This window comes from Emydura macquarii, unplaced genomic scaffold (genome assembly GCF_026122565.2).
Source record: "Emydura macquarii macquarii isolate MOO-44397 ecotype Brisbane River unplaced genomic scaffold, CSIRO-AGI_Emac_v2 contig_3647, whole genome shotgun sequence".
Lineage (NCBI taxonomy): Eukaryota > Metazoa > Chordata > Testudines > Chelidae > Emydura > Emydura macquarii.
In genome coordinates this window covers 637,896-775,595 of record NW_027133784.1, presented here as the reverse complement: position 1 = coordinate 775,595, position 137,700 = coordinate 637,896, and the positions used below count along the sequence as shown (strand labels likewise).

Below are 137,700 nucleotides of genomic sequence, written 5' to 3'. Positions count from 1 at the left end.
TTCCGGGAGGGACATGCGCCTGCAGCATGAGAGAAGAGAACAAAGCGGGAGCAGCCCTGCATGGATTTAATGAGCCATTTAATCAGCATTTCTGCCTGTAAATTAGGGCACTGAATTGTGGAGACAGTTTTATGGTTGAAGCGGAGTGTCAATTAGAGAGGCTCCTTTCTGCTGGTCCCGGGCTCCTGAAGTGCGGCGTGTTCAGGCTCTCCCAGCTGCACATCTGAGGATCAGACGGCAGCGTCACAGATGCTCATAAGGCTGGCTGGGGGTGTCGGGGCTGCTCGTTCTGCTGAGCTCCAGAACCCAGCTACCGAGGGCTCGTTGTCGCTGGCGCAGCAGGACCCTGCTCTCCAGGGCGCACGTGTCTCCGTCTCAGCAGGGGAACGTGCTCTGAACTCCACTCCAGGGGGAGTCGATCTCCTTCCACGCACCGGGTCTCCTGGCCAGGAACGAGCTGCTGGAGCTGTGTGGTCTGAACTGGGCATGTAGCGCGCGGTGCCCATGTGTGCCAGCCCTGGTGCCGGTGCATGGGACCAGCATCTCAGGAGCTCGACGCCGGCACCTACAGCCCTTGCCCAGATGAGGCTGAACGGCCGCTGCCCTGCATTGCTAACGGAAGGTTACTCACCCCACAAGCAGCTGGTACCTGGGGATCCAGCCCAGCGGGCTGGGGGTCCTCGGGCCGCTCCAGAGAGATGTCTGCAGCCCCTGGCCCCAACCCAGCATCACATGGTGCAAGCGCAGTGAGCTGCTCTCCTGCCGTGCGGCTGACAATGGGGCGTGTGGGCCTGTCTGCTGCCCTGTGATGTTCAGAGGAGGCCTGACAGGTTCCTCTGGCGGGCGTGTCCCCTGCTGGTTAACAACAACCACGGGAGCTCAGGAGTGCCCAGCATAAGGGCACCCGACCCGGATTACAGCCTCTAGCGCTGTGCTCAGGAGGAGCCGGACGTCTGGTGCTCCTGGGATTTGCTGGAGGTCTCAGGCATGTGGACGGTCGGTCTCCTCCAGGCCCAGCAGGGGTGGGGGAGAATCTTTCACATCAACAGGTTTTTTCCCCAGAGGTTTCTCCAGAGGTTGAGTCAAACAGGGATTAACAAACACAGAGTCTGATTACTTCCCTCCCATTACCCAGCGTTCCTGGTGCCACGATCCAGCGCCCAGCCACTGGCTCCCAGCTCAGACAGGACCTGAATGTCCGTTGGGAAAAACAGGCAGAGAAAAAAAAACCCCTGAACAACCACCCCCTTCTGGCCCCTTTCTCCAGCCCCAGGACACACACAGGCCCAAGCCCCCTCCAGCCCCATTCACCAGGCACCTTAGAAACCAGTGACCACTCCATGGCCACTTGCTTGCCCGCAGAGCACAGTGCAGGCCCTCCCCCTCCACGTGGCCATGCCAGTGCGTGACCTGTCCCCTGCATGTGCTGCCACCAGACTGGTCCCCGGGGTGCTGCTCCCTGGGGCTGCACAAGTCACTGTGTAGACGGTGGCCTTCCGCTCCATGGGACGCGGTGTGCCAACAGCGTCACGTGAGCAGGCTAAGCGCAGGGGATGCAGACGGTGACCAGGGCTCCTGACACACCCCAGGCCAGGCTCCGCTCTCCCTCCTGCTGGGGTCTGTGCTGGGGCGTGTACGTCTGTCCATGCTGCAGCCCTCGCGCCTCTCTCAGCTCTGCTGCCGGCCCCGTCTGCGGGTGGGGGTCCCCGGAGGGGATGGGGCGTCGTTTGGCCAAGGGAGCTGCGTGGCTATTTGCACCCTGGCCCCTTAGTGCTTACACAGGCCGGCCAGGGCGGATTGCTGCACTCCAGCCAGTGGGTTTTTACTGGAGGAAAAGGGGGCAGTGGCTTGGCACTGCTGGGCACTGCTAGGGGTGCAGGGAAAGCCCCATTCTCCCCTAGAGAGGAAAGAGGGGCAGATGGCTCCAGCCAGGGAGCAGAAGATTAACCCCGGGGCCCTTGGCTAATCACCGGGGTGGGTAACCCTGGGGCTCCCCAGCGCAGGCTGCTACCTGCAGGATCTGTTTGCACAGAGACTCGCAGGCTGGGGGGAGACAGACACCCCCGGTGCAGTTGGACATGGAGCTGTTCCAGCTGCCGGGAGGTGTTAGCCCCTCCTGCTCAGGCTCTGCTCCCAGCACCACATGGGCTCTCAGAGCCCAGGCCTGGGTCTGGCTCAGCACCATCAGCCCTTGTACGTGGCTGTCCCTACGACAAACGGCTTCTTGTCTCTGGCTTCCAGGGCTCGGCTTTGTTGTGGCTGACACAAAGGGCCCCTGTGCAGGGCAGGGCAGGCCGTGCGGAGCTGCCGGCTGCTGGCACACAGCTGCTGGGGCCTGGCACCCATCCCCATGGCATGCTGCAACCACGGGCCCATCTGCCCCCGTCCCAACCAGGGCGGGGTTCTCGCCCTGTCCTACCCCGCGCTGTATCTGCAGCTATCCTTTCCTCCCCGTCCAGCCCAGCCCTCGCAGGCGGGGGTCTCTTCTCCCCGTCACTGCGCAGCTGGGCGCGGCGCCTTGCGCTCTCTGACTCGCTCCTGGTGTGCATGAGGGCAGAGACTGGAGCCTCAGGTCCTCTTCCCCCTGCCCGCTCCTGTCCTGCCTCCTCGCCCTGGACTGTCCTTTCGAAATGGCTTTCCTTGGCTGGGACACCTGGGTGGGACATGAGCTCCGGGGCTGGCAGCGCCAGGGCTGCCGAGGGAGGGAGCTGGCAGCCGTGTGTGACCCTGGGGAGAGGCTAAGCAAGGCTTCAGGCCACCTGCAGCCTGGGCCGGCTCAGAGCCACTAGCCCAGGGGAAAGAGGCTCCATCCCACCAGCTCCAGCCCCGCCAGGCACCCACCTCTCGGGGAAGGGGGCCAGAGGTGCCGGCGGAGGGATCGCTCCCCATCTCCCACCTTGCTGATGGAAGTCCCCCAGGCAGGAGCGTGCTGGGGTGGACAAGCCAATGTTTGGGGGCAGAGGAGGGCTCGTCCCTGCACCAACGGGCAGGCAGGCAGGGCCCAGAGCTCCGTCTCTGTCTCCGGGCGTCTAACACCAGCAGCACTTTGTGATTACAGAGCGGGTGAAAGAGGCCCACACGCTGGAGCGAGCCGCTGGCATTCCAGCCCATGGACTGGTGGAGGAGCCCCCCCGCCCCCCTGCCGAGGAGCAAGGCGGGATCCCCATCCCCAGCGCGGGGCTGTTGCAGGTTGCCGAATGGAGACGTGAGTACGAGGCAGTCTCCGCCCCCGTCACAGCAGCGCAGCCGGCTGGGCCTTTCCCAGGGCCTGCCAGGGGACTCAATCCAGCCAGGAGCCTGCCCCCAGGGACCTTCCTCCCCTGCACTGGGCCCAGCCCAGCCAGGGCCTGCCCCCCAGGGCCGAATCCCTTCCACCCCTGGGGCCCGGCCCACTGGAGCGCCTTCCCCCCTGCTCCCTAGTCAAGGAGGGGTTGTCTTGGTCCCAGGCAGACTCCAGGGGGAGATTCCCCAGTTGTGGGTACGCGGGGACAGCCCGGGATCTGCTGTGGGGCAGGAGAAGGGAGCAGGGCATCACTCCAGCCCCCCATCCCTGAGCTGCCACCTCTGGTCCTCAGAGCCCCTGAGCAGCGTCTCCTCGCTGGAGGTGCACTTCGACCTGCTGGATCTGAGCGAGCTGACCGACATGTCGGACCAGGAACTCGCCGAGGTCTTCGCCGACTCCGACGACGAGAACACAGCCAGCGAGTCCCCTGCCGGTGAGTGTGCCTGGCCCTGGGGCGGGCAGCCTGGCCTGACACACACGCACAGCGATGACCCCGCGGCTGCTGGTCCTGCCCCTCCATGTGTGAGTGCCGCAGGGCTGGGAAATGGACTTACCCCGCTGCGCCGGGGCCTCGTTACATGCAGGCGCGCTGCTGTGTGTCTTGAGCAAATCAATACCGCTTGGCGGGCGAGACGTGCTCCATGGGCGGCTCGTCCGTTCCGTCCTGTCACCGTGCGAGGGCTGGGCCGGTCCCTGCAGCGCCCGAGGGCCCGCGGGCAGAGGTGGGGGGCTGCGGTCCCTATGAGCATGAGTGCAGGGGCTGGCTGAGCGTGGGTCAGTGGATTGCAGGTTGCCAGCGAGGGCCTGCTCACACTTTAACTTGCTGCCATGTCGGTGACTGCCCCAGCTGGGGGGTGCAGTCCCCCCAGTTTCATGTCAGGGCTGCTTCCCTTTCTGGGCGCTAGGGGGAGGCCCTTGGGCGTCAGCTCAGCTGCAGCCTTTCTCTGGGGCGGCTCCCCAGCAGCGTTGCAGCGTTGGCGTAGGCGCGGGGGAGCTCAGGGGACCTGACTTCGTCAGTCCCGGCCCCACGCCTGGAAAGCCACCGCACAGAGGCTGTTGCTCTGGGGTACGGGCCTTGCACTTGCCCGGGAAGGAAGGTGTCTGCCCCGTGCCCCGTTAACATGGAGCCGGGCTCCGAGAACACGTGCAGGCCTGCGGGCTCGCACCCGTCCTGTCCCCCCTCAGCCTGCGTCTCAGCGCTGGAGACAGAGCGCAGCTGCAGCCTGGCACACAGATTGCATGAATATGTAAATCAGCCCTTTAGCATGAGCTGAATTAACGAGCAGAACTCCCCGGCATGCTAAATGGGGAGCTGGCTGGAGGGAGCTCCCTGCTGCTGCTTTGTTCCTGCCACGCAGCACGTGGGCGTGCATTCATCGCACCCGCACCGGCACCAGGGGATGGTGTAAAATGCACTTCAGACGCCACAAAGTTCACGCACCCATGCCCTGCCAGGGAGATGATTCAGCCCCTCCCAGCCCGCGTGCCCCCTCTCCCCCCAGACACAAAGATCTAGCCCAGGTTTACCTGCACTTTGTCCACACAGCCGCATGGTAACAAATCCTTTCTGCACAAGGCAGGTCACGGCTGCCCCAAGCCACTGGGAACAAACAACATGAACCTGAAAGGCCTGCTCCATTGACGCTAGCCCCGCGCCAGCCCCAGGCCTCAGATCTAGCTCACACGCCCACACAGGACTGGGATGCGTGAGGGCTGGGATCTGGTCCTGTCACTGCCTGTGTAAATCCCTCCCTTGCCTGTCATAGGGAGATAATGTGACCACGCCAGCGCTGCGGGGGACCTCAGTGTTGTAATAACATGCCCATCACCCTGGCCTCTGGGTACTTCCACATACTAGAGTGGAGCTATTAATGCTGAGGGGCCAATTTCCAGCGTGCGCGTGCAGATGAGTGGGTGTGATTTGCACATGCAGGCACCAATGGAGGGCCTGCAACTCGCCCAGGCAGGTGGGGTAGGGCACAGGGGATCTGGAGTTTGCTCTCTGCAGGCTCCTGGTGTAACCTTAGGCAAGAGACCGCCTCCTTCTGTGCCTCAGTTTCCCCACAGCACTCGCAGAGCTTACTGGCGGCTGTGTGACACCCACATCCCGTGGGGCCGAACACCAGAGAAGTGGGGCTCTGTGCACTGCCTCTTTTGCAAATCAGGCCCAGCATGAATCACCAAGCCGCCTCCCCGCCTTGACTGTAAATTAGCTTGCTCAGGAATTAACACAAGTGGAGGAAAGCCCTGAATGGCTCTGGCAATGAGAGACAGCCTCCGGCCTCGCCCCTGCCAGGGCAATTTCAGGCCCAGTTGGCTGTAAACAAAAAGGTGATTCATGCTTTGGGGTCCTGTGTGGAAGGCGCGGAGGGTCACACCCCAATTCCTAATGGGTCTAGGGCCCATAGCCCCCGCCGGTGCTCATTAGCAGGCTGACCAGTGATACACAGGACCTGAACGCCCCCCTCGCCCTATTGCTGGTCCCTTGTGGCTGGGGGGGGGGACAGTGGGGCGGCGGGGGGAGTTGGCACTGCTGCTGCCTATGCTGGCTCTGTTGTGGGGCAATCAGAGGCCAGCAGCTGTAACCTTTAAAGGGCTGGCAGGGGAGTGGGAGGTGCCACTTAGCAGGTCTGTTTCTCTGGCAGGTCTGCACCCGCAGCCCATCCCTCGGGCAGGGTACCTGAGATCCCCTTCCTGGACAAGGACGAAAGCCGAGCAGGGGCAGGAGAAGAAACGCCTCAGTGACCCGGAGCCGCAAGCAGGCATCGTCGACACTTTCCTGACGGTGGAGCGGCCGCAGGAGGACTAGAGGGCTGGGGCTGGGGCAGGCACTGCGCCGAGGTGGGGAGATTCACTCGCACTGACCCCCAAATCCAGAGTTTGTGACCTTAACAGACCCCCCCAGCCCGAGAGAGACGTCTGCAAATCCTGCTGGTTCCATGGAACGCGGAGCTTCTTCCCTGGCACCCCCCTTAGTTAATCCCCCCTTAGCAGCCCTTGTTTACAAGGAGCTGGAGCTGGAGCTGGTCCTGCTTAGAGCAGTTGTGCTAGGGCCCAGGCCTCAGCCCCTGCTGGGGAAAGGAATTCAAGGCGGGCGGGTGATAATCTCACACGTTTTTGGGCACTTTTTAAAGCTTCCCTGCACATTCGGCACAGAGCGGCCCGGCCAGCGGCAGCGTAGCCGTGACAGGATTGTACCGAGCAGGGCCAGGAGGGAGGCCAGCTGCACAGAAGGGAAAAGCAGGTGTGGAAAGAATTAAGTCTTTCTGGAGAAAAACCCTCCGGCTGCTGGTAGTTAGTGAGGTGGGAAAGCCCCGTCGCCTCCCCTAGGGCGGGGAGAAGGTGACATCAAAGGACCCAGCAGGGAAACAGCCAGGCTGGTTCTTCCATTCTCTCCCCTCCTCCTCTACTGCAGCACGGGGCAGAGCCCTGCCGTGGGGCAGATGCCAGCCAAGCGTGGACAGCCCCCACGTTCTAGAAGCACATTCTCTTCCCCCACGGCCTTATGCCTGTGTGGGCTTTAGCTGTGGGGTAAGATCTGCACCCCGCCCGCAGGGAGATGCCGTTGTGGGGTAAGATCTGCACCCTGCCCGGAGGGAGGTGCTGTTGTGGGGTAAGATCTGCACCCCGCCCGGAGGGAGGTGCTGTTGTGGGGTAAGATCTGCACCCCGCCCGGAGGGAGATGCTGTTGTGAGACACCAGCACAGGACTGGCAGCCTGATGTTCCACCAGGGCAAGCACCATCAGCGGCCTGCACCAGGCACTGGCCCTTGGGGAACCAGCTGCTGTACTAACGTGGTGGTGGCCGGTAGGGATCCGCCTGTCTGAATGACAGACAGATGGAAGGCCCCGGTTCCATCTCCCGCCGAAGCAGCGTGGGAGGCAGCCCTGGGACGGACAGACAGACATCTGGCTGCTGTAGAACCTAGAAATGAGCCAGAATGTACAAGTCCTGCTGGCTGGGGCCCTGGCAAGGCAGGTGGGGCCTGGTCACCCGCTACTTCTTCCACCACTGCCCCATGCCCCTTGGTGGTAAGGCGCAGAAGTGACTCCAGGAGGCCCGGGAGAGGAAGGGGACCCGCGCTGCATTCAGAACACAAGGGGAGGTGTGCTGGCGCTGCAGTGTCTGCCCGGCTGGCAGGGGCTAAGATGGATGGCCGGTCCCCCTCAGCCACTCCCCTACTCCGCGGCCAGTTGGAATCTGGCGTGTTACCGAACTTTCCCTGCGTGTTATCCTGTTGAAGGGTCGCATAAAGCCAGCCGTTCTCCAGCAGGAGGGAGCGGGCTGGTGCTGGAACGTCTTGGCAGGCTCCTCCTGGGACTGCTGCTCTCCGCCCCGCTGAGCCCTCTAGTTTTTATCTCCTCCCTTGTTCAGAGCACCAAATAATGCCAAAACTGCCTCAGTAGCCATGGCAACTTTCTCAAAAGACAGTTCCAAAGGAGGGCGAAGGGAGGGGACAGGCCGTCTCCCCCTCCACCCACCCCCGGTTCAGCTAGGACGGTGAATCCGCTGCAAGGGTGGAAAACGAGAAGAAACTCTCCTGCTGAGCCAATGGTCATGCTTCACTGTGCTGGGCGTGTGGCTGCCTTCATGTCCCGGTGGGGCTCTGGGCAGTGTTGGCTTGTCCAGGGCTACGTTGTCCTTTCCCTTCTGCTGAGAAGCAGCACAGCCTGCTCTGCTCAGGACAGCTGGCCGCTTGCCCCTTGCATGCTGCGGTTAGCAGCCGGCTGGCGAGGCACCTGGCTCCAAGGCCATGTTCACAAGAGAGGAAAGACCAGGAGATGATGCAGCTGGATCCTCCCCTCTGCTGCTGGCACAGCCGGTCCCGTCCAGCTCGCTGCAAAACTCAGCGTTAGCAGCACAACAGCCGCATGCCCCAGGGAGAACAGGAACGGGCTGGGGGACCAGTCAGTCCAGGGACTCCAGAGAAGGCTCCGGGTTTGACCATGTCTTCCTGCCCTGCCCCACGGGGCACATTCTGAGCTGGAGCTCTGGGGTTTGGGGCAGCTCTTATTTCTGCCGTCTCTGAGCCCAGCCTAGCTCCTGCGCTGACCGCACTGAAATTCAGGCCCAGCCTGGAGAAGGCGTTGCCGCTGGGGGCCATTTTCTGGGCTGAGCCCTGAATTTCATGGCCTGACAGCGGCGCTTCTCCTGGTTGTGCCGTGCTGCCAGGCGGAGTGCAGCCAGCCCTGGAGCTGACATGGGAGCCACGAGGGGCTTGGGCAGCAGCTGCCTGCTCCCAGAGCCCGAGGAAGCTGGTCTGGCTGGTCGGCAGCTTTCCGATGAAGTACTGCTGCCAGTCCAGCCTCCCGCCTGTGGGTTACGGAAGTGCCAGCAGCCCCCTGCACACGAAGGCTGGTTTCCAACTCGGATGCATGCCTGGGGCTTGCAGCAGAGGGGTTTTTAAGAGCGCCCCTCCCCACAGCTCCTCCAGCACGGCACTGCCTGGCCCCCGGAATAGCAGAGCAGGGCCGGCGTCTGGGACACAAGCGCACGCACTCTCCCTCTGTTGAGACGTCGGGTCCTCGTCCTGTACTTTTCGTTGGTTATGTAGCAGCTTTCTGTACTGTTAAAAAACAGCCGTATCCCCAACTGCCCCGCCGGGCGTGTGAGGTGGTCTTCTTGGTCTCTCCCCCGCGCTCAGAGCCTGCAGCGCTGCACCCAGCTGCCCGTGCCTGAAGAAGGGTCCGGGGGGGGGGGGTTGGTTCCATGCAGAAGGGACCGCTCTGAAAAGCCCAGCTGCCAGCCTCGCTCCTGCCCAAGGTGAGGGGCAGCGAGGCGCTGAAGGCCCTGGCTGCATCAGAAAGTTCAACCCCTGCATTGCTCAGTCCTGAGCGGGTGTCAGCTCGTGGCTGTTCTTTAGTCACGTCAATCAAAAGCCACTGAGCTGAACCCCTGGAAGTGCTTGTGGGACCTGCTGGGAGTGAAGAATTGCTCGCCAGCCCGCCACACAGCTGGGCTTGAAGGGGGCTTCCCAGCCCCATCCTCCCCCGCTTTGTCCAAGCGAACACCTGCAAGGAGGGTCAGGGATAAGCTCCTCTGAACCACCCCAGGTGCCAGGCCCAGGCAGCAGGCAGGTTCCTCAACCAGCAGGGTGGAGGTGGGATTTGATGCCTAACCTGGGCACCTTGTGCAGCTCTGCAGAGGGCTGCAGCACTGGCTGGAGCTGGGGACAGGCGGGAGTCTGCCCCACAGATCTGGGTACGCCAGTCCCTTCACCAGGGCCTCCGAGCACCAGTGCTGCATTGGGACCAGCTGGTCCCAGCACCTGCAGCCATGCGGCTGGTCACACAGGCGCCGCTCCCAGGCACTTGCTGCAGGAGCGTGGCCCGGTGCTTTCTGAAGACCCCTGCGGCTGTGGCGGAAAGGAAAGCACTGACTCAGTGAGCTGCCCCTCACCACGCTGCGGGGTTGGTTTATTTGGCCTCCTGCGTTAGAAATCACAACTGAACAGCATCACGCACGACTCAGGCACGACGCCCACCCCAATGTGGATCGGAGCCCATCCTTCCTGCTGCCTTTCCCCCTCCCAAGCACACCATCCCACCTTGTGAGAGGAAATACATTATAAATAAAACGTCAGCCCCGCAGTCCCGTGCCCTCCGTGGGCCCTACCTGACCGTTACTGCTGGAGGACGAAGGGACAGCCAGTGCTGGTGGTGCCTTCACAAAGGGATCCCAGCAGAATGGCTCATGGTCACGGGTAGTCCGTCCAGGCAGAGGCGCCGTTTACAAGCAGAGAGATCGATGATTAATTGCCAGTGCCCCCCACTCAGCCTGGGCTCCTCCCTTGCCCCACCCACAGGAATGCAGTTAGCAGCAGTCAGGTAATTCCCCCACCTCAAAGGATGCCCGTGGTGGCACCTGTGCCGGTCTGCTGCTGCCGGGGCCGGCACAACAGCCTGAATTGCGTGCACGGCCCCGGCACCAGGGCCTGGGCCAGGACAGGGCTCCACGGCAGCGCAGTGCCACAGGAGCGCTCTGCTGACGCCCCACGGGCTGGACTCCAGCCCCACGCCTGTAGCGGTGCAGGCTTCCACAGGGCTAATGGGAGTCAAAGGCACTAACTGCTTCTCTCACCGCCAGTCAGCAGATCTGACTTCAAAGACACACGGGGCAGCTCTGCCGAGTAAGAGCGTGCTTTCCTGCAGTCACTCAGAGAGCGGCGTGGTACCAGCCCCTCGTGTCTTGGAAGTGGCAGAACGTCAGACAGCCACCGCAGGTGCCAGCTGGCAGAGACGGGCAGGAAACGGATTTTACAGTAGACACTCAGCCAACAAAGCACGTGTGTCTGGGTTACACAAATGCTAAATGCTTCCGGGCGGGCACAGCTGGGACAACCACGTCTCTGGCGTTTGGAAGAAAGCCCGGCCTGATCTCCCCACGTGCTGCGGAAGAGTCACATACTGGTTACACAAACAATAGGCGGCAGCGCAGAGCGGAGCTGCCTATTGCGGGCACAGAGCATCCACAGTCTTTGGGCAAGCAGCCAGCACGGGGCGGGCGAGCTCTTGGGATGGGAGCACACGAAGCCCCCTCTTCAAATCTGTCCAGATCCGAGACCTGCCTCCCCTGGGGCTGGCTTCTCGCCTGTCACAAGACTACAATACAGAGAAGGGAGCGGGATGGTGTGGCAGGCCCAGGAGGGCACTTCTGTTAGGCCCTTCGCTGGGTTTTCCAGAGCCCAGGTTCCAGTCCAACCAGGACCACCGAGGCTGCTATTCTTAGCCCCCTAGCACCATCCCGTGCCAGATGAGCTGGGCTCAGACTCACTGATGCCCACGCGGGCTGCAGGCCCTGCTCTGCCCCGCCAGCCACGGGGGCAACGGCTGTTGAAGGCAGCGGGTGCTGGAGCCAAGGAGTGAACCGGGCCCAGGCTAGCACGGACTGCAGTTCCTAAGCCCAAGGAGGCTGGGATGTGCCCCCAGGTGTGGACAGTTCGTTCACCACCCCCTGCAGCCAGGGGAAGGGACTAGCCCAGCCCAGGCCCAGGGGGACGTCAGCATAACAGACCAGGCCAGTGCAGACAGCAGAACCCCCTTCATGGCTGCAGACAAAGGCACTTCGCAGGCTGCACAGCTTCCCTCCCGTGGCATGGCTGGAGTGGACTCCTCCAGGAGCAGAGGTGCTGCGCCCTTTCACGGTGTTCCTGGCTCCGGGGCTGGCGAGGCAGGAGCAGAGCAGGGCGCTGGCGCCAGGCACAGGAGCGAGGGAAGCCCAGCCTGCTGGGGGCTCGGGCCATTTGCAAAGCTGCTCACCCGCCCCGATTTGCAGGACTCAGACATCACCGGAGCGACGCTGGGGGAGTGCTGCCTAGGTGTGCTGCGGATGCCCCTCCCCTCCGAGCCCCAAGCGGCTGGAGCACCGTAGCACGCACACGGCTCGCTCGTAGCCCATGGTAACAGGGCTGGGCATGGAGAAATGCCCTTTGCAGAGATGCTGCCCTTTAAATGCCACGGCACAGGGTCCGCCAGAACTGCCTGAGTGCACGTCGCCGCCACGTCTGTGCCAGGACACCTCTCATCCACTGCATGGAACACGGGTGCACGCTAGGGACGCAGGGCGGGCAAACCCCTGGGCACAAGGGCAGGGCAGGGCGCAGGCTCCAGGGAGGAAGGAATCCACGGTTCAGGCCTCCCTTTCCAGGCCAGGAACCAGCTCTGAGCTAGGAATGCCCTGACCAGAGAGAGGATCAAACCGGGGGCAGACAGACGCGCCAGGTGTGCTCTGATACTTGGCGTTAGGTGCCATGAAGAAACCCCTGGCAGAGACCTACTGCCAGGCCCACAGGAACTCACACAGCAAATCACAACCCCCAGGACAAGGCTCCAGAGCTGGGGGAGGCTCCAGCTCCCAGCCGCTCACTGCCCATCACTCCTCACCGAGTCCCCCCAGGCCAACATATGAAAGGGGGGCCAGGACAGGACAGCAGGCAGAGCCCACAGCAGCTTCACTTAACTAGCACCATTCTGACTGACAGCCCGTTTTCGCAGAGCTCGTGGCTCCCCTGGAGCCGATTGCCTCCAGCAAAGGGGGGGCCTTTCCCAGCGCCACAATATTGTCTGCAGTGCTGCAGTGACTGTCCACAGGCAGGCTCTCTCCCAGGCTTGCATGGCAGCTGCTCTGAACGGCGCTTTGGACGTGTTCTGGTTCTTCTCCCAGACCCCCAGCCTCGTTCAGACACAGGGCCGTCCAAGGGAGACGAGCACAAGGCAGGGCGTGGCTGGAGCATAGCTGCCAAGACTGGAGTGAAGGCACTGAGGACAGGAACGTGCAGGGGAGATCTTCCCCGGCCTGCACATCCACCCCCCTGCCTGGAGCAGATGGGAAAGCTTTGGCGTCAGCTCTTCTCACACTAGGGAGCCGTACGACACGCCTGATCCTTGGTCTCTCCCGTGCAGGGCTGGCTGGGCAGGGGAGGATGCTGTGGTCACAGCACTAGGGTAACAGCTTCCTGGACAGTCACGAGTCAGAGCAGGGCTGGTTCCTGGACAGCTCAGCCTCCTGCTTGCCTCGGCACCCAGCTGCCGCCCCGTGTCTGGAGCGCCAGGCCAGCCCTTTCAGCCCCTCCCGGGGTGCTAGCATTGGGACAGCTGCTGGGGAGGGGCTGGTTCCGGCCGGAGCCTGCGCCTTGCCCCCCCGCAGACTGAACAGGGCTCCAGAGACAGAGCCGTGAGCACTGGGAAAGACACTGCTGTACCCCCGTGGGAGCCAGCGCGTCCTGAGCGGTGCAGCCGGGCCCTAGGCTGGCCCCTGGGGAGAGGAGCAGGCGGGAGCTGCAGCTTGCGGAGGGAAAGGCAGTGCAGCAGCCCTACCAGGCCCAGCTTGAGTCACTGCTTCCCAGGCACGGCAGAGCAGGGGCCTGGCTCGCAGTTCCTGTTTATAGCATTAGCCTCACTCCTGCCTCCGCCTGGACAGCTCGGGCTGGCGGCAGGATTCCCACCGGGGGGCTCACACAGAAAGGGTCCCTGGGCGTGCACGGGCTGTCAGCAGCTCTGGCACCCTCCTCCCCAGCTGGCCCTCTCCTGCACCCTCTCCTCATCTCTCGTAGTTCCAGTCCTTCAGGCCCTCCGGGAGGGAGGTGTCTTCATCCAAGCTCCCAGTGCCCTCTACGAACTCCTCATAGGTGGATTTCTCGGCGAAGGGTCTGGGGCCCAGCAATTCAGCCATGTCTGCTTTCTCCAGCACTTCTTTCTCCAGGAGACGCTTTCCTACCTGTGGGGAAAATAAAACCATCACAACCCGATTCTTCAGCAATCCAGCCTCTGCACTGGGAAGGGAGCGACACATTCCCTACCTGCACGCCGCAGACTTCCCTACAGGCAAAAGCCGTCTGCAGCTCCAGCATGCTGTGTGTCAGATGCCCGACGGACCTGCCTCCCCCTTCCCCTCCCCTCAAGGTGTGGGAGAATCTAACCAACCAGCTGCTGACAGAGAAACCTGTGCTGGCTCTCCTGGGGGCGTGGACCAGGGACCGGTCCCAAACCTCGCTGTATGGTTTCTCTGAAAGCGGCTCGTCCCACTGCGGGACGTGGAAAGAGATCTGACCCAGCCTGTCACTCATCCCAAACTGGACGATCTGGAAGGAAGCAGCCCCGCTAAGCTGGCTGGCTCCATGGGGACAAGCAGAGCCACTCTCTTCCTGGCCAGAGACACCTGGGAGCATAGTGCCAGCCACGTGCTCCTTGCTCTGGGCTTTACCTGGGCGTAGGCGCTGTGTCACCTTCCGCAAGTCGTCCTGAGCGCCCATGGTGATGCGCCCAAAGAATAGCTGCTCAGCCACCCGTCCCCCTAGCATCATGCACATGCGATCAAACAGCTGTTCCTTGGTGTACAGGTACTGCTCCCGGGGCAAGGACTGGGTGTAGTCAAGACCTTTGCCCCTGGGGATGATGGACACCTGCAAGACACAAGGCACCTGATGACCAACGGGGAACAGGGCCCTGCACCACGGCTCCCGACTCCAGCATCGGGACTACTGGGACCTAGGGAGTGCTGGGGGAAGCCCCCTTCAGTCTCAGGCTTTTACCGGGAGACACCAGAGCTGGCCAGGAGGGCCCGAGTGTGAGTGTGGCCTTTGCAGAACAGCACGGCAGATTGCTATTGCACTTGACACGGTCTGCACGAGGGAGGGGCGGGGACGTCCGTGTCGCTACGCAGTGTCCGGCATGACGGCACAGCACTTTTAGGCTCAGCTGCACCAGTCTAGTAGCCCAGTGCTAGTGGGGGAGGTCATGCACAGGATCAGTGGATCTGTAACGCCCTCTAGTGTGTGGGAACACCTGGGAGACAGTGAGGAATGGGGTGAAGGAGTGCCCGTACTCTGATAACGGGGCTCTCTCTGATCAAAACAGAAGCTGCCCTGCTGACTCCAGCCTCAGAATTGTGCCTGAATAGTCACTGCTTTCCAGCGGCCCTCTGGCGGCCGTCTCCCCCAAGCCACAGTGACTTGGTGTCCCAACCGCGTGCTAGCAATGAGTGGGTCAGGGAAACACATGCACAGTGAGTCAGGGGAGCACCGTTCTCTCCCCCGCAGACACCGATGACATTTCCTCACCAAGTAGCAATGGACAAAATGCTTCCAGCTGATTTCTCTGCCAGTGTCTTGCCAGTACAAATAGAGGAATCCAGAGGCAAGGATAGCTGCTATGACAGCCAGCTCGCAGAAGCCCTTGTCATCCCAGGGGAACTGTCCCTAGGGTGGGAGGAGAGAAACAGAACGCCACAAGTCAGCAACAACATTCAGAACTAGCCTGGGAGAAGCTGTCAGCTCCTTGCTCCCTTGCCCGGACGGCCAGCCCACGGCACTGCTGACCATTTCAGCGCAGGCTGCTGGCGCAGCAGGTTTGAAAGTAGTGCATGACTGCGCTAATGGTGAAGAAACAGTCAGTGCATCTGTGCGGCAGCCCCGCCCGGATCTCGGAGCCTGCGATCTAGATGGAGTCACTGCCGGTCTCTGTGCACCAGACTGCAGCTGAGCCTGGATCCCCAGACCCTGCCTGACAAGAGCACGCGGGTGCCCTGCGGACAGCCTGAGAACGGCGCTCACATGCTGCCAAACCCCACCCCAGGCAAGGCCGACCATTCGCCCCTCCAAGAGGGAGCTGTGGGCGTGGCCTGCAGAGTACAGGTCCCAGCATGCCTTGGCCGCTGGGACCAAGAGAGAACACACAATCTCAACTGGCCACACCTGTCTAGAAGGGGAGGATGGTGGCTCTAGGCTGCATTCAACTGGCAGCCACCTGTGTGTCACACCGCTTTAGTCAAGCAGGGCTAAAAAGCACCAGCTGGGACTCACGCCTGACTCCCAAGGTCTCCCCTCGCCCTGCCCCGCCCGCTCAAGGAGCTGGTGTTTAATCCCAAAAGAAGAACTATACATAGATCCCGGCAAGCAGAGCTCCTTCCCACTGGGCTTTTAGTTGCTTTAGGCAAAAAGCAAAGGGGTTAGCAACTCAGGTCTGTAATCCACACACAAATCTCCAAGGACTCTGGATGAAGGACGCGGATGCAATCAGTGACTTGTCACGTCTAACGACAGCACTGCCATTAGAAGTACCCAAGCATTACAGCCAGGAAATGACCCGTCCAATAATTCACAGACATACTCTATGACGCTGACAGCTGACATGTCACTTACTGATGGGAAAGGTCACGTTCCCACAACCTGAGCCCCAGGGCAGGCTCGCACACTCAGTACAGATGTCCACCATTCGAGAGGCTGTGCGGTGGGCCTGAGCGAAGGTTCTGCCTGGCATTGGTAGAGTTTTCCCATCGTTAGTCAAGGTAATGTTTCCTGTCCCCTCTCATTCCCGGTCTCTTTAGGGCTTGGGTGTTTTCAGGGGCAATGCTCTCGTCTGGCATGTTACATCAGGATTATATGTTTACTTCAGCTTCCTTAACCTTGAGTTCATCACGTTTCTGTGTAGGAGTTTCCTAGTTTTTAAATACCAAACCCACACGAGGAGCAGTGAGAGTCTGGTTGGCAGAAAAGCCTTTAAGTGCTGAGCACTGCTGGTCCAGTTCTTCCCTGTGCTGGTGCTGAGCCGGTGCGGGGTATACGAGGGGTCCCACATACCTTCCCAGCCCTCAGAGGCTGCCCTAACTTGCGCCTTGTCTGGAGCTGCCTTTTGCTGTCAGTACAGCCCACCCAGCTAGCCAGGCGATGGAATACTCCAGCCATGGACCCTTCTTCCCCTGGGCGGCCAGCCACTCCTGTCAGGGTGGTCCAGCATTGATTCTGCTCTTACCAGCCTATGCTGTAGGTATTGTCTTGGGAGGAGGAGTGGGGGCGGCAGAGCTCACTGCTGCTTCGCGTCCCCTGGATGCTGGCACAGCTGGAGCTGAGCAGCTACACTGCACTACAAGCCACTCTCTGCATGGCTAGCCACTTGGTGCCGCAGACGCCTGGCAGGGGTGGGGACGTAAAGAGAGCTGCGGCACCTTGCGGCTGAGGGCCGTGTCTCAGAAAGCCAGCGAGCCCCTGCAGCCCCCTCTGCCCTTTGCTGTGGGGTATTACAATGTCCATCAATAAGCAGCAGACGCATTCCCCTGGCTGCTTCTGGGGCAAATAAACAAACATTTCTGACAAAGGAGCCAAAGGGGAGAGTTTCTTCTCTTTCACAGCCATTCGGGATCAGCTGCTGTGAGTGGGCCACGTGACTGCGGTGAGCTGGAGCAATCTGAAGGAAGAGCCAGACAGCAGATTTACATTGCAAACAGGGAATTGCTAAACTAATGAACAGATTTACATGTGACTTTCCAGGCACTTAAGTCTGCCCTGCAAGGGTCAGGGTGACGATGAGGATTGAGACTGATTTTCAGAATGAATAAAATCCTCCTGGAACCTCCACTATCATAGCAGCCCCTGTAGTGGGGCTACAGACCTGCATGCGCCTCCACCACTCAGAACCCTCCTTCTTCCCGCCTCTCTTGCTGCCGCCACCTCCTCTGCCGCCATCTCCCCCAGGACAGAGATCTTTCGGATCAGGGCGGTCTAAGCAAAAGAAAGGTAAGTTAGGAAAGACAATCGGCTCTGAGCAGACAGCCTGCGGCTCACCCAGCTGCTCAAACCTCCACAGGAACTCACACACAGCCTCTGGCTCTTCACTCACAAAAGTGCCCACATGGCATTTACCTACATCCAAAAACGGACAGGCCTGGTCTTTGCTCTTGCTGACGGTGCTGGCAGTGGGTGGGTTTGTAATGGCAAGCATGCCTGGTATGAGGATTCCTTTACCCAGACAGACCCCCTGAACCCAGGACTGATCTGGCATCTCGAGGGCTGTTTACTGCGTGTCTTTTGGATTAGATGCTAAAACCTAAAGTCCTGCCTGCTCTGTGTGGACACTGAAGATGCCTGGCATCACTGGTCCCTTATGAACAAGGTCCAGTGGCTCTGTCTGTAAGAAGGGGGTGGGGAGCGCCTTCCCTCCACTGGGAGGCAATGTACTGTGCCCTGCTGGACGAAGGGGGCTGCTTCGCAGCAGTGCTGGATCCAGAACAGCCAGGAGAGAGAGGCAGCCACTAGAGAAAGGCACGTCAGGATGTTAAGACTGAAGCAAGAGACGGAACACCCTGGAGATCACCAGGTGGCAGGTTCAGCTAGTGCATGAGAAGCAAAGAGAAAAGCAAGGGACATCCAGAAAGAAAGGCTGTCAGCTAAACAGGAGGGAGTGCTGATTTCATTCAAGGGAACAAATCCAGCATGATGAATCCAGCCCTAGGAACTTGGTAATAATGCAAGAGGAGACAGAGGCCGGCAGAGACAGAGAGAAGCCCAATTTCCCCCTCTCATTCACACTCCTTTATTAAATAGGCCAGCCCTGTTTGAAATTAACAAATATTTAAGAAGAGGCAGACTGGGCAAGAGCGATATAGCCAATTGCATTCAGAAACCTACACCGAGCAATGGGGATTTTACAGGTCTCGATTGAGGTATCTTAGTGAATCCTACGGAGGTGGGCAGGACTGGACTAGCAGAGAGAGCTGGCTAACAAGACCAGGGCTGAATACTTGGAGTGGTGATGGTGGGGAAACTTACTGACTCGTGGTCTGGAGGGTATTTATCAAACATAAGGCCAGCCCTGGAGGATTTGGGATCGTTTACCTTTAGTCTCATGAGCCTCCTCTGCCGGGCCTGGACTCCTTTCATTCTTCTTAAAATACTTCTCAAAGCCTTAGAGAAAAAGTGATTGTATTTTAGGTGTTTAAAGCTATAGTGACGCTGTGCCAGCAGAAATTCCCTCGTTTATAGGGGAAAGATTTTAGGGAAAACCAGGAAGGTGCTAAACCAAAACCAGAAGGTGAGGGGAAATGAGTTTGGTGACAATATTTTGAATGGACCTCGGGGGGCAAGATGAGTATCTACAAGACTGGAGAGAGGGAGGTTACAATAGTCAGTATCTGATATTATTAGCGCACATAGCAAACAGCGTTGTCCAAGGAGGAAGATCTGCTCTACTTCCTGGAGCTAACTTGGACAGATTGATCCAAGAGAAGGAAGAAACATCTGCTAGCTAACATGCTGCTGCCTCTGCTGACAGAAGGTCCCTGCACAGAGGAATGCCCTGTCTTGCACTCTTTGAAAGTCTTACAGACAAACACCCCCGGATCTCCTCTAGTGGGATCCCCCGTTCTCTGGTTCAAAGGCTGCAATGCAGACAAAGCCAGAAGAGGCACTTGCTCAGCTCATGTTGTTTACCTTCTACTATCCCAGTGCACAGGGCAGGGTTCCCCATTGGCTTTAACTCCCACCTCCATGTTCTGGCCTTCTCTGCCTGGGGCGATTCTGTGGGGATATAGGTCAGGGCAGTGGACAAGAGCCCTATTACTACAACTATTTTATTTCTTTTAGGCAATATAACACTTATCAGAGGGCCATGATCAGCCTGAATCTAGGCAGTTTAAGTGAGTTACGGTTTGGTTTGGTCCCTGCCAATCTGCCTGGATGTACAGCCACATGAACCGCAGCTGTTACCCGAAACACACATTAAAAAAACCCACCCTCAAATAGAAGTGTGATTTTTAAGCTGATGCCCCTTTAATGTCACTAAGGGCTATTATTATTACTAGCTGTATTACCATATTGCCTGGGAGTCCCACTCACGGCCCATGACCCCACTGGGCCAAGCGATGTAAGTTATTAGGTGTCTTGTGGTAGCACCTAGGAGCCCATGGGGCCAGATGCCGTACAAACACGGACCAGAAAGTTGGTCCCTGCCCCAAGAAATTCGGCCACATCTCTGCTCCCCATTGTTTTAGAGCATTAAAACCCCTACGACCTGCAGCAGCAGCCCCCGGCTCTGTGTACACTGTTGTTCTACAAGCCATTCCAAGGCCCTTTCACTCAGGTCTTGTATTCGCTCTCTTATTGTTTAACGTCTCTAGCCCTCTGCCAACCACAGCTACACCATGAAAGCTAGTAGAAGCAAAAGGCCCTACAAAGAGGCGTGCTGGAGGGACATACCTTTGGGTGGCTTTGAGCAGAGCCATTGCCAAGAGGATGCTATGCTCCCTGGATAGTCCTGCTGCTGGGCATGCAGCCCCTTGAGCCACTAGAACAGTAGAGAGCGTTCGTTAGCTGCCTGCACACCACTGACCCATGACTGTACTGGTCCCCCGGGGGCAGGCGTGTCTCAGAGCGGTCCGAGTGCTACGGTGCGCCAACTCCCCGCTGGGACCGCAGGCAGCCCAAGCCTAATTTAGAGCCACGCCGAGGCTGCTCTAGTTGACAGCGGCTCCATGCAGAGCCAGCGTGCCAGGAGGCCCATGGAGCGCTCCTCGGCGGGCCCCTGACGTAGCCCTCGGCCCCGGCTCTAGCAGGGCCCAGGAGCTGGGGCTCAGAGCAATGCTGGGGGGCAGGGCCCCAGGCTGGGGGGCAGGTGCTGGCATGAGACCGCGGGGGGAAGGGCCTGGCCCAGGAGGGGCGGGGCCTAGCCCGGGGGGCGGAGCTTTGACACTCCAGGCCAAGGCAGGGGCAGCCTCGTTCGAACAAGCGCACCACGCCCCCTGAAGAGCGTTTCTCTGCAGCCACGAGAACGACAGCGTCATCACCGCAGCGCGAGCGCGCGTCGATGACGTCATCCAGGCGACGGCAGTTGCCCCCGAGACGGGGAGGGCATACGGCGCCGTACCCTTTTACGACAATGCCGGAAAAGAAGCCGCCGTCTCTCACCTGCTGGCTCGTTGCCCCCTCCCCGAGCCCAGCCGCTCTGTGCGTCCGGCAGCCACCTCGCCACAGGGCAGACAGAGGCGGCACCAAGGCCCCCGACGCGAGCCGATTAATCATTGCCCCGACTCCAAGCCCAGGCTACTCCCCTGCCCCCCCCCCCCCACGCTCAGCCTTGATGCGCATGCGCGGAGCTCACGCTCACGAAGTAGGTATATGCGCATGCGCCTTGCCTCAGTCTGGCTGGCGCGAGAGGGAGGGCGGGAGCGGGAGAGGCGCTGTGGCGAGACGCTCCGGGCGGGGACGAGCGCTGGGGCCTGTGGTTCCGGCCTCCCTGAGACTCTCGGGCCCGCGGCTGTGCTGCAGCTCCCCGGGGCCCCAGCGCAGGGACAAGACGGGCGGGGTCCAGCGTGAACAGACCCCGGCTAGCGCCTCGTTCGCCCTACCCGTGTGCACACTGCGGGTGTGACCCCCCAGCCAGCCGCCCCGTGTGCACACTGCGAGTGTGAGTCCAGCCAGCCCCCCCGTGTGCACACTGCGGGTGTGAGCCCAGCCAGCCCCCCCGTGTGCACACTGCGGGTGTGAGCCCCCAGCCAGCCCCCCCCCGTGTGCACACTGCGGGTGTGACCCCCCAGCCAGCCGCCCCGTGTGCACACTGCGGGTGTGAGTCCAGCCAGCCCCCCCGTGTGCACACTGCGGGTGTGAGCCCAGCCAGCCCCCCCGTGTGCACACTGCGGGTGTGAGCCCAGCCAGCCCCCCCGTGTGCACACTGCGCCCCCAGCCAGGTGTGCACACTGCGGGTGTGACCCCCCAGCCAGCCCCCCCCGTGTGCACACTGCGGGTGTGAGCCCAGCCAGCCCCCCCCGTGTGCACACTGCGGGTGTGACCCCCCAGCCAGCCCCCCCCCGTGTGCACACTGCGGGTGTGACCCCCGCCGGCCCCCCCCCCCGTCTACACTGCGGGGGGGACCCCCCCCGTGTGCACACTGCGGGGTGTGACTAGCACGGGCCAGACACGAACTAGTTTCCGTTTCCGCTAGAACGAGCCGGTGCCGGGCCCGGGCTGGGACTGTCCCCGCCAACCTCCCCCCGCCCCCCCGTTGTCGGTCTGGCCCGGCCCAGACTCGGTGCCCCGGGCAGTGCGGAGTTATGCCGGAGTCTTTCCTCCATTAGCAACTGGACTGCCCTCGCCCAGCATCCGTGCAAGGATTGAAGTAAGGACAGACCCAGCAGCAGCCTGTGACCCTCAGCCCCTGCCTGACCACGCCTGACCCCCCCCCCCTGCAAGAAGCAAGCAATGAAAGGCCACATGAAAATGGTCACGTACAGTGGTTTATTGACGCAGTACCATTGTACCCTGCATTCCTGGGCTGATCCCCCATTCCTCCCCCTCAGTCATGGTGTAACCACAGGAAACCTCCTCACGAGGGTTTGTTTTTGTCATTCACTGTCTCCCCTTCCCGAGGGAGGAGATGTCATTGCTACAAACTTTTGCTGCTGCTACTGTCTGTCCTCCCCTGCTCTGTGCGTGACAGGCAGCAGCCTCAGCCAGGTGGTTTTGTTCCCCACCTGAGGTGAGCCCGGGACAGGAGGGCAGCTATGGCACAGAATTAGACTGTGGTATGAAAGGACATGTTTGTAGTGGAGCCGGCAGCATGCCTCTCACCCCAGGCAGACAGTCGCTCTGCTGAGCCATCTGCTAAAAATAGCCGTGTGGATATTGCAGCATGGCCTAGCCCAGAGCTGGGGGGAGGGCAGGCCAGCTCATACTCAGGTAGCTAGCCCAGGCCACTGCTAGTTTTAGCCGGTAGCTCAGGCTGAGTTAGTTGTGTCTGTCCACCCAGCCTGGCAAGTGCACTCGAAGCTGAAGGGCATGCAGCCACTTCCCCGTTCCCTTGCGGGGAGGCTCATGCCCTCCTTGCAGTGTTTCTCACAGAGGTGGTTTGTGCTAGTTGAAGTACCGCCCACGTTACAGCATCCTAGGGTCTGGTAACCATACACAAGCACAGAATAAATGATAGTGCAGCCTGGCAGCTGCTGCCTTTGCTCTCTCCAAGGCGCATTTAATAAAGGCCACGCAGCGGCTGGGCCAGGACTCTCTCATCATAGGTGCAACGGCAGCAGGTCTGACACTTATGGCAGTCAGGTTATACAAGATACCACAGATAGTGATGTACTGAGAACAGCTGGGGTGCCCATCCTGCCCCACCAGTGCCCATCCTGCCAGGTTAGCACATGTGACCACACCTGTGGCACATGCTGGTTGTCAGCCTTCGGCCAGCATGTGGGACAGCAGGTGCTCTTCCTGGCAACACTCATTTAGACCTAGGCTCTGGTGACTAAGCAGGAGCGTAAAACATGCTAATGCTGCTAGTCCTGACCTCTGAAGTGGGACAGAAGGGCTGTGGCTGGCTGAAAGGGAGGGGCGGGGGACACTTTGTTAAGATGCTGCTATTGGAAGATTAGGAACTAAACTTTTTTCACCCCAGCGTCACAACCATCTTCCCCCCAGCCTGCCTGGAGCCTGACATCTTAGTCTGTCACCCACACAGGCAAACAAGGTGTTTCTAGAAATCAAGAAAAAAAATTGATTTGTAAGTCCGACTTACGGGTAAACAGTGATCCTTGACCAGTGTAATTCTGCAGCAAGGGCTGTTATTTCTACTCTCATAGAAACAACGTGGCAAGTGGCATAGACACGTCTGTACAAGAATTAAAGTGCTCATGTTAGTGTTAAAGCATTTTTGCACACCCTCCCTTGCAGAATAGCCATTAAAAAGTAAACCTCTGAAGAGAACGTTAAGGCAGCAGCTCACTTCCTTCGCTCAGAGACCAGCAGGAGAACATTTCGGCCTAGTAGGTGAAAGTTACAAACATCTGGAAAGGGAGTTAGAATGTAAGTGCTTCGGCTCTGACTACACCAAGCCCTACGTGCCCAACATCCACATCGCAAAGGGGAAAACAGGAAGAGAAAGAGCTGCCTCATGCAGAACCGCTGAGTTAATGCTAGTGGCAAGTGGTAGTGTTTCAATTTGGAACATCCCTGCGTGGGAGAGACAGGATGGGGTCAGGAGGTATGAGAAGTTTCATCAGAGGACAACTATTGAGAAAGAAATGAAATGAGCGAGTGAAAACAGAGCAGGGGGCTTAATAGAAGCCTAGTAATAAAACCCGTGTTTGCAAATAGCAAACACTATGATCCAGGCAGAGGAAGGGGTCAGAGGGAGCATGGAAATGGCAGTCATGGCCCTCCACATGCTAGACCTCCTAAGGGTGAGTGGTGGGGCTTCCTTTAGCCCAGCTCAGTTCCCCCTGGCGGAGGACAGCTCAAATCCCAGCGTTTCAATTCACATCTCCATTGATCAGAATTCAGCACTAAGCCTTTGCTGGCTTCAGTCTGCTCTGAGCCCTGGGACTAGAAGGAAGCCCCTATCCCAAGGGAAATGGAAATGGCCCAGCAGGTGAAAAATGTCCTCTCCTGGGAAATCAGGCAAGCAGGTTAAAAACAGGTAGCACGTGTTTCAGTTGCTATCCATGGTGTTCTCGCCCCCCCCCCCCCCCAGCCCTGCCCAGGGCCGCAGGAGTGGGAACCAACCAAAGGAAATGTGATTAGAAAGCCTGCTAGTTCCCACCTTCCCCAGGGCAGGAGAGGCTCGGCCTTCCCCAGACAGCGTGCAGCTCTGCTCCCTCACTGCAGGACAAGGAAGACTCAAGGGATAGTGCTTCTCCCTTAGCTGTCAGGGCTCAGCAGAGCTGCACTCAGCAGACACCGTCTCTTCCCTGGCACAAAGCCTGCCCCCTTCCCCTTGCCAGGGGCCCAGCAGCCTGGAATCCTTGTTTCTGTTTGCTGAGAACATCCACTCCTGCAAGCAATGCCAGCCTTGAGTTAGCAGCTCCAGCGCTAAAGGGGACGGACCCGGGCATCTTCCTCCGTGGGAGCTGGCCTTTTACAGAGCCCCCTCTTGGGGCACAACGCCCAGGAAGCACAGTACCGCAGCAGCCTGGGAGGGAGGGGGCAAGCCACGGATCCCCAGGAGGGGAACACGGGCTGACCCACCTGCTCCAGGAGGGAGGCAGGGACTTAGACATTCTGTAACGAGTAGCTCTCTCTGCGCGTTCGTGGGGAGCTGGAGGGAGCCAACGCCAGACGCTGGCCAGGCTTTGGGCGAGAAGCAACACGTCCTGGCATTAGCATCCTCCCTCAGCAGCGGGCCACACCAGTGACCTGGAGGAGAGGCTCCCCGGACCCACGCCCTGAGCCAGCCCGGCCCTTCAGAGGCCAGACCAAGGTGAGGCTCTGAACGCGAATGCACCGAGGTGAGAGCACCGAGTGTTGTAATGCCGCTGGAGGCTGGCACTCCACACAGGCCAGGTGGCTTGCTGGCCCGCAGAGGCAGTCTTAGAAATGCACTTCTCCGCATGAGGGCTCAGAGCCGGGCTCAGAGGGGGGGGTGGGAGAACGTGCTGCCGCACACAGCCGCCTTTCCTCACCACAGCTCCCCCCCCACCTCTGCACTAACGGAGCAGGGAACCCACCACTCAGCAAAGGCCAGCGGGCAAATCACCAGCAAGTCGGAGAGCCTCGGGGAGCCCCAGCTGCAGCTGCTCTCTCCCTGGCGGGTGCACACGTCCCCCTCTGTCAGTGTCTCCTTTCACCAGGGATTTGCTCATTGCCACTGGGGACACCTGCCACAGCACAGGGTACCCCAGGGCATGTGCCCTGCTTCATCGCACAGCAGCAAGCCCCAGCGGCTGGAGGCAGGGGCCGGATGGTCGCCGTGGGACAGCGAGAGGACCCGCAGCAGCTCCTGCCGTCCCACTGCTCAGGGAGTTCTCAGAACCGGCCGCGTGATGGACTGGGCCCAGAGTCCTAGGGCAAAGCGTCCATTCGGGCCAGTCCGGCATCTTCTCCCCGGCCTGGTCCATCCCCCACAGCTACCACAGACCTCGCCGCCACGACAGCCCCAGCCGCGCCCCTCTGGAAAGCCCAGTTCTCCCCCCTGGTCTTTGGTGCCGAGGCCTGGTGGTTCTGGGGGACCCTAGGCCTGCTCCTCTGTACTGGGGCCTTGGAAAAGCGACTGCTTCCTCAGGCTGAGCCGGGCACACCGCGGGCAGGTGGTCGAGTTGTCGTAGTAGCAGTCCCTGGAAGCGAGGAGGAGGGAGGTTACACCCGCTGGCCCTACCTTCAGGAGCACAGCTCTGCGATGTGCAGGGCTCCGTGGGCCTCGGCGGGCCCCTCTGCTGGCACGGAGATGCATGCCCCCGCCCCCAGAATTACCGGCCCGGGCTGCCCACGGCTCCCAGAGATCCTTCTCAGGCCCAGCAGGGGCCATGGCTGCAGCAGCACCTGAGTCACCCTCCCCAGAAGACAGGTGCAGCCCCCTGGGAGAAGGCACCACGCCAGCTTCTCCAGCCAGGTCACCGCTGAGCCAAGTGCATCCCAGGCACCGCCCAGCAGAGACCCTCTGAGCAAGATCTCAGCCAGGAGCTTCACGGGGCCAGTGCCAGGTGATGCGGGGGCAGGATCAGCCCAGGGCCTGTTCATTGCCGTGCCACTTGAGGGCAATGCGGGGCCTGTCTCCACGCCCTGCCCATTTTGCAGCCCTGCATATCTCGGGGTTTTCCCTGCTCTCCCTGCCTGGAGGGTGGCCCTCCTAAAACAGGGCCCCGTGCTCCCAGCTGGGGCTGGCCTCAGCTTTGCGGCTCGGGGCCCCTCTCACGCACCGGTGGAAGACAGCCGAGCAGTCCGTGCACACCGAGGTGTGGCTGTCGAACGGGAAGAGCACGTCCCCTTCTTTGCAGAGCTCGCACACAAAGCCCTTCGCCTGGCACCGCTGGAGAGAAGAGCAAAGCGCACTGAGCCCTGTGCAGCGTGCGGCCCCCTTCCACGCTCGCGTCAGCGCTGGGGTCCAGCCCCCATCGTCCCGTCCCCCCACACACACACCATGGAGCTGCTGCCTCCAGCGGATTCTGCACTGGAGCGTCACAGCCCTGGTGCTCCCAGCCCCTGCTCCCCGGCCACCCGTGTCCCGTTCCCACCTCCGGCACCCGGGAGAGGTTCAACACATACAGCAGGGCAGTGGCAATGGCCCCTTCCCGCCCCACGCCTCCCCCCAACCAGCCCCAACTGGAAACAGGTTCCCCCCACTGCACGCCTGCTCACAGCCAGCGTTGCAATTGTGGGGCTGCTTACTGGGGCCCCCCCCGTTTGCCAGGGGAGGGGTTTAGACACTGGCAGGTGTCTAGAAAGGAGATGCAGAAATTAGCGACTGCCCACGTCTAGGGAGGAGAGGCTGCAGAGGCTGTTTCTGGCCCCTGCTGCCGGTGCCGTGACCACAGACTCAGCCAGCGGCTGCCCCTCCGCGCCAACCCGCAGGGGCCGGGGTCAGCCAGCCAGCCCCACCTCGCAGTCCAGCTTGATGTGCTTGGCGAAGAGGGTGTGGATCTCGGTCAGGGAGCAGCTGAGGCGCCCAGCCTGGATGTCGACCAGGTCCTGCAGTGAGTACATCTCGTCGTTCTCCACGAAGTGCTGCCGGTCCTGCAACTGCAGGGGAGGCGCCGTCAGCCGCGGCTGCTCCCGCCCGCCCCCGCCCGCCAAGGGGCCTTCACCAGCCGCGGCTCAGACAGGCAGTGGCGTCAACCCAACCCAAGCCGGGCTCCCCAGTCCGCTCTGCGGCTGGTCCGACATCACGCCCTCGGCGTCCCCGGGGCCGCCCCAGCAGTTCAGGCAGCCGAGGAGTCTCCCGGGGCCGGGGGCAGGTGAGTGCAGCAGCCGAATTCCACGCAGGGCGATTGGGATACGGAAACGACCGGCCACCCGTCCCCCGCCTGCTCAGCTGGACTCGCCAGCGCCACCGCTCCGGAGGGAGACCTGCCCTGCCCGTGGCTCTGGGGTCCCTGCAGACTGACTGCCAGCCCATAGCAGCCGAGGCACCCATCGGGGTCACAGGTCCCCCCAAGAGGAGCACGGCCCCGAGGGGTCTATCAGCACTGGCCCATCTCTGCAGCAGCACAGGCTGGGAGCATCCCACGGGTCCCGTCAGACCCTCCCTACGCTCAGAACTGAGCCCAGACAGGGAGTCGCTACTGCAGCTCTCTCCGCCCCCCCCCAGCAGATGGGCAGGGCCGTGCCCCCCAGCACTTCCCAGGCTGGAGATGCCGTGAGCTGCCCAGGCCGTGGCTATGACCAGGCACCGGTCCCGGGTGCAGGCAGAAGGTTTGCACCCTGCCGGGGAGTGGCACAAACGGCTCCCAGGGGTTCAGCTCCCTCCCCAGCACACGGCCCCTGCCCGCAGACACGCCCGGACCTGCAGCAGCAGACGAGCCTCCATGGCCTCCTTGCAGGTGATGAAGTAGGGCTTCATGAGCAGGATATCCTGACGCAGCTTCTGCAGGGAGACGGGCAGGCAGGGCTCAGGAATAGGACCCGCTGACTGGCCCCGAGCGGAGCCCCAGCACCCACGCGGACAGCGACCAGATGCCTCCAGGGAAGCATGAGGGCCCTGCAGCAGCAGGTGTGGGATGATCTGCCCCCTCACCCCCGTCTCTAGGGGTGAGAAGCCAGGTTAGCATGTCCCGTCCTGTACACACACAGAGCAGCAACACGATCCCCGCACGCCTGGGTGCAGCGCTCGGCCCGGCCCGGCCCGGCAGAACACCCCTCTGCGGGAGGAGGGACACGCTCACAAGCCAGGTCTGGGGATCAGAGCCAGGGCAGGCGCCCCCAGCCCAGCCCAGCCGACACACGCACTCACCCGGATCTCCACCAGCTCCTCCACGTAGTTAAAGAGAAGGGGGTTGATTTCCCGCAGCTTGAGCACCGGGCGCGACGCCATCAGGGCAAGGTAACGCATGCTGCAGCGGGAGACCTGGGCCCGGAGACACAGCGCCCGTTAGCATCCCCGCTGCCAGTCCTGAGGTCTCCGCCGCTGGACAAGGACAGGCCTGCGTCCCCTGCCCACAGAGCACTGGTCTAAATGGCAGCCCACGGGGGGGGAGAGCCCCTCAGGCCCAGGGGCTTCGCACAGAGGGGTGGGGACTCTCCTGGCTCCGGGCTGAGCAGCTGTTTGGCAGGTCAAGGATGCACCCAAGGGCTGGGTGGGGGGGTGTCTGCAGCCCATTCTAGGAAGGGGACAGGCTCTGCTGTGCTGCTGTGTTGGGACCAGCCCAACTCCTGCCCCATACGCAGGCCCCATCTCTCTTGCGGGTCGCCAGGGAACCCCCTCCTAGGGCTGTTCCCGTCTTTAAATGAGGCCCTGCAGGGGCCCAGGCTCGCGTCACAGGCCACCAGACACGGCCAGCTGCAGACAGGGTCTAGCTTCGGTCTCGGCCAGCCTGGGCTGCCCGAAGGTGACAGGCAGGGAGCAGGGAGCCTGGCTGTGCCCTGGCTGGGCTCAGGGTAGCTGCCACACGGCCTCGGTGTCCCTTTGCACCGCATCCTGCCCGCCCCGTGGCCCGGGGGCACTGCCGGCCCGCTCACCTTGCGGGGTTCGAAGTCCCAGTTGTGGATGACGCGGGCCGGGATGACGGCGAGGTCGTTCCAGTGGCAGTTACCGCAGTAGTACTGGCCCGTGTAGTCGCACTGCCTGGCCGCGCTGGGCACGCCCCCTGCACAGGGCCCGGAGCCGTCAGAGATGGAAGCAGCCACCCCAGCGCACCAGACACAGCCCAAGGACCCCAGCCCGGCCAGGTGCCCGGCCCAGTCCCAGCAGCCCCTCACCCCCAGAGCAGGGGTCTCTGCTCCCACCCGCCCGGGCAGTGCCTACAGGTGGCTTCCCTGCGGCCCCCCACTAGCCCGTGAGGCTGCAGAGCCTCCCAACGAGTGTTCAGGGCGGCTGGGTGAGCGTCACCGGCCCTGTTCTGTACATGGGGAAACCGAGGCTCAGAGAGGGGACGTGACTCGCCCATGAGCGCACGGTGAGTCAGGGCCGAGCCAGGACTCGATGCTACGTGCCCTGATGCCTCCTCCCTGTATCTCTGCTCCTCCTCCTCCCTGTGCTCGGCCCATGCTCCCTTCACCCCCTGTGCCCAGGGCAGCCTCCTGACCGGTTCCAGCCATGCTCCTGCCATCTCTGCCCCCAGCCAGAGTGGGCTGAGCACAGATCTGGGAGCCAGGAACTCCTGAGCGCGGATCCCAGCCGAGCACCATGGGCAGGTCCCGCACTGCTCCGTGCTCCAAGCTGCCTGTGCACAAGCCAGGGTGGCCCGCACTGGTGCGCTGGCTCCAGGCCCACAGGGAACGGCCCCCTGCGGCTGACCGAGTTCTCCTTTGGTCCCCTGGACACGGCTTCCAGAGCCAGGCGCCCGCACATCGCCTGCACATCACTCAGCCCCAGAATCCCCGCCTGCGGGCGGCACTCACGGAGAGAGATGGGCGCCCGGCACTCCGCACAGCGGTAATCCTGGCTGTCCAGGCCCGTCTCGGGGCAGATGTTCAGCTCGTACTCGGCCTGGTGGCTGACCTTGGCCCTCACGCAGGGCTTGGTGATGAGGTTCAGACACTTGCTGTGACAGCGATAGTAACACCCTGGGCGGGACACAGCACAGAGACTCAGGAGTCACCCGCCCAGCCCAGCCCAGCCCAGCCCAGCCTTCCCCCTGCTGCAGCCTGAGCCGGCTGGGAAGCGCCCAGTCCCCTGCCCAGCACCCCCACGGCACTCAGACCCTGCAGAGACGGGCTCGGCGGAGAGGGGGTGGCAGCGCAGACGTCACGGCTCTGCACTCCTGTCTGCTCATGGACCCCCGAGACCGGCACTGCTGCCTCCCATCTGCCCGGCAGCCCAGCACTACGGGAAGCTTTGGGCGGGCGCAGGGGACCAGCCCCGCCCCGCAGGGGAGGAGAAGGACCCTGCGCTCCGCTCACCTGTGCAGGTGTACCAGGTCTGAATCAGCCCCCAGATGATGGCGTTGCACTTGTCGCAGGTCTGCTTGGCGCTCTTGCTCTTCTCCTTGTAGAAGCGGTGTTCCAGCAGCACCCGCAGGCTGGGCTCGTCTTCGCTGGGATCCTGCAGCACAGCCAGAGCGGGGCTGAGCCGGGGAGACACTCGCGCCAGGCCATCGCCTCACGCAGGCGCCCCGGCCACCACCCTGGGGGCACGGGCACCCTGCTCTCTGACCGCAGAACAGCTGGGTGCTGGGCCAGGCTCTCTGGATCCTGCTCAGCGCTGCGGGGCCCTGGCTGGCAGGGAGCCGCATTCCCGTCCCGTCCGGGGCCGTGTGGGGGATCCCTGTCTGCTCTGTGCCCAGCCAGCCAAGGCCCCCGCCAGCCATCAAGCCAGCAGAGCCTCTGGCCGGCCGCAGCACCCACCCACCCGCCGCCTGGCCCCCAGCCACACCTTCAGCTCCTGGAGTTTCAGGCGCAGATGGATGAGCCGCACCACCGCGTCCTTCTGCCTCTCCGAGTGCTCGGGGAGCTCCAGGATCACCTGCTTGCACTCCTCGATCGCCTGCCGCAGCTGCTGGATGTCGGAGGCCAGAAACAAGCCCTGCAGGCGAGAGACGGGCCACGCCGGTGAGCAGCGCTGCGCCTGCCGGGCCTGGGCGCAGGGCCCTTCCCCAGTCCGGCACAGAGACTCCCCTGCCGGGCCCATCGCTGCTTCCCCGCGGCTCCTCCCGGCCCCTGCCAGCCGCAACCTTCACCCAGCCACCCGTGACTCCCAGGCCCCAGCCACCACCTGCACAGTCACTCACCACAGGGCGGGAGAAGTGGTCCTCCGCCAGCCCCAAGTCCATCACGCGCTCTGAGCACTGGAACCCGGGGTCCCCGTGGGACAGTCCCAGCAGCGAGTCTGCGGCAAGCAGAGACACGGGGAGAGTGGAGGAGGTGCTGCCCAGGGCGGGCAGGGAAATGCCTCCCCCCTCCCCCCAAGATGGTCTCAGCCCGGCTGCAGGCCAAGCGCCAGGCTCACCCCCTGCAGGATGCGGGCACCGGTGCCCGCTGGGCCCCCCACAGCGCTGAATGGCAAGGGACACTGGGCATGGGGGCTGGCCAACTTTAGGACACCAGGTCTGAGGGGCACCAAGGCTTCGCGGCCCCTCCCAGGGGCTCCCCCAAATCCTGGTGACACAGGGGAGGGGTCACTCGGGGATGCCCCTGCACGTCTGTCAGGGTCACCTTCCCACAGCTCCCCCAGAGAGGGACAGGCGTGGCTTCGGAGACGCCCACTCCCGGCCCCCCAGACTCGCGCGCGCAGCTCGCACCGCTCGGTACCCAGACACGCTGGGAGAGAGCTCTCCTGTCTCGCTTCACAGCCTCTCTGCCCTCCCGCCCCGCAGACAGCGGCGGAAGAGCCGGCTGCAGCATCTGCGAGATCAGCCAACGCTCGGAGCCTCCTGTCGTCCACGCACAAAGTAACCTGGCCACGCAGCGAGCTGGGATAGACTCAGGAGTTCCTGGAGCCAGCCCGGCAGAGAAAGGCTGGCCCGCAACCCCCTTATACTGGGAGAGTCCAGTGTCTCCTCCCCCCACCTCCAGGGCATGGGGAAAACCACCCAGAGAACAGCACTTCAGCTCTGGCAGCGATTTTGCTCGCAGGGAGCTGGCGGGGGAGGATTGGGTCAGAGGGCCCCCCCTTTGGTTGTGGCTCTCCGAGAGCTCCCTGGGACAGCCCCCCCCAACACTGCACGCTCCATAACAGAGGGTACACAACAGAGGGACTCCCCACCCCCGCACTGACCTCGACACGACAGATCCTCATCCGCCTCCCCAGCCTTCGGGTCCTGCTGGCCTTGCCCCGGCTGCTTGTCGAAGGGGTTGAGATGGGCCTGTCGAAACCGAGCCAGCTTCTCGTCATGTTCCATAGCAGGCCGACCTGCGGGGACCACCCAGAGGTGAAGGGAGCAGCGCACACCCGAGCCTGCGCCACAGGGCGTCACCCACACCAGCGCGCGTCTCCTCTCTGCTGGTGATGTGAGAACTGGCAACGCCGGATTCCCTCCCTCACGCCCGGCCTGGCCCGGCCAGCTTCCACTTAACCCTGGAATCGATGGTTCATTTCTCCGGTGCAGCATCCTCCCACGCTCTGCCGGGCGTGTGCTCCGCAGCAGAGGAGGCAGAAGAACCAGTCTCTCCACGTGCCATCACCAGAATAGCTTCAAAGCACGTCTCCCACACACCTGAGGGCCCGGCACGTGACCCCCAGCTCCGGCCACTGGGAAGTGACTGATGCCAACGCACTCTCAATGTATGCTGATAGTGCTTAGCGGCCCCAGCAGAGCTCCAGGCCCCGTTGTGCTCGGGGCTGTACATACACCAGGGCAGGGACTCCTGCTAGAAGGGCTTCGTCTCTGTCTGGAGTGTGAGACAGACAGGAGTGTTTAGTCTCCTTTTACAGATGGAGAACTGAGGCACAGAGGGAACAAAGGGTTCCACAGGCAGAAAAAAAATCCACCCCACTGAGCGACATAGTGAAGCTGACTTAACCCCCGGCGTGGCCAGTGCTAGATCAGCGGAGAATTCTTCCATCCACCGAGTTCCTGCCTCTCTAGGAGGCAGATTAACTATGCCAATGGGCGAACCCCTCCGCTGCTAGAGTGAGTGTCACGCTGCAGCATTTCCCGTGTAGACGAGCCCTGAGTCACACTCAGAAACAAGCGTTTGAAGAGAAGCGTCCTGGGATGCCTTCCCCTGGGGCAAGCATTGGCTTCCGGCGTTCTGGGAGGATCTGAACCTAGCCACACAATTATAATACAAGAGAACCGGGGCGTTTGTTAACACCTCAGTGCACTGAGCCGACCGCTCGTGCAGTCTTTCACCTCACCCCTGCCACCAACAAGAGGTGTGAAAAATCCAGCGACTCCGTTGTGCTAGGGGCTGCACAGACACAATGGGAAATGCACCTCACACCCTGCGGGCCCTGGACCCGGGATGCAAGGCACCCCTATAATGCAAACAAACCCCCCTGGGCCACAGCCCCACCATTCCATCACTCTCTTGGGGCTCCCCAGCCACCTCCGGCCTTCGGACCCCATCAGTCTCGACCGGCTAACTCACTTTCAACTGCCTCCCCCTCAGGATTTACCTGGCGCCAGCTCATGGGTGCGACCAGCACGCTTTCTACGGCTAGCGAAGACAGGGCCGCCTGTAGGGAGCGGCCCGCCTCGTTCAGTACCAGACGCTTCATATAAAGGTTCAAGGTGGACAGCTATGGAACAGGCTGCCCACAGGGCAGCTCCCTGCAGCCCCCGGCCTACACAGCATTTGCACCGTCATTCCTGCGTAGGTTGGTGTTAGTGAGATAGTTATACTGGTAAAACCCCTAGCGCGGGTTCAGCTGTACCAGTGTAAAGGTGCTTACTGGGATGGCTAGCTGGTCCCATATGGGAAGGGAATAACCATACCAGTGTAAGCAGGCTGGAGGAAGTACCAAGTAACTAAACTGCTATAATTATAAGTGGTTAGACAAGCCCTGTGAGTTTGCACTCGTGTCCAGGAACAGCAGGATTTGCACTCGTGTCCAGGAACAGCAGGATTTGCGTCCCTCTCAAGGATTTTTTTTCTTTAAACAGGTTTGTCCAACGTGCCTGGGGATGTTTCCCCACCATTCTGTGCAGAGCTAGACACGCTGCCGGCACCCCGATACCCACAGTGCTATTTTCTAGGTGAATTAATTATATGACCACCTGGCAATAATTCTAGTGAAATCAAATTCACGTCCTCGTTCTCACGAATTAGCTGACATCCAAAGGGGATTTTAAACGCAGGAGAGCTGCTTTCCCGGAAGTTGTGTTGAAACGGCTGCTTAATTTCCTGAAACCATTCCTGATCTCATCCAATATAAACAGACGCTGTCAGCATCAGCCTAGCCCCCCGTTGTAACGCTGCAGAACAGCCAGAGACAGCCATGCACACGCTTTCCCAAAACCCACAACGCACAGAGCGAGGTCTCTCTTTTCAGCACTGCAGAGCCAGCAGTTATTCCCCCCTGGCATCTGACACCCAAACAACCCGGCACCCAGAACCCAGACACCCTTTGGGTTTCCCAGGGACGTGCTCAGAGGAAGCAAGACCTGGCTCCGGGCTAGAGAGAAGATAGCACCTGCCCACTCTCACCTGTGCCATGGACACTTGGCTAGCAGCGGGGCAGACCGCCGGCTCAGCCCATGTGTGCTTGCGTAGGCAGCTCTGGGCCAGGAAGGCGCTGGCGAGGGTAGGCCCCAAAGGGGCATTCGAGGCCCTTCAGTGAAAGGCTCTTACAACACCCCGGACAGGCCGAGGAGGGAGGCGAAACCGACTGACATCATGGCTGGGCCCGGCTGGGATTGCAGAGCTCTCCTCACAGCGGGGGCTGACAGGTTTCTGCTATTCACCCCCCCAAATACCCCCCCCAGTTACTGCCCCCCCTCCCCGAGCCCCCCCAAGACCCGCCCGCACAGGACTGACGCGCCCCGGTCACAGCTCCGCATCGCACAGCCGGGAGCAGCGGGGCACCGAGCGGGGCCAGGGACTCGCCCAGGTCACCCAGCCCCGGGGCCAGGGGCCGAGCGAAGAGTCCTGCGGGGGCCTGGCCGCAGCAGAGTCCCCCCGACCCTCCAACTCCCGCCCGCCGCTGGGAAGGGGGCACGGGGGGGGCCCCTCTAGGCTGGCGGGCCGGCTAGGGGCGTGGGGCATTTTGCAGCCCCCCCGTTAGGGGCAGCAGGAGGATGCCCCCCCCCGGCCGGTCTCTCGGGGCCGGGGGCCGATCCCGGGGGCAGGGCACGGCCACCCCCTCCCCGCCCCACGGCGGAAAATGACCAGGTCCCTGCAGCCTCCCCAGGTCCCCAAACCGCCCCGCGGGGCAGGGACGGGCGGGGGGCACCGCCCGCCCCCCTGCAGCCGGGACCGGGGCCAGGGTCCGCCCGGCCCTCACCTGCTCATGGCCCGCGGGGTCCGCAGCGCAGCCCGGCTCCAGCTGCCCCTGCTACATTGTAGCGCGCGGGGCGGGCCCGGCCCGGGGAGGGGGAGGGGGGAGCCGCAGCCGCACAGGGCGGTGGAGGGGCCGCTGCTGCCCCCTCTGGCCGGGCGGACCCAGGCAGCGAGGCGAGGCTCCGCCCCCGCCCTGAGCAGTGCCCTGCCCCGCCCGGCCCGCAGATCACGGGGGTGGGGGGAGGCCGGGGCCCAGGCAGCAGACCCTAGGGATGGGCTGGGCGGTGACAGCTGGGCCCGGGCTGGCCTGACCCGCACTGGCCCCAAACGAGGGGCCCGGAGCTCCTGGCCTGGCCGTGTGCTGGCCAAGCACCCTCGGGCCCTGGCCACTCCTGCGCCCTGGCAGCCCGCCCTGTCCCCAGAGAGCCCCTCCATCAGCCGTGGGATGGCAGAGGCAGGGGGCCACCTGCACCATGGCCCCGCCGTGTCAGGCCCCGAGTCACTCTGAGCTGTGACCCTCCGGCCTGGGAAGGGATGGGCAGAGGCACAGGCACTGCAGTGGCAAGTGGGGTGCAGGCTCTGCTGCTGCAGCTAGAAGCCGCCAAGGCACCCTCAAATGCCGGCCGTGCTGCCCAGGCCGGGGGTCACTTCCTCGCCCGTGCCACGGGCTGCTCTGGAGACAGGCAGCCTGGGGATCGGGAGCTCGGGCTGCAATTTCCAGCACGGCTCGGCACCCGGAACTGGGCCCCGATGTGCAGAGTTGCTCAGCGTGTCCGGTGCTGAGCACACTCAAAATCTGGCCCCACCGCTCCTTCCTCCACCCCCTTTTCTCTCCCTCTGCTCTGTCCCGGCACCTCAGGCCGTTCACTGGAGCTTTCCTAGAGCCGCTTTCTAGCACTCCCTCCCCCGCTCGCCTTTGGGGGTTTCTCTTCCTTTTCTGACTTCTGGGTTCTCTCTCTCCCTCCTTTTCCCATCAGTATCTGTCTCAGGCTCCTCCGTCCCCCTGGCCTTTTCAGGACCAGGCCTGCTCCTCTTCCACACCAGCAGGGCAGCGTGTTCAGAGGGGCAGCGGGTGATGATGAATTGGTGGCTGCTACCTGCCTTCCACATGCAGGCGAACGGGCTGGGCTCTTCCCAGCTCACCCTGCTCACGGCTCATTGATTTTGTGATATTTAGGTCCCCCTAAATTCCCCGGGTCTAGGTGGGCTCCACTCACTCACACACACACACCTGCAGCTGCAATTAGCTGGCTAGTGTGTATTGCAGTGCTGCCCTCTGCTGGTTATTATCAGAACTGCTTAACCGTGTGTCATGGGCCAGATGTGTTAACAGCAAGTGAAGATTCTCCTTTAATGCAAAGAGCACAGACGTATGCTTTGGAGGGCTAAAGCTTTGAGTTCTGTCCCCACTGCTGCCCTGGACCAGGGAGCCCACAGAGAGCAAGCTAGCCTGTGGATTTGTAGCAATAACCCCAGGCAATCACCCTCCGCAGCTCCTGCCAGGCACAGCCACGTCTCCTTTGCTCCTGTTTGCGCTGGCCCAGGCACACAGACGCAGCCAGCTCAGCTCCTCCAACATCCCCATGCCAGTTCCCTGCCAGGCGTCAGCTGGCAAAGTGGGCTCCTGGAGGCTGGAGGGCATAGAGGTATCTGGAGAAGAAAAGGCCATTTGGCCAGACTAGCTTTAGGCTTCTCTTGGTCCCATCTCTGCACTCAGCCTCCATCTCTCCTGGCGAGCCAGACGACAGGAATCAGAGGCTCGTGGCTGAGACACAGACCTGGGAGATTTGGGTTCTCTCCAAGGCTCTGCCCCTGACGCACTGGGCAGCCTTGGGAAGATCCTTGCACCATCTGCAAAGCGGGGCTGGCAAGACGGAGCTGCCTGAGGGGAGCATTGCGGGGATGACTTCGTGTCTGTAAAAAGCCTCCGTCACTCGTTTGTCTGCGTCTTCTGCCAGCCCCTGGCACGTTCTTCCCAGCTGCCCTGTGTCTGTGGAACGCCCTCCCCCTCCCTCGCAGCCAGCCTGAGCGCCAGGGCGGAGACGGGTTCCTCCAGCAGGGAAAGGGCCAGCCTGGGCCACTCGCTGGTTGCCCCAAAGCAGGTAAGAGGATTTTGTTCCCCCCGGGAGCCAAGGTGCTGGCGTGTACTGAGAGCAGGAGGGAACACATCCCCAGCTGGGGACAGACAGGACAGGGTCAGGGAACAAAGCCAGCTCCAGACTGTGTGTTTCGTCCACACTCGTCCCTCACTTGTGAGCTGCAGGGGGGGCAGTGGGTGCCCTTCCCAGGTGTTCAAATGCCTAAGTCAGGGCTCCACGCATGAAGGGTGCTAGATTCCTGCTTGGAGAGCTCATACCCCACTTTGCCTAGACACACGGGCCCGGCCCCTCCCCTGCACTATGGGCAGTTACTCAGCCCAGCCGGAGCTGCTCAGCGCAGGCAGAAGAGATGTTTTTACAAACCACACACTTACCGTGTTGAACATGGGGGAAGGGGGGTAGCATCTTTTACACACACACACACACACACACTCCCACCCAGCTGGCATGTTTTTAAAGGGGCTGCTCACGCCCCAGCCTGCACAAAGTGCTGTTTAAACACAGTAGTTAAAAGGTGGCCACGAGCTTTTCCCCAGTCTCTGCAAGGCTGAGAGGGCCCGGGGTGCCGTGGGATACCCCGCGAGCTGGGGGCGGGGGGGGGGGGGGCATTGAGTAATGGGCTAGCAGCAGGAGGAGTGCAGGATGGACAGACCCACATGGCTCTAGACTTCCAACCCCCCACCGAGGGACAGCCAGATTCCATGCGAATGGGCGTGGGAAGCTGAGGGTTAATACCTCAGTAGATGGGAAATTGGGGCTAGGACCCTGCAAGGAGGCGGGTTAAATGCAAGAGGCCCAGCTACAGATAAGTCTAGCTGGAGAATCACAAGTCAGAGGCAAGCATGCCCACCTCTCCCTTCCCCCACAGGCCCGCACTGCTGCAGGGGCTGGCTCCCTCTCTTGTGCAAAGGGCCCTGGCTCTCAGGTCCCTGGGTGAGGCAGCAATCGGCCCTTTCCACCCTCCGATGGAAACTGTGGCGAGCACTCCGGAGAGGAGCAGAACTGAGCCGGGTCGGGGCGGGGTGGGTGAGTGAAAGGAGAGGCCAGGCCCCGCAGGTCCCGAGCAGCAGGACAGGGCAAGCCTGAGGCAGGTTCGAGTAAGGGATGGGAGGGCTACGGCCAGAATAAAGGCAGGAGGCTGACGTGCCCGACCCCACCTGCTCTTCAGCTTTCCCCAGACCTAGTCTCATCCCTCTGCCTCCGGGAATGGGCCACCTCCCGCACACAGCCCTGGGCAGCCTCCGATCCTCTGTGCTCTCCCCCCAGCAGTGCCGCGGCCGGCTGGTGTCTAGCGGCATCCGGAGCATTGCCCCTGCTCGCAGGTGGGCTCAAGACTTGATCACACCGCTACCTTAGGTGGCAGCTGAACTGCCAGCAGCTACTGCTGGGTGAGGTGAAGGAAGCGGGACGGGAGGAAGCCGCCTGCAGCGCCTGGACCCGTAGCAGGCTGCACCCACACTTGCATCTAAAGGAAAAGCTGGGGAGATGCTGCCCAGAGCAGCCTGGCCGTGAAGCTCAGGGCCCCGTGAGCCAAGGGGAGCACGGCGGCTTGTTCAGGTGCAGGAGGGATTGTCCAGCCGCAATACCAGGAGCAACTGCAGCTCCAGCTGTTAGCAGAATCTCCTGCAGTGCTCAGCACGGGGCATCCCTGCCAGCCCACGCCTCTCTCGAGGTTCCCCCCAAAGAGCCGTTTTATCCCACCCCCTGGAGCAGGCCCAGCTCGTGGGTTGGGCTGAGCTTAGGGTTTTGACAGAGCTGTTCCACCGTTCCCCAGCCAGGGAACCGACTGCAGAACTCCACCACGGCACAGCATGGTGCTCCAGCACCTCAGAGCCTGCAGGCCACGGAGGGAGTCTCAGCAGCATCTACAGAGCCTGAAACAAATAGCGGAGATGGGAAACCCACCGTGGTTAGTTCCTCCACTTCTGATCACTGCTGGGGTTTTCCAGCTCCAGGGTGCTCATCTCACAGCTGCAGACAGCCTCCCAGCATGCCGAAAGTCTCACATCACCCTGCCGCCAACACCTGCCCCCCTCTACACAGCCGCTCTCAAACCGAACATCTCTAGCGTAGGGGTGAAGTGAATGGATGATGCTTCTAGCCAAGCAGGTGCGGGGGGGACCATCAGTCCAGGCTGCGTTCTGGAAGCGCCTCTGCTGTCCAGTTCACCCGCAGCTGCTGGAGAATTCCCCGTCAGCCACAGCATCTCGTGGCGGAGTTGGATCGAGCTTGCTGCAGTGCTCTGAGCACCTGGCCTAGCAGGGTGCATGGAGCGGAAATCCTGCAAGGAAAACTGCCTCCGGAGCATTTTGGGAAGCCTTTGCTCCCGCATGCATCCTGTGGCCCCTGTGCCAGCTCAGAGCTGTGGGAGGGCTCCAGGTTGTCAGGACTGAAGGAGAAACGCCTCTTACAAGCAGACCGGCACCACCCTAACTCCAGCAACTCACTTCCAGGGCTGTTTCTGGAGTGGGAGTGTCACCGTCACCCAGTTCTCCACCAAGGAGCAGATTAAATTGCAGGGGGGAGGGGGAGTTATCTGCTGGCACGATATGCAGATTTCTCACGTGCGTGACCCTGGTGGGCAGTTCTGAGCCACCCCTCTGACAGTTTGCAGAAGGGGCTGCCCATAGGGATTCAGGCTGGCATTTCAAAGGTGCTCAAGGCCCCCCCAACTCCCACTGAAACTCAGGAGGCTCCTCCCAAGCCCCTAGCGTTAGCCCCTGGGGATCTAACAGAGGTGCGGCACACCAAGGGGAGAAGGACAGCATCCCCACTCTGCTCACAAGCGGCATGGCCATGCTCCCTTCGCGCAGCCTGGAGTTGGAGCAGGAATGTGGCAGACAGCAAGTACTGGACAGCAATAAGTTTATTAAGTATTCCAAAAAATAAAAATTGACACAAACCAGTAAAAAATAAATCAGGGTCATTGACATTAGAGTCATGGGGATGGGGTGTAGCTGCATGAACTCAAGAATGGGGAGAGGAGATGGCTAGTAAATACTGAATGATTTAAAATTTGGAACCCTTAATCAGAAGCGACTAATGCCGGCGGTCTAGTAGTCGGCTAACAGGTAGCGAAGATGGAGGTCTGTGTTGGACAGTAGGATGCTATAGACGCTTGACCTTCATGGTGAGAAACTGGACACAGGCCAACTCTAGAGGCTTCACTTGGCACCCTGGGCCTCAGATTCCTCCTCATCGTCTTCATACATCTCCCCTTCCTCCTCGGCGGTGGCGTCCTGATACTGCTGGTACTCCGACACCAAGTCATTCATGTTGCTCTCTGCCTCTGTGAACTCCATCTCATCCATGCCCTCGCCCGTGTACCAGTGCAAGAAGGCTTTGCGCCGGAACATGGCGGTGAACTGCTCAGAGATGCGCTTGAAGAGCTCCTGGATGGCCGTGCTGTTCCCAATGAAAGTGGAGGACATCTTCAGCCCCCGGGGCGGGATGTCACAGACGGCCACCTTGACATTGTTGGGGATCCACTCCACAAAGTAGCTGCTGTTTTTGCTCTGGATGGCGAGCATCTGCTCATCCACCTCCTTCATGGACATGCGGCCTCTGAAGACCGTGGCCACCGTCAGGTAGCGGCCATGACGTGGGTCACAGGCCGCCATCATGTTCTTGGCGTCAAACATCTGTTGGGTGAGCTCGGGGACGGTGAGGGCCCGGTACTGCTGGCTGCCGCGGGCGGTGAGTGGGGCAAAGCCGGGCATGAAGAAGTGGAGGCGAGGGAAGGGCACCATGTTGACTGCGAGCTTCCTCAGGTCCGCATTGAGCTGGCCAGGGAATCTCAGGGAGGTGGTGACGCCGCTCATGGTGGCAGAGACCAGGTGGTTGAGGTCACCGTAGGTGGGGGTGGCCAGTTTAAGGGTCCGGAAGCAGATGTCATACAGGGCCTCGTTGTCGATGCAGTAGGTCTCGTCCGTGTTCTCCACCAGCTGGTGGATGGACAGGGTGGCGTTGTAGGGCTCCACCACCGTGTCGGACACCTTGGGGGAAGGCACCACGCTGAAGGTGTTCATGATCCGGTCGGGGTACTCTTCGCGGACTTTGCTGATGAGTAGGGTGCCCATGCCCGAGCCGGTGCCGCCGCCCAGCGAGTGGGTGAGCTGGAAGCCCTGCAGACAGTCACAGTTCTCACACTCCTTCCTCACCACGTCCAGGACAGAGTCCACCAGCTCGGCCCCCTCTGTGTAGTGCCCTTTTGCCCAGTTGTTGCCGGCGCCACTCTGACCTGTGCGGGAGGAGAAGACACAGTGGATCTCTTCGCTTCCATCAGTGGGGAAGCGGCTGCAAACCAGGACGAGAGGCTTTTGCTGCAGGAATTCTGCCTGCTTGAGGAAATCCCTCTCTCCTGGGCAAGCCCAGCTACCGGCTTTAACAGACACGATATTCCCGGGGAGGGCGGCTGTACCGCAGAGCTGAGATAGGAGAGCGCCTAGATGGTGCATGAGACCAAAGCCAGGGAGTGCCTGGACCAGCCCTCTACCCCCTACAGCCGCCATGGGTAAATCTGAAGGCACTAGAAGGCAGAGGGGCTCAGCCCCGTGGTGACTCCCACGGCATGAGGCTGCCCCGTCCTCGCTGTGCTTTCCCAGCGGCTGGACTGTCTTGCTTTCATGGCCACACAGGCAGCCCAGCAAATGGCTCCTAGGCGAGTCCTGCAGCCGGGCAGGCCCAGGGGAGCCACCCGTTGAGTGGGGAGATCTCTGAACAGAAAACAATTCAGTCTTGCACAGGGCAGAGGTCCCCAAAGGGAGGGGCTGGGGGTCCTGGAAGGGGAGAGGCAGGGACGGTTGTTGAAGCTATTCTTGAAGGTCCTGCCCCCATTCGGAGACCTTTCCAGGGCTTTGGCCAGGCTTTCTGCCCTGCGCTGTTCGGCTGTTTGCTCCAGCCCTGCCCTTCCCTCCGCCCCTTCCCCTCAGCTTCACGCCACACCTGCCCCCCCCACCCTCTTCACCCCTGCCCTGTCTCACTCCCCCCCCCCCCCTTCACTTCTCCATATCGCCACCTAACTAAACGCACCTGCCTCCAAGCAAGTCAGAGCTCACAGACCATTTGCCCCATTCACACTGGTTGTTGCCTGTGCACCAGACCCCTTCCCCCAACACTGGGTCTGTCTGGTCCACTCAGATTAAGCTCTCGTGGGCAGGGACCATTTCCCAGTGTTTGTACAGCACCTTGCACGAAGGGGCCCCATTCCTGGCTGGTCCTTAGGCACCCCTGTAACAACACTGCTGCATAAATAGCAGCACACGCGGCCCAAAGAGAAGAGCGCGCTGTGTCCCGTGGAGCCAAGTGTGCAGCGCCGAGCCGGGTGGGAAGATGGGGGGCTGGCACCTACCAAAGATGAAGTTGTCAGGTCTGAAGAGATGCCCAAATGCCCCCGATCGAACACTGTCCATGGTCCCGGGCTCCAGGTCCACCAGGATGGCACGAGGTACATACTTGTGAGCTGGAAAAGAGACCACACGTCCCTCTTACCCGGCGAGGCCCAGCAGGGCAGGTCCCACTGCACGGACCCAGATCCCAGAAACGCCACCTCTCCTGCGGAGACCCCACCCTGGGCCCACCTAGGCACGGGCAGCGCCCTCCCCATCATCACCGGGCCAGTTTGTTCCCTTCCGACGGCTGGAGCTTCGGCACCGGGCAGTCGGGGTTTGGGACCAAGCTCAGGACGGCAGCAAGCTGGAGCAGGGCTGGGAGCTTCCTCACTCACACACCATCTGCCCCCTTCGGAGGGAGAGACTCTTACAGAGGAGGAAGGAGCCGGGGCAGCTCCTCTAGCCAGATGGGGGCATTAGCAGCAACAAGCCAACTTCACCCTGGTTTCAGTCAGGCCCACCCCGTGCCAGCGCCACCCCACACAGACGAGTCGGGGCCTGCTTCACCCGCCGTTAACCCCAGCAACCGGCCCTGCACCACAGGGACCAGCCTCCAGCTGGGGCGAGGAGATGGACCTAGTGCCAGTCCGAGCCTGCAAGCCAGGCCTGGCCAGCACAGGGCATTACAAAGCAACGCAAAGCTCCCACTCCTCCCCGGGCGTTCCCAGCCCACGACTCCTTGGGGAGCAGGTGGCCATGGACGGACTCCCCAGAACTGCTCCATTTCAGTCGAAGCTCCCTGCCTGGGGGGAGGCAGCTGGGGCTTTTCTGGACCAGGTTGGGAAGCCCCAACTGCTGGCAGCTCCCCCTCCCTGGACTGAGGGGCCAGGGCTTCCCTTTCTCACATGGGAGAGGCGGCTCTGGGTAAGCCCGTGCATCCCCCGGCGTCACTGAGAATGCCTCTGCCATGTCACGTGCTGCTCCAGTCAGCCCCGCACGGCACGGGGGACGCGCACCAGCCAGCCCTGGCCCAGCAGGCGGACTTACAGGAAGCCTCGTTGTAGTAGACACTGATCCGCTCCAGCTGCAGGTCGGAGTCTCCCACGTAGTTACCGCTGGGGTCTATCCCGTGCTCATCGCTGATCACCTCCCAGAACTGAGGAGAGAGCACACGGCACATTCAGGGGGCGCAGCGGGGGGCACCTTGGGCAAGGACAGGTGCTGCACGGCGCTCGAAGGGGCAGTGCCAGGCCGGCTTCCTTTGTTCTGCAGGGAACGGACAAAGCCAAACTGCCCCGTGGCCAAAGATTTCAGCCTGGCCATCCCCTGCGCAGTCAGGCCTGGCACCCGGAGCAGGATGCTGGCTGATTCTCCAGTGGCCTCTCGCAGGGCTGGTCCCCACGCTAGGCTCCCTGGCCTGCTCTGCCTAGCCCGAGATGCCCCGGGAGTGTGGGGAGGGATGACTCCTCCCAGCCGGACACCTGGCTGCCAGGAACCCCTCCGGCTCGTTGGCTAGAAGGGGTCTCTATGGCAATGTAATGCCCTGGCTCCTGTCTGGAGGCAGAGCTGTGAAGGCTGGCGAGGCAGCAGCCACAGAAAGGGGTACGGAGTCTGGGGGCATTGCCAGGCCACGGCAGGGCACTGGGTCGGGTAAGGGGACAACTGCATTGCGCTCCCAGCCTGGATGATCCTCTGCTTACACGGGGAGCGGCAGAGCTGCCTGTGGCACTCCTCAGGCTGCTAAGATGCCTGAGCAGAGACATTAGGTGCCACCAGCCAGCTGCACCGTGAACCAGCAGACGGGACCAACCGTGCCCAGAAGCAATTCCCAGGTTCGTGACAAGAGCTGGCTTTGGAGACCGAGGCCTGAATTCTCCGTTCTACGAATACCTCGATCTTCGACTAGATTCCAAGGCCAGAAGGGACCAGGATGATCTAGTCCAACCCCCGTACAACACAAGCCAGAGAACTGCCCCAAAATAATTCCCAGAGCAGAGCTGTTCAGATGACAGCCACTCCGTGTCACCGATGGAGACTCCACCACGACCCTGGCTAAACTGGCCCAACAGTTCATTACATGCAGTTATAAACGTACCCCCATTTCCAGTCTGGATGTGGCTCGCGTCACCTTCCAGCCCTTGGATCCTGTTGGGCCCCTCTCCCCTAGCCTGAAAAGCCCATTATTAAGTATTTGTTCCCCACAGTGCAGTGACACATGCCACAGGGGAGAATCGACAAGAATCCAACACGATGGCCTGTGTCACGGGCTCTCCCGGGTTACTGGGCAAAACAGCGCTTCTCGTCGGTAGATCTCAAAGCTTTACAGCGCAAGTCCCATTTACAGATGGGGAAACAGAGGCATGGGGGGACGTGACTCCCCCAAGTCACTCAGCAGGCCAGTGAGAGCAGGGACTAGAACTCAGGATTACAGAGCAGTCCAGCGCTCTGCATGCTAGGCAACACTGCCCTTCTGCCGGGATGGGGCAAAGGGGCCTTGGTGTGAATGAGAATCCAATTGAACTCCTAAGAAGTGGAACTGGCTCAGAGCCCCTCGGGGCAGCGCCCACGGGGGCTGGATCTGGCTGCTCAGATGCTCTCTGCTGTTTGAGAAGGGATCCGAGTTCACACGTCCAGCTAGGCACAGAACGGCAACACTGGTGCCCAGTGGAAGCCCACGTTCGAGTGACAGCCCCGGGGGCCGGTCCTGGGGCTGACAAGACACTGCAAAGCACCAGTTCAGCCGGAGCTGCGCCGAAGGAGTCAGCGTCCATTAGCGGTCCCTGGAGGTCCCATCGTTAAGCAGCACGTGTCACAAATGGCTTGAGTGGCAGGGCTGGGAACTCCTGGGAGCGTCCGGAACTGGCCACGCCTGGGGTTTGTGTCTCGCCCTCGGCCTGCTGGGGCGGAGGCAGTCCTGCATGCACAGCAGCGCAGTGAGTGGCGCCGGACGGGAGCTAGCCGTGGTGCTGCAACACGCTGACCTCGGGTTACCTCCGCGAGACTCGCTGCTCGCCTTTGTTCTCCCTCGTTTCGTAACCGGCGGCAGCGGCGGCCGAGGCTGACAGTGCAGGTGAGAACCTCGCCCTAGCTTGGGCTTCGCTTCGCGTTCAAAGGTGCCTGAAGCCAGGAAACTCCGTTCAACCTGCCGCTGCCCTTAACTCCCTGGGCTCTGCCAGGTATCAGCCAGGCCTCAGGCTGCAGGGGAGAGACGTGCCGCGGCTCCCTGGCGCAGCAGGAGGGGCGGCCAGGCGGCGAGCAGCACTTGCGACTTTGCAGGGGTCACTCACACAATTAGCGTTTTAGCTCGGAAGTCACATGCAAAAGCTGCCGTCTGTGCAGAGTCCTGGGAGTGGGGGAACACTAGCCACGACCTTCCCTGGGGGGCTGGGAAGACAAGCTTGGTGCAAGCAAGAGCACAAGGCAGCCCGCACAGCACAGCGGGTGGACAGCTTCCCTTGATTTTATTTCAGGAGTCATTCCTCTCCCCCTTCCCAGTGCCCTACCTTGGAGGGCTGGGCGCCGCTCCCCCTGGAGCGCCTGTGGCTGGGGAGGGAGCGCCGTCCTTGGGAGATGGACACTTCATCTCCTGGGGGGTGCTGTCTGCGTGGAGCTGCACAAGTGGGGGAAGGAGCCACTCACTGCCAGGAGACTGACAGAGGCTCAGAGCTCAGGCTCACCCAACTCTGAATACGGGGACATGCTGCTGTGTGCGTTTGGGGGAGCGTCAGGGAGACTCCTACCCCGGCAATGCTACACGTTGGAGGGCCGTGCTATTAAACCGAGCTTTAATTAGAGCGGCAGCCACGGCGGTAAGAGGACAAATTGGAGCTGATAGCAAGGTCAGGGTGATCTCAAAATACCCGGCAATGCCTCCGTGCGATGAGCTCCTTTGTTCAGCTACGCACTCTGTGCAGAGGTGACCTCATCTCGCCGAGCCACCCTTTGTTAAAGGGCCCACCTGAACCTCCAGGGACGGGGAGTGGAAAGTGCTGCGTTTATGAGCCCAGGAGTCAAACCTGGCTAGGGCTCACCCCTACAGACAGGCTGTGCGCCGGGGCTGCCCCTCAAAGCCGCTGGCAGCCTGCATTGATCAGACATGTCAGCTACAGGGCTTATGAATTCCCGATGAATTATTCATGTTGATTAACATATAAATGAGTCTCCTCAGGTAGCAAATAGAGATTCCCCAGACAATGAACCCTCAGGAAAGGATTGAGTCTGGCACTCAGCACTTGAGATTACTCTGGAGCAGCGAGGCAAGGATTAAGAGCCATTGCTCAGCTACTAACCAGGCCAGTTGGAGACGGGTTAATTTTCAGTCCCCGTCGGATCCCAGGGGGTGGCAGAGTGATGCCCAGGCTCCGCTCCATGGGCAGCCCCTATTCCTCCTCCCGCTCTGCCAACGTTCCAGCCAGGGGAGACAAGTCGCTCCTGGGGATGAGCCTCATGCTCCATGGCGCTGGAGCCTTTTCACTCCCAGAGCAGAGGTGGGCTGATCCCAGGATTCATGCGGAGACATATGGGGCAGTGGGCTGCACATTCCTGCCACAAACCCTCCTGGAAATGGGGACTGGCAACCTTCCAGGGCTAATTATTCTGCTTGGTAGCTGGCCTCTCCCCCTTCACCAGCCACTTGGCCTATTAGTGGCAGGTGTTCCCCTTGTCCCCCGGTGAGCAGGCTAATGAGGAGCCATTCCCCTTCATCCCACGCAGTAGCTGCACAAGGGCTCCGGAGCCCTGATTTGATTTCAGCCTCCCCTCCCCAGCCCCCATGGGACAGAGCAGGAAGCAGCCCAGTCTCCTGGCAGACTTGCCTTATTCCACATTCAGAGCAGGCACAGATGTCGTCCCCCCCCCCTCCGAGGCCTGATTGATGATTAGCTGTCTCACACTAAGTCACTGCAGCAGGTGTCTGGAGCAGAAGCCCCCGAGATCTGGACTTGCAAAGCTGGGTATCTCAGTCTGCCCCTAACAAAGACACCTTCCCCTGAGCCCCAGCTGTCGCCTGGGTTTCTTGCCTACTAGCCATTTCCCTGCTGGCTACAGAAACAGGACTGCCAGATGCCCCCCCCCCCCCTACTGATGGTTTCTGCATTTCACACACAGGGTGCTGTGGATCTCACAGGAGAAATCTCTTCCAGACCCCACAAGCCACCCCTGACAATGGATCTGAGCCTCCGAGCTGCTCCTGCCCAGCTGGGATTTGGGAGGAGGCTCCTGTGTCAGGGGAGGGGGCGTGGAGCATGACAGCGCAGCGCTTTTGTCCTGCCCCGTGCGGCCGCTGGAACCACTGTTGCTTTGTCACCGTTGCGCCGGAGCTGGAGAAAGCGCAGGCTGCAGCGTTGCCCTCAGACCCAGCTACACAATCAGCTGCTCTTTGTGGAGAGGGACCCAACCCCGGGAGCTGATGGGTCTGAAGCGATCAATGGGATTCACACCATGGAGGGGGGAGTCAGGACAAAGGGGCCCGGCAGCACGGGGCTCGTAACTGACCGAGGAGAACAGCTGCCTGTCCAGGTCCGGCTGTCTACTGCAGGTCAAGGGGTTTGCGTGGGGCATGCAGTGGGGCGTGACTCACACCAGGTCACAACCTGCATGGGGGGGGTCAGGGACCAGCTCTCACAGCCTCCAGTTAGGGTGTGCATGGGGCCTGTTCGACCAGAACAAAGCCACTCACACAAGCATCCCTGCCGGTGGCTGGGCAGGTTCAACAGCTGCTGGAGACATTGGGCGTTGCAGCATCCTTATGAGGGGTGGGCGGGGCAGCTTCTGCCCCCTGCCCTCTCTGGGGAGCTGAGGGGCTTCATTGCCAGTTTTTCCTCATCAGAGACATTGGATGAAGGATGCTCAACAAAGGGCCGCGCCTCCTTTGCCTTTATCGATGCTCCTTTATTGTGCCCGGGTCCCTGTCACCCCGCAGGCAGGCTGGGGAGAGATCACGCCCCACATCTCCGTTAGCAGGACTGCCAGGCCCACACTGGCCCAGACACCCAGCCTTCCCCGCTGCAGCTCTGGTCTGCGCAGCAGGAGAGGCTGGCAGGGGCTTGTGGAGGGGACGCGTCTCTGCCATCCAGCCTGGGTCAGCTGGAGGGGGCGACCTGCCCATCAGAACCTCTGGGCCAACTCCTGCACGACTGACAGCCAGGGCTGCCCCCTGCCCGCCTCGCCCCCCAGCACCGGGTGGGAGCAGCCCCTGGGAGGGGCGAGGGGGCAGGGGACGCTCACAACAAAGAGGGGATGCTGCAGCCCCCCGCCCCCACCCAGGCGCCCTGCCCCCACCCCCAGCATCGCCCCAGGACCGGGGCTGCGCCCAGCCAGAGACCCGGGGAGCCCCCCCGTCAGCATGGGGGCGGGGGACCCGTGCCAGGGCAGCCGGTGCCAGCGCCGGCCCTGGTGGCGCAGCACGGAGCTCGTCCCTTTGTTCCCAGCTCCGCAGTGCCGGGGCGTGGCTCGCTCGCCCCCCCGGCCGCGCTGCGCCAAGCGACTCGCCAGTCCCCGGGTGCGCTCCCAGCCGCCCGCCCCCTTCACCGCGGCCCCCAGCCCCGGGGCGCCGCCCCGTCCCCTCCGCGCCGGGAGCCGCTCGGCCCCTGCCCCCGGGCTGGGGATGTGGGGCGCATCCCGGTCCCCGGGGCCAGCCCGCCCGTGCGCCCCCGGCAGGTGCCCCCGGCCCGCTACCTTGGCTCCGATCTGGTTGCCGCACTGGCCCGCCTGGATGTGCACGATCTCCCTCATGCTGGCCCGGGGCGGCGGCTGTGGCTGGCGTGCGGGCGGCTCGGGGGGCGCAGAGCGGGGCCGTCTGCGGAAAGCGGGCGGCTGCCTGGAGGGGCCCTTTATAGGCGCCTGCCACTGCACCGGGCCGGCCGCTGACGTCACCCCGGCCCGGCCCACCAATCAGCAGGCGCCGCCGCAAATGCGGCAACATCCCTGCAGCATCAGCACCAGCGCATCCCTCGCCCGGCGCCGCCTCTCGTCTCCCCGCCCTGCGCCGCGCCCGGCCGGGGCTGGCGGCCACAATACAGCGGCGACCGCGCCCGGAGGGCAGCCGGGGACCCCCCAGATACAGGCCGGGGGCAGAGCCCCCCGCCTGAGTCCCCCGCTGGGGGCGGTGCAGGTGGTGTGGTTCTGGCACTGGGCTTGAGTCCCGGCTCTGCCCCCGTCTCCCTGTGTGCTGCATCAGTCACCTGGGGGGAGACGGGGGGATCTCAGACGGGCTCAGCGCTGGGTGCACGTTGGGTGCTGGCCAGCCTGGAGCCTGCCCCCCCACAGGGTCTCCACCCCTGTTTTCCGGTCTTCCTCCCCCACCCATCTTGGCCCTTCGCGTTATGAGCTCTTTGGGGCAAGGCTTGTCTCTGGCTGTGTCTGTGCAGCACCGGGCACAGTGGGGCCCTGATCCCAGCTGGCACCTCCAAGTGCTGCCCTTGTACAAGTACTGAAAGCAGCACCTGTCACGCTGGCTGGACGGGGGGGCGGGGAGGGGCATTTATTATATTATTTAACATCAATACGTCAGAATCATAGTAATTCATGAGCTATGCGCTTGGTCAGGTACCATTAGAAAGGCTGTAATGTGCTACCTAAGATGCTAATGTTTATGTTCATATGTTATGTGTGTAATGGAAGTCATGGATATGTTTGTATCTATATTTCAATCTGTGCTGTGTCTGGGCGACACCCCAGACAGGATGGCTGCAGCACTAGCCTGCTTAACGGCCCATTAAGGAAATTCACAGGTACAATGGGCCCAGGGGGAGAAGCCAGGGATACACCTGATGAGTCACCAGGACTTTTTCATGTGACTCTGGACTCCATCTTATTCCTGTAAATTTCCACAAGCAGCATGGCAAAAGCCAAAGGACATAAAAGGTAGCTATACCACATCCATTTGGTCTTCAGTCTACCTCTGGATCAATTCATCTACAACTGAACTGAGTCTGTGAAACAAAGGACTGAGACCCATCCAGGTACTGGATGTACATCAGAGGGACTCTACAAGCCTGCAAACACCACAATTCTTCTAGAAACCTGATATCTAGGGACTTTCCAATCAATTGTGTGTGTCTGATTGCTTTAATTATTTCACATTTCTCTTATAGTTTGTTTCTTTCCTTTTATAATAAACCATTAGTTTTAGTTACTAAAGTATTGGCTGGCAGTGTGGTATTTTGGGTAAGATCCAAACTTATATTGATCTGGTACTGTGGCTGACCCTTTGGGGTCAGGAGAACCTTTTTGGTAAAGAGCAGAGAGTTTTAAATAACTGGTCTCTTTCCGGGACCTAGTGGCTGATTGAGAGCCGGAATGCAGTGAAGGGGGCTGTGTATATTTTTGTTTTGGCTTCTTGATAACCAGTGTGGGGAATCAGAAGCACAGTTTGTGGCTGGTTGGGGAGTCTGACTTCAGTGTCACCCACCAGTGTTGGGAGAATCTGCTCTCCTTTTGCAGCCTGCCCTGCCCTTGGCATTTCCAGGTGGCTGCCCTGGGCACGGACGGGTCACAGCACCTCTCAGCACGCATGGGAGCAGTCCCACCTCCTCCCCAGCCAGAGCTGCTAAAGCACACGGTGCATTGCCAGCACAGCGCCATCCAGCACGCTGTGACTGGTGATCAGGTGCACCAGGACCAGCTACAATGGGGACTCCCTTGTGCAAGGTGCTGGGCAAACACAGGAGCAGCCAGTCCCTGTCCTGAAGCGTTTACAACCTAAACAGACAGACACAGGGGAGGGGTACAGCCCAATGTACGGTGGCAAATGGCCTGTCAGTTCCCAGGCCCTGGCATGGACAGCGGCCAGCACCAGATGTGCTCTTGGGTTTCTAGCCCCATCCAGGCCTGTTCTGAAGCTTCGCAAGCTCTTGGCCCCCACGAGCCCTTGTGGCAATGAGTTCCACAGGTTAATTGGCCACTGTGTGAATGAGCATTTCCTGCTGTCCTGGTTTTCAGCTGGCTCCTTTCCAATTCGTCGCAGGGCCCCTGCTCCTGCCCAGTCACCGTCACTATCCCAGCCATGATTCGGTGTGGCTGAGTCATGTCCCCTCTGATTCAGCTCCCCACTGGAGTCCGTCATCAGCACCTGCTATGCAGGAGGGGGCACGGCTCTCCAGCCTCAGAGGCACCTGCTATGGTGCAGGCGGGGTGCACAGCCACTTGGACTCAGCGCCACCCACTTTTGGGCCAGGGGGGTCTTTTGGGTCACTCCCCCTCTGTGCAGGGACAGGGGGTGGGGCTCGTGCCTCTCAGCGAGTGGGCCCTCGGTACTGGTGGGTGGACCCCGGGGGCTGCCCGCTCGTCTGCTGTTTCTGGAGGCTGCCGGGAATAGCCAGGACACAGGCTGACCTTGTCCACATCCCCTCCTGCCCCGCCTCAGAACACCCCTGCCCTGCGCCCTTGTCTCTGGGCTCTGGTGTGGGAAGCACAGAGCTGCTATAAATGGCTGTCCACCTGCCACAGAGGCCCCTGTGTTGAGGGAATTCGGGGGGGGGAGGGAGAGGCTTCCTGGCCCCTGCCGCGTACCTTGCATCATCCTTTACTCCTCTGCTGCCGCTAAGCAGGCCACCGCCATGTCTCAGGGGATGGGGGTGGGAGGGGTGGGTCAGCGTCAGCAGGGCTGTCTCTGTGCAGCTGGCAAGGTGTTGGCCCAATCTTGTTTTCATGAACTACATTAAAGAAAGAGCCACAAACACCCCCCCCCCTTCCTACCAGGAGGCATTTCAGCCTGACACGCTGCAACTTTGATCCAAAGATAAAACCTCAACTGACTGGTGTTGTTCTACCCTTTGAAATGTTCACATCAGCCTTTCAAAATATCCATTGGCTGCAGATTAATTCACGTCTGGCTGTACTTTCTGTAATGTGTAAAACCAGCCACTGCCCCTGTTATCTGTTCATTTTACCCACTTGCAATATGTTTGTAAAAACCCTCTTTGAAGTCTAAAAAGCCGCACTGTGCAATGTAATGACGTTCACCGACCGAACTGTGACAGACACGGGCAAAAATGAAATCATGTTTGCTTTAAATACGGTAATATGTGAATTCTTCAGCGAGGAGCTGGCCCTGAGTGATTGGAGTGTGAATGGCTGAGCAACTGAGGTGGGTGTAGACAGGGAGTGACTGAACAATGGTCAAACACGATGAAGAAAACACCAGCCTCACCTCAAAGGTTGGTGGGAGGGAGAAAGGAGCGAAGATAATAACTTTTACCACTCAACTGGCCGAAGAGGAGCCACCCTGATAACTCTGGAGTCAGCCCACTGCAAAGAACAAAATCTGATCAGACTTGCAACAATGTGGGTGATTAAGGATCACACCAAATGCAGTTGCAGCAGGACAGAGCGAAAACCCACAGACTGACATGGGGTCTTTTCCCTATAAAATGGGACAGACAGATGAAGGCGGGCGGTTTGGGTCCACAGCACCAACCAGCCAGGAGCACCGGTGCGCGTCGGCGGGCCCTTGCGCCTCACCCTCGTGCCGCAGTCACCTGGCCAGTGACTGCCACGAGCACCCAGAGGCTGGTAACTATAACAACTGTGAGACCCCATGTGTGTTTGTGTGTCTGTGTGTGAGTGTGAATGAAAGCACCCATTGAAACGTGTGGCTCTGTAATTGCAGTATTGATACAACGTTGATGCTGCTTTCCTGGTGTTTGCATTAGTGACACTATCCCACTAAGTAAAGCACAATAGCGATGGTGTTACCGTGTTGATACTTTTCTATTGATACTATTGACCACATTTCTGGGTTCACAATAAACGTGGCTTGTGGCCTTAGCCCCTGAAAAAGCGCCTGTGATATTTGCTCTTTGAATAACAAAGGGTCCCTCTGTGGGGCTATTCCCTGGGTGGGGAGGGGGGGAGAGACAGGGGCTGTACAGCCGCTCTGCACAGGCCAGAAAGCACCAATGCACCCCCACCCGGAGTAAGACGCCAAGCGACTGGGACTGCAGCGTTACCGGCTCCACCGGGCACCCGGGGGCGGGGCAGGGTGAGGGGAGCTCTGAGCAGGATATCCGCACAGTGTAAAACTAGCCCTTGCTGGGGACAGTGGAGGCAGGGGATTGCCAGCCCTGGAGGAGGAGGACACGCTGCCCTCGCTAGAACAAAACCCGCCTCTGAGCTGCTGTGCTGGGCCGGCTAATCACCTGCCTTTGTCCAGCTGGAGGCAGCCTGCAGAGAGAGACACTTCTCTGGGCCTGTCCCACAACTGGCCCCCCAGACCCATGGGGAGGCTGGTCCTGGGGTCTTTCTCCCTGGACAGCTGGTGCCTTCCTCTTTCTCACCCTGCTTTGCTTCTTGCTGGGAAGGGCTGGCAGGTTTGCTCTGAAGACACGTTTCTCCGGCTGGTTTTCCCATGCGACGTTGGCACCAGTGGGGCCTGGGGCTGGGCAGCCGCTGCCAGCACAGCGAGCAGAGCCGCCACTGCTTTCTGGTCCGGCTGGGTCCAGCTGCTGGCGTTTGCTAAGGCCCGTTTAACCCCAGTGCCACTGGACTGCTGGGAGCCAGGACGCCTCTGTTCAAAGCCGAGCACGTGCAGCACGGCGTTTGCTTTCGGTGCACGTCTGGGGGGGGGGGGGGGCCGCTGCCAGCACAGCGAGCGCTGGAGGGGGCTAGGTGTCTCTGGTGGGGGTGGGGGTTTGGGGAGGGGAGGTGTCTCTGGGGGGGTGGGGGTTTGGGGCGGGGAGGTGTCTCTGGTGGAGGTGGGGTTGGGGGTTTGGGGAGGGGAGGTGTCTCTGGTGGATGTGCTTTGCAGCTTGTCATTTGGGGATCTCCATTCCCCATCACCGGGGTTGGTTGCCAGGACTCCTGGGCTCTATGCCCAGCTCTGGCACTGACTCACTGTTACCTCTGGTGAGCACTGTGCATGATGTGCCTCAGTTTCCCCACACCCCCTGCCTGCCTGAGTGGAGGGAGGGACAGTGCCAGACAAAACCCCTCAAGCACCCAGGAACTGTGTGTATTCCAAGCCCTCTCCTCCCCCCCCAGCACTCCCAGCTCTGCTCAGCCTCTGCCCGGGGGACGGACAAGGGCAGTGCCAAGGTGAGCAGCCCCTCGCCCCCCGGGCTGGGGCCAGCACTGAAGCCAGAGGTTTGCTAAGGCAGCGGGAAGCCTGGCTGACTGGGGCAGACCAGGGCCATTCCCATCACACGGCACCGCAACGCAGCGGGGGGGCGACGGGGGGGAGTGGGGACGACATCTCCTGGTGCTGGGCGCTGCAGCCTGCCCCAACCTCCAGGAGGCCCAGGGAGAAGCCTGGGGATTGACTCCAGCAGCCTGGAAACGGCAGGAGCCACGCGTAGATGCTAAGAGCTGGCACCATACACCACTTGGTCCCCCCCCCGCCCCAGCATCAGAGCAAGGCTCCCCCATGCCTTGAGAACCGGGGGAAGGGGGGGGGGGGGATGAAAGGGGGACAGGAAAAGGGCAAATCCAGCTCCTAGCTCTAAAAAGGGAGCTGAGGACTGCCCCGGGGCAGCTGAACTTTGGTACCCGGCAAGCTAATGGGAGCCGAGAATCAAACAATCCAAGACAAACAAGGTGCTAAGTAACAGTCAGCACGGGACAGACCATGTCAAACCACCCACCCCCCTTCTCGGCAGGGGAACAAGCCTGGCGGGGGGCGGGGGGGGGAGATGTGACACAGCTCAGCTTCACTGAGGCGTTTGAGAGCGTCTCATTAAACAATCTAGCGAAACAGCCTCCACAGACCTGCTGGGGGTGGGGGGGGGGCACAACGGGCTGGCAAAGTGCGCTCAGAGAATCGGTGTCAATGGCTCACAGTCCAGCTGGAAGGGCCTGTTGAGTGGCCTCCCGCAGGCCTGTCCTCGGGCCGGTTCTCGTCAATATCTTCACAACTGATGTGGAGCCTGGCCTGGCGAGAACGCTGCTAGCGTTGGCGGAGGACGCCAGGCTGGGCGGGATCAGAATTCAAAATGATCTTGACAAACTGGAGAAACGGTTTGAAATAAATAGGATGCAATTCAATAACGACAAACGCCGAGCGCTACACGGAGGGAGGAGCAGTCAACTGTGCACACACAACCTGGGCAATGCCTGCCTAGGAGGGAGGGTGCAGAAAAGGATCTGGGGGTTAGCGTGGATCACAAACTAACTAGGAGTCAACGCGGAGATGCGACGGTCACTCAGGAGTGTTGTAAGCAAGACACGAGCCGTGATTCTTCAGCCGGGGGCTAATCAGGGCTGAGCAGTGCGGGCGGCGTGTCCCGGCCCGGGCTCCACGTGTCAGGAAAGAAGTGGATCAATGGGAGAAAGTCCAGGGGAGAGCAACAAAACTGATGCAAGGTCTAGAAAACCTGAGCTAGGAGGGACGATGGGAAAATAAACAGGGTTGGCTGGGTCTGGAGGAGAGCGAGGGAGGGGACATGCTAACGAGCAGCCAGCACACGCAGGACTGTTCTAACGTGGAGCGGGGTCAATTGTTCTCCTGGGTCACTGAGGACAGGACAAGAAGCCGGGGGCTGACTCTGCAGGGAGGGTGGCTTAGGTTGGACGTGTGGAAAACATCCGTCCCCCCTGCCCGGGTGGGTGAGCACTGGCACAAATTACCCGGGGAGGCTGTGGCAGCTCCCTCCTGGGAGGAGTTTAAGAGAGGGTTGTACAAACACCGGCCGGGGCGGTCTAGGTGTAGCCCCAGCAAGCCCTTCAGTGTGGCATCCCTGCCTGGGGACAGCGAGGAGCAGCGGCGCTGGAGCGGCTGGGACGCACTCACCGTTTCTCCAGTGGCGGGAGAACATTCGCTTCTGTGCCCACGAGCCGCACCCAGCAGCCGGTCAGAAACAGCAGCTCCCGTGCCCGAGGCCCTGCCCCGATCTACACCTGCCCCGGGCTCAGCTGCCCCCATGCGCACGAGGGGGGCGCCGTGCTCCGGGCTGCAAGCTGGTCATGCAGTTACCTCTGCGAGCAGGAACCCCTCTAACAGACCCTCAGCCTCGCCAGGGTTACCAGGAGCACAGCACCACCTCCTTCAAAGTTTTCCTGAGCTCCTGGCTTCTGAAGGCATAAATGAGAGGGTCTATGACCGAGTTACAGATGATGAGGATGAGGAAGAGGTTGAAGTAGTTGAAGAAGCAAGTGCAGAAGGGGTTCTTGGGGCAGGTGACGATCAGCGTCAGGTGCAGGAAGAAGGGGCCCCAGCAGACAAAGAAGACCCCCAGCAGGATGGTGAGGGTGACCGCCCCTTTCATGCTGCTGATCTGGTAGACGGTGCGCTTCTTCTGCAGGCTGGAGATGTTCTTGGCGTGGTGGTAGGCCAGGGAGAACATGTGGATGTAGAGCCCCATCATGAGGATGAGCATGGAGAGGAAGAAGCTGACGAGGCAGAGGATGACGGCGTTGTTCTTGTAGTAGGCGATGAAGATGGTGCTGGAGATGGTGCTGGCGACCCAGATGCCCACGATGACGATCACGGCCCGCTGGATGGTCATGATGCTGTGGTAGCGCAGGGCGTAGAAGATGGTGATGTACCGGTCCACGGCGATGGCCCCCAGGAAGGAGAGGGACGAGACCACGGAGCTGCAGATCATCATGTCGATGACGTTGTCCATCTGGCGGACGATGCTGGTCTGGATGAACAGCACGCCGTGCTCCATCAGCAGCATGAACAAGGTCTCCACCAGGTTGCTGACGCTCACCAGCATGTCGGACACGGCCAGGCAGCAGATGAAGTAGTACATGGGCGAGTGCAGGTTCCTGTTCTTAATGATGGCCGTGACCACCAGCACGTTCTCCACCAGGCTGACGAAGCCCAGCGTCAGGACGAGCTCGTTGGGGATGAAGACGCCCTGGCACCAGGTGCTGTTCTCGCTGGCCGTCTCATTGGTCCTGTTGCCGGGGGTCGTGGAGTTCAGGGAGTCAAGCAGCATCTGCAGTGGAGCCAGGGCCGGCATGGCTCCAGCTTCGGGGCGGCTTGCGCTGCTGGTAGACACAGGCAGGAGCAGGATTATCCACCGCTGCTGCTGCTGCTGCGGCTCTGGCCAGAGCAAAGCCAAGCGTCTCTGCTCCCTCGGGGCGTTCAAGGAGCAAGCGTTGGGAGAGCAACGCTCCACAGTGCAGCAAACTGGAAAGTGGTGTTTAGCGTCTCCCTGCACTGGAGAGCAGAGGATGCCCGGAGCAGACAGCGGTGGGACTCCAGCAGAGGGAACACGCAGAGGACGGGTCCACGGGGCACCCCCAAGGCTGGAGGGACGCACTTCTGAGACGCACTCCTCGTCGTGGGAATTCGGCGCTGGAAAAAGAAGACCACAGAGAAGCACCTGCCGGACTCAGGGGGACAGACTCAGCAGCGTCCGTGCACTGGATCCCAGGGGCGTCCGGGTTCCTGGACACGGCCCAGTGGGGAGCTGGCGATGTGCGTCCGGGCTCTGCTCGTCTGGGCTTTCCGGATCCCGACTGGCACAGGAGGGGGAGCCCCTCGGGTGCTCCAGCACTTTCCCTGCTTCTAAACCCGCCCCAGCTCCACTTCCTAGACCAGCGGCTGTATTTATCGCTGGCCCAATGTAATTGATTAGCCGGAGTTGACGACAAAGAAAGAGCCCTTTCTCTGCCCAACTTTAAAGGCAGCCGACTCAGCTCCTCCTTCCGAAGAGGGTGGTCAGCCACATGACAGCATCGCATGCACGGCGCGCCTGAATGGCAGCTGCAGGAGACGTTATGAAACATCCCTGAGTGATTTCACCCCTTCACCAATGACCTGCCGGTGCAGCACCTGTGGTCCACCCCCCACAGGCAACGTCCCCAGCAAGGGGCTGACAACAAATCGCTAGGCACCCACCGAGGCAGAGGGCCACCACGGGCAGGCGATTGTTTCACCGGCTGGAAACGGCCTTCTCTGTGCCAGTGTTATGTCCATTGCCTGCTGGTGGGCGCCCACGGGGCTCTCTTCCCAGACCCCCGGCGGGTACCACACAGGGCACCTTCCTCCAGGCCTCTTGCTATTGACAGCCCTGCTTTGCGGTGCCGCCGTCGGCTGCTCCCAAGGGCTGCACAGCTCTGCTCGCTCCGTTGGTGCAGGGGGGGAAGACGTGTCTTCCAGCCGACCCCGCCGGCCTGGGCTGCTCGTCAAGTGGAAGCGCATGATGGCGGTGCCTCAGTGGTGCCTTCTCTGCGCTTGGCCCAGGCACCATCAGAAACCCCTCCAGGATGGCGGGGTGAGGAAATTCAAGGTTGGGCTCTTTATTCCCTTTAATGAAGCCCCACCTGCCCTGTGCTGGGGTGCGTGGAGCCGTGACGCGCATAAGAACAGCTGCGCTGGGTCAGAGCAATGGTCCAGCTAGCCCGGCGTCCCGGCGTCCCACAGCGGCTGGTGCCAGGTGCTGCAAAAGGAATGAACAGCGCAGGGCAATTACAGATCTCTGCCATACCCCCTTTGCCACGCCGAGCAACCTGAGCGTCTGTTCAGTCTCTGCTCACACAGCAGCAGTTCCACACCCCTGTTCATTTCGGCTGCCCCGATGCACGTTTGTGAGCTGGCCCAGGCAGCGCGGCGCGCAGGTTCCAGGTGTGGGGGCACCAGGGATTTAGACTGAGGCATTGTGACATTTACAGCTTTACCCAGCCTTTTCCTAGTGATTCCCAACAGGCTGGTGGCGTTTTTGGCTGACGCTGCGTGTTGAGCGGCTGTTTCAGAGAACTCCCCACCGGCTCCAGGTCTCTCTCTCGAGTGGTGACAGCTCGATGGGTCCCATCGTTTTGCATGGGTCGTGGGGATGACGTTTTCCAACGGGCAGGACTTTGCATTTCTCAGCACTGAACTGCAGCTGCCACGTCACACGCTGCTCTTCCATCCCGGGAAGGTATAAAACCCCTTGTCCCCGGCTGCCATATTCGCTCCATGCCCCACATGTCCCACTAGGGAAGATCACTGCCAACGAGCCGGACTTGCAGATCCTGAACTTACCGGCTGGTTGAAGAATTGAGCCCTACCAGCTAATGCAGCTGAGCCGTGGAGCCGGCTGACCCAGACACGGATTTGTCACCTTGGATTTGCCTGGGAGGTTTCCCAGCGCTCGTCTCTCCCCCTTGCCTGCCTCCCTCCCCGCCCCCTGCTCCATTTACCCACCAGGCAGTCTGGGGTGTGGGCCGCAGTCCGGCCTCAGTCACACACCTAGATCCAGACCAGACCAGCTAGAACCTGGCCCGTGGCTCCTAAAAGAGCAGCTGGCTGGTGGTGGCGGGGGGGGCTCCACAGCTCCGATTTCCCAGCGTGCGCGCGAAGTTGCTGGGCTGGAAGGCAGACGGCGGGGGCAGGCCGTGCGGCGAGCCCTGAGTCACACGTCAATAAAGCAGCAGGCTGCGTGAGCGTCCGTGCTGGGCATTGACCGAGCCCCCTACCCGACTCCGTGTAGCCGCGCGTGGGACAGGCCCAGAGCTGATTACAGACGCTGCCGACCGCCGCGCTGCAGCGGCCTCAGCACGGCACGTGACCGAGGCCTCTGGACGGCGCAGACCTGCTTCCACGGTGGTCGCGAGCAGCAGAAAAAGGCGCTCGTCTGGCCCAAACAGCATCCCTGGTGGTGGCGCACAGCGCCCGCCCTTCACCCGCTGGGGTGGCTCAGGGAGGGGTGACGGGGGGGCTCCATTTTGCCAGCCCCGTTCTGACGGCGGGTGCAAAGCACGGTCTGCACTTACGGAGGCCCCCTGTGACCCTAGGCAAGGTCCAGCCAAGCCCCTGGCAGCAGCCTCAGGGCGTTTTGGGAACCAGTGAAAGCCAAGGAGCCCCTGGCCAGGGACCCTGGGATGGCAGGAGAACGGAAAGGACCCGACACTGGCTGTGGGCACCAGCGACAGCTGCTGCTGGCTCACGGAGCATGCGGTGCCGGTGCCAGCCGTGGGAACAGACAGACAGACTGCCAGGCCAGAGAGGAGGAGCTGGTCAGCTGAGTGCGGGACGAGACGGGCCAGAGACCTTCCAGGGACACCTGGCTCAAGCCTAATGCCGCCTGCCCGAACGCACGGCCCGCCTTGATTTAAATTCTCCCACAGAGCGAGTCCAGCCCAGCCGCCGTCACTCATCCCAAGGTCAGTGTCTCTCACGGTTAGAAATCGGGGTCTTGCTGCCCCTCTGAACGTGCCCGGCGTCACCGCCCAGCCCTGAGAGTGTGTTCCGCCAGCAGCCCCTCGGCTCCGATCCCTTCTCCCCGCGCTGGTGCGCACAGATCGCGAGCCGGTCACCTCGTCGTGCTCCCTGCCACGCCACCCAGCGTCCGTGCGGCACGGGCCGGGGGAGCTGCCGGGGTGCTGGGCTGGGGCCCAGCCGCAGGAATTTGCTAGACGGTTGCTGTCGTTTCCCTGCGCCCGGGGGCACCACCGCTCGGCCAGTCCAGCCCCGAAGCAGCGCTGGGTGGCGCGTTTGAAGCCCTCCCCCGCCCAGAGCCAGAGCCAGCCCTAGCCAGGGCTCAGACCTTCGGCATCTTCCTCCTCTCCCTCTATCTTGTTTTCCTCTTGGGTACCAGGGGAGCCACCCCAGCCATAGGCTGGGCACAATCCAGCCCCCGTGGGGGAACCACAGGCGTAGGGCGCAGAGCTGGGAGGGGCCAGTCTGAGGATGCAGGGCCCAGCCTGGCTTAGAAAAGCCACACAGGCCACGTCCAGGGGGTTCCCATTTGCCCCCCCCCCCCAGCCCAAATGCCCTTCCCCCGAGAAGGGACCTGATCCTGGAGCCCCATGGCCCCCAGGTGGCAGAAGGACGTAGCATGATGGGTTTGACTGTGACCCCGACCCTGCCAGGCGACTCCCCGCAGGGACTGGCCCCCTCCAGCGTCATGCCACCTGCCAGCGCAGGGGTCCACAGCCCCCCTCAGGCCTGCCCCACAGCGAGGCTGGAAAGCAGCTGTTCTACCCCCCCCCCCCCCGTCGCATTCTGAGCGGGCGCTGAGCGCTGCCCGTAGCAATTCTGCTGCCCCGCGTCGCTCCCTCCAGCCAAACCCCGGCCCGAGCACGTGCGCCCCGCGGTGAGGCCCATAGCCTGATGCGGCCGGGCCAGGGGCAGAGTTAAGGTTACACACGTCCTCTGACCGCTGTCGTTTTCTGACTGCCGAGGGCTGAGCGTGGCGAGATCCACCGTGTCTCGGGAACGTGTCAGTGCCCACCTCTGGGCCTCTCTCCCCCCCTGGCAAGGGCAGCCGGAGGCCCAGCAGTCAGAGAGGAAGCACCCACGGGCTCTCCAACGCCCGTCCCACCTCGCGTGAGGGTTGCCAAAGAAAATAGTGGCCTGGGCCCCCCCCATTCCTCTCACTTAGCTCTGCCACAGCTTTGCCCTACTGTTTCCCCTCCCAGATCCCACCACCCACAGCCCAGGGGGCCCCTGCCCTGCAGGAGACCCTAGCCCATAGCTACTCCCGGCCCCTTTCCCCATGCTAGCCCCCAGGGAAGTTGCAGTCCTGAGCCTGCTCCCCACCACCCCAGGCACCGCGTGGCCACCCCCGTGCCGAGCTCCTCTTGCTACAGTGCGCCAGCAGGAGCTCCCCTCCCACGGGTCCCATCCTCCCGGGGCCCAGGATAAAGGCCAGGGTGTCTCTGGGTGGGGGAGGACCGTGGGCCCAGCTGATTGTCATGTGCCTTTGTTGATGCCCGAAGCTGCAAATCTGCCGGAGAGGAATTGAAATATTATCCAACGGCTGATTCCTGCTGCAGCTCCCAGGCCAAGGGGCGCCCGGCTCCTCCCCGCTGACGGCCACGGGGCCCCGCTTCTTGCAGCAAGTCACCCAGTGCGGGGGCAGGTCGCCACCCCCAGGGCCCAGCCCTGCAGCTCAGAGCAGACTCCAGCCGTTGCTGGGGTGGTTGGAATTGCCTCCCCGTAAAACAGCACAGCCATGAAAGGCGGAGGCGGCAGTGGCCACTGTTTACACCATCACCCATTGCGCAGGTGGTAGAGACAAAGCCCACCCCCGCTGGCGGTCAACAGGGGACAACACAGCTCCCAGCAAGAGGGGGCAGAGGGCCCTCTCTGGGCAGGGGGGTGTTGCAGGCTCCTGGCAGCCGTGGTAAGAGAGGAAAGGATGCAGAGGAGTGGCAGGGGGAAGCACCAATACCCTCACTGCAGGCCCACGCCCAGCCAGGGCTTCCCGCAATCTAGGCCTGGCCAGCGAGGTACCGGGCGAGGCAGGACCCCGGCTAAAGGAGAAGCGCATTCCTCGCCCCCGCAGCTGCTCTCCTGGGTCCAGCCCGCAGGGGACATGCGGCAGTCGTAGTTTCAGCTTTATCAATACGGCCTTTGAGAACGAGGCTATAACTGGCCTGTCTGCTACTTCAGAGAGCCGAACCCGACAGCCAGCTGCGGCGGGACGCGGCAGGGCAGCGCACGGGCTCTGGGTCCACTGCAGGAGCCACTTGTGAGCACAAGACGCTGCCCCACTACGCTGGAGAGCGATGTTCACACAGCAAACACATCCAAGCACGGGCTCTTCGCTGGGTGCAAGCGGGGCCCGCCTGGGGCAAAGAATCCAGAAACGGGGCCAAACCCAACTGCGCACACCAGGACCCCCCTCTGCCCCCCCCGGGGGGAATAACAGGCCTTTCCCTTCTCCAAGTAGGGCAGTTATGGGCCTCTGCCAGAAGCACCCCCTCAGCTCAGTGCAAGCCCAGCCTGCCCTCCGTCCCTGAGGAACACAAGACAAGACCGTGGGAGGTGACGGCACAGGCAGGCCTGCGGCTAGGGGAAGGGCGGGAACCAGACTTTGTTAGTGGGAGCGAGAGGGAGAGAAGATGGAGCTCCTACGATGGGAAAATGGAAGTTAGCAAGGCCAGGAGCCAGGGCTCGGCTGCAGCGCGCTGATTAGAACCGGCTCCAGCAGGGCTTTACGGCAGGTGTCGCAGAACTTGGAGCATTTGAGTCACTCTCTCTAGGTCCCAGGGGCAGGCGATTGTGTTATTTAATTAGATCTGCACCACTGTAAAGAGCCAGCAGAGAGGTGGTGGAAACGGGAATACGGCATGAGGCGAGTTTACTCTCACTGAGTATGAGAACAGCTATTAACGGAGCGGCATTGCTACACTGCGGGAGATCCTAGTCAGGTAACAGTCCTCCTTTGGTGCTGCAGGACCAGCAGGCTACACTTCACGCTGTTGCCAGGGGGCTGATGCCCTTCCGCCTTGGCCCGGCAGAGGAACCACGGTACCTGTGGAGGTGGTCAGTGAATGCCTGTTTGGGCAACTCATCATTTCCCTGCAGCGTGGTTCTGTTGTTCCAAGGGCCGCCCAGAGTCCTCCACTAAACGGAAGTGCCTGGAACCGCCCGAGAGGCGCAAATCTGAGAACCACGTGTGGTGCGTGGCACCCTTCACGTCACTGATTGAATACGAACCGGGAACATTGCAAGTTCCAGGTGACACTGCAGCAGTGAAACCTTCTGCCCAGGCCGATCTGTAGCACTCTGTCTCCCTCTGAAGGGCCGGAACCGCTGCCCCGGGGGAGACAGCAGGGGTGAGTAGGTGCTCTGGGAGCATAGAGGAATGAAGAGCTGCTGCTGGGACGGAGCCTCTGCCCGGCCCCAGGCAGGACAAGAGTTAAACACCACAGCTCTAACTTCCTTACGCGGCTGCATTTTAATCCCCTCTGCCCAACTCAAAGCAAAGCTGCTGCTCACATGAGTTTGATTAGCGGGACATCACTCGTGTCCCAGCGTGCCTGCACTGCCCCAGGCGCTGTGCGCAAAGCAGCACAAAGATGAACGCAGAGCAGGGGGACGGGGAAGGCTTCTTTTCCTTCCCCCCACAGGGGCAGCTGGCTGTGCTCGGGCATCCTGCATCTCTCCCCGGCTGGGCCAGGCTAGGATTCCTCCCTCCACTCCATCCCAGGGCGCTTTGCCCTGACTCATTTTAAAGCCAGGCACTGGAGCTAAAGGGCAGGATGAAAAGCAGAGAGCGCCTGGCCAGGTTCAGCCCCCTTCCTCCCCACACACGTGAACAGAGGCAGGCAGCTTGCAGAGCAATCACTGCTTCAGCCGCCGGGCGTCTGGCACTAGAACCATCATACTGCTACGGGACCATGCCATGGGCTAAGGATCCGAACCAGCTCCCATCACTGCCCTGAGCCCTTTAAGGGGAGGCAGTGCTGTGCGAGACAGCTGGACGAGCTGGCTGCTCCGCCGTAGCCGCTCCGACCCTGCGAGCTGTGCCTCCGAGTCTTTGCCTGCCAAGGCAGGGCCTGGAGCAGTGCGGTGCAGCAGGCTCCTCCTCAAACAGCGCCCACTGCGGGTGCAGAACACACACGGGCAGAGGAGAGGCCGTCTGGGGCCAGCCGTCGCCGTGAGTGCTTGCAAGCTGCAGGAGAGGGAGGCAGCGATCAAGGGCTGAGGGACTCTTACCTGCTGAGGCCTCTGCATGTCACAGAAGGTGGGCGGGAGGGACGGAACTAGATCAGCTTGGGCCTTCAGATGGCTGCTAGCGCTGCATTTGACTCATTCGCCCCTCCAAAGCGGGGCCCGGCCCTGCTGAGAGCGCTCCAACTCCAGCAACCTGAAAATTAGGGGACTGAAGGGCTAAAAAGAGCTTTTTAAATTCAGAAAAGGTGCCCATCCCTCACTCAGCTGAGCCCTTTGATCCATACACAAAGCAGCAGGGAACTTTGAAGACCAGGCCTCTGCTGGGCGTGACTCTTTATTCCATTGCAACACCAATCAGGACCATAATTACACAGCAGTGTGTGGGGACGGTGCCTGGTCTAGTTTCAATCCCAGTCTGCGTCTCCATCGGGGTTGTCATCTCGCGGCGGTTCCTGGAACTGGATATTTGCCAGCATGTCCCGCATGGCTGCCATTAGCCTGTTCACGCCCTGGTTGAGATCTTGCCCTGCTCCAGCCTCTTCCTCTCCATCATGTCTGACCTCGCCCTGCAACACAGCCCGAGGCGCTCAGATCAGTGTTTGATTTCCTCCAAGGAGCCAACAGCCGAGCAGCTTTTGTGAGAGGGCCAGAATTCTAGAGCGCTTAGGGAAAGGAAGCCTGGGCTAGTGGTTAAAGCACAGGTCTGAGAGGCGGGAGATTTGGCTTCTGAGTGACAGTCATTGCCCCGCTCTGTGCCTCAGTTTCCCCCCTCTGAGCAAGAGGGAGGCCAGCTCTTGTGAGGTTTGCTCTACAAGGGCTGTGAAGCACAGAGGGAGTCGCAAGGTATTTCAGCAACTGCTGCAGTTAAAGGGAGCAAAACCAGTTGTTAGAAGCTCACTTTCACAGTCAGAACGTTCCAAAACATGGAGCAAAATTCCTTCAGCCGGGCTTAATTATACGGTGGTTAAAAAAAGCCCAGTTCAGCTTCATAAAGGGAGCTGTCGCCTTCCCCCAACTGCAGAGGAATAATGGACAGGGTGGAACCCAACCCCGCAGCCTGGCCTATCACCAGTAGCACCAAGACTGGTCTCTGCTAGTTTTTAACATGAAGTGAGAAGCATTTGAAATGCAGGAAGGAGCGTGCAGCTACGTTTGTCATTAGCTCAGCCCTGGAAGCTGGATGCAGCCTCCAGACAGAAGAAGCTAGTTACGGCTATTTACAAGTTGCTCCAGTAAAACCACAGCTGAACAGTGCTGGATTTCTCTTCAAAAAAACCTACGACATTCTACAGAATTCGGGCAGCGTATTAAGGGTGCGCAGCTAAAATTTCAACACGACCCGTGACTCAGCCTCTTTGTTTCTCTGATTAGATAGTAATTAATGCTGCTGCTGCTGCACGTCCGCACTCCTGCTTTTACCGCCACAGCTTTCCTGGTGAATGGGAGCAGTCTGTCCTTCTGGAACACTCTTCACCAGACGCTGGGGGGAGAATGCGCTGATGCACTGAAGGAAAGGAACATTCCCACACACGTTCCGCACACAGACAGGCCTTTCCAAGGGCGAGAACCCTAACCGCTGCCTTCAGCGACGTAAGACATTAAATGTAGATTCTCCAAAACACCTTGGATGAAAAGGCCTTCTGTAACTGAGGCAGACTTTCCCAGAAATCCTCCTGTGTTCTCCACTGCAAACACGGGACTGAACGACATTTTGAAAGTGCGCGTTTAACTGTGGTGGTCACACACACAACCCCCAGCGTGCAGTGCAAGGGGTTGCCTGCATGTACAATGACTACCCTGTGTAGGAAGGGGAGGCGTGAATCGCATGCACACGCCCGTGTAGCAGTTAGAGACTCACTTAACGTACCTGTAAGGTAAAATTTGGCAACAGGGACCGAAAGAAGAGAGACAAAGTGCTTTCGTTGGAGGGGCGATTCGTCCTGGAAAGGAAAAACGCAATCAATCCCACCAAGCGAAACAAGGGACACCTGTAGCTGACTGTGTCACACTCATCCCAGCCCTGGCCCGGAGCCCCCCAGCCGGTGCACACTCTCACTCTGCACTGCCGCCCATGCACAGCTTTGCCTGAAGTCCCAGGCCAGGCTGGGGCAGGCAGAACTGCAGCCAAGTGCAGAGATTCACGTCTGTTTAGACTCCATCACTGCCAGCTGCTACTCCAGCTTAGCAAGTCTCTGCTTGCCGGGGGAACATGCCAGCCATTGGTGCGCAGGCTGCGGTCCGGTTGCCTCACACCTCCGCAACGTGCATGACGCTTAACGGAAGAGCTTAAAGACACAGCAACCTGCTGTCATGAAGTCTACCCCAAGCCCCAGGGGAGGCGAACCCTGCTGATGGCCAGTGACATTTTTAAGCAGTGCTCACGCTGACTGACCTCTCCGGACTGTCTGAGCTGGTGAGCCACACTCAAGTACCACCGCACACAAACGGCCAGACACAACCGCCGTCCGTACGGCTCACATGCCTCACCAAGCACCGCGAGTCAAACTGTTCGACTGTTCTCAGAGGGAGGAAGATGTAACTCCAAGCCCTGAGAAGTTTTAGTCACCATCCCCAGGCTGTGCGCCTGCTACTTAAACAAACCAAAGCAAAGATGGGAGCTGTGCAGACTCAGACGAATGCGAAGTGGGGAGGTACCTTTCTGGTCTTGTATAGGAAGTGATGGTGTCCAAGGGGGGTAGGGGGTCAAACCCCATTACAGGCTGGGACGTCACTTCCTTCAAAAAGAGGGACAAAAACAAGCATCAGACACCTGTCAAAACACGGCTAACATCTCAGGTCTGCTGTCTTATGGGGCACCCGTGTCTCCCAGCAGCGGTGGAGGAGGTACACCACTGACTTGGACAGTAAGATCCCACGGGCACATAGCCCCATTAGCATTCAGACAATCACAGCAGCCTCCTCTGGGCTCCCTTGTGCCTAGTGAACAGCAGCACAGCTCTTGGCAGGGTCCCAGGACACCAGGTGGTGTATGCCTAGCTGGTACTTTAGTAACAGATTAAAAACACACACACAATCAGACACTCGCAGCCCATCTCTGCACACCCCTCTGCGGGGCAGAGACTCTGAAGGGAACACGCCACAGTGCCGTGGCCCAAAGGGCTGAAGTTTCTGCTATTAGTTTGTGACACTACTAAGCCTGGGACGTATTTCTGGCTTGGCTTTCCCCCATTTCCTGCTGCAGCGCTCTGCCTGGCCCAGAACCCCCAGCGACAAGAGGAGGGGCTCTGCGTGTACCCCAAAGGCAGTGAAGCCTGCTCTGGAGGAGCGGCAAGCTGCTGATCCCTCTTCCTTATTGTGGGGTGGGTGGAGATGTGCAGGAGCCCGAAGGGGTGGCTGCTGGGTCAGTCTCCATCCAACAGCCCCATGGGGCTTGTGACAGCCACGGCCAGCCGGGGGGCAAAACGGGAGCGCCTGGGTTGTGTGCCTGCCGTGGGGGCGAGCGTGACACTGTGTACACAATGCCCCATTTCTCCTCTCTCAGGTCACTCACCAGGGGCAGCGCTGCTGTGGCTTCTTTCAGCTCCGAGAGGATCACATGACGATAGATATTTCTGGGTGCGCTCTGGTACCGCACCTTCCGCCTAGGGACAGAGAGAGGGAAGGGTTTCACAGAGGCACCACACACACACCCCCCCCAAGCAGTTACAAGATTTTCCTGTCTAGTTCCCTGGTGGCAGCGTCTGCTTTCTCCCAGCCTCCCGCAGGAGGTGCCATGCTCATCAGACCCTCTCTCCTGTCGTTCAGTGGCTGCAGGCGCACAGGTGAGGGTGGCCAGACACAGATCCTGCAAAGGTCTTCTCCTCCCGCCCACCGACCGACCACGGCAGCCAGCTGGCTTCAAAGGAAGATGGAGATGTGCAAACAGCCACGTCCCGCCCTCGCTGGACCCCGTGGACCTGGCAAGTCAAAGCCTATTTCAAAGAGCTCACCCCACTCAACCCGCCTCTGCCTCCCGACTCAGTCGAAGAGCAGCACTTCCCTGCCCCAGGCAATCTGGAAAGCGGAGCGCCCCCAAGCAGGCGTGCTCACTTTCTGCCAAGGAGGGAGGGGGCTAAACGGACAGTCTTTGCGAGCAGGAAACCCGCCGGCTTCTCCCGTTCGTTCCAAGGCCCGTCTGACAGCCAGCTCAGAGTCAAGGTGGAGAAAGCAAAGGGCCTTCGCCTTGGCCCCAGCCGAAGTTCTCAGCTCACCTCCACGCTGATCCCTGCCGCGCTAAGGAGACGTTACCTCCCTGGCCCCAGAGCTTCGCCCGCCAGCAGGAGCAGCTGCAGAAGCAACCAAAGCAGGGACTGCTGCATGGCCCAAGAGCACACACTAGGTCTCAGCCGGGGCCCTCCCTCCCCCAGACTCCGAACGGCAGGGGAGAGGAGCCTAGCCCTGCGGGCCCTGGGGGCTCTAGGACCCAGGTGGTGCTCCCGTTCCTTCACTTTTCTTTCCAGTCAGTCGACCCCCCCAGCTAACCCCACAAAAATCAGGGATCCTAGAGGTCATTTGCCGCCCATGGCATTGCTCATGTTGCCTGTCCTGTGCCCCTTCCCACAGCCTGTATCTGTCTGGAGCTTGCGGGGCCTGGCTCCAGGGTTTGTCCAGCACCTCAGACACCAGGGCCCCCTTCCTGGCTGGCCATAGGCACCAGTGCAATGAACATGGCTAACAGCAGCGGTGCAATGCAGCCTGTGTGCGCCCACCAGGGTGTGCCCGAGTTGATGGCTGCACTGGGGGTCCAGCCAGCTGTCTGTACGGCTCTACGGGTTTATACCCAAGGGTAGTGCACGCTACCACTAGCCGGGGTGGTAAGATTTCATCTGTCGGCAACGGGCGCTTTAACCCTTGCTGTGTGCGCCGGGCTGGGCTGGGGAGCAGCCAAGGGAACCCCGATTTGGTAGCGAAACGAAGCATTCTGTGGCAGGCTTGCTGCAATTCGGAACGGCGCTGGGAGCTCACTGGCGCATAGGGCACAGCCAGACGAGAGGTGGCCAGGCACGCTGGGTGCCACAGCAATGCAAGCTGGTACAAGGGTAGCCTGGGAGCACAGGGCTCAACGCCAAAGGAAGGGAGACAGACGAGGGCCAGGGTAATTCCACACACAAGGCCCAATCCCACCTGAAACGGCTCCAGGCAGGCGGGACTCGCTCCGAGAGGGAGAGACGCCTTGATGCCAAGGGATGGGGTTGGGAGTGGGGGGGGGATGAAAGCGGGGCAGAACTAGCCGTGGGAATCCACATTGGAAGCTGAGGGAGGCCTTTCCTCACCTCTTGGCCTGACCCCAACATGGCAGCTTCATAGGCTGCCCTCGCTCTGGGGGACCTTGCCCGGCTATGCTAGGTCTCAGGAGCAGCTGGGAGCCGTCTCCTCCTATTCAGAGACAGTCACATTAAAACCAAAACAAACTCTCTAACACTTGGCTGTTCTGATCCGTCTGGGCTTCGGCTTCACAGGGACCAGAGGGGACCCCCAAAGAACACACTGAGGGGCGTTCTACGCCGCAGCGCAGCTCAGGGGCTCCGAGGCCCGGGCACCAGGGAGCGATCAGCATCCACAGCTGAGAGGCAAGTTCCAAGGGGGCTGGGAACAGCACGGCCGGCACCTTATCACTGGCATGGTTAGAGCGACTGTGTAGTGCAGTTCTAGATGCCAGACTGTGGGCAGCATTACAGACCCAGCATTACAGACCCTACAGGCCTGGGATAGGGTCCGAGTCCAACAAGGCTCCTTTATCTAGACCTCGCTACCCCTCAGCACAGCGTCTCAGCGCCTCCATCTCTACCGTCTAAGGCTCTAGGTTATCTGGTCAGGAAGAGTGGCTGGCTTCAGTCTATTGTACTCACTTCTGTGCAGACTCCTCTACCACCAGGTCACTAGCGTCCACCATGCGCAACACTTCATGGACATTGGTTTCCAGCCAGGCCATGACGGCAGGGTCCTTCCACAGGGAGTGAGTCCTTCCTAAGTACAGGGAGACCAGCTGGTTCAAGGCAGGAGGTTGGCTATGGGACACAGAGAGAGTTACAGAGAGGCCTGCGTTATTGAGAACCGCTTGTCTCGGATTGTCACACTGAGCAATGAGCTGCAATCGCCTTGCGTGTGCGATTTACACCGGCCTCCACCAGCGTATTCTGTCTCCCACGACAGAGCACTGTGCCCAAAACAGCCCATCCAGGGAGATGGTGAGGAACTGCACCAACTTCCCCTGAGATCCAGGCAGTCGGACGACCATAGGACACAGAGCCAAACATGCACCAGAAGACAGCGTGCCCAGGTCGCGCACACACTCTTCTCTGCTGCAGCTGGCACAGACACTTGCAAGACCCAAAATGAACTATATTAAGATGTGGCTTCTGCTGGGCATTATCTGTCTGGTCCTCATCAACCTACTATTCTAGTGCTTCCCATGAGCAAACAGCGCTCTCTCCCTCTCACGTCCGGCCCGGCCAGGACAAAGCCGTTACTCCTCTCCTAAGGTAACGGAAATGCAGAGCGAGCGGAGAAATCCACCAGCACTGCAAGGCAACGCTCTGATCCCCTCTTTAAAAGGCTGGGCAGCTCTTACCTTATTTGGGCTTGGAGTCCAAAAAAAGCATGCGAAGCGACCATGGAGTCTGGCTGCACGCTACAGTGATCCAGCAATGGCATGAGAACTGCAAGAGAAAACCAGCGGTCACCATCCGCACCCCACCCCGCCAGAGCTACCAGGTCACCAATGCCAGTGGCTGCAAAGCACTCTGAGAACTGGGACAAAGGCTACCTTCTCCAGCTAGCTGGCGGGAGCAGGTCTCCCTAGAGACTGGTGATTCCCTAGAATCAAGCACCAAAGACACAGGAGGAGGATGGCTCCCAACTTTTAACGGCTGAAGATTTTGCTGCACATTTTATTATATTTAACAGATGGCAGAATCAGGAGCAGAGCCGAACGGCTGCCAAAGGTACAGTATCGTGCAATTAACACTGCTGGCCTCTGAACCTGACCACAGCTTTTATTTCTGTCCTCGTGACCAGCAGCAGAAAGGTGCGGTTATGTCAAGAGGCAACATAAACTGGGCCCCTTTGTTCAGGGAAAGCTACAAAGGCAAATCTGCATCCCCCCTCCTGGCCCAGAGGCACTGCACGGCTCCTCTCTGGAACGGAAGCATCAGTGGGATGAAAGTGACAGTGACAAGATCCTCACAGCATCAAAAGCGTAACGGAGCCTCGGAGGGAGCACAGAGATAAAGAGCAGACAGTAAATCTGGATCAAAGCATCTTCCTGGGGTGACTCAGAATCTGTGCTCCTGCCCCCAACCTGTGAGCACGAGATGTGTGTTCTTACATATGTGGGAAAGGCACTGAGGGCTGTGTAAGATAGGAGGAGAAATAACAGGGGGGGGAGACATGGACAGTTGCCAACTCCTTTCTAACACGTTAAAGGCTGAGGGTGCCGAATACAGAAAGTTCTACAGTCTTTTCTATCAGCCCCCTGCCATCCGAGGTGTGTGGTGTCAGACCACGTTCACCAGCAGCGGGGAGTCACCTCTTACACACGTCAGGGCTGAATGGGCAACACCCCCCCTTTGACCGGAGTGACTGTGCCGCACAGCATCTTGGGACCTAGCCTCCGAGAGCCACAACCCTGTGCTGAGACGGGGCAGTGCCGTCTGCGCCATTACAGGAACACTAGGTCTGCCCCCATGGCAACTTGCCACTACTGCCTGCGGTCTCAGAGGACGTGGCCATTGCTTTCGTGGACACATCCTGAAACAAACATTCCAGGGATGTCTTCAGCCAGACTTACCGCTCGGGAACATGATCAGTGCCTGCTGGATAAGGTGGGCAGCTCTCTCCCGGGCGTGGCTTAGCTCCGCTTCTGAGATCTCTTCTTGCTGACTCAGAAAGAAATACGCCAGCGGAACCGAGAAGGCAAAGTTTGGGAGCTGGGACAAGTTCCGGTGACCCTGCAGACAAAGACAGATTTCCCAAGCAATGACACCACCGGGGCTAGTCTCAGGACTGCTGGGTCACACTCCCTGGGGTGCCACCAACTCACAGCACAACTTCTGGAGAATTACTTCCAACTTGGTGTCTCAGTGGCCCCGTCTACACAATGGACAAAGTGATACTGAACTCACACAGTTGCTTATAACACACTCAGAACCCCTGCTTCAAGAAAGCCAGGCCTGGTACCTTTTGGGATATTCCATCTAGACAGCTGGGCGTCAGCGTCTGCAGCTCTGCTGGTACAAGCGTCCTGGCCCCCGCCCCGCTCTAAGCAGCTGCCCTCCCTCCTCTGCCCAGCACTCACGGAGACAGGTCACTGAAGGGTGAGGAGCCCCAGGAATCTGATCTTGTCCAGTTCCAACTTGCCTCCCGCCAGGGAAGCCCGCTGGCAACTCACCTCCCACTCTTGGAACATGCGTATCAGGAAGGCGTATTCTCTAGCTCGGAGCGACAGCAAATCAATTAGCAGCAGCACACACAGCGGGTCGTTCTCCGGGTCAAGGCTAGGAGAGGGGGAGGGGACAAGAGACAAGGATGAACCAGAACAGCAACATCACGAAAGCTCTCAGCAGAGTTACTCACCTCAACTTCAAGCGGGACTGCTCGGTTAAAACTCAATCCACAAGTCCTCGAAACCGGTCAAGATTCAAGGGCTGGCGCCGAGGAGGGAAGCACAATCACTGCCATGCGTCAGCACATGGAGGCCACGCAGACAAGGCAGTATCTAGACAGGGCTGGGAAGCCCAGTTCCAGGCAGATACAGATAAATCTATGGGCCGAGAGGGCGACAGAGGGATTACGAAAGGGGTTCCAAGCAGCCCCCAGTGAAGAGCGCGGACGCAGAGCACAGGTGTCCTGTCAATGCGCAAGGCGAGGTGTCAACTGATCTGCTGTTCAACCACAGCGACTGCATGAAGCAGGAATTCATTCAGGGATGTTCTATGCCCCGCGTCATGCAGGAGGTCAGACTAGACAATCACAGTGCTCCCTTCTGGCCTTAGACACTACCAAACAGAAAACACACCGGTTACCCTAGCCGAGCACGCTATCCCACAGCCCGAGACAGCCCGGGCAGCCGGCACAGTCCGCTCTCAGAGCGAACGCGGATCCTGGCTCCGGGACCTTGCAACGCCCAGTGCGCTGCATGCCGCTGGTGTGCACCCTCCCTGGAAGCCCCTGATAACGGGCAGGAGCACCACTGGGGCAGAGCAGACTGTAGCCAGACTCACTGTTATTACATGTGCAGCCCATTGAGACGATGGGTCCCAGGGTGCCATGTCCCGCTTTGGTCTGAGCAGCCAGGCCACCAGAATGTCAGCCACGGCCTGCACTGAAACTCCCCGGCCCTGCCTGGCCTACCCAGGACCCCGTCCATCTTGTCAAAAGCAACAGCAGAGCAGAGAGGCAGGAGAGGTTCTTTTCTGCCCGATGCCTGTCCAAATCTAGCTGCTCACGCTGTGTCCACACCAGGGCCTTCGGACTCCGCTGAACTTGCAATGACGGGAAACTTTTCCAAGCCTGGTGCAGACGAGGTCCGTGTGGGGTGTTCAGAGCCTTCCCTCAACGAGCAACTAGAAATCTCAGCTCCAGCCCACAGGGGCTGCAGTACCGATTCTGTACACACTTCCTCCAGGGGACACAGACTAGAAGGACCCAGCAGAGCCATTTACCTCAGGATAAGCTTGCAGAACTCCAGGGCTGTGCGGGGACAGCCCCTCTTCTCCAGGAAGATCATGTGTTTGAAGAGAGACAGGTAGAAAGCTCTGCAAAGACCAAAGTAGAAACACACTGAAAAACCCGTGGGGAGAAAGGAACCGCGTTACCCTGCTACTTCTGGAAAGGGGAACCCAGGCGGCCTGAATCCTGGCTCCCCTGGATGCTAATGGTGGATCCATTCCAGCATCCATGTATTTAATTCTAGCTGAAGAGCTTCCAGGCAAGAATGTGGATGGCAAGCTCCTGACTCCTCTTTCCAGGAGCAGGTCCGTCTTTCCATCCCGAGGTCCTGCATGGGATGAGCCGGGGTGGGGTGGGGTCCTAATGCAGCCTCCTGGGTAATCCTCAGGAAGATACTTTTAGTCCGTGCACGTTACAGAGCTGGGGCCACAGGACCCGGAAGACAGGCAAGGGAGGAAGGGAGTCTACCCCCATGTCACTGCACATCCTGGAGACGTACAGCAAACGTGCATCTCAGCCACAGCCACAAGCTACTCACGCCGCGGCTTTAAACTGACAGCTTTTGGCGCAATGCAGGGGCACCCTGCCAGGCACACAGGCCCCGATGGGTGTGCGGGTTAGTGTCAGCGGGGCAGAAGCCCATGAATTGTGACAAAAAAGAAGGTCGACATCAAGTTGGAACTGGAAGCATGGGGCAAATTCAAGGTGCTGAGGGGCAAGCAGCTTCTGCTCCCGTCTGCTCTTTCCCTGACTGATTTCCTGGCCAGATGCAGAAGCTGGGATCTGATCAGCTGCACACTAAATGAGGGCAAACGCCACTAGGCTGAATCAGATCTCGCCATCCCAGCCCCAGGCAGAGAAGAGGGGCGGGAGGGGAGGGCACCCACCTGTTCTCAGGTCTCCGGTAATCAAGCCTGCAGGTTCCATTGGTGAGGCTGAACACAGGGTGAAACGCACACTCCAGACTGTACAGCGCTCGCTCTGCACACAACACAGGCACCGTCAGGGGCACGGCCACGCCTCCCCCCCATCCGGCACTCACATCCGGCCCCCCGGACACCACTGCCAAAGGGCGGCTCAGGAGCCTAGAGCGCATGGAACACGCCGTCTGCGTTTCCTAGCAAGGGGCACGGCCACCGCAGAGACCAGTCCCCCCGTCGGCAGAGACCTTAAAGACTGAGGGAGCTCAGAGCCCCGTCAGGCTGCAGGTCAGGGCCACGGGGAACATGCCCAGCCCCTGCTGTACAGAGGACTGTGCTCAACCACCTTTCCCCGCTACTGTGCTGTGCGCTATGATTTTGAACAAGAATTCTCCTGGAGGAGGCCAGGACTCCAGGCTAAAGGATGAGCCAGCTGCACAGCTGTCTTGGGATCCCACGCTAAAGATTCTGTTCCAGCCATTGGGGGCCCTGGTAGGGCCTCCAGCTGATCCCTTCTGAGCAGCAGCAATCCAGTGTTGGTTTCCCAGCACTGCCCCATCGCTCCAGCAGATCTGTCTCCCTGAAGACAGGTTGTCATTATCAGCACATTCGCTCCCAATTCTCACCTACGAGATCTCGGGCCATCTCCTGATCCTCCTGCATTCGACACACCTCGCTGAGCTGCAGCAGCGAGTCCACGTGGTACGGGTTCATCTGGAGCAAAAGCTACAGGCAGACAGGAGAAGGGAGCGGAGCTGGATTAAGCGTTTACACAAAACACTGCTTCTCTGTGCATCGGACCAGGGCGGCAGAATGGCTAACGCTAGACTAGAACCAGAGCGCAGGAGAAAGGGGCAGTGGGAAAGTAATCTTATGGAGGTGTCCGTAAGGCTCAGCTTGAAGGTAATGGGATCAGATCCAAGGCCACCCCATGGCGCTCAGCGCCGACACTACGGACACGACACCTCATGTCCATCTCATGAAAGATGCGACGCTGCTTTTCAAGGAGGGGGGGGAAGCACACAATGGCTGCTGCATTTGCCTAGACACCCTCTCCACGCCCATCGGTTTGACCTCGCAGTGTTCTCGCTGGGTTCTCACACGGCCCGATTTCCACAGGAACATGTGCCCAATGCCGATCTGGTGGGAGACACTGCTCCCATCATTCAGTATTTAAAAGGCTCTCCCATGGAACCCAGCTACTCCACTGCTGAGGACTGAAAGTTTCACTATTAATAGGACCTACAAAAATAACGTTTTGGTATTCTGTGTCATCAGGGTAGACGACACAATGACAAACGACAAAGGGAAACCAAGATATTTTGGCTCTGAAATGTACAGCAGCTCACCACCCCCACCATGTTAAACTTCACCTTCACCCCACTGAAGAGACGGAAGGGAAGAAAGCTGCAGGAAAGACACAGACCCACCAGACTCTCAGACGGCATTGAGCAACCGGGAGGGTGGGGGTGGCAGTAGAACATATGACATGCGTGGCCATGCTGGCCTGCCACTGCTACGTGGGAGGCCTGCAAGTGACCCCAGGCCCAGCTTTCTCGCTCTCAAGTGAAACCCTCTTCGGGAGAAAGTGCCTGGCCCTGTTGAACAGTGACTCCTTGGGCTGATTGATCACTGGAGCAGAACAGGACAGGACAGGAAACTGAGAAGGGATGAAAGCAGGGGACCAGGGAAGCAGAAGAAACCGTATTTATTGGACAATGGCCCCTTTAAAAAAGTCTCTCACGTGCACACATTTGTGCTCATTTAGGGCAGGGGTTTCAAAGAAAACATGTTTTGATTATACTGCGTGAGGGCCCAGAGCAATCCCAGGGTATGCTTGTTCCTGTGTGCTATAAATGGTGCTATCTGCTGTAATTAGCTTGGACACGTTCAATAAAACTTCAATGCACAGCCTGTTCTGCTAACATACCAGGAAAAGACACATTTTTCTTCTTCCATGCAACTTGGTTTATAAACAGAATGGCTGTTATTTTAGACGCTGCCCTTAAAGGTCACTTTACGCTAGGCGTATTTTTGACTTTCCCAGCTGAAGAGTGAAGACAACAGGGCTTTATTCAGGAGGTCTGTTCTCAACGGCTAACTAGAATGAATGCTCTCCATGAAAGCCATCCATGGTCTAAATCACAGGGCTCCAACTCTGCCCTCAGGCACGCTGGCGACTTGCCAGGAGCCCACGGGCACTCTTCCTCTGCATGACACGGCTCAGCCAGCAACAGCTCTTTCACTCGGCTTTTGTAAGGAGCCGCAGCCAAGGAGATTACACGGCTCACTCGTAACACTCCATCTTGAGCCAAGTGATGGCACAGAGGAGACGATACGTCCCAGCACGCAGTGCCAAGCTGCTTGGCTGAAGACAATAAAACGAAGGCCAGGACTTCCAGCCGTCACGTCACACATCCACAAGCAAGGTAAGGGGGCGTAGGGGGCATTGCAGAGCTCCACCAGCTGCACGTGGCCTGGGGGCTACGCTACGGACACCTCGGCTTTATGACGTACCACGATGTTGTTTGGGTCCAGAGATTCCACTGCATCCAGGAACTTGAACTGCACTTGCTGGTACTCTCGATGGTGCTCAAACGTGAAGTGCTGGACGCCTCTCCTGGTTTCCAGCAGCTGCATGGCAATGCCTAGAAGGCAAACAACAGCCGTTGCTCCCTCAGGAAGATAGAGGCCGTTTCTGGCAGCCGGCGAGAATGAACACTTCAAAGCCCTCGCTGCCCCCGCAGAGCTGGGAGCACAGGGGTGAGGGAGCCTGTTCACATTCACGAGGCCACAGCAGAACTGTTTGCAAACCAGATGGGCATTCAGAGGTCATCTCGGTGATTTCCCCCCTCTTCCCACCATCACTTCCAACCCGCCCGCCCCAGCGGCCTGGCCCTCCTGGGCACACCGCTGATCAGCCGACATGGCCACCCAAGGGAAGAAGATTCAAGGAAGAAAACATGACCTTTCAGAGGAGGAAAAACATGCTGAAAAAATGCTCAGATACAGCATGCCACTTGAAAGCCCTCCGAGGCAGTGGAGTAAGAGGGGGGTGTACACCAGCAGCTGACAAACAGCGCTAGTCTCTGGATCAGCAGATGTCAGCTTGGCCCTGGCGGCTCGTAAAACGAGCTAAGTTCCCTGCACGCTAACAAGGCTCTCATAACAGCTGCGCCGGCGGAATCCGGAAGTGGAGGCTTGGAACGGAGGGCTACCATGGACCAGGCAGAGAGACTGATGGCTCACTAGAGAAGGGTGGTGGGGGGGAAACTCGCCTGTTTTGCTGTAGCGTGGCCAGGTGTTCTTGGGAGCAGCCAGCCATGTGCTGCGGATGTACTGACGCTGCCTCTGCCGTGGCCTGTGGAAACCAAACACGCCACATCAGTGGTTCTCAACCTGCGGCCCAATCGGCACGCAGCTGCAGCCCATGTGACATCCTCAGGGCCATACAGGTAGTATTGGATGCAGTAAATAGGTTGAGAAGCGCTGCTCTACACAATCTGCATTGACACACACCGTGGAACAGACCCAAAGCGAAGCATGGGGGTGGGAAGCAGATGACAGATCTCTGGCGTTTGGATTTGGGCCAAAGAGAGTCAACATCTCCTCTGACTGCAGCACTACGAAATCGGTCAGATCTCTCCAGGATCGCCCCCTTGCCCAGGCAGTTTTATCAAGTTTAACATTCTCAGGCATCCCTTCGAGGCTCTGCATGACTGCACTCCAGCTTCACCCAGGCCGTGACCCATCAGCCTACCAAGGCCTCCAAGCCCCTCCACGCCATTAACTTCCTTCCCCAACTCTCCCTTTTTGCCAAATTCTCTCCTGCCCCTAGCTCCCAGTTCACAGAGCCATCCCCGGTCAGTCCAATCCAACCTTCTCCCCGGAACCAGGCCACGCTCTAGCTGGACTCACAAGATGTTTGTAGGATCAGTCATAAGGAGGAGTTAAGAAACCCCAGCTACCTCTCCAGGAACACACCAGCCCTCTATGCTTGGAAATGTCCTCCTCTTCCCTTGCCTGAGTCACCTCCTCTCTGCCTCCACATCCCTCTTCCACAGAACCTCTTAGAGATGGCCTCTCCAGCGATCACCACCATCCCTTTGAGCTTGCACTCAGACTGTGTTGCATGTGTCTCAACCAGAGCGCAAGCTCTCTGAAGGAGGGGTATCCGCTTCCCATTTGCAGAGACAGTGCCAAACACATTTCAAAGAAATCATGAGAACTGCATGAGTACGGGGCACAGAGGAAACAGCTGGACAGCTTCCCTGGGTCGACAGCACACAAGTGTACCTGAGACCAGCTGCAGACCCCACTCACTCAGACCCCACCCCACAAAATTGCAAAGAGATTTTACAGTGGAAAAACTGATAAAGAAAAATTAAAGGGATAAGAAAACCATGAGAGGCTCACAATGATACGAACCAGTGACCGTGCTTTAGAAACGCAGACACAGTAACAAGGGAGGACAGTTATGGAACCACAGCAAGGACGTGGTGTGAATCTGCATGAAGTCAAGACTTCCTCCGCCCAAATGTCTACTGCTTTACTTGTTTAAAATCGATTATTTCTGCCACCCCCAGGGCCACTCAGCAGTAAAGGAGGAGTCCTGGAACAGATGTGTAGACATGTCTCTGCCCACTTTCTCTGGGGGCTGGTCTACACTGGCGGCAGTGGTCAACGGGAGATATGCAAGCTTCGTTATGTAGCTTGTGTATCTTCTGTCAACGTACTTACGCTGACGTACCGTAGCACTACACAGACCCGCTCAATCGATGCCATGGCATTGATGCCTGCCGCCCCGGCATTGTAGACACGCCCTCGGTTTCGGTTGGAAGTACAGTCTGTCGTACCATTGGACCTGGACAGAGACTGATCCAGGCTTTACAAATATAGTTAATATTGCAACTCTGGTCTCACCTCTGATCGCCAAGAACGGCCCGAGCCCCAAAGTACCTCTTCAGCTCAGTCTCTGGATTCAAGTTTCTGGAAAATTGAAGATAGAAGTGAGGAAAACCACCAAGAATTAATCCCATAGCGTTTCTGAAACTGTGTTCGCCCACTTTACCGACACTCAAGTCTCCTGTTTGCAAACTCCTGCACAGATCAGTGCTTTGACACCCCAAAGCTAATAACCAGGCTAAGATGTTTCAAGATTCAGACTCAACCAGTTATTCTACAGGCATGATAGCCACATTTCAAAGACGATGTTCAGTCATGGAATGACACTGCTGACCTCTCTAGGGCAATTAATGTAACTAGTCTAAAGCATCAACAGAGAATCCTCTGCTCAGGGCTGATGTATGGATACTTATGCTTGTTCCTAAATAAGAAAAACAAAGGACCCCACTTTCCAAACTGTGTACACCATTTGTTTTCAACCTTTTTCTTGTGTGGACCACAGCTGCAGATCCTTTGGAAATCTTAGACATAGTCTGGAGACCCCCAGGGGTCCACGCACTACAGGTTTAAAACCACTGGTGTACACACTTCTGAATTAACTGCTGGCAACAGACATCGACCAGACCTGGAGAACAAGTCCTCCACTCGCACAGCAGATTCTGCATAAGCAGGCTTAGAACAGTTACCTCTAGTGCCTGGAGGGGACATGTGACACCGCAGGGTATGCCTGAGTCAAATGATGAACTCTCTCTTGTTGTGTGTGTGGAAATGTTGGACACTGACTGCTCAACCCGGGACATAACCAAAACCAACCCCCCGCACTGCAGCCCAGCCAGCTCCCTGCCCAGGAACGGTGTGACACACCGGGCTGAAGGACTAACACGAACAACCATCCACGCCACAATCGGGGGCCACCAACTTGACTGTCTGTCCACTACGGGGCCCATCCCCATTTCTACACAGGGGGCCACAGGGGGAGGGGCCAGCATGACGGTAGGTCTGCAGCGTCCCAGCCTGAGCACATGGCTCAGAGGGGCCCTATTTAAGAGCGGGGTACTTGCACAGGGTGTGCTGTGGGGAGCTGACCAGCACCCCACATAAGGACTTGCAGCAGAGAGAGGGCAGCCTGTGATGCTTGTCTGAGAAGCCTTGACCGCACAAGAAGGGTGCGCTCGGACCAGCAGAGGGGGCATCTTAGGACTGCCGTTGTTTGCAGAGATCTGTAACTCACGTGCTTTCAGGGTAAAGTCACAGCAGCTAGGAAATGCCTTGGCTAAGCCTGTGCGCCACGTTGGCCTCAAAGGGATTAAACTAGAAGCCCAGGATGTCTGCAGGTAGGTGGAACTCGGAAGGGGCGTGTGTAAGTGACGGGGGGGCTCAGCAGGTCTCAGACCCGGGTTTCGGGGGCACCTGATGTCCCAAAGACGGGAGTGAGACAAGAGATCGGGGCTGGGAGCACGCTCTATGGTCCCAGGGCTAGAAAGAGTGCCTAAACTCTGCCCTGACCCAGCTGGCTTGGAAGCACATGGGCCCCATGGATCTGGCGACTGTGCCCTGGGGTACGGCAGGTTGAATTGGTATCGCTCTAGTCTCTGTGGCCAGTTCATTCCTGGTTTTTGTTGAGCTCAGCGATGGGCCAGTTGGTGGCGGTCACAAGCGGAGACACGTGTCCACTGAACACATGCACAAGTTCACTGCTGGTGTATTAGCTCTGGGACCATACAGATCCTGTACAGCACCTTTTAAGCATGGTCCCAACTCAAAGCCAGGGGGAGATCTTTACTGCAAGACGCCCAATGCTCTCTTGGGGCAGGAGTTCCCTACAATAGCAAAGACCTAAGAGCAACGAGCACAGGAAAGCCTGAGGGAGATGGGCAGCCATGCACGTTACCTGTGCTCTACATAGAGCAGAGGCCGACTGTCTGCAAGGACACCGCTCTTGGTTTCGTACGACAGCTCGTTGGGATCCTCGATCTTTTCCAGAATGCTGTCAAGGTCGTCCGGGTCATCGTCTTCCTTAAAGCACAACGCAAAGACATTGCAACCATTAAAGAACGAGTCACACCCCAGCTCCCACCAGAACAGATCACTGCCTGCCCTTCGCTCTGACGTTCAGGCTCCTCATCCTCACTCCCCCGGGGCACAGTTCTGCCCATCCACTACGCGCGTCACACACGATCTGCCGTTCCTTGGGGACAGAAGGCTATCCCTCTCCCCGGGCACCGAGCCCCTTCCCTCACCTTGCCTCCTGCTGTCTGACTCCCATCCTGGGCTCTCTGCTCCCGCCACTTGCCTTGCCGTTCGTTCATTACATGATGACATGCTATTTTCTCCATCAGTCTTTAAATCAAGACGGTGTCATTCTGAAACAAGTGCTCTAACTCGGCCACAAGTCACGGGAGTCCCTAGGTGAGATTCTCTAGCCTGTGCTTGCGGCTCAGACTGGATGATCACAACAGGCCCTTCTGGCCTTAATGTCCACAAATTTAAGGCTGTACTTTTTTAACCCTTGTCTGGCCCTTCCCTGTCTATTTTATTGCCAAGCTCTAGATCGGTTTGATTTAGATGATCAGATCTTGGGTGCTGCAACAATAGGGCTGTTTTAAATCTCTGAAGCACCATGAAAAGTGACAGTGCTACATAAATATTGACATCTAACAACAATCAGCCTCCGGTGCCTGCTTCAGACAGGACCACCGACCTCTCCCCTGAAGTGCTGTGTGCTGCAAGGGTCACAGCTGGCACCTCAGTGTCAGTGACAAAACATGGATTGGACACACACTGGACGGGCTTCTGCTTCAGCTCAGAGAGCAGCCTGCACACCTCCTTAGGAGGAGACACTTTAGTCAGACTCAGAATCTGTGCCTGCCCCCACCCCAACCACACACACGGACAGACACTGGGTCCAAATGGAGGCGCACACTGGAAAAGCATTTGTTGCCACTACACTCAGCACCAGCCATCGCTCTTGGGGAGCTTTTGCTGCTCGAAGTCAAACTGGCACCAGCAGCGTGATGGTAGTGGGCCACTCTGCAAGGGAAGGGTGCCCTGTGGTGGCAGACTCAGAGGGCAGCGCACCAGTGCTGCTCCCGAGTGAGCGCTCTTGCCAGTGACTGGAACACTGACAGCTAGAGCGCGCTGGGGCTAGCCCGGCCTAGCAGGAAGTCACCGTGATGCAGGGGCTGGGAGGAAACAATACAGAGACGGGTACAAAAAGCAAGATCCCCGGGGATTCCCCCAAACCACAAAAGTCACTAAGGTGAAAGATGCGGGTTTGAAGGTTCCAGCTTTAACAAGCTGCAGCTGAGCCCATCTAGTCCCTGCTGCCGACATGAATGAAGGCCACGAAACAGAAATAAAAAAGTGCAACACACTACACAGCACCTTCTGCGGGGGGATCTCAAAGCACTTCACAAAGCTGGGTGACTGCTGTCGGGGCAGCGTTTCTCGAGCTGGAGGGAACAAAGGGGGTGGGGCTAAAGCCCCAAATCTGCTGCAGACATACCAGAGTCTCACCAGCTGCAGTTCTCTTGTTCTTCCGTTTCTTTTTCTTCTTCCGTGGCTTGTTGGTCGATATAGGCTACAGAGACAAATGGAACAGGTGCCAGTGAGCACGTTTCAACGAAGTACTGGGAGGGACACAGCAAGGAAGGTGGGGGTGGCATTTCCAACAGGAACACAGACTGCCACGGGCTCAGCCTAGGAAAGAGCCATTTCCATCAGACTTAAAACAGGGAACAAGATTAGGGAAGGGTGAGGGCAAGGAGTCCCAGAGAGTGTCAACTACAGGTTCCCAGACTTACGGGGTCAAATGCAAACCTCAGTATTCTCGGCTCAGCGTCTGGGACTGATTATTCAACACACGATCAAGCAAAGAACATTTTAGTGTCTTCAGGCTTGGAGGAAGTTGTTTTAACCTCCCTTTGCTCCCCCAGGTCTCAGTGCTAATTAACATTTCTTTTGTTTATTCTTTCCTTTGTACTGGGGAATCTCAAAACTCACTCATTACCCCAGAAACATACAGCTGTCTGAAAACATCACAGGTGACACAGGCTCCCCACTCTGTGTAGGTGCAAATACTTCAGCACATGGTGCTACCTGGAATTAGCCAGCAAAGGCGAAAGGCACACTCTTCTCCCAGGGGACACAGAGCTAACAACTCATTCTGAGGCGTACCAGCTCCACACAGATATTGCAGCTGGAGATGTAATGACGGCTTAGGCAGCTCCTCAGCCACCACCTCGGAGATATCATGGAAGTTTTGCAATTTGGAACTAACTTATTTAACCTGCCCATTCTCTTACAAGCTTCCCCCACAGCATACAACAGTGAGGCTGCTTTCTATCTCCGACCCTGACCCTCTAAATCCTCTCACTTGTCTTAAACTAAGACCAAAAACAAAACAAAAACCCAACAACAAAGCACTACTCCCCCCAAAACCCAGTATTTAACTTGCAATCCCGTATGCCTATTTAAAATCTGCATGTGATTGTGTGTATGTTCATCTTCAAAGCAAATGCTTCAGTGACTTCGTTAAGACAACAGACCCATCCTTGTAAGCAACCCAACAACTAATTCAATGGGGTCCAATGGAGGGGAAAAGGATAATTTCTATTTCAAGTTGCCAGGGCTTTTTTCCCTTTCAGACATTCTGCATTAAATTTAGTGCTCATAAGAACGGCCACACTGGGTCAGACCAATGATCCATCTAGCCCAGTGTCCTGTCTGCCGACAGTGGCCAGTGCCAGGTGCTTCAGAAGGAATCAACAGAACAGGTAATCATCAAGTGATCCATCCTATCAGCCATTCCCAGCCTCTGGCAAACAGCAATCCCTGCCTATCCTGGCTAATGGCCATCGATGGACCTGTCCTCCATGAACTTATCTAGTTCTTTTTTTGAGTCCCATTATAGTCTTGGCCTTCACAACATCCTCTGGCAAGGAGTTCCACAGGTTGACTGTGCGTTGTGTGAAGAAATACTTCCTTTTGTTAGTTTTAAACCTGCTGCCTGTTACTTTCATTTGCTGACCCCTAGTTCTTGTGTTATGAGAAGGAGTAAATAACATTTCTTTATTTACTTTCTCCACACCAGTCATGATTTCATAGACCTCTATTGTATTCCTACTTAGTCGTCTCTTTTCCAAACTGAAAAGTCCCAGTCTTATTAATCTCTCCTCATACGGAAGCTGTTCCATACCCCTCATCATTTTAGTTGCCCTTTTCTGTACCTTTTTCAATTCCAGTATATCTTTTTTGAGGTGGGTGACCAGATCTGCACGCAGCATTCAAGATGGGGGCGTATCAGGGATTTATAAAGAGGCAATACGATATTTTCTGTCTTTCCTAATGATTGCCAACATTCTGTTAGCTTTTTTGACTGCCGCTGCACATTGAGTGGATGTTTTCAGAGAACTATCCACAGTGACTTCAAGGTCTCTTTCTTGAGTGGTAACAGCTAAATTAGCCCCCATCATTTTATATGTATCGTTGGGATGATGTTTTCCAATGTGCATTACTTTGCATTTATCAACATTGAATTTTATCTGCCCTTTTGTTGCCTAGTCGCCCAATTTTGTGAGATCCCTTTGTACCTCTTCGCAGTCTGCTTTGGACTTAATGATCTTGAGTAGTTTTGCTCATGAAAACATAGCACTAGTAAGAATGGCACAAGCCACTTACCTCAGGTACCTGCTACAGTAACTTTCTCTTCACAGCTGATCACTAGATCCTCATCACCAATACCTCCAGGTATTCCACTGCCCTTCCAACACACCAGTGCCCCTCAGTCCCAACCCTAGACCTCACCCTGTCAATCAGGCCACGGTATGCAGCGCTTTGGGGAGGTGGACGAATGGCATCTTAGTCAAACCACTCGTTCTGACGTGTTCCCTAAGGCCGGATTTGGAACTCTGGTCTCCAGAGATCACAGACTGATGCGCTAACCCAGTAAGGCACGGAGCTAGAGGGGCCAGAACTCTGCTTCTTAATTATCACCAACCCCTTGTGGGTGTGGATATCGTTGAACATTGTCAGATACCTGCAGTTTTGTCACCGTTTGGTCCTGTTGTTGGGTGTCTTCTCCGTCTCGCTGCCCATCACTCTCTGGCTCTCCAGTTTCAGCCTCTTCATTGTTCCCTGTGCCATCTTGTTCCTTCAGCCTGGAATCTGCTCTATCCTCTTTGGATCCTAGATCCTCCTCCAATTCTTCATTGGTTATCTGTGCAGACAGAAGGACAAGGCTCAGGAATCTAGGGAGACCGGAGCAATGAGTCTGCATTGTCTTGGCTCCTGCCAGCACAGAGCCACACACCAGGAGCAGGGATCTGTATCTTACTCATATCTACAGCAACAGGGAGAAAAACCACACCAACGCCACATCGGCCATTCAGCAGAAGCCTACGAGAAACTTGACAGCGGTTTGGCCGCTGAGATCAGAGCCTGCCATGCTGACCAGTAGCGTCTGATTGTTTCCTTGGACTCCCTGTGTCCATCTCTTGTCTCCTGCCCCGAAGAGCTTCCTGTTTTTGTCCTGTGTTTGTACAGCACCTAGCGCAATGGGGGCCTGGTCCAGAACCGGGGCTCCCAGGCGCCACCATCGGACAAGCCGGAAGGGAGAAGCAGGGCTCAGCTGGGCGGCTGTCGGCCCACCAGGCGCTTGGGCACCTAGCCGCACTTCCAAGCTGGCCCCTGCAATAATCGAGCACCCCCGGGCCGGGCGCGGGGCTGCGGGGCAGTCTGGGGCAGCCGGGCAGGGGCAGCACAGGCTGCGGAGCAGGGCAGCCGGGCACCCGTGACCGTGGGGACAGGCGGTAACACAACGGCACAGCTCGAACTGGGCAGTAAACCCGCACACACACACACACACACACACACACACACACACACACACACACACACACCCCGGTCCAAGGGCGGCCAAGACACAGGCGGGCCCGGGTGCGGGCCGCACGTCGGTCGGTGACACGTTGTACCGCGGCAGCGCACGCACACACACACACACACACACACAAATACACAAACACACACACACACACACACACACACACACACACACAGCTGCCCGCTCCCCCGCCCCGCCCCCACTCACCAGCTCGTACAGGTTGCTGAGCCCGCCCCGCTCCGGCCCCTCCTCCTCTTCCTCCTCCCCCGCCCCCTCGGGGCCCAGCCGCAGCCCGCCCGGCTCCAGGGGCTCCTGGCCCCGCTGCTCCCCCCGCAGCCTCCGCAGGGCCCGCCGCGACATGGAGCCAGACTGAGCCCCGCCGCTTCCCGTCCCCCCGCGCCAGCGCCACAGGCGACGAGCGCGGCGCCGCCGCTGCACGCCACAGAGGCCCCTCCCCTGCGCGCATGCGCGGATCCCCGTTCGGAGCCCCGGGCCCTGTTTCACGCTCTTCGCTGGGCTTGAGACCGCGTGAGATAAATTGCGGCGGGACCCAGCTGCGCGTGTCCCATCACGTGATGCTGCTTCCCTAGTCTAGGGGCGGGGCTCCCAGTCCCCGGTGGCGCCCCCTGCTGCTAAGTTCCCGCGCACCAGGCACGCCCCCGCCCGGCTCCTCGGGCACCTGCGGCCACGCTGGCCGGGGAGCAGTTTAAATCCCCCGCGCAGGAGGGAGCCGCTGGCAGCGAACCACGCCGGGCAGTCCCGGGCAGGAGGTGGCGGGGCTGGACGCCCTGCATGCAGCACAGGTGCCCCCTCTGTAGCTGCTCCACTCCCTCCCCCTCCCCACTGCTCTAGTTAAGTAAGTGGTTGGGGGTTCTGGGTACAGCGCCTAGCACCGTGGGGCGTCACTCTGGCTGGGCGTTAGGCACGACCATGAGTAACAGTAACAGTACAGTCATGACGTGCTCGTCTCCTACTGCATCACTCCCAGGCCTCCACTCCAGCCTCGCACACCCGCCCCTGCCATAGACCCCTCTGTCCTTCCTGCCACGCTGCCGGGAGCTCCCCGACTAACCCCAGCAGCACCATCCTCCCCTGGACATCCCACCTCCTCGGGACCCACTTCTGCCCCCCTGCCCAGGAGGAATGAGCCCAGGGCCAGACGCCAGCTGTAGGGCCGGTGGGCAGGGCTGGGAGCAGGGGGACAAGCTCTCACATACCTTGGACCCAAAACCAGAGCCCACGTGACCCTCCAGTCTCCTCCTCCCTCCCTCTTTCCCTCTATTTGTTGCTTTCGCTGACTGCATCTTGTTTCCAGTTAGGCTGTGAACTCTTGGGGCAGGGACCAGGGCTTCCTTTGTGTGCAGCACCCAGCACAGTGAGCCCCTGATCCCTTCAAGGCCTCAGCACTGCTGCAGTGCAATAATAATTGTCCGGGGGGGTGCCCCTTCCTGGGGTGGAATGGCCACTGGGGGCCCTACCAATGGCACATGCCAGATAGAGCAGAGCTACCGGATGACTGGGCAGATCTTTGTTCCCCCTTCTGTCCTGCTGCATGCAGAGCAGGCACAACAGGGCTTAGCTCCCAGCTCCTAACAAGGTGGAAGAGCGGCTGCCCCTCGCCTTTCCACTAGTCAGCATCCGTCTGCAGTTTCGGGAGCTGTCCCTTTGTCCGTGATAAATGCAGACACCAGACGCAACGTCCAGGGACTGGACAGTTTGTGCAGCTTACGTTACCGTGAGCTCCAGGAGCGTGAAATACTTTCATCTGCAGCCCCGGTTCCTTCCCATGTTCCTTTCCTGTGCCTCTCGTCTGTCTGGGTTCTCTCTCCAGCTCCTCCCCCCTTCCAGAAAGAAAGGGTCCGGCAGCATGTGAACGTCGCGAGGGACGCGCTGTTCAGATGGGGCTGTGTTCCCCAGCACAGCGGTAGGACCTGTGTGATCTACACACCGATGTGCTTCCCCGGCCTGTCCAGGTAGCCCAGGGACGACTAGTGGGCTGAGTGCAGACAGGGAGATGCAAGCTAGTTCTACGGTGCTGGTTTCCATGGATGGAGGGCGGGTCTGGCTGAGCACATGCAGCCCCGCTGCTGTCAGCTGGGGCATTGGGTGATCATTTGTCTGGGAGCCGGGTCTGGTGGTTACCCACGTCAAGGAGTGAGCAACACTGGCAAATGGGGGCTCACACTGATACTGCACCCGCTATTCCTGCTCCGAGGGCAGGGGCCTGCCCTCTGCAGGGCCGTCACCCAGGCGCCTTTCTCCAGCACTGCAATTCATAGACACTCCAGCCCTGGTCTGGAGAGCCAGTTCCCTCAGATGCCCTCCCCGCTCCGAGCTCCCCATCTCGGGTGAAAGGTGCAGCAGAACCAGCTTCCCAGAGGAGCAGAGCAATTCAGCAGGTCTGGAAAAGCGCCTGGCTGGGTTCCAGGACCCACAAGGAGGGCTGCACCAGGAACACAGCAGGGCACTTACTCTGCAAGCTGAAGGCTCCTGTACAAGGGACCAAACTCCGCCCTCGCATAAACAAGTGCAGCTCTGTTAGGGCTGAACTTGGACCAAGTCCTGTCTTAGATTGCGAGCTCTATGGGGCAGGGCCTGTGTCTCCGTCGGTGGGGGCAGACCCAGCACAGTGGGGCCCCGATCCTGACTGCGGCTGCTGGCTGGTACTGCAACACAGACACTTTAGATTCCTAAGCATGTAGGGACAAGGTGCTGAAAAAGTTGCTCTGGTAAAGCGCTCGCCTTCCTCTTCTCGTGACAAGCCGCGCACAGGACGGCCCAGCATGCTCGCTGCCCTGGACACCCGTTGCAGGGTCCTTTCCCCACACTTTCCTCCCCCACCAACTGCAGTAGCTCTCTGTGGCTCGTGCAGCTACAGCACTGCCTGGGTCAGCCTCCATCCATCCAGAACTACCCGCTCCACTTCCCCAGCACAGGAATCAATCAGGGTTGACAACGCCCTTACGAAACCACCACTGCAGCTCAAAATAAGGATTTATTGGTATGGGAGCAACCATATGTACAAGAGCAACCATGCCGGTCCAGGGGCACGCTATGTACAATATACATTTCCTCTTTATAGCCCAGGCTGTGTATAAAACAGTGGCCGATCGGCCAGCCACAGACAGGACCTGTGATCGGGGTCACGGCTCTGACACGGACGGTAGGGTGAGTTATTGCAGGTGTGGGCGGGGTGATAAGGCATTGTCCTTCTTACGTATCTGCAAAATGTGGCCGAGTCAAACCAGGGAGAAGCAAGCAGGGTGGCAGCAAAGCGGCTAACATCACAAACCCGCACCCACGGGCAGTGGAGCGCCAGGGGTTTTTGCCAGGATGGTGTCTTCAGCATAGAGAGGGAGGGGCTGCTAGGCCATGGAGTCTGCAGGAGCGTTCCCGTCTGTTCCCTTGGTTCCCCTATATCCCATGCTGGGCACTTTCCCGGTGAGGATGCACGTTCCCCCAGATGCTGCCAGTTCCCATCCAGGTCTGGTTTTCCAAAGCTCAGTCACTGCAGGCTGTATGCAGAGACCCACTGGCATTTACTTACGGGCGGGCGGGAGGCCTGATTTACATTGTGAAGGTTTGCAGCAGAACGATGTTGGTTTGGAGTGTGAAAAAATCACCCTCTCGACTGACATCGCTGGCCGGCAAAAGCCCCGTGTGGACAGTTATATTGGCAGGAGTGCTTTTTGCTGGTGTAAGGGGACTGCTGGCCCCTCACTGAAACTGAGCAGCGGCTTTGGTTAGTACCAGAGGACAGGGGAAAGGTCAATGAGAAATCAGGGCCCGGAGACGGACAGTCCCTAGGGCCAGTGGGGAGAAGCCAGTGCTCGAGGTCAGCCTGATTGACTGAGAGGGCAGCCAATGAGGGAGTCAGGAGGTCGGGGGGGGCCTGCCCTCCATGGCACTAATGTGAGCTGCTGGAGTGGACAGAGCAGCTGCCTGGGCCAGAGCGGGGCTGAGCTAAGGAGAGAGCCGCACTCAGAGCCACGGCAGCCGGCACCAGAGGAGCAGCCCAGGGCGCTGAGCTAGAGGCAGAGCAGCAGCTGGGACTGGAGCCATCTGGAGCTCAGTGAGCAGCTGGAGAGAGCGGGGGGGACCCGGCGCAGGGAGACGCCACCAGCCCAGAGGCTGCGCCGGCTGGACTGGGCAGGGATCGTGACCCTGACAGGGGGCAACACAGGGGAGAAGGACCCTGCCCCCTAGCGCCTGGGGGCGTGTGGGCACCGCCAGAGCCCGTGTCTGACCCACGGCCTCCCTGCAGCACAGCCAGGGCCTGGGCAGGGACCCGAGCCCCGTGAGGAGCAGGCTGTGAGCGTCCCTTACATCCCAGAGACGCCTTGTGGTGTCCCCGGGCCCACGGGGCAGCACTGGGTGTTCTCCTTTTACCTCTCCCATTTCTTCCTTATTTTTTTAATCGGTGGCTGTGTAATCAGTGGTATTGGCTTTGAACTGTCTGCATCCATCAGTGGGGCAGGGAGGCAGCCGGTGCGGAGAGAGCCCCCCGGAGTGGGACACCCAAGCCCCTGCCCTAAGTGACCATGACAAGGTTGGGAGGGTCGAGCTCCCCAGGGATCCTGGCCCAGCCTTGTCGGGGTTACGAGGACTCTGTCGCACAGGAGAGGGGAAGGGGGGAGCCCTCGCAGTCAGGCAGGCCTGTGGGTAAAGAGAGTCGGAGCAACGACTCAGATCCTTTCGCTAGTCAATTCCACCGGGGTAGTGGATGAGCCAGGAAAGTTCCCCACCATAGCGGGACCAGTCCCCCAGTTACACCAGCAAAGCTGTTGTGTTTGGGGAACTAGTATAAGCTATACTCTTCTGCTGGTATAAGCTGCATCCCCACTAGAAGGGCTTTGCCAGTATAACTATAGGGGTACAGTTATGCTGGCAAGGCCTGAGTGTGTAAATAACTATTTGCACACCTAACTGGCCATCTGCAGGCACACATGCCCAATCTGTCCATGCAGTCAGACTACATGGATGTGCAAAGCAGGCACTCCGGGGCATGGACCCTTGGTGCCTCAGCAAATGACAATCATGTCCTGCCCCTGGCCTTGTTCGGGTGTTTTAGGCACGTGCAGTGCGTATTTACCTGTGTCACAAGACACAACACACACCAGTGTGACAATACACAAAAAACTAGTGACACATTGTGAACTAGTCTCTTTAGTGCACACAGCTAGGGTGCTTTTCCTGGACTACAGCATCTGGGCAAGCTGGCCACACAGACCGCGAGGAGACAGTGTGCTCAGAGCATTGGACAGCCACTGAGGAAACCTGACACAGGAATGCCATTTCACTTGACCCATTTCCCCATGCCCCACACTCTTGGCCCTGGGCAGGGAAGGAGGGCACGGCGTCACCCAGCCCACATAGGCTGGGTTACTTTGCCCAAAGGATGCTATGGACAAATACATTCTGTGGGCACATTTAAACAGCAGCCATGGCTGGAGACCCAGCCCGGCCTCCTCAGTGCAGGCCAGGATGGTGAAGCAGCTGAATACGGAGACTAAAGTAGGACACAGCTGGACTCCTCGGAGCTCCAGGCACTCACTCCTTGGCCGGGGCGATGTTGAGCCACATCTGGGTGCAGCACGTCTCTCTCTCTGGGAGACAGCACAGACCTGTGGCCACGGCTTGGCCTTTCCCTGTTGTTCTGTGACTAGTCTGGGTCACGTAACCCAAATGAGCCTTGGAAAGGCAGGAGATGCCAGGAGCCGGGGGTGGGGAAAGAGCTGGCAGAGTCTTTGGCAATGTCCTCCCCCTCCAGTGAAGCAGGTGTTGGGCAGGCGCATGGAGCCTTGGCTCCCCACCGCTGGGCTCCTTACTCAACGAGCAGCGCCAGCGCGGCTCTAAGCAGCCCAATGGTGAGTGTTGGGTATCACCCGGCTACCCGCCAGCTCTGCCACCGGGCCCCTCCCCCCAGAGATGGTCCAGGGAGCAGGGGCTGAGGCTGGGGAAAGAGAGATGGGGCACATATACATATATGCTATACATATGGCAAACAAGCCACAGAAGGGCTGGGAGCCAGTCCCTGGGGGCATTGCAGCGCCGCTCGGCCTGGCCTAGTTCAGCACCCCCACCTCCCACCCATCAAAGAGCATCCATAAGGATGAGAAGCAGCCAGCCATGCTGAGCTCCTTTACACCCAGGCTGGCTTTGCCCTGCCCACCTAGTCACGGGAGTTTCCCAGCCCTGGCGTTGGGCAACCTCGGCAAGACACCTTCCTTCCCTGTGCCTCTGTCTTCCCACCTGTGCTCGGGAATAGCACTGGCCTGGCTCCCGGGGGCTGGGCAGCTCCCTTACTGCAAATCCCTACTCCCTCCGTATTAGCACTGTGAACTGCAGAACACTGATGGCGGCAGACGGCGTGTGCTTCTCAGGCAGGGGCACGGCCAGGTTCCTGTCCCGAAGAGCTCCCTTGTAACCCAGCAGCCCCGCCTGCGCTGTATGACCAGGGACCAGCCTGGCCTGGCTGCCTGCGGCGGCTCTCACCCTGCTGCTGTTCACGTACGCTGCCGGACGCCACTTGGGGAACAGGACGAAGGAGGCCCCGTGCCACACACGCAGTCTTGCAAGACAAAGACAAATAAATACTCACAGCCGATTGTCTGGTACAAAAATAGTCTGAATAAATACGTCCAGCGCCTACTGCACCGTCTGTGCCACAACAGGCAGCCTTCGCAGGGGTGGAAGGCACCCAGGGACAGGGTAAGGCCAACAGTCGGGGGGCTGACAACGACAGGCGGCGAGAGCAGCGAAGGAAGAGAGCAGTGGGGACAGGCAGGCACGGCGGGTCCCCGTCATCAGGGCTCAACGGCTGAGCTGGAAAGCAGCTGCGAAAAGCCTCTGCTCTCAGTGACGTGCAGGCGCAAGGGGTCTCCCCATGGGGTGCTGGGGGTCCCACTCTGCTCCTTGGGGCAGGCCCATGCGCCACCCACACTGAACCTCGCCAGCTGCCCAGGACAGGCGCTCCAGCTGTCCCGAGCACTACGCCCCGGATTTAAGCCCAGGGTCTAAGGCCCAGCCAGGGCTTCTAGCCAGCCCCACCCCACCAGGCGCTTTGCGTGGGAACTGAGCCCCCGGGCCTCCCAGCCCAGGCAGCCCTTGACAAGGAGGGATGAGCTGCAGGAGAAGGGGGCCGGCCGGGCGGGCAGAGAAGGGCTATAGGGCCTGTATCCTTGCCTGGTGCTAGCCAGCAATCTGTACCGCCCGCAAGGACGCCTTTCCTCCCAGAAGCCATGTAAACAGAAGGGTCTGGACAGCTCCTCCCCCAACATATTTAGGGTCCCCACCTGCCAGGCAGAGATCACTCCAGCCTGCTCCTGGGCCCCGAGGAACTGGGCAGCACCAGCGCCCCGGATGGGAAGGAACAAAACCCCCTTTGGCCTTGCTCTGAGGAGAAGCTGGGCTCCCACGTCCTGGGCCCACCCACAGCCAGAGCCAGGGGTAGTGAAGGCGTTGGGGGTCCCTCTGCCCTCCCACGGGGAGACACTGAGCTAGGGGGGTCCCTGCTGTGCAACACATGGCCTCAGACGCTAACCGCAGCCTGGTGCGTCTCGCTGGCTGACATGCCCTGCTCACTAAGGTATAGAAATATGGAGGCTGTGTGTGTATATATACGCACACACACACACACCTGCAGTAGCAGGGCCCTGCACTAGAGGGTTAAGGGGGCACGAGCGGTTAGGCCGGCGGCAGGCAGCGCAGCGCAGCGCAGCGGGGTTTGCCTCACGCCATGGAAGGGTGGCTGGCACTTTTGGGGAGCACGGTTGGCTGGAAGCCATCTGGGTTTGGTTCTGGCGCACGAGTGCTGGTGGGGGCGAGAGGCGATGCCTGGAGAGTCCCGGCTCGCTGGGAGGTTTGCTCGTTGGAGAACCGATTTCTGCCGAGGTGCTACCGCTGCTGAGTTGCTTGGGAGCACGGCGCCTGGTGCCCGCGAAGCTGACCCGGCCGCCCTCCCAGGGAGGTGAGGCCAGGTGGCCGTGGAGCCCCTCACTGGTGTGCGGCCGAGTGGGTGGGCTGGATGTAAAGGGACTGCGTCTTCCTGCCCTTGCTCGGCGTGGCGTTCAGGATGTCCATGCTCTTCCGGCTCGAGCTGATGACATCCGTCACAAAGCTGGTGCAGTCACTGCAGATGTCCTTCAAGACGGAGCCGTGGGCGTAGATGTGGGGGAACTCCTCTTCCACCCTCCGCCAGTGCGTCCCCTGCAGGGAGCTGCAAGACACACTCGTAAGACGCAGCCGGCTGTTTGGAAACACCTCCCCGCACTGTGCCGGGACGCAGAGTCCCTCGGCCAGGAAGCTGCCAAGCCTACGATTTTGCATTCGCCAGTTCTGGCGACAATGCCCTTGGTAGTTTAAGAAGCTTGCCAGAGATCAGACAGGAGAGAGAAGGGGGCGGGAGGGAAGGGCAGAGCCCTGTGGGGCACACAAGGGAAGCTGGAAGAGGATCTGTCAAAACAGGAGCAGCCAGAGAGGCAGGATGAGAACCAGCAGAGCCCGCCAGGAAAGCTCAGGGAGCACATCCTGGCCTGCAGCGGCGTAAAGCAGCCTGGAGGTGAGGAGGAGGGGGTGGGACCTAGCCCGGAGTCGGCGGCTGGAGGACAGCAGGTTTGCTGGAGTGAGGAGAGGCTCCAGGCAGTGGCTGGAGACAGCAGGATCCCTGAGCCCGGTGGGTTTGAGGGGAGCAGAGCAGAGCACGTCTGCACTGGGCGGACGAGCCTCGCCGGGCTGCAGACCATGGAAGGGTCGGGCAGAGAGAAGGGGGTGAGGAGGGAGCTCAGCTACTGAGGGCACAGAGGGGGCAGCACCTGGCCAGCCCAGGGCAGGCAGCAGCCACGCCGGGCAGGGTGGAAGGTCAGACGAGGAGGTGCGAGCCGGGGGGTGGGATGGGATTTCCTGGGGGGGCTGTGTGGTAGGAGGAAGGGGAGCCGGGTGTTGAAGTCAGAGAGGACGCCCCGCCAAGCAGGGCTCAGGTTTAGCCCTGCCCTTTGGCTCATTGTCCAGGGTCTCCAGATAACGGGGGCGGGTGACAGCACTGGGAAGGTTGTGCTAGAGGGGCTTGGACTGGAGGCGGCCCTGGCTGCAGAGCTGGGCCGGGGAAGCGCAGGAGGGAACTTACTGGAAGGCGTCTCTCCTCCTCAGGAGCACAGCTTTGGCATTCAGGGATCCTGGGGGGTTCTCGAAGCCCAGGGCATAGACGGGAATGTGAGCAAGCTTCTTCGAAGGCATCTTAATCTGCAGCGCGTGCACAGAGGAGGAGAAGCAGAGACAAGCGTCAGGTGGGCACCTGCGGCACCTACTGGGCTGCTGTCCGGGAACGCCTGCCGGACTGGTCTGGTGACTGTCCGGCACAGCTGCCCCAGCATGTGCCTCCTTTCCTGTGCCTGAGCCATCTCCTGCCATCGCTAAGTGACACAGGGGAACCGGGCACGTTCCCCCAGGCCAGAGGGAGCCACAAAAGTGAGCCAGCCTGAAACCAGCCCTCCGTTCCCACCAAGAGGATTCACTGGCTGAGCCCGTGGCTCAGCTATGCTGGGTAATCCATGTTCTATGCCCATGGAGGGACCACAACACACGCTCCGCACAGCGCCCTGCTGTCCTGCACGCCGACCTCACAGCAGTCACAGCGTCACGCCAAGCAAGCAAATACTTTCTCTCTGGCCTGGGGGTCTCCGCCCTGAGCGCCCACCCACAGAGGGTCCCCCAGCGTCTGCCTTGCATCTCACCATGCCACCTGCTGCAGCAGAAGTGGGGCGTGTGGCCCGAGGGTTACTGCCCCACGCACAGGTCAGTTAAACACAGCGGGGCTGGGACGGTGTTTATAGTGGGGGTGCTGAAAGCCATTGAACCAAACTGTAAACTCTGTATGATGGAAGCCACTTCAAGCTGGGAAGGTCTAGCACCCCAGGTTAAATATGGGGGCCCACAAAGAATCATCTCCCTGACCCTTCCCACTGTGCGAAGGCCTGTGTCCTACATGGGGGGTGGCCATGGTGGGCAGGAGTTAGCTACGTCGGGGCCCCCAAAATGCTACGGTGCCTGCCCTGCCACGGCCAGCCCACAGCCAGCTTGGCACTGCGCCTCCTTGGCACCTCGGGTGCATTCATCCATCCCGCTGGCACGCTGCGCTCTGAGAGCACTGCCCGGAAGGAGACCAGGTGATGGCACCCACAGCGTGAAGCGGCAGGAGGCCTCATCCTGTCCCACTGCCACCGGGCACAGGCTGTGAGGACGGTTCTCTTGGGACTGATTCGTGGTCTCTTACCTTCAGGCTGCAGGAGGTGCAGATGGATCTAAGAGCAGAGCGAGAATCAAAGGGGTCAGTAAGGAAACCTCATCCCCCCGCACACCCTCCGCCCTGGGCCGGGGGACCTTGTGCTCACCTCTTGCAGAAGAGACAGGCCGGTGGCCAAGAAAACAAAGGGAACTTCGCTTTACAGCAGCAGCAGATCTGTAGGTGGAGAAGGGCCGAGGCAAAAGGTCACGGTCTGTATCTGGCAGGAGCCCTACACCTCGGGGCTGTCCGCCGGCCGTTTCCTCCCATGACCACACCCGTGGTGGAAGCTTGTGCGGGACACCCGTCGCCCACTGGGAGCACATGGGGCCATCCCACCCCCAGCGCTCACCTTCCCTTTCCTCAGGCTGCTGTACAGCTCCTTGCTCTGGAGGAATTTCTCCATCTCGGCCTTCACCAGCACCCTGCGGACGTTGATCATCTCCTCCACGGTCAGGGCCAGGCTCTCCACGGGGTGGCTGAATTCCTGGGTGCGGAGAGGGGGGGTGGGGCATAAAGCACCGAAGCAGAGCCCAGGCCTGGCTGATCACTGCCCAGTGACAGAGTGAGCCCAGCGCAGACGGGGAGGAGTGGGCGGCATTTCGGGTGGGAGGGAGTGTGCACAAACCACCATGTGCCATGCTTGGCCCAAGTGCCTACACGGTCCTATGGGAAGAGGCAAGAGGGAGACGCAGCTGCTCACGCAGGCATGGAACGGAGTCTGACGGGACAGCAGCATGGGCGCGCTGCCAGGCCTCCCCCGGCCCCCCACGAGTCCCCTGCATTCGTACCAGCTGCTTGCCACCCTGGCTGCACGAGGTCCCTGCCGCACTGCCGGGCCGGGCCAGCCGTGTGGAGCCGGGGTCGTCAGACGCGGCGCTCTTTATTTGCACCCTTTGCTCTGCTCTAGTGACTTCGGGGAGCAGGCCCCCCCGGCTGGGGTCTGAGTCCTGTTTTGCAGCATGCCCTCAGTTAGTGCCCTTCAGTCCTGACCTGCCGCACCCGTTAATTCTGTCCTAGCCTTCCCCTCCCCCCTGCTTACCGCTGCCCCTCAATCCCGACCCGCAGCCCCCTGCTCTTCCAGTCCCAGCTTCACCCTCCTCCAAGAATGGTGCAAGCGGAGACGTAGGCAGTGCCAGGCCGGCGCTCAGGGCGTACTGACTCACGTTCCAGTTCATTGCCCCCCGCCCCTGCAGCCTGTCCCGCACACCAGCAACAGCCTGACCCCTCCAGGTCTGAGGGAGAGGCGTGGCGACGTGGTGCGCGGGGTCGCAGAGCTGTTCAGGTTTGGCCAGCTGCCTCTCCTGGGGGAGTGAACATCTTTAAATCAGGAGTCGGGAGTTTTCTGGCTGTAGACAGGCATCTCCCAGCCATACAGGGGGACCTGGCCAGCCCGGCTCAGGGCTCTAGCGCCGGACAGCTTGGGATAGCAAATCTGACACTTACCAGCCACAGATGCTTGGACCTGCTGTCTGGGGCGGAGCTGGAGCCGCCCGCCGGCCTTTCCTCCCCAGAGCCGAGGGAGCCGCGGTCGGAGGTGAGCGGCCCAGCACTAGGCAGGATGTGGTGGTAACTGGCTGGGAACGAACCTGGATGAGAATAATGCAGGCAGCCAGTCAGTCCGTCCGTCCAGCTGCGCTCTGCTCCTCCTTCATCAGCAGCCGGGAGGGGAGCGGTGAAAGCCCCGGCCCAAGGGGGCCAGGTGGGAAGGAGGCTGTCCGGGGTCTGGCAGGGACCAGCCTGGGGAATGGGCTGCAACGCCTTCACTTCTGGCTGGCACGGAGCCGGATGCGGGAGTGACACAGAACAGGGCCAGAGCCACAGGCTGGGTGGCCACGAGATGCCCTCTAGGGGTGTGCAGCTTAGGGAGAATGGGGGGTAGGAAAAGCCCCGACAGCGGTTTTGGGGTGTCCTGCAGGGGCCGAGGGCTGTGCTACAGAGGGCAGCAGCGTTAGCATTGCTAAGCAGCAAAGGGCCCCGCACCACGCAGCACCTGCCGGGCCAGTACAAACGAGGCTCGTTCAACCTGGCTCTGTCTGGCGCCTGGAACCCCCCCAGCCAAGTCTCCTGAGGGGGTGGCCCACCTTCCCTTAGCCAGGGGCAGTGTGACTGGAGGCCCACGCCGGGATCGCACCTGCGCCCCCTTTGCAGATGCAATCCCCTGGGCCCCCAGAGACAGCTGCTCTGTGCAGGCGCAGTGGGGGAGGGGGGCGGTGTGGGGGAGGGGGGCTGAATCAGCTGGGGAGGGGAGGGGAAGGGAGGAGGAACTTGCCCTTGTTTTCCATGCTGATCCGGGCGGCATTCATGCTACCTGAGCGGGGTCTTGCTTCAGTCTCCTGTGGTCCCAGACACCCTGGATGGGGCTGGCTGGCGGCCCTCTCACTCTGGAACTGAGCCAGGTCCTGTTCGGAGAAGGAGCGATCACGCTTCAGGGGCAGCGCTACGCCTGGCTCCCTCCCCATCTCTGCGCTTGGAGACTCCTCCTCCTGCAAGGGTGTACAGAGCAACCTGAACGTGCTGTCACCGTGCCCCTATCCTGCCATCTCCCTGACGCAGCCTGGCTGGCACCCTCCGCACCCGCTACGTGACGCAGCGTCCACCCCTTCCTGTGCCCGGACAGCCCGTGGAGAGGGCATCTTGGAGTGGGAAAATGGTACTGGGTGGATGGCTGCACAGATCCCACCTATCCCCAGGCCTCCCTTTCCCCTTCCCACCACTCCCCATCGGCGGCATCCTTAGCCCCTTGTCCGGGTAAACCAGGCAAAAAGGCGAAGAGCTCAGAAAAAGGAGTACAGCCATCCACTGCCGCTGACACCCACACCGAGGCAGCAGAGAGCCCTGAGCCCCAGGGAAGCAGGTTGCCCTGACAAGGTCTCACCAGGGATGCTGCTCACTACACCTTGGGGAGAAGCGCAGCACATGGCTGGCTGTTTTCGTACTGATGGCATCCAAGAGAACAAGATGCCTAAAAGACGGTGGAAAGCTAGGGGGATAGCTACCCCGAAACCCGGAAAATCCTTCCAGCCAGCTGCCAGCCAGTGTCACTCCTGAGCCGTGTTCACAGACTTCTGGAGCAGCTGACTCTGTGGAGAATCATGTCCACAGCAGAGGCGGCTCTGGGGGACGACCAGGCAGGCTTCAGACCTAACAGAAGCACTTGTGACTGTTCTTGCTCTTACCACCTACACTGGAGATGGTCTCCAGCAGAAAGAGAAGACAGAGGCAGTGGTTCTTGACTTGACAGCAGCATGTGATACCACCTGGCACGCTGGCCTGCTGGGCAAGACGTTACCTGGATGGCTATGGAAGCGAGGTTTTCCCCAGTGTATCTTGGAGTAACTCTACCCTTCACAACCCGCACACCGAGCTGCAAGGACCGGCTCACCCAGGTAGCTCAGAAGACTAAGATCAGAAATGTCCTCCTAAATAAGCTTGTGTGCTCCACTCGGGGAACTAACGCACAAACGCTGCCCAGCTCTGAGCTCCTCTCTTCCACTCAGCTGGAGGACACCGTGCTGCTGTGTGGTTAACTCTCCCCACGTGATATACGACTGAATCACGCCAGGAGAATGATAGCAGGGGCTATGAGACGAGCAATAACCGCGTGGCTACCAGTCCTCCCTTGTGTTCCACCTTCTAACGCCGGCACAGAACTTCCTTGACAAAATCCAGGCGGTGCCACCACTGCACTTCTCCAAGATACATGGGAAGCACCTGGCCACCATCTCATCAGCAGAGACCGGGCTGGTCCATGTTGCTGACCACCTCTGGCGGGCGCTGCTAACGAGGCCAGCTCTGCTGACTGGTTGTGTGGGATGGCCAGAGACCAACAACCAGGCTGTTTTCAGACGACAGAAAGCAACAACTTGCCATCCCTCCTGTCCTGGGCTGGATTTGAACCGGTGACCTGGAGGTGACAGCCATCAGCCCTGAGACGGGGCAGGCTGGGGGTGTAACGAAGGAGGCCCTGCCCCATCCCAGAGAAGGGCTACCGGAAGGGGAAGAGGAAGCTGAGCAGAAGTCATGCAGGCAGCAGTGGGCGGTGGTTGTTTCCTCAGGCCCTAGGAAACCCGCTTAAGCAGAGAGGGTGGGTGAGCTGGGTGGGCAGGGCCTTAGGAACGGCGTGTGGGACTGTCTCCTGTCCTGACGCTCGAGCGGAAGGCGACATGCTATTTGTTAGTGCGGGCTGGCTTCTCCTGGCCCCAGGCTCTCCAAAGGAGCCCATTGCTGCCCCTCTCAGGGGACGTTAAGACAGTCCCTGCCTGCCCCACCTCCTTATGAGTTCCTGAGCCTGGCCAGCCCCGTCTGGCTCCCGCCAAAGCTGATGGAAGAGCTGTCCCGGGGGCAGGGCCATGCCATTGGCATCAAGAAGGCTCATGTGGCAGGCCGGAAGGTGAGCTCTGCCCAGCGAAGCGACACAGGGCACGTGGCTGCCAGATACAGAGCCCCTCGGCCACGCTGCTGTGCTGATACCAAAAGGCACGTCTCCCTCGAATAGCACCCAGCCAGCCGTCCCCTCGCTGCCCCCAGCCAGCAGTCCGGCGCACCCTCCCTCCAGTGACCACAGACACAGCCAGCTCTTACTTCGGAGATGTTCATCTCCTCCATCTCGGCCAGCGTCGGCGCCTTGAGCAGAACCCGGTGCCGGGGGCGCTGGGCAGGGGCGCTGGAGTCAGGCACGGAGAGGTCGATGCAGGAGGTGGACTTCATGTTGCTGGAGCAGGCGTTATGAATGCAGGGCAGGGAGCCGAAACCTGCAAGGCAGAGGAGGGGAGAGACACGGATGCTCAGGGCAGGGCTGCTAGAAGACGGGCCTGGGAACGACCCAGAGGGGCGGGTTTCTCTGTGGCCTAGCGACACCTTGGAGGAAGCTGCAGTTTCAAACTGCCCTGCACAAGGTGCCACCTGAGCCCAAATGGGATGGAGCTGAGTACGAAGCACCCGGCACGGACAGAGCCCAGTGTAGGGAACGCCTCGACCCTGCCATGGGGCTGGGAGCCACTGCTGAAGGGTGCTAGCACCACTACCAGACCTGGACCCACGCAGCGAATGGTGCGGGATGCCAGCACCGCTGTGGAGGAATTTACCTTTGGGGTCATGCCTTCCCCTCTCACTTCATCCCCCCTGCAGGAGCCAGTCACCTGCCGCCTTAGAGAAAGGGCCGTTTGGGGTGTGGGAGCCTGGCCTCTGAATTTCCTCACCAACCAGAGAAGCAGAGAGCACGCTGTGGGGGGCAGAGGGGAGCTGAGTGGGCTAGGGGGCTGGTACAGCCCGGTGAATGTCCTGGGTTCGAACCCTGCTGGCAGCCTGTGCTGGGGAGTGTTACCCTCGTGTCTATTTTCGTGCACGACATCCGGAACGGTTCACGTTTCACCATCGCTCTCTGGGGGTGGGGGCGGGAGCTGCTCCCGGAGAGCCCGTGACTCCCCTTCCATTCGCTCAGGCAAGGCTGGAAGGGGGGGAACCGTGAGAGGGGGGCCGGGTGGAGCCAGGCAGAGACAGGGCCCCCCACCGGGGCAGGCTGGGCGGGCGGGTACCTTTCTGCCCCTGACGCCGTGTCTCGGTCGGGCGAAGTTTTCGCTCTTGTTTGATTTCGTCCAGAATCTTCTCGTGGAGTGTTCTCGGCTGCTGGGGCATTGGACGCAGCCGCCGCTCGGACGCCTGCAGCCCGGGGCGGAGAGACAGGCCGGTTAGAGCAGAGACGCTACCCTCAATGCCTGCCAGGCGAGACGCTGCGCCAGGCAGCTGCGAATCCAGCTAGGCTGCCCAAACTTCCCCAGCCAAGGGCAACTTGCCGGCAGCCCCGGGGCAGCACCTCACGTCCCTTACAGAGGTCCTGAGGCAGCCACTCCTGTTTGTACAAGGACAGCGTGGCCCGTGGAGGCAGAGCACCGCTGGCCTGGGAGCTGCGGTCTGACCGGGCTGCCCGTTCGTGTTACACAGGGGCGTAGCCCTGTCGGCACTGCAACGCCCCCTCTACTGTGTTGGCTCAATTTGTCCACATCCTTCCTGTAGTGGGGGGCCCAACACTGGACACAATACTCCAAATGCGGCCTCCCCAGTGCTGAATAGAGGGGAATAATCACTTCCCTCAACCTGCTGGCAATGCTCCTACTAATGCAGCCCAATATGCCATTAGCCTTCTTGGCAACCAGGGCACACTGCTGACTCATATCCAGCTTCTTATCCACTGTTACCCCCAGGTCCTTTTCTGCAGAACTGCTGCCCAGCTCGTCGGTCCCCAGTCTATAGCTGTGCATGGGATTCTTCCTTCCTAAGTGGAGGACTCTGCACTTGTCCTTGTTGAACCTCATCAGATTTCTTTTGGCCCAATCCTCCAGTTTGTCTAGGTTCACGTGGACGTTACCTGTTTCAGGGGTGGCCGTGACCGTATAAAATCCAGAATGAGCTCGTGGGCGTCCTTCTTCACCCTGGGGGGGATGTCCCCGTCCACCTGGCAAACAGAAGGGGAGTTACTGACTCTGCATGAGCCGAGGCACTCGGGCTGAGCTGGGGTAAGTGCAGGGCTGCGTTGCCCCAGGATGGCTCTGAAAGGCACCAGGAGGGTGTCCCAGCAGCAGTGTCAGCCCTGCGGTGGGGGTGCAGGAGGTGGGGGCGGGGGAGCTCCAGCTAACAGGCAGATGGGGTGTCACTAGGAGCGGGTGACCCTTGCAGTGCGCGGCAATCACCCCCCTGGCCATGGCCCCAGGCCCTTCGGCGTGGCCGTGCTCACCATGACTTTGCGAAGCTTGTAGTTGCGTGCCCGGATGTCCTGCATGAGCATCTCGAAGGGGGTCAGCTGGTACTCAGTGGGCAGGGGGTTGTACTGCTTCTCCTGGACTTTCTTCAGCTTCACACCGTGGCGCAGCTCCCGCATCAGCTGCACCCACAGCCGGGCCTGCAACAGACCCCGCGGGCAAACGCCACGTTACCGAGGCAGCACAGTCTTCCCAGAGGGGGAAGGGAGCCCTGGCCAACCATGCAAACAGCGCCCCAGCAGCCTGCGCCTGGACCTGGCCGGGGGTGGGAACGGGCAGGCCGCAAGCTCTGACCCGGTGAGGGGATGCCTGTGCAGGGAACCAGCCTTCAGTGGCAGGGAGACGGATCAGATCGCCTCACCCGGCCTCTCCCGTCGCTAGCTGCCATGGGGGTGCCGAGCGGCTTCCAGGCTCCAGCAGGAGCGTGTCAGGAACCAGGACATGCAGCTGGACTTGGCCTCAGCGAGCTACCACAGCCGAAACACCGCACTGCCGAGCGGCCTTCCCAGGGCTGCCGCTAAGCCCCGCCACACTTGGCCAACGGCTGCTCCATCTCTCCTGTTTTCGCCCTGCTCCAGCCAGTTCCAGCCCTCCTCCTGGTTCCTGCCTCCGGCTCTTCGCTGGCCTCCTGATTCCTAACTCTGGCTCTGCCCGCCGCTGTGCCAACCACTAGGCCTGACCACCCTCGCCCTGCTCCATGCCAGGGCCGTCATGGCTTTCCCTCTTGGGCAGGCTGCGGTGAGAGGGCAGCGTCTGTACTGCAAAGGTTTCCTTCCCTTCCCAGCTTTCATGCTCCCTGGTGTGGGAGGCTTTGGATGGTGATCCTGAGGCTGGAGGGGCGGGGTCCGTGCCCCATTCCCTAGCTCCATGATCTGTCCTAGTGCCCCCCACTCTCCCACCCCGCTCTGTGCTCCCTCCATTCTCTGAGCTCCTCCCACTGACTGTAATGGTCCCACCTCTGCCAGCGCTCTGTGTGTGGGGTCCCCGGTGGGACTTGGGAGGGGCTCCCCTAAGGCTTCCCCATTTTCTTGATGATCTCCTACCCCCACCGCCATGTCAGGCTGGATGGAAATGGCCCATCAACGTCCCCTTTGTTGTCCCAGGTGATGTGAATCCCCAGGGCTGAGCATGTTGCCTTTGCAGCACCCCCAGGGAATAACTGGGACACGTTTAAGCCGTCGGTGCCTGGGGTTTGCATGTTCCCACACCACAGGGGCCCAGCCCTTGTCCCCATTCGGATCCCCAAAAGAGAACACTCCAACAAGAGGCTTCCATCAGCCCCTGTCGCTGCCTTGGTCTCCCGCAAGGCAAGAGCCGCTGATCGAAGCGCCTCGAGGGAGACAAGCCTGCGCCACTCACCCAGTCTGTTCTCTGCAGGTTATCGAGCTCGTCTGCCGACCTCGCCCCCAGCGCCTCCTCCTCATCCTTCAGCTTCCTCAGCATCTGCAGCAGCACAGAAAGGTCAGGCTACCTATGCTGGGCATGTGGAAAGAGTAAAGTGCCCAGACCCTAGGCCCCCATCAGCCCAGATTGCCAGTCAGGAGGGACATCCCACTCCTGGATGCGATTACGCTCCCGTTAGGCGGCTGGGAGGTGCCCAGTATTTCCATCACAGCTCCATCAGGCTCAGGTTACTGGGCACTGAATGTGCCTGGCCAGGTGTAAGTGACAAAGGAGGCATGATCCATGCCTCAAAGAGCCACAAGTCGGGGCATGCACTGACCCCAGCCACCCACTCCTGGAGCTGGGGCATGTGAAGAGCAGCTCAGGGTAGAGCTCTGTGCAGAACGACAGACGAGGTGCCATTGACTGGAGTTCCCAGGGGAGCTTCTTAGCCAGGCACACGCTGGGCCCCAAGGGAATCTGCACGATCTGGGCCTATGGGCCACGCCAAATACATCCTGGGGCTGCTCCAGCTCAACTGAGCCACGTGGCAGCACCTCTGGGGGAGGACGGGAGCTGGATTTGCATCCCCACTGGCTTCTGGGAGCACCTGGAATGGACTCTGAGCACAGCCCCCGCATCTTGCCCAGCAGGAGGAGCTCTGGCCGACCGGATGCTTTGATTTCCATGCAGTTTACTGTCTGGCAACCATCTAAAAGCTGAGGCCCTGCCTGTTCGGTGTGGATGTTAAAGGTCTCCTGGCACTTTCTGGGAGAGGAGTGTTTGTCCTGGAATTCTTGGTCTCCTCCCTACAGCGTTGGGATGGACGGATGGTTCCTGCCTCCCCCCCCCCCCCATGGGCTGCATGTCATTGGAGCTGTGTGTGTAATTTGGGACACTCTGGGATGACAGGCAGCAGAGGAATGAGAACTATTATTTAGTGCAAACCCGCCGAGAGGCTCGCATCGCTGCCCAATTGTGGGTGTGTTTCCCAGGCCCATCTCACATGATGCTGAAGCATAATCTGCTTCCAACGTGCAGCCTCTGACCTGGCCACGCCAGGGAACTGCTGCCAACTCTCACACTGGCTGTGCACAGACAACTGCCCTGGGCTGCACCCAGGAATATGTCGCAGACTTTCTAACCCGCAGCGGCGTGGGGCTGAAGTAATGGGAGGTGCATTTCCCTTGGCTGGGAGGACCTGGCCCAACCTATTCAAACTACATGGGAGAGGCAGGAAGTGATCAGGAGGGGAAGGGCAGCACTGTGGTCAGTATTCGGCACCTCCCCTGTTCTGCCCGTATGAGATCATCTTTGGCAATCTTAACCCTTCCCCCACAGCCCAACCCATTCTGCCTGGCATGGAGTTGTGTAATCGCATGGCTACTGCTTGGAGCTGCCTCCTGAATGGCATTACGAGCAGGGGCAGTGGGCAGGGAATCTGGGCAGGCGAGGGCACCTTCTCATGCCTTACTGCTTGTACCCAGGAGCTGCAGGGACTGAGCTTTTCATAGAGTCCAAGGCCAGAAGGGACCCCTGCGTTCATCCAGTCTGACTCCTGATAGCACAAGCCAGAGCACTGCCCCACAGTAATTCCTAGAGCAGGTCTCTTAGATCTCTTAGCCCCCCACTACAGAAAGGATGTGGACAAGTTGGAGAGAGTCCAGCGGAGGGCAACAAAAATGATTAGGGGTCTGGAGCACAGGACTTATGAGGAGAGGCTGAGGGAACTAGGCTTGTTTAGTCTGCAGAAGAGAAGAATGAGGGGTGATTTGATAGCAGCCTTTAACTACCTGAAAGGAGGTTCCAGAGAGGATGGAGTTAGGCTGTTCTCAGTGGTGGCAGATGACAGAACAAGGAGCAATGATCTCAAGTTGCAGTGGGGGAGGTCTAGGTTGGATATTAGGAAAAGCATTTTCACTAGGAGGGTGGTGAAGCACTGGAATGGGTTACTGAGGGAGGTGATGGAATCTCCATCCTTAGAGGTTTTTAAGGCCCAGCTTGACAAAGCCCTGGCTGGGATGATTTAGTTGGGGCTGGGCCTGCTTTGAGCAGGGGGTTGGGCTAGATACCTCCTGAGGTCCCTTCCAGCCCTCCTCTTCTGTGATTCTATGGCTCTATGAAAAACAGCCAGTCTTGATGTAAAAGTTGTCAGGGACGGAGAACCCGCCACGACCCTCGGTAAATTGTTCCCATGATTAATGACTCTCACTGCCTTATTTCCAGTCTGGCCTGGGAAACGGGTGCTCATGCCCATGTGGGAAGGGCATCCAAGTATGTGGCCATGGCGTAGTCTGCACGCTCCCGCCGACATCTTGTGACCCCAAGTATATGCAGGGTTTCCCGTCCCGTGCTCAGGCTGTGGGAGGATCGCCTGCTGAACCTCTCTGCCACATGCCCACCATCAGACGAGTGCTCTACAGCAGAGTGCAGGCATCGGCTCCCTGCTTCCTCCCATACTATAAACGGGGTCAACCTCCCAGCCCCCCTCTCCTTCCCCACAGCATCTCAGCACTTCCCCCCTCCTCCAGGCATAGCACTGCCCAGCAGAATATCAGGTTCCCCATGTGGCCTTTCTGGATGGAAAAGCTTCCATATGAGGGGAGATTAACAAGCCTGGGACTGTTCAGCTTGGAAAAGAGACGACTAAGGGGGGATATGATAGAGGTCTATAACAGGGGTGGCCAACCAGTGAGACACAAAGAGCCGCAGTTACCTTGCCCTCAGGCAGCGTCTCAATTCACTCCTCCTCCTCTCTCTACCCCCCACTGACAGTTCGCACTGATCTGTCCATTTCCAAGGCAGCTCGTCAATTGCACTCCCCCTCTTCTCCAGAGAGCCCTGGGTTGGCCACCCCTGGTCTATAAAATCATGACTGGTGTGGAGGCAGTAAATAAGAAAGTGTTCTTTTCTCCTCCTCATAACACAAGAACTAGTGGCGGCAGGTTTAAAATGAACACGAGGAAGTATTTCTTCACAACGCACAGTCAATCTGTGGAACTCCTTGCCAGAAGATATTGTGAAGGCCAAGACTATAACAGGGCTCAAAAAAGCACTAAAGTTCATGGAGGCTAGGTCCATCAATGGCTATTAATCAGGATAGGCAGGAATGCAAAACCATGCTCTGAGTGTCCCTCGCCTCTGTTTGCCAAAAGCTGTGAATGGGCAACAGGGGATGGATCGCTTGTTGCTGGCCTGTTCTGCTCATTCCCTCTGCAGCACCTGGCACTGGCCACTGTGGGAAGACAGGACACTGGGCCAGATGGACCATTGCTCTGACCCAGTGTGGCCGCTCTTATGTTCTAATGAGCTGTTTTAACTGTTTCTTGAGCTGTGTCATAAGTTTAATGAGGCAGCAAACAGCCTCTTTGGTAATACCTCTGACCCCATCAATTCCGGACCATGTGCCTTTGCCCTTGGATTTATGAGCTTGCTTCCTGGAACAGATTATTGACTTGTGATTGCCCACAAGGGTGGAGCTCAAGGCAGTCCTAGGAGACTGCAGCTTAATCTTTAACCCCCTTGATGCTGGGCGGTGTGCCAGAGTAGGCACTAAACCAATGGGGTCTTGAACACCCCACCTGCCATGTAGGGACCAGTGATGCTGTAGAGCAGATTCAATCTCCTGCAAAGGCAAACACTGGCCCTGTGGAGACACCCCTGCATGTCCTGTCGGCTCCGTTAGCCTGTAGGCTCTGGGGCCGAGGGCTGCGTCTCACACAGCACCATGCACAATGGATGCGCTAGGGAGTCAATACAAACGCTTGCTCATTTATGTGGGGAGGAGGGGCACGGCAAAGCCAAGCTGAACAGACTCAAAGCCTGCAACTCCCGCGCACAGCCCTGCTCTGCAGCCTGCTGTCCTGCTGCTGCCGGACACTCTGCCCTCTCTCCTCTCCCCGTTACATGCTAGACCCCTGCCGGGTCTAAGCTGTGCGGAGCAAGGACAGGACAGTCTTGTACTGTGTGCGTACAGCACCCAGCACAGTGGGGCCCTGATCTGGCCAGGCACTCTGGGCACTATCACAACACAAGTCGTCATCGTTATCTTAGATGAGACACGGGGTTGGCATGGAAACTGCTGAGGCTAGATCAGCTCGGTACCCTGGGAGGAGGGAGATTCAGTCTCCTGCCATGACTAGTGATATTCCTCGTGCCATTCCAGCCCTGCTCAGAGAACCAGGGGCTGGCCCCTCTGCGTTTGGCAATGGAGCAGTCAGCGGGATGTTCTGAAGCCCACAGCTTCTGCTTTTCCTTCTCCTATTCAGGGACCCCTGAGCCATCCCGCCACCCCACTCGCTGCAATCACTGGCTGCTCACCCAGGACTGTGAGTTCTTTGGGGCCACCTCACTGGTGTGTCTCGTACAGCAGCAAGCGCCCTGCCAGCGCTAGTGGTCTAACCCATTGAGTCCGGCGTCCTTCGGCATCTGGCCGCCTGTGACACTCACTCCGACCACAGCTGTTTAGCTGGGAATGCCCTGCCAGAGTGCACCCTGGGCCCTTCAGACAGTGCCTGGGTTGGAAAGCATCAGGCTGGGGGAGCTGCATGGGTCCGATATCAGACAGGGCAGGGGTGGGACACAGGCTTTAAAAAGAGACCCAGGAGCTGAAATTAGCTGTCGAATGGCCGCTCTGTGTTAGGTGAGGGGGCTCTGGCCCTCCCCATCACCAGGATATAGGGAAGCCCCACAGAAAGCAAACGACCCACCTCTCTGCCTCACTATAATGGGTCTCAAGGGGCTTAACGCCTGATTGCTCCTGGGAGCTCGTTTTTATAAAACGCAGACACTGGACTGGCCTGAGAACAGTGCCATAGTGAAAGGCCTGGGGCAGGCAGCCGTCCCTTCCCCTGGGACATGGCACACCAGGGGCAGCGGCCTAGGGAGGGGGGAAGTGTGGGCTGATGGTTAGAGCAGGGGACTGGGATCCCGGCTGTGTCACTGACTTGCTCTGTGACTGGGCCAATCACTTCACTGTCCCCAGCTGTGAAAAGGGGATGAGGGACACCTCCCTCCCAGGGGGAAGGACTGTCTCAGGTGGGGCCGGGGGTATAAACGAGGAGCTACGGGGCGAAATAAGGCAAAGGGAGAGTTCGGGGAATAGCGGGGGAAACTCCCTCCTGGTGAGCTGTATCAGCCTGTGGAGTCGCCTCCCAAGGGGGCCCCTCAACGGAGTCACTTAACACTGGGCTGGACAAAGCCCTGGAGGAGAGACTGGAGGGACGGACCCTGCCCTGCCAGGGAGGGACAGGACTAAGGGGCGTCTCACACGTCCTCTTCTGCTCTCCTGCCTCTGATTTTGTGAGTCACGTGGGGTGAGGCACACAGTGAACGTGTGCAAAGTGCGGAGAGAGCCGGGGGAGAGGGCACTGAGCCATGCTGAGTATTCGCATCACTAACGGAGGAGGATTCCTGCTCCCAGCAACACTTTCCCCTTCAACAGAAGGCTTGGAAAAGGCAGAGCATGAGGCCATGGGCCAGTTACGGTATGCTCCTTGGACCAGGATCCTTAAGGAGACGGGACCTGGGTGAGAGGTCTGATAGCAAGGTCCGGAGCCACTGTGGGAATGGAGAAGCCAGTCTGTTGGCCTCAAATGGCTGGCTTTCGCTAGCAATCCCCGGAAGACAAAAGCCAGAAGGAAATCCCAGGGATGCCCCAGATCCATGGTCCCCCAGGTGGCTGGAAGTGCAGATTTCTAAGGATTTTCCTCCTGGAGTAGATGCCCCGCTACCAGGGCCATGAGATTGATACAGCAATTCAGAGGTGCAGAGCAACACCTCAGCGCGAGGCAAGCAGGGAAGAAGCCTCCCAGCTGGTCCCAACGGCAGCCCCACAGAGTGTGGGCACTGAGCCATGCATCGCTGCCCCACGCGGTGGCTCTCGGGACAGACAGGTTCCCTTGGCTCCTGCGGGGAAGGCTAGCTCTCACCTCCTTAGCATCCCGGATCTTGGTGAGAAATGCCTTCAGCTCCATCGTCTCCACAAAGAGGGCCCTGCACACGGCCTGGTAGTGGGCCTGCGCCTCCCGGGGGGCCGTCAGGCGGGCGGCGCACCTCCTCATGGCCTGCCCGAAGGTGCGCACAGCTCGTGGGGGCCCCTCCGCCACCGCCTCCTCCTCCTCATCCTGTCCCCCGTAGCCCTCGTCCGCCGTGCCGCAGCCGCTGTCATCAGAGTCGCTGTTAGCCATGAGGTCGATCAGCTGCTCCAGCTGGGGGCTCAGCTCCCGCTCCTCACTCTCGTCCAACCCCCAGTCCAGCGCCCGGTAAATGGCAAAGCCCAGCGACTGCACCATCTGCAAGGGAACGGGGAGAGCAGAGCACAGGGTGAGGCAGGGGCTGGGGAAAGCCCAGGCCTCGCAAGGGAACAGTTACGCTGGGACGCCTCAGGAGGGGAGGAGGCTGAGCCTTCCAGTGTGGCTGCAGTGATCTCTGCCCCAAACAATGCCTGGGGCGGGCACAGGGGAGGCAGCCAGCCTGAAGGGCACAAGGCATTGTTCAGATGCCGTCCAGGACCTGGGCAGCCAGCAGGTGCTATGCCGCCTGGAGGGGAAGGAAGAGCTAGAAATACTTGGGGGGCGGGGAGGCATTGCAAAGCTCTGTAGCTGGGGACTGGAACACATCATGCTTTACTTCCCCGCCCCGCCTTTGCGCTTCACACGCTGCTGCCGTTTGGAGGATTTCCATCACTGTGTGGCGAGCCTGCTGTGTGTTATTTAATTTTGCTCCCGCTAAGGGTATGGTCACGCCCAGGGAAAACCCGGTTCCACCCTACCCCACCCGGAGAGGCGCACTGATACGACTAGTAACAAGCAGGAATGGCACCAATTAAGCTCTGCTTCCCAGCCGCAGCTCCGGCTCAGCCCTGTGTCTGTATTAGATACAGCCCATCAGCTTTCCCACAAAGCCTGGCAATGCAGAGCTGCCCTGAGCAGTGCGAGAGAAAAGGGTCCCTGCTGCTTTCTGAGCCAGGCCGCCCAGTGCTGGCAGGTGGATGGAGAGCCAGTGATAGATCCTCCTTCCCCCCAGCCCCCGGCCTCGACCCCACATGCTGGCTGCGAGAGGCTTATGATGCTCTTTGGCCGTGAGGCTGGCTCCCTCTCCTGCCCCCCAGGAATCGCTGGGGCTGTTGCTGTTTCCTGTGACTCCATTATCACAGGAGCGGAAGGAAACATGAGCAAGCCCAGGGGATTGAGGGACAGGCACAGCAGAGCTTCTGTGACCAGTCCCGCTGGGACCAACAGGAGCTGCACCATTAGCTCCCCCCTGAAACTCTCCGGGATGAGACACAGCGGGAAGGAGAGGAGGGGAGAAAGCACTCTCCAACTGTGGGGGGGGGGGGGGAAAGAGGAGAAAGTCGCTCAGGCAAGGAGAGTGGAAAGGAGGAGCCAGAAACAAGGGCTGGACTTTGGACCAGGATACATTCCTGACAGGGGCAAACACAGCAGGCGGCAGTCTGCAAAGGGTCCCTGTGCTGAGAGCTCACCTGTGCCTACACCTGCTGCGTGGGCAGGTCAGAGCCTGACCCAAAGCCCACTGAAGTCAGCAGGAAAACTCCAAAGGCTCCATTTACCCTAGGACAGCGATACCGCTCCGTGGTTCAGGAGCCAAACTAGCGAGCAAAGAGCCACGGGAGTGTGAATTCATTGTCTCATTTACTATTGTACTGTTAATACACATTCTCCCAGCAAAACGCCTGGCCAAGTATTGTTATTATTTTATCAACTACGGCTGGTTAATAACATAGTAAAAGCATCTCTGGTTGGTTAATATCTTAGACTGGTTCGTGATTACATCACACAGTGTTTTAATAGCATGTGCTGCAAAGAGACCCTTTAGAGAGCCACTTGCGGCGTGCGAACCTCAGTCTGAGTATCGCTGCCCTAGGAGCATGGGTCTGTAGTCGCCGCCATTTACTAAGTAGTGGCAGGGCTTGGGAAACAGGCTGGTTGTGGACAGTTACCACAAATGAAGGCTCCAGGGTCAGCCATGCTCCAGTCGCTTCCAATGGAATCGGCACTGAGGGGCCGCTCTGAGGGTGCCCTGAAAGGCCATGGGGCGGGCTCCCCCATGAGGGTACAGCCCCTAGAAACGGAAAGATCTGCAGGGGCCTGGAGCAGGGATCGCAGTTGCTCAAGGCAGGCTGTGAGTCAGCTCTTCCTAGATAGATAAAGTAGGCATGTGGGTGGGGAGTCAGGAGGTGAGGGGTGAGCTTGGAGATATGACTGCGGTTCATAAAACAATGAACCCATTGCAAATGCTCTCCTGTGTTTCTAACCGGCTGGAGTTTTCTTTGGCCAATTTCACCGATCACAGGCAGGCATGCTGCAGTCTGATTGGCTGGTAAGATACAAAACCCCAGCCAGTGGCAGAAGGCAAAAAAAGGTGTGTCCAATTTCAAAAGCAGTTAGAAAGAAGGGGCTGATCAAGCAAGAGCCACCGAGCAACCAGGCAGCGGAGCCCTGAGAACGTGCAGCAGGGCGTTGGCGGGGCAGCCATGACCTGGACCCGGGCCAGTGGGAGAGCTGCTGCCCTTTCACACACACTAGTCACCTGTGCTGCTGGGGCATGGAAGGAAGTGAAACACCTGGAGCAGCAGTTTGAGAGCAGCCACTGCCCAGCTGGCTAGCAGCAGCAGAAAGGAGCTGGACTAGAACCATTCTCTGTCAGGCAGCAGATAGGCTGCAGAGTTCACAGCACCTACACTGCTACCTCCATGCTTTGGGACTAGTGACTGCAACCTGGGGAGCGGGAGAATGCCCTAGAAGGCCTCTTGGCGACTGTGATTGGGCAGATCATGACCTATGCACTCAGTCCGAACTCGAAATGGCCATAGACACAGCAAGTCTCTGGCTCTCCACCTCTCTCTGTCAGGCCATGTGGTTACACAGGAGGAGACGCCATCAGAGGCCCACACCCCACTGTTCTGGCACCAACCGAGAAGAGTGTGACAGACACGGAGCTGCTCTGTGACAGCTGATGAACGCTGCGTGAGCCGTGGGTGTCGGGGTGGCCACTGTATGAAGATGTTGGTTTGCATTAGTCGCAGGCTGTTGGGGAAACAAGCCAGAAGTGGAGCAATAGTTCAAGATAAGCCAGCTCCCAGTAAACGCTTCAGGGTGGTTAAGAGACAACACCAGAGCTATTAACTGTGAAGGTTCTGCCTTCGGACTCCAGCCCGGTTACAAAGCTCGCTTTCACAGTGCTGGGGGCCAGCAGGTCAGAAAAAGGACTGAAACAGTTAAAAAAGCACTCTGTCCAGAAGTCACGCAGTTGTTGCTGGGACGCCGTTCAGACTGACACACACAAACCCCGCTGGGGTGTCTGAAGATGTTAGGCTTTCCTAGGCTTCCATCAGGGAACGGTAAGCCTCGAAGACAGACAGACGTGTGCAGACTGTTTGTCGATTTAAAATCCTTTTTCTCTTATGTTATGGTTTCTTCCTACTGTTAGCATTAAACAAGACTTTGGTCAAGCAGGCTGGCTGGTCAGTGTAGGTTCCACACTGGTCCCAAATTCCCGCAGGAAGGAATCACAAGTGCTGAACTCAGCCAGATCTGCTGGGTAAGCATGATGGGTGATGGGAGATGTAGCTCGGGGCCTGGTCTCAGAGTGAGAGAATCATGTTATTCCACCTCAGGAGGGGGACAGGTATGAGGCTTGATGCCTGAGCAGGAGTACTCCGAAAGACCAGAGAGGGGCCAGGGTGCAGCTAGCCCTGCACTCGTGACAAAGGATTTCCCCAAATGGCCACATCACACTTTTCTGAATGGAGTTTTCCTGTGTACAGTATCCCAGGGCACAATGCTTCCTCCTCGCTCAGCCCCCACCACACATCCTGACTGCAGGGCCCAGCTGTCCCCAACTCCTGGGGCACAGGCCAGGACACTGAAAGAAGCAGCTGGTATAGAAAGGGTCTGAGTATCTCCAGCCCCACCCCCAATGCTAATGCTGTCATCAGAGCTACATTTGGGTTTAAAAGGCAAACGAGTCTCTGTGTGCACATCCATGAATGTGTGTCTGCATGTCTACACACACACACGACATGAGATTTATGAAAAAATCAATTTTCCGAAAAAAAAAAATCACATTAGCAACGCACCTGTGCTTCCATGGAGGGCGACAGGGTAAGGGGAAGCTCTGTGAAGGGAGAAACAGACATGGTTAGTGCTCCTCCCTGCAGCTGCAGAACGTTGCAAGTTTTGGGTTATAAATCAAACTCCGGAAGCTTTGCTTTTGTAACTCTGCTAGTTTGTGTGTCTGTAAGTTATTTACACTTGGATCCCACAGACTGATAGATTCTAAGGCCAGAAGGGACCTCTATGATCATCTAGTCTGACCTCCTCCATACACAGGCTGCAGAATTTTTCTCAGAAACTGGATGACAGCACGCTCCTAGAAAGATAGCTAATCTCATCAAAGACTGCCAGTGATGGTGCATTCGCCAACTCGCCTGGGAAGCTGTTCTAATGTTTCATTACTCTCAGACCTAGGAAAAGGCATCTTATTTCAAGGTTAAATAGATCTAACTTCAACTCCCAGCCACTGGTTCTTTGTCAGCAAGGTTGAAAAGACACCCCTCCACTCAGATCTCTTTTCCAACATCACCTCACAACCGTCTCTTCAATAAACTGAACAGATTGAGCTCTGTAAACCTCACACCATAAGGCTTGTTTTCCAAACCCAGGATCATTTTTGTGCCCCTTACTTGAACTATCTCCAGATTTTCCACATCCCTCTTGAAGCATGGACACCAGAACTGGATGCAGTATTCTAGTAGCAATCTTACCAACGTTGTGTACAAAGGCAAGTTCACTTCTGCTTGATATTCCCCTTTTCATACATCCAAGAATCACATTAGCCCTTTTTGCCACAGCATTGCACTGCCAGCACATGTTGAGGTGATTATCTATGATGACCACTCAATCCTTCTCGGAGTCACGGCTGTCCAAGACATATCCTGTAAATATAACCTGTATTCTTGGTTCCCAGACATATTACCTTGCATTTGGCTGTATTAAAATGCATTTTGTTGGATTGTGACCATTACCCAGGTGATTCAGATCACTCTGTAATGGTAACCTCTCTTCCGCATTATCTACTACCACACTCATCTTTGTGTCATCTGCAAACTTTACCAGAAGAGATTTTATATCCTCATCTAAATCATTGATAAATATTTTAAACAGAGTTGGACTCAGAACCAGCTCCTGGGGGACCCCGTTAAGTAATGGCCCCACTCATTGCTATCTCCTCATAAACAACCACATTCTGTGGTCTGTCAATGAGCCAGGTTTTAATCCATCTCACGTGTGCCCTGTTAATTCCATATAATGCAACCTTTTTTTCATCACGATGTCATGTCATCCTAAATCCAATGCCTTAAAGAAAGATAAGTATATTGCGTCAACACAGCTGCATTCATCAACCAGACCTGTGAATGTGTCAAAAAAAAGGTCTGACAAGACCGACCCGCCATGAAACCATGCTTACTGGCATTCGTTGTGTTTTTAGCCTCTAATTCTGTGTTGATAGAGTCCTGAATTAACGGTTCCCTTATTTTACCTGTGCTCAACGTCAGGCTAACCCGTCTATAGCCCCAAAGTCATGCCTTTTACCCTTTGCAAATATTGGAATTACACTGGTAGTCCTGCAATCCCTTGGAATCTCCCCAGTTAATTTACAAATTAACATCAGTGGTTCAGAGAGTTTCTCAGCCAGCTCCCTTAAGACTCTTGGATATAAGTTATCACGCCTGGTGATTTGAAAATGTGTAGTTTTAGCAGATGCTGACTCACATCCACCTTTACTACAGACAGTAAACTTTCCATTCCATCCACCTGCTTTGTTCCTTGTTTCACGAGTGGAATAAATGTCAGCTCCGGGGAAAGTGGTATGTCCTATGTTCATACAGGGCCTGGCACTATAGGGTAGAGGCTCTAGGCCCTACACAATATAAATAATAAACAATTCCCCCCCACTCCCAAAAAACTACTCTTAGAGCGCCATTAAGGAACCCATGAGGTCACTTCTCTAACATGGCGACTGTGACAGGGCAGAAAATGGCAGAACCCAGGACATTCCAGGATCAGACCCACAATCTCAGCGGCAACTTGCCCTCACCTGGATGCCAGGTGGAAACACCTAGGCACACTGGGAAAAACTTCAATGGTTGCAGCTTTTGTCAGTGTACTCTCTGTCTTCCTGTTATTTAGGACCAGTTTCCTGTATGCTCATCTGCAAGGAAGCGGGGTAGATGGTCCCTGTACAGTCTGGGAAATGGTTTTAGTTGCAGTGAGAGAAATCTGCACGTTATAAACTATATAAATGCAGATTACCTGCTTCCTGGAGAAGCAGGCTTCCACAGTCAGTCCAGAGTCATGCAGTGCCCTTTGCATGTTACAAACTCCACAAACCTTTCACACGCGCTATATTACATCAAAACCCATTAACTATCCTGAACTTTCCCTATCGCTTGTTCCCATCATAGCTGATTAGCAAGTGCCTACCTATGGGTTCTTCTGTGGTTCTTGTCACCCCAGCGTCTGGGTAATCTTTTCCTTCCAGTCAGACTCCTCCCACTGTATGGATTCACTCAATGATAACATAATAATAGCGGGTACTTCCATAACACCTTCCATTTCCAAAGCCCACTATGACTATTTCATTAATTTCGGATACGCAACATGAGACATCTGCCTGGTTTTCAGAGCTGTTGGACACTCACAGCTCCCACTGTCATCAATGGGAATCGTGTGCTCTCAGCACCCCTGAACAGTCAGGGCCCAGGTGTCTCAAGTTACGAAATTAATGAATACCCATGATAATTGGGCCATAACTAAATAATCTGCTGCACCCCGGGACCTGGATGTGTAGTATTCTCATTCTACAAATAGGAAAACTGAGAAACGGTGAGGTGAAGTGACTCGGCCAAGCCCATAGGAGGAGTCTGTGTCATAGCCAGGTCTGTAATTCAAGTGTTCCTGAGTATCAGCCCTATGCTCCACTCCCCAGGCTAGCTGCCTTGTTGCGTAATGATAATGAAGAGAAGATGGAAAGGGATGAAAATACCTCCTGTATGGGGCGCTGCACACACTGCACTGAGACCTCCACAGGTCCTACCCCGGCAAAAACCAATGAAGAGTCAGGGTTTAGTTACTCTTTGCACAGAACAAGCACTAATTCCTCCTGATTCTTAGGAAGGCTTTTTCTTTTCTTTCTTTTTTTATAAGTTTGATGGATAAAGTCAATGTTTATTTTTAAGCTTTTTTTTTATTTTATCAGATTTACATTTTCATAGTTGCAGGAAATATCCTTAAATCAAACTCTAATTAGTTCTCAAGCAGCATTTTTCTTACTTTGCTGATCTCATTATCATCCATGGACATTTGTTTTGTCTACTGGTGTGCGTATACACTGAAATCGACGTTTACTGACATTTACCAACAAAAATCTAATCCTTCCAAGCCTACGCTTAAGCTGTTGCAGAGGAAAAATGTTAAATTGTCATAAACTTCCCCTAACACTGGCTATTATTGATTAAGTCATGGCAAACCAGGCAGGTACCGGCAGGTAGAAGAAAGCAAATGTGGTAAATATCCTTTTCAAGAGCCAGAGGGGAAGGGGCAAAGGCTTATAACTGACGACAGTTCCTAGCAAAGCAATGGACCAAATACCAAGCGCCTAGAAGATAACGGCACCAGAAATAATGAGCAGCTTGGATTTAAGAAAGACAAATCGTTCCAGGCATTACAAATTTCAGTCCTGATCTTGCGTTCCTTCCACGGTGGATGAGGCCCTTGCGGCACGCAGCAGCAGTGGTACATTGAGAGCATGTATAAAACATTGGTCACAGGGTCTCAGGAAACTTTACTTGAAATAGTTCATTCTAGTTGTCTTGAAGATGGTCCACGGCCATGTGGATTACAACGGGATGAAAGGTAACGGCAGGGCCAGGCCATGAGCAGACTGTGTGCACAGATCAGTGACCAAGTTGCGATCAGGAGACAAGTAGCGGAGTCGGGGTCAGGACGCCAGGAAGTCAGAAGCTGCAGACAGGAGGCAAGCAGCGGAGTCAAGGCTGAGACGGAGTCAGGAACCAGAGTCTGGGATTCGCAGCAAGACAAGGGCTGGAGTGGAAGCAAGCAGCCATTCTGAATCCTCGTGATGACTTCCTGGGTTATATACCAGCAGGGGCCCATCAACAAGCTGTGGGGGGGGCCACCACCCAGGCCCTGCTGAGCGGTACTTCCTGCAGTGTCTAGCTCCACAGAGTCCCCCGACACCCCCAGCAGAAACCCAGTCAGAGCTGGTGGTGGTGATGCAGACGTGTCCTGGCCTGGCACCCCCATAGTCCCAGGGTCTGGTCCTGCAGGTTCTGACAGGTGATGAAAACAGCCATGTACTGAGGCTGGAGGGCAGAGTGGGCACAAGTTGGATGCAGCCGGGATCAGCTTTTTAGGAAAACAGCACATTTAATGAACTATGCAGATGATACTAAACTGGCAAAGGCTACAAACACCAGGAAGAGCAGAGAAATAATCCCAAGGGACCGAGAGAGGGTAGAAACGTGGGTAGAAAATACAAGCAGATTCAACCGGGGCAGTTGCAGCTAATACATTCTGGGAGGAATAATCCGACACACAGATATTCAATGGGAGGCAGATAACTGGAAAGCAGTAATGTGGGAAAAGACTTAGTGGACAGAAAATTGGATGAGGTCTTGGAGTGCAGCATGGCTGTGCTGGTTTATGCTAAAATGCCAATTCTCATTTGGATTGCACATGGAGAGGTACCATGTCAGAGCAGGGAAAGCAAAAACTAGCACTCTGGGCACATTCATGAGTGGGCCAATGAACCGGCAGTCCTGGGTTTTATTCTTTCCCTGAGGAGTGACGTTGGGTGAGTCATTTGCACTCTCTGTGCCTCAGATGTGCCATCAGTAAAATGGGGATAATCAGACTTGGGCGCCTTTGTGAGATGTGGTTACAGTACAAATACCCTGGGTTTCTAAACAGCAGAAAGTTGTTGGCAAAATGGCAGAAATCTGGAGAGGAGCAACAAAGGGTATTAGAAGGCTGGAGGGATTAATTGTTAGGAAAGATGAAAGGGATGAAATGTGCTTAGCTGGGCTAAATGAAGAATAGAAATGAGAGGGGGAATATGATAAAACCCTATGTGTAAGCATCACAGAGGGAGAGGAATTACTAAAGCACCCCAGTGGGTATAACTAGAGGTAATGGGGGGGGGGCAATTAAAGGGAAATTCAGGCCAAGTTCAGCAACATTGTTTAATTGTGAGGTTTACGAACATGTGAAATCCTTTTCCCAAGGAAAGTGGGTCATTTAAAATTAGACTGGCTAAAGCACCAATGAAAACACTATAGTCACAATTCTGCACTGGCCTGGGGGGGTTGGATAAAGTGACCTAATGGGTCCTTTCCAGCTCCACTTGCTGTGATAACCACAACTCCAAAGCCACTTTACTAGACGTATGTTCACAAGGGAGCTCGGGCTATTTATCTAGTCAATAGCGCACATAGTGACTTCCAGAGAAAGAACTAATGCACCACCTGCAAGCAGGGCAGTGGTAAATGCCTTGTACAGGGCTCTGAAAGAGCCGGCAGGCAGTGGAGGGGCTGCAGTGTGGAACTGGTCCAGAACAGCGAGTAGACTCTGCAGAGCCCTGCAGATCTGCTCCAGGAGGGTTTCAACAGAAATTGCTGTTTGTTCATTTGGAATGAGATTCTCCACTGGGTGCCCCCCTCAACCGCATTTGAGCACAGAGGATTTAGGTGGTGCCGGGCTTGGGCCACCTCTCTGCCTGGGCTGAATTTCACCCGTGGAGAATTCAGAGATCTCATCTCAGTGAAAAAGGAGCCCCTGGCTCAGAGTAAGCCTTGGCAATCGGAGTGGCTGCTGAAACTTGGAGGGTCAAAGCACCAATCCTGAGAAGGAGTAAAGAGCACCCACGACAGCATGCGAGTTCTTCCCTTTAAGGGGCTTCTCTCCTTCCTACACTGTTTCACTCACGAGTGTTTGTGAGAGCCACTCACGAGTGGAGGGACGTGCGAGCACCTTGTCACTGAAGCGACATTCACAAATGCTGGGCCGCACACATACCAGTTTGCTTCTAACAAATCTCAAGAGCTTTGTGCTGTGCTCGTTGGTTTGTTATTGTAGGGTCTCTCATGAGCACTGGACTGTACACACTAATTTGCTTACTGGAGAGTCGTTCACGAGTGCATGAAGCATGCAGATTGGTTTGCTCAGGCGTGCCAGGCTACACAGAGAAGAGGAACAATTGTGTTTAAACATGGCATTGGAAGGATTGTCGTAGGACAGCACCCCGGAGAAGTATGGACAGACCGCAAGGCTGTGACAGGAGGAGACTGAGGGCATCACCGCTGCAGCTGCTCACACTCTAGACAATCAATACACTCAGGAGTCAGAACAACATTATCTCAGCAGTAAAGCACATTGCCATTAAGAGAAAATGGAAAGTAGCTTGACAAATCTCCTGTCTAAACAGTAAATGAGGGAAAAGCAGGGGATCATAACATCACAGAAATGTAGGGCTGGAAGGGGCCTCAAGAGGTCATCAAGTCCAGTCCCCTGCACTGAGGCAGGACCAAGTAAACTTAGACCATGCTGGGCAGGTATTTGTCTAACCTGTTCTTAAAAACCTCCAGTGACAGGGATTCCACAGCCTCCCTTGGTAACTTGTTCCAGAGCGTAACTATCTGGTAGTTAGAAAGTTTTTCCTAACCTTAAATCTCCCTTGCTGAAGATTAAACCCATCACTTCTTGTCCTGCCTTCAGGGGACATGGAGAACAATTGATCACTTCCTCTTTCTAACAGCCCTTACTATATTTGAAGACAGTTATCAGGTCCCCCCTCAGTCTTCTTTTCTCAAGACTAAACATGCCCCGTTTTTTTAACCTTTTCTCGCAGGTCAGAGTTTCTAAACCTTTGATCATATTTTTGTGGTTCTCCCCTGGACTCTCTCCAATTTGTCCACATCTGTCTCAAAGTGTGTCACCCAGAACTAGACAGTACTCCAGCTGATGCATCACCAGTGTCTCGAGTACAGCAGGACAATTACCTCTTGTGTATTACATACAACACTCCTGTTATTACACCCCAGAGCAATATTAGCCTTTTTAGAACTGCATCATGTTGTCGACTCATATTCAGTTTGTGATCCACTATAATTCCCAGATCTTTTCAGCAATATTACAGTCTAGCCAGTTATTCCCCATTTTGTAGTTGTGCAATTGCTTTTTCCTTCTTGAGTGTAGTAACCCTGCCAAAGAAGAAAATTAGGTTGATTTGGCATGACTTGTTCTTGACAAATCCATGCTGGCTATTCATTAAAACCCTATTATATTCTAGGTACTTACAAACGTATTGTTTAATAACTTGCCCCAGTATCTTTCCAGGTATTGAGGTTAGGTTGACCGGTCTATAATTCCCTGGGTCCTCTTTGTTTCCCTTTTTAAAGAAAGGGTATTATATTTGCCCTTCTCTAGTCCTCTGAAACCTCACCTATCCTCCAGGAATTCTCAAAGATAATCGATAATGGTTCCGAGATTGTTTCAGATAGTTCCTTAAGTACCCAAGAGTGCATTTCATCAGGCCCTGTCAACTTGAGTTCATCTAACTTATCTAAATATTCTTTAACTTGTTCTTTCCCTATTTTGGCTTGTGGTCCTTCCCCTTTTTTTGTTAACATTAATTGTGTTAAGTATCTGGTCACAATTTACCTTTTTAGTGAAGACTCACACAAAACGGGCATTAAACACCTCAGCTTTCTTGATGTCATCAGTTATTAGCTATCCTTCCCCGCTAGGTGGAGGACCTACACTTTCCTTCCTCTTTCTCTTGCTTCTAATGTATTTATAGAATCTCTTGCCTTTTATATCCCTTGCTAAGTGTAGCTCATTTTATCCGTTAGCTTTTCTGACTGTGTCCCTACATGCCTGGGCTATTCTTTTGTACACTTCCTTAGCAGTTTGTCCAGATTTCCACTTTTTGTAGCATTCCTTTCTGATTTTCCATTAAAGACCTCCTGATACAGCCACACTGGCCTCTTACTATTCTTCCTATCTTTCCTTTGAAGTGGAATAATTTGCTGAAGCATCTGTAATATTGTCTCTTTGCGAAACTGTCAGTTCTCCCGAGCTCCTTTTTCCCTTAGATTTTCTTCCCATGAGACCTTAGCTACCAGTTCCCTAAATCTGCTTCTCTGAAGTCCATTATCCTTATTCTACTGTTCTCACTCCTTCCTTTCCTTATTGTAAAAGCTACCATTTCATAATCACTTTCACTCAAGTTGCCTTCAACCTTCAGATTTCCAACCAATTCCTTCCTGTTAATCAGAAACAAGTCTAAAATTGCTGTCCTCTGGTTACATCCTACACCTTCTGAAACAAAACGTTGTATGTTCCCCCAGTACGTTCCAAGTACTTACAGGACATTTTGTGTTTTGCCATATTACTTTCCAACAGATGTCTGGGTAGTTAAATTCCCCCATTACTACCAGGTCTTGTGTTTTGGCTCTTCCTGTTATTTGTTCTATAAATGCCTCATCCATCTTCTCCTCCTCCTACCAGGACATCACTCCTGGTTTTTTCCCGTTTTATCTTCACCCAGAGGCTTTCAAATTCTCTGTCTCTTACCTCCTTCTGGACCTCTGAACAGGTGTCTATATTCTTGATGTGCTGTGCAATGCCTCCGCCCTTTTTTCCTGCCTGTGCTTCCTGAACCAGCTGTACCCCTCCATGCCAATATTCCAGCCAAGAGATTTATCCCCACCAAGTTTCTGTGATGCCAACTAAGTAATAATTTAGCTTATGAACTAACACTTCCAGTTTTTTCTGTTTATTCCCCACACTCCTCACGTTGGAGGATGTGGAATTTATTGTAAAACTGTCATTTGTCAGAATCATTAAGGATAACAGAGAGACAGAGAGAGATTCCATGAAAGGCTTGTGAAAGCAACAACATCAGTGTCCACAATTCCTTTAAGGACTCCTAGAGGGTTTTCAGAAATCCACAACAGCTGAAAAGAATGTAAAGCTTCTCCTAGCCCCTCCAAAAACAAGAGGGCCCAAAAGCTGCCTGCTCAAAGAATCCCAAGTGTTATCAATACAAGCACTGCTTGGACCAGATAAATCCCAGCAAAGGGATGGAAAACTCAAATGGAGAATTACTATACCGTAGGTCCACTTAGTACCGCACCTCAGGTAAATGCCTATAGATTAAGGAGATGTGAGTCCAAAGTTGTGCATGTGAGACTGGATAGCATGTGTGTTCTGTAAAGACCCCAACACCCACCTTGGTCTCAGATGAGATACAAAAAGAACTTAATGCCCTCCAGCAATACCCTTTATGGCTGCTCCATGAGGCCACTGCCTGCCTTCCACATTCACCCACAATGAACACAAAGTTAGTTTTGCAGAACACCCACAAAGCATACAAATGACACAAAGCAGCTGCTGTGACCAGAACAAGCTAAGCAGCAATCCAGGGCATGGTTTCTATAACCCCTGCATAGGCCCAATAACTTCAGTAAACTTCCCAGAGTAACACTTCTTTGCATTTAGTATAGATCCTCTTATCCAAGGTTCTAAAAGCACTTTTACAAGCATGAATGTAACCGTCACAGCCCCGCTGAGAGATAAATAGGTGAGTTTTGCAGATGGGGAAACTGAGCCACAGTGCAGTTCAGTGACTCGTCAGCATCACACCATGAGTCAGTGGCAAAGCCAGGAGCAGAGGAACCCAGGAGTCCGGGCTCCCAGGGCTGTGCAGTAAGCTTGTCTCTCTCACCAACAGAAATTGGTCCAATAAAAGATACTACGGTACCTCACCCACCTTGTCCCTCTAATATCCTGGGACCAACATGGCTATACTTACAGTGCATAATCAAAATGAATGTCACTTTTAGGACAGTTCCCTTCTCTCTCTTGTTCTGTCTTTGGCTGGGGTTCCTGGCAGCCCAAACTGTCTCTCCAAACTAGTCCCGCTGCACTTGTCACCTAGACACATGCTAGAACTATCAGACAGTGTAGGGGTGACTTCTTGAAACTCAGCTGCATCCCTCCTCCCTCTGGCCGCATTTACAAGCAGGGCCCAGTCCTCGCCCAGAAGGATGGTAACTAACGATAGGGCCTTGGAGGAGTTTAAAGCAAGGGAAAATGGGAAACTCAGAGCTCCACCAAGAGTCCCCTTCCCCTCCAAACACCAAGCCAGCACCTTACGCCCTGCATTTGTACACTTTTGTACTAACATTCAATCCCGGTTATTTAGAGAAGCCAGGATTGGTAGACTCAGCGGAGACACTTACAGAAGAATGATGCTTTGCTCTAACCAGAGACACTCTTCAGCAGGGGCCATTTACAGGCAGAAACACTGATAAGCAGGAGGCAGTCTTGGTAAGGTGTTAAGGCAGAAACAAACTGGCAGCCTGTGGGCACATCTAGGAGGTTCTCAGCAGTTTTACTCAGCGCCTACCATGCCCTGCTTACCCTAAGCTGGACCTGGGATGGGCCCCTGCCTTGCATCCCCATGTTGAATGGCTGCATTCAGTGGAGTCTGGGATATGCCAAACCCTGAAGCCAGATCGCATCAGAGGGGATTTCGTGCACATCAAAACATGCAACAGCTCACTAGGCAGGAGCTATCTGGGGGCCCAGCTGCGACACAGCTGAGCTTCACAAGTTCATTATTTACTGTTGCGGGGGAGGGGGCTGGAAAACCACATCCAGTAGGGAAACCTTGTCATAACCACCTCCGCCCCCCACCCTATCTGACAGCTGTAGAAATCCTTCAGCTCCCCCCATGGCACTATCACACCAATAGTACAAGATAATCATCTGGGACCAGATGGCCAGTGCTGCTCATTCCCAGGCAAGAAAGCAAGGGCAAAACTGCTCCCCCTAGTCTCAGGACTCCTCAAATCCATATTCCCACCTAGCCAAAGAGACGTCATCCTAAACCAATTCTGCTTAGCCAACACTCTGCTCTGAAACGAACGCAGAAAGCCTGACAATGTTCCAGCCTCGTACCCCTGCTCCTGACAATTTAAGTGCATTTTATATTAAACACCCAAGGAGGCAACTTGAAAGCTGCCCAGAGTGACACTTATCAAGAGAATTACAAAAGTTTGGCTGGGGAACAGGCAATAAAGATTTCAATAATAAGCAAACAAAAAAGCATTTCCAGCTTGCAAACTATGCATGAAAACATACAGAGCAGGTCCTGCGGACCCCTGCATGAATTGCAGTGTATTGAGAGGGGCGCTGCAGACAGAAATCACAAGATCTGACTAGCCATGGAAAAGATGTTAAAGATGGAGGCTTTTCTGCAGGAGCGGAGATGTCTCTACACATAGTATGGCACAGCAGTATTGTTCCTTCAGGGACCATTAAATGATGCAATTCTTGGCCTCCTTCCCACTGAAGATATCAGTTTTGCCCACAGGCTATAGAATTCTAATGATTTAATGAACAAAGACTAAAGTCAGATCACTTCGTATTTTCAGCAGTGGGTTGAAAAGTGGCTTCCTTTTGTATCCGGGCACATATTTATTTAAGTTGTGCTTGTCCTAGAACAGGATCAGCCAGTTTTTGGAAGTTATGCAAAGTGTTTTCAGTCAATATCCCAGCCTCCTGCTTGTTCAGCTCGGAGATAAAAGCACAGATCTGGGTATGGCACGCTGAGTTTATGTTGTGTCAGAGGCAAAGAGCTGCACCGTAGTAACATTTGTATAATGCACATTCATTTGTTTATAACTGTTTGTACAGAAAGCTAGTGTAGGCTGAGCTCTCAGGCGATTTATCCTCGTAAGCGTCAGGAGGAGGAAGAACTCACAGGTGTTTCATGATAATTGGAATTGCTCAGCTACATGCCACTGAATCACCCTGATAATAAGCAGTTTGGAGCGTGCAAGAGCCAGCAGATGACAGGACAGGTGTGGCTGTTTGGAGGCTATTGGGTGTAGTGAGGCTGAGGGCCGTGCGCCTCAATAATTCCAGAAGAGAGACTATCTCACAGCCAGCCCGGGCTGCAGGAGGTTTGCTTTTTAACCCTACACAATCTGATTTCTCTCTCACACAGGGTGAGAGTGCTGTGTGGCCTCGGGCGAGGCATTTAGGGGCTGATAATGTGAAGTGATGAGCGTCTCTAGCTCTTCATCCTCCAGCAGTGATTCAATGCCTCATAGGATCTGGCCCTTTACCTCTCTCTCCTGCTTCCCCATCTGTAAAACCAGGTTAATACTTTCCTACCCGACAGAAGTGAGGTGAAAAGTTATACGTTCGTGTTTGTTCAGCGCTTTGAAGATGAAAAGTGCTGTAGAAGTATTGTTACCATTATTATTAGTATGTCACAGGGATACTAGTCTGCAGGTGCTGGGCTAAGATACTCACCACATTGCAAACGATTTCCACTGCCTGGAGTACAATTACAGACCATAAAACTACCAAGGTTATGAAATGTGTCTTTGTAAGATGCCGTGACCTCCTGGCTCATGAATACAGATAATCCAGTAAAGTTTAAAGTTCAGTTTTACACATGTAATTTAGACATCTCCTAATCTTTGAATTTGTGCTGCTAGTGTATGCCATGGCTGGGCCTGGGCTGAGCCTTCTTGACAGTGGAGGGGAAAAAACATAGGGCAGGACTAAGATGACCAATGACTGGAAGTCAAGAGTCTAACCAATCTGCACTTCCAGTCTTTTATTATTAGCTATATTTTGGATTTTTTAAATATCTCTTTATCTCGACACCCCACCACATGCACTGTCATGTGTCCAGCCCATCAATATCTTACTAAAGGTAGCTTCACAGTAACTGTGTCTCTGTTTTCTCCATGCAGTGTTATATCCCTTTAATATTAAGGCTGAGAAAACACCCTGAGAGAAAAGCACCGTGATTCATGTAAAGCATTGTGTCCTCAGATACTACAGCATCCGGTGCATTTCCTTAATATTGCCATTTTCTGCCTAGATACTACAGATATATATAATTTCCATTATTAATTATATTTATTGTTATTTCACCCTTAAACACAAATTTATTTGGTTTTCTTCTTTACTGTCCCAATCTTAACTTTCCGCTAATGTGGTTTTGTCAGTAAATTTCTTAAGACACAGATTTACTAACAGACAGTTTTCAACCCAAAGAACTAGAAAGTCTGCAGAGCAAAATACTTATAAGTCTCTGGATTAAACCTGATAGAAACTCTCCAGGACCTGGCCTGTTTGTGAAGTAGCATGTTTTCTAGGGCCAGATAACTTTATTTTCATATGGGTCAAAATCATTTCCCTCTATGAGCCCAGGCACCCAAAACTTAGGGGTTTGTTCATTTTGACCTTTAAAATAAACAGCCCAACAGATTCTCCCCCAATGTCTTCTCTCTCACACCCTCCCCACCACTTCCCAAACCAGAATGGTGGGTCTCAACTAACTTACTTTTTTATGCATTATCAAGCCGGAGGAATAGGGGTTTCCAATGGAAAAACCTGACACAATTTGACAAGGTCAATAACAGCTTCCCTGTGGTGCAAGGTCATCTGTGTACATTGCAAGAGGAATGAACAGGGATGTCTGTTCCCCTGACTCACAGCCCTGTGCACCCGGGATGCCTGCAAACATCTCCAAGGCCTGGCACCCCCTGGGCAGCTGCCAGCTCTCTGTGAGATGCATTATACAGAGGGCTGCTGGCAACTAGCAGTTACAGATACACCTATCGACACACGGTCTGCAATTCATGTGCGGTCTCAGCTGTCCGAGGGGAAGCGTTCACACACCACGAGGCACTTTGTACCTGGCTCCAGGCTCGGAGCCTTTCCTCCCGCCGGGCTGCGGCAGGCGGCTGGCCGAGCTGCCGGGGACAGAGGGGACCAGCCGCCAGGAATTCACCGCCAGCCTCTGCCGAGCCGCTCCCAGGAGAAGCAGCTGCCCGGACGCGGGGAGGCGGGCAGACGCTCGTGGGCGCCCCGCAGTGACCCCCACCCCCGGGATCTCTGCAGGGGGCTCCCCCGGCAGCCCGGCCTGGCTCGGACCGTCCCTCCGGGTGGCTCTGGGGCGGGCGGGATCAGAGGGGCCGCAGAGCCGGCTCCAGCCTCTGCAATGGCCCCGAAACTACCCCCAGCCCCCCGCCCGCCCGCCCCCCAGCCCCGAGGGCGCTCACCGGCCGAGCCGTGCTCCCCGCGGGCGGTCACCGCGCCGTCCTTGTGCAGCAGGATGTCGGCCGTGTCCCGGATCCGGCCCGCCGGCCCCCCGCGCGGCGCGGCCGCCGCCAGCCCCCGGCTGCACTGGTAGCACACAGCCCACGCCTGCTCCTCGTTGAGGGGCTGCTCGTAGGACTTCAGCACCTCCTCCAGGGACAGCGGCCCGGGGCCCCGGCCCTCCGCCCGCCCCTGGCCGCCGCTGCTGCCGCCGGCCTTGGCCATGGCCGCTCCATCACCGCCGCCGGCCGGCCGGGCGGCTTTCCATCCCGGCGGCGCTGGGCAGCCCGGCCAGGAGGAGGCGGGAGCTGAGCTCAGCTCGCCCGCCCCCGGCCCGCCCAGCCCAGCCGGAAGCTCCGCACTGCAGCCGCGGGCAGCCCCGGGCCGGGCGGGGCGCGGGGGGGGCCCGCAGGCTGCAGATCTCCGGGGGGCAGAGCCGGTAACACCGGCCGGGAGTCCCGCTTCCGCAGCCGGGCACAGCGGCAGGGATCCTCGCCCGAGCCGCCCGCCCCCCTCGCCGGCTTCCCCAGCCTGCCCTGGAGACTAGCTGCGGAAGTCACCCACCCGCAGGGGGTATTTTAAAAACCCCTTCACTCCCCCCCTGCTGCCCCCTATCAGCCCCATCTTTCTGCCTCCCCTCGCCCTCCCTGCCCCCCGACATCGGGGGCACCCTGGCTCTGTCCACAGCAATTAGACACCTGGCCTGGCAGCCCCCCCCCCCAGCTGTCTGGGGCTCCCCAGCTCAGCCTAAGGGTGTTTCATTGCAGTGTAGACTTTAGGGGGTAGGCTGGAGCCCGGGGGGGGCGGTGCCCCAGAGCTCCCACTCCAGCCCAAGGCCAAAGGTCCACACCCCAGTGAAGAAGAGCCCCTTAGCCCCAGCCTGGCCAGCCGCATTTGCTGGAGTGGGCCAGCCCAGAGCATCTAAGCCCTGTGTAGACACAGCCCCTGAGACTGGTTTGTAAATTCCTCGGGGCAGGGACTGTCTCCCATGTTGGGAGGCTCCTCAGACACTTCCGGGCCCTGTTAAAACCAGTGAAATAATCACAGAATCACACAGCTGGGCGGGACCTCAGGAGGTCATCTAGTCCAGTCCCCTGCATCATGGCAGGACTAAGTCATATCTAGACCAGGGGTGTCAAACTCGCTGATGGTGACGGGCCAAATTCACAGAGCCTGTACCAGTTATTGAGGGGATGTAGTTGCTACCCTCAGCTAGACGGACACTGCTGTGACACTGTCCTCATTTCTAGCACATTGATGCTGGCTGTGCCCGTGAGGCGTGAGTGGTCTTTGATGGGAACAGCCCACACCTCACCTGCCACCGCTGCACTGAATTGGCATTGCTGATTGTGCAATCCCTTTTCGACAGACGGGATAGTGCTTCTGATGGTGCTTATTTAGCTAAGGTTAGTCCTGCTTTGAGCAGGGGGTTGTACTAGATGACTTCCTGAGGTCCCTTCCAACTCTAATATTCTATGATTCTGGAAACGCTGGTCCAGAAAGACCAGACAGAATAGCAGGAACCTTCAAAGAAGGATCAGATAGACTGGGTGAAACAAAGACCTTACAGCTATGAGATCTCCATTTGAAAGGTGGAAAGAGAACTCAATGCCATGCCAGATCTGTTAACTCATGTAGATAAACTAGCTATTGATCCTGTATGCAGGCCAAGATTTCTAATGAATGAATGATGATGGAGCAATACTTGTTCTCTCCCTTGCAAGGGACCTGGATATTGACTAGTGATGGTCTGGGGATATCAGTGACAAATAATTTTGGATAGTGCTCATAGCACAGAAACACCAGCTTTTGGGGAAGGAAGAGAATAGAGCAAGGTAGGAGAGAGGAATCTTGCTGTCCACACAAACCGACTTTGCAACCCTGGAATTCAGAAATGAGAAGAATCTGGAATTATCCATAGATTGAATCTATCTGTGGGATTATTCAAATGTAAACACTAGCAGTCAGGGCCTGAGGCATATTGTGGGCAACCCAGGGAGAAACAAGAGCCATTAATCCCAGCTGATTATGAACTGCCCCCAAAGAATGCTTTAGATCAAGGTTATTATTTGGGGTAGGTCCTGCTTTGAGCAGGGGGTTGGACTAGATGGCCTCCTAAAGTCCCTTCCAACCCCACTCTTCTATGATTCTGTGCTTGTTGGTATTATAAGTAGTTTAGTTTATTTCCCTCTTTCCAGCCCCAGTCAGTGCTTTTCCTCTCTGGTCTTTCTTCTGGTAACTGAATCCCTGTGTGGTTCTCCAGCATGCTGCTGCTGTATTATGCAGTTCTAGAGGATGAATGCCAAGCACAGCAGCTAAACCAGATTTATCTTTGTGGGTAAGGGGACCAGAAAATTGTCACCATGGTTACACTCAAATACCCACCCAAAGTTTCTGTTCTCAGTGGGGACTTTGTCCTCAAAGGAACAAAAACAAACATCACTTTACACATCTGTCACACCCTTGTACTTAGCATATTAGTATTATCTATTCTTCCCACAGGGCCATAAATGGACATGGGGCTTTACAGACAAAAGACAGCAAGGCCAGATTCTGCTCTCATTTACACCAGTTTGCATCCAGACTATAATGGAGTTAATCTGGAATTAACATAAGTGGAAAGAGAATGTGGCTCAATGCCTCTGCCCCAAAGTTTACAATTGAAATTACAATAGGAGGTAAAGTAACAAGGAATAGTGACAACACTGCCATGGGGTAGGGAGAGGGGCACATGAGGGCTACGGTAATAGAATCATGCATGTTATCAGGCCGGTGAAGCACATATCATGAGGGTTACAGGTTTCTTCCTTTTGCCCCCACCCCCGTTACCTTGAGGTGAAGATTCAGGTTTAATAACCTTAAAGAAGGAGTGCGTTTAAGAAGAGAATCAAAGAAGAAAAGGGAGACAGTGATACCAACAAGATTTTGTCCAGCATACAGCTGCTCTCTGTATGGTAATTATATGGCTCCTATTACTCTAATATCCAAGCACCTCACACCCTTTATTGTATTTAGCTTCACAACATCCCTGTGATTTCAGGAAGTACTATTTACTTCCATTTTACAGACAGAAACCAAGACAGAGAAGCTAAGTGACCCATCCAAGGTCACACAGGAAGTCTGTGGCAGAGCAGGCACTTAAATGCTGGTCTCCCAAGTCTTAGGCAAGTGCCCTAACCACTGGACCATCCTGATCCAACCACCTCTCTGGGGTGAGATTTAAAAAACAAGAAATAATTTTAGATTAGCTGCCTGCTGCATGCAAGAGTGCACTCCATATGTACTGCACCAGAGCGCGCCAGTGTGAACCCAAATGCCTGCTTATCCATGACGCCACTGCTCTGACAGGCCAAAAATGTTTGGATTGCTCTGCAATCCAATGAGATTCTTAAACTCACTGGACTAAATTCAGTCCCGGTGTAGCAGGGAGCAATTCCATCGAGAGCTGCCTCTGCTTACAACTGGGCTGGATTTGGCCCAGTGAATGGGGGATTAACTGGGCATACTGGGGGCTCAGCAGGATGGCTGCCAGAGGCTCCTCAGGACCAAAATGCAATCTCTGCCTGATACAGGGCAGCATGGGGATTTGTACAAGCCACATTTTGTAGGAAGAGTTTCCATTTTGCTCTAATTAGCCAGCTTCCCTCAGAGCTGGCGCATTCAGTACAGAATATAATTCAGCCTTTTCCCTTCTCTCTCTGTTGCTTTGTAGAGATGGGGCTGAGTTTAGATCTATGATTTTGGTTATCATCATAATTATTAATTACTTTATAGCACCTGCAAATGTGCCAGCCTCTTCACAGAAAACATCTAAAAGAAAGGTCCCAACTCTGAATAGCTTACAGTCTTATTGCTGGACTGGAGTGATTTGAGACAATAAAGCATGCACCAAGGTGAACGGGGAAGGTATGGACAGCAGGCCGAAGGAGAGATGATTACTCATTTTTGGCAGTCAAGCCTCTTGGTAGCTCCATTTTTTAGCATAAAAAATAACTTTTGTAGGTGTTGCTGCAGACGTGGGTTTTAAGATTTACTAGAACAATGCATTGATGAAGAGGTGGTGAACAGATTTGAGAAGGGCGTTCTAAGCATAAGGGGCAGGATGGGAAATAGCAGAGAGAAATTCGTGAGGGAAAGAGATGAAAGGGGGGATTGAGGCTGGCATCCATGGAATGGCGCATATACTCTGGGAGATATGAAAGGGGGCCAGATCAGAGCCACAGACAGGGACTTGAAAGCATGGAGTTTGAATTTGATGCACAGGGCAACAAAGACCCAGCGAAGTGACTCAAAAGGAGGAGGGAGGCCGGCATAATTGAAATGCTGGGTGAGAAAGCTGATGGATGGACTGGAGCAGGGGAAGGCTAGCATCAACAAAACCCTATTGGGGCGATGACAGCTCAGTGCACACAGACTCATAGAAATATCGGACTGGAAGGGCTCTCAATAGATCATCTAGTCCAGTCACCTGCACTCAAGGCAGGACTAAGTACTAACAAGACCATTCCTGACAGGTATTTGTCTAACCTGTTCTTAAAAGCCTCCAATGACAGGAGATTCCACAACCTCCCAAGGCAATTTGTTCCAATGCTTAACTACCCTGACAGTTAGGGAGTTTTTCTGAAAGTCCAACCTAAACCTCCCTTGCTACAGTTTAAGCCCATTGCTTCTTGTCCTGTCCTCAATTCTCTCCATCCCATTACAGACAGGGGTTAGATGTGAAGCTCAGATCTGGGTCCTGGCCTCCCCATAGATGAATGGTGTTTGGATTCACGTTTAACCTGTAAATAACTTGCTTGATGGGTAGTTTTAGAAATGACCTTAGAAGGTGAACTCTGAGCACATTGCCCTCTGCAGAATGGAGAGGAATGTGTATGAACCAAGAGTTGAAGGCTGCAGGCGTTTCCTGCATTCAGTTTTGTTTGAACACACGCCTGCCAGTGCCCTCCGGGAGTAGCCAGTAAGGCAACATCAGAGCTATGTGGCAGGAAAGGGTGGGGACTCCGCAAGGAAATACCCTCACACCTAACCCCACAGAATTATTAGCGAGTAATAGCAAGACATTTGAATTACAAAGGACACCCACCTTTTGGGGGGTAAAACCATGATTAATACTTGTCAATTGAGATATAATTAAATCTACCCTCTTGACATTCTAACAAATAAATCAAGGTGTGTATATATGGGTAGTTGGATTTTAAACCGAAAATAAAATAAATAAATAAAAAGGAAAAAGGAGAGATGAGGAAAAAGTCAAAGTGTGATGTATGTGTGAAGTATTATTATTATGCCACAATGCCTTCCACGTCAGGATCTCAAAGCATTGTAGAGACATTATATCCATGCTCACAGCACCCCCGTGAGGTAGGTACGTCGTATTATAGTCATTTTACAAATTGAGAAACTATGGTACTGAAAGGTCATATAGTTTACAGTAAGATTGTGGCAGCCATGGATAGAATCCAGACGTCCTGCCTCCCACTCAGTCCCAGCTGTAACCATTAGTCAAAATTAGTTTTGCAAGTGGTTTGAATGTTTTGTATACCGTTTATTTTAAAAGAAATCAATGAAATAACGAGTTATTCCTAAGAACCACACTAAATCAAGATGCTCACATAAAGGGACTCTTTCTGGTTTAAATACATATCTTCAGATTTTCTTGCCAGTGTTACTAATAAACCTGACAGCATTAAAACTGAAAATATTTTACAAATCTAGTTTACTTTTCTTTTGTACTGCTTGTTCAGTTTTGCACTTAATTTGAATTGAAACTAGACAACAGGAGTCAATTTTCCATTCATTTAGAGACAGTTTCTGGTTCCCTTGCATTAGTGTTCACCTGCAGACATAGCAGGGCACGTTATTCCTTTAAAATCAAACTACTTCCATCTTCAGTTAAAAGAAAAACAATGAGAACATTGTAACAAAGCAACGGACTCCATTACAGTACCATCTGAACATGCCCTGCCAGTGATCCAGAACTAGAACCACAGAGAGCAACATCAGATCATGCTCACACTCCTGTACGGATCACATCTCTATAGCAAGACCGTGCGGTTTCGCAAACCCAAATATTGGGCCCTAATCAACCAATCCGACCACGTCCCTTCAACTGGCATGTTTGTTTCCACTGATGTGTGTCAGTTAAGATGTTTCTGCTGCACCTGCAGTACACACACACCTGATAGCGGAGGACAAGTCTACTCTGTAAATGATTGTCTCTCCCGTAACTGAGGTAGAATGTAAAATGTGAGCATCACCGCACAGAGGGCTAGCCAGGCTGTTTTGCAGCCTATCTTAATAAAGTGTGGCAGTGTTTCATAAGGAAGCTGGTTCCCTTGCAGGCAGGATTTATTTTTTTAGAACTCACATTAATTTGCTTCTTGTGAAATCAGTTCTGGTGCACTGAAGAAACTCAAGCTCCCCTGTCCACACTGCAGGGTTTAGTCAGCTAAAATGAGTAATCCTTCTAGCAGAGCATGCGTGCCTCTGATCTTTGCTCCGGATCAAAACAATCAGAGTTTGTGTGCTCCAGTGCCCAACACATCAAAGGGAGAGTTCTTTCTAGAGTCAAACCAAAGGAGCCATATAATGCTGTGCTAGGAAGCATACCATCCCCTTTCCCCATGCCAGATGAAGTATTTTACCAAGTGTGACACTTAAACCTATTGGGGCTGATTCTCCACCGCCTTCCGCCTCATTCAGTCGTTTTTTTAAAAAAGGGTATCTGATTAGACAGCATTTTGCACTCACCTTGCTGAGGCATAAATGACTAGAAAAGGTACAGGGCAGGGAAAATCAGGCCCAGAGAATATAACTCTGCAGTAGTTGGAATTGTGACCATCAGAGCTGTGTTGTCCTTTTCTACAGAGGCAGGAGCCATGGTACAGACTTAGGGCTGGATTCTTCTCTCACACCAGGATTCCATGAGTGCAACTCCATTGGCTTCTGTGCAGTTGCTCCTGATTCACGCTGGAATAAGTGAAAGGAGAATCAGGCCTCATTGCCCACACATAGAAAAGCTGGCTTCTTATTATCATCTGTGGAAAGTAACATGATACAAGAGCCACACTGACTGGGGCAAATTTTGTACAGTGGGGAAAAGCCAAGATATTTAATGTGCAGAACATAAAAAAGAAATCCCATTGCCTTTCTAGATCCTTTTTCATTAATATTTTAATTAAAACTCATCCTCTGAACAGACTGCATTAACTCAGGGTGCCTTGCCAATAGTGCACCAGATAAAATATAGTCAATAGCAGTGCTAATTGTAACCTAGTAAGCCAATGAGGCTGTGGAAACCTGTTAGTAATATTAAAAATAGACACATCTATTGCTAGAGTGACAGTATGAGGGGAAAGTGCTTCTGCCTATGAAGTATAAAAGTAGTACAGATGTTAGGTAATTGTACTGGTCACCTGCTAAATGTAGCATATTGGTGCAGAGATATCTGCCACAGACTCACAAACATTAAACATGGAAATTACCCCTTAGGTCCCATACAATCCAGCCTCCTGTCCTAGCCAATGCAGAACTGTTCTCTACAATAGATTTTCTAGTGATTTCTCCAGTCTAGCTTTAAAAGTCTCTGCCCCTTCCCTTGGGACACTATGTCACAATCATAGGAGAAAATCCCATCCCCTCCCCCGTAGCCACCGTGGGTCCCAGATGCTGCAGAA

General features: G+C 57.5%; 6 protein-coding genes across 7 annotated transcripts in view; 1 reads left to right on the top strand and 5 right to left on the bottom strand.

Annotated features, from left to right (window-relative positions):
• The window catches only part of DBNDD1 (dysbindin domain containing 1), a 10,297-nt gene extending 1,423 nt beyond the window's left edge, over positions 1 to 8,874 (top strand). The window contains exons 2-4 of the mRNA XM_067536726.1: positions 3,059 to 3,205; positions 3,576 to 3,716; positions 5,929 to 8,874. Coding sequence (XP_067392827.1) covers positions 3,059 to 3,205; positions 3,576 to 3,716; positions 5,929 to 6,092 — 452 coding nt within the window. The 3' untranslated portion in view covers positions 6,093 to 8,874. The remainder of the gene's footprint in view (positions 1 to 3,058; positions 3,206 to 3,575; positions 3,717 to 5,928) is intronic.
• A 5,970-nt stretch (positions 8,875 to 14,844) lies between these two features.
• Positions 14,845 to 20,583, bottom strand: LOC137145800 (mitochondrial inner membrane m-AAA protease component AFG3L1-like). 2 transcript variants are annotated; one of them, XM_067536724.1, is made up of 6 exons: positions 20,458 to 20,583; positions 19,750 to 19,837; positions 18,391 to 18,459; positions 17,168 to 17,277; positions 15,922 to 16,032; positions 14,845 to 14,979 (listed from the first exon to the last, which is right to left on the bottom strand). In XM_067536724.1, exons 1-5 carry the CDS (start codon positions 20,569 to 20,571, stop codon positions 15,934 to 15,936), a joined length of 480 nt encoding a protein of 159 aa, XP_067392825.1. In that variant the 5' UTR covers positions 20,572 to 20,583; the 3' UTR covers positions 14,845 to 14,979; positions 15,922 to 15,933. The 2 variants fall into 2 exon arrangements, with proteins under 2 accessions (XP_067392825.1, XP_067392826.1); XM_067536725.1 differs by lacking the exon at positions 14,845 to 14,979 and having other exon boundaries at positions 15,723 to 16,032.
• A 1,223-nt stretch (positions 20,584 to 21,806) lies between these two features.
• On the bottom strand, positions 21,807 to 35,375 carry DEF8 (differentially expressed in FDCP 8 homolog). Its single transcript, XM_067536703.1, has 12 exons — positions 35,297 to 35,375; positions 32,126 to 32,260; positions 31,140 to 31,237; positions 30,785 to 30,934; positions 30,313 to 30,454; positions 29,812 to 29,976; positions 28,930 to 29,057; positions 28,205 to 28,318; positions 27,758 to 27,838; positions 26,854 to 26,994; positions 26,175 to 26,284; positions 21,807 to 25,592 (listed from the first exon to the last, which is right to left on the bottom strand). The coding sequence occupies exons 2-12, from the start codon at positions 32,247 to 32,249 to the stop codon at positions 25,490 to 25,492; spliced, it is 1,356 nt and encodes a 451-aa protein (XP_067392804.1). The 5' UTR covers positions 32,250 to 32,260; positions 35,297 to 35,375; the 3' UTR covers positions 21,807 to 25,489.
• Positions 35,376 to 40,239: 4,864 nt separating this feature from the next.
• On the bottom strand, positions 40,240 to 57,621 carry TUBB3 (tubulin beta 3 class III). Its single transcript, XM_067536761.1, has 6 exons — positions 56,678 to 57,621; positions 52,616 to 52,692; positions 49,397 to 49,584; positions 43,769 to 43,877; positions 42,742 to 42,852; positions 40,240 to 41,631 (listed from the first exon to the last, which is right to left on the bottom strand). Exons 1-6 carry the CDS (start codon positions 57,619 to 57,621, stop codon positions 40,556 to 40,558), a joined length of 2,505 nt encoding a protein of 834 aa, XP_067392862.1. The 3' UTR covers positions 40,240 to 40,555.
• Positions 57,622 to 65,291: 7,670 nt separating this feature from the next.
• TCF25 (transcription factor 25) lies at positions 65,292 to 87,757 on the bottom strand. Its single transcript, XM_067536730.1, has 18 exons — positions 87,576 to 87,757; positions 86,526 to 86,705; positions 83,994 to 84,068; positions 82,380 to 82,504; positions 80,507 to 80,572; positions 78,862 to 78,944; positions 78,101 to 78,231; positions 76,210 to 76,309; positions 75,551 to 75,644; positions 74,657 to 74,749; positions 73,384 to 73,489; positions 72,784 to 72,943; positions 71,566 to 71,653; positions 70,844 to 71,002; positions 68,506 to 68,596; positions 67,650 to 67,729; positions 66,862 to 66,934; positions 65,292 to 65,560 (listed from the first exon to the last, which is right to left on the bottom strand). The coding sequence occupies exons 1-18, from the start codon at positions 87,726 to 87,728 to the stop codon at positions 65,399 to 65,401; spliced, it is 2,019 nt and encodes a 672-aa protein (XP_067392831.1). The 5' UTR covers positions 87,729 to 87,757; the 3' UTR covers positions 65,292 to 65,398.
• Positions 87,758 to 94,106: 6,349 nt separating this feature from the next.
• On the bottom strand, positions 94,107 to 130,264 carry SPIRE2 (spire type actin nucleation factor 2). Its single transcript, XM_067536701.1, has 15 exons — positions 129,985 to 130,264; positions 115,888 to 115,925; positions 111,719 to 112,081; positions 105,765 to 105,848; positions 104,381 to 104,545; positions 104,015 to 104,101; positions 103,185 to 103,308; positions 102,232 to 102,401; positions 99,959 to 100,133; positions 99,094 to 99,236; positions 98,000 to 98,134; positions 97,757 to 97,824; positions 97,639 to 97,666; positions 96,493 to 96,608; positions 94,107 to 95,586 (listed from the first exon to the last, which is right to left on the bottom strand). The coding sequence occupies exons 1-15, from the start codon at positions 130,244 to 130,246 to the stop codon at positions 95,364 to 95,366; spliced, it is 2,181 nt and encodes a 726-aa protein (XP_067392802.1). The 5' UTR covers positions 130,247 to 130,264; the 3' UTR covers positions 94,107 to 95,363.
• Positions 130,265 to 137,700: the final 7,436 nt, after the last annotated feature.

Excerpts from the sequence above, each read along its gene's own strand:
- TCF25 (XM_067536730.1), bottom strand. The coding sequence starts at position 87,728 with ATGTCGCGGCGGGCCCTGCGGAGGCTGCGGGGGGAGCAGCGGGGCCAG. Across the intron at positions 71,003-71,565 it reads GGACTCCAAGCCCAAATAAG|CCAACCTCCTGCCTTGAACC; the intron begins GTAAGAGCTGCC and ends TGTGTCCCATAG. Across the intron at positions 67,730-68,505 it reads CCACAGCAGCGCTGCCCCTG|GAAGTGACGTCCCAGCCTGT; the intron begins GTGAGTGACCTG and ends CTCTTTTTGAAG.
- SPIRE2 (XM_067536701.1), bottom strand. The coding sequence starts at position 130,246 with ATGGCCAAGGCCGGCGGCAGCAGCGGCGGCCAGGGGCGGGCGGAGGGC. Across the intron at positions 104,546-105,764 it reads ACCTGCAGAGAACAGACTGG|GCCCGGCTGTGGGTGCAGCT; the intron begins GTGAGTGGCGCA and ends GGTCTGTTGCAG. Across the intron at positions 99,237-99,958 it reads TGAAGCAAGACCCCGCTCAG|GTTCGTTCCCAGCCAGTTAC; the intron begins GTAGCATGAATG and ends ATTCTCATCCAG.
- LOC137145800 (XM_067536724.1), bottom strand. The coding sequence starts at position 20,571 with ATGATTAATCGGCTCGCGTCGGGGGCCTTGGTGCCGCCTCTGTCTGCC. Across the intron at positions 17,278-18,390 it reads GGAGGCTCATGAGACTAAAG|ACCGCCCTGATCCGAAAGAT; the intron begins GTAAACGATCCC and ends TCTTTTGCTTAG. Across the intron at positions 16,033-17,167 it reads AGTGGTGGAGGCGCATGCAG|GCAGAACCTTCGCTCAGGCC; the intron begins GTCTGTAGCCCC and ends TACCAATGCCAG.
- TUBB3 (XM_067536761.1), bottom strand. The coding sequence starts at position 57,621 with ATGCCGGCCCTGGCTCCACTGCAGATGCTGCTTGACTCCCTGAACTCC. Across the intron at positions 42,853-43,768 it reads CTACTACAACGAGGCTTCCT|CTCACAAGTATGTACCTCGT; the intron begins GTAAGTCCGCCT and ends TCTCTTTTCCAG. Across the intron at positions 41,632-42,741 it reads ACCTGACAACTTCATCTTTG|GTCAGAGTGGCGCCGGCAAC; the intron begins GTAGGTGCCAGC and ends CCTCCCGCACAG.
- DEF8 (XM_067536703.1), bottom strand. The coding sequence starts at position 32,249 with ATGGAACATGACGAGAAGCTGGCTCGGTTTCGACAGGCCCATCTCAAC. Across the intron at positions 29,058-29,811 it reads CCGGGCGCCCATCTCTCTCC|GGGGCGTGCCCAGCGCGGCC; the intron begins GTGAGTGCCGCC and ends GGCCCTGTGCAG. Across the intron at positions 26,995-27,757 it reads AGGCTCGTCTGCTGCTGCAG|TTGCAGGACCGGCAGCACTT; the intron begins GTCCGGGCGTGT and ends CCTCCCCTGCAG.